We start from the raw sequence: 144179 nt of genomic DNA, 5'->3' as shown, positions 1-144179 counted from the left end.
ATCTTTAAGTATTTTTCAAATTAGGGAAATCAACAACAAAAAATGGAGACAACCGTATGATTTTTTTTGTGTGGCTGTGATAACTAGTAACGACCGTCCACATCCCAAGATCTCTTCCTGGTCTTACGTCCGGACCAAGATCTCTTCCTGGTCTTACGTCCGGACCAAGATCTCTTCCTGGTCTTACGTCCGGACCAAGATCTCTTCCTGGTCTGACGTAATGACGTGCGTGGAGCAAGACTGGTCAGACAAACTACCTATTATTCGAAAGTCTCTACTGTTATTATTGTCAACAAATAGCTATTGTTTTTCATCTCTTTGTGATCATTTTACACAATCCCAACGTTGGCGAAGGATATTCACGGTGGTCAACTTGTTTTGGGGAAAGTTATATGCGAGTTTGTGTAGGTAAAAGTCGCACGCCACTGGCTGCCGGTCGGTTTCCTATGCGATAGGGACATGTTGTTATCCATTGTTTTGGACTTGTAGCGCTTGTTGTCTTCGTTCCCAGACTAGAATAGTGTCTCTCTCTCTCTCTGCGATGGCCGAGGCGAGGAGAGTGGAGGACGAACAGCAGGAGAGTTTGAGAGGGGAACCGAGGGAACCTGTCGGAAGAAGACAGCCTCCACGACCGACCAACTCATCTGGAGGTAACATCTCACCAAACAACAATCCCACAGAATAGTTGATGGGCTATGTGCTATGGGCTATGGGCTATGGGCTATGGGCTATGTGCTATGGGCTATGTGCTATGGGCTATGTGCTATGGGCTATGTGCTATGGGCTATGTGCTATGGGCTATGTGCTATGGGCTATGTGCTATGGGCTATGTGCTATGGGCTATGTGCTATGGGCTATGTGCTATGGGCTATGTGCTATGGGCTATGTGCTATGGGCTATGTGCTATGGGCTATGTGCTATGGGCTATGTGCTATGTTTTTCGGTTTAAAGTACATTGTCAGTGTGATGGATGTCATCATAAGAAAATGATACAATCAGTGTAGTGTTATTTATTTTTTTATTTTAAAAAATACGTGTGAGATGTAAGTGAAAAATAACAATTTAAATGGCGTCATTTCCCGCAACGTTTGTACCAACATATTTTTGTAATTTTTATTGAACTTTTATTTAACCAGGAAAAGCCCATTGAGACCCAGAGTGTCTTTTTCAAAGGGAGACCTGGTCAAGAAGGCAGCAACAGTCATTACAGAATTAAAACGTACAATACAATATAACAACATGATCCAGCTTTAAAAAATAAAATTACGCTCCTCCATAACAGTCTCACATCAATATTTTAAATTGCATTCAGTAGCACAAACATATCTAGATGAAGCAGGGATTGTAGACTATTCCATTTAGAGGCACTAACATATCTAGATGAGGCAGGGATTGTAGATTATTCCATTCAGTAGCACTAACATATCTAGATGAAGCAGGTATTGTGGACTATACCATTCAGAGGCACTAACATATCTAGATGAGGCAGGGATTGTAGACTATTCCATTCAGAAGCACTAACATATCTAGATGAGGCAGGGATTGTAGATTATTCCATTCAGTAGCACTAACATATCTAGATGAGGCAGGTATTGTGGACTATTCCATTCAGCAGCACTAACATATCTAGATGAAGCAGGGATTGTGGACTATTCCATTCAGCAGCACTAACATATCTAGATGAAGCAGGGATTGTGGACTATTCCATTCAGCAGCACTAACATATCTAGATGAAGCAGGGATTGTGGACTATTCCATTCAGTAGCACTAACATATCTAGATGAAGCAGGTATTGTGGACTATTCCATTCAGCAGCACTAACATATCTAGATGAAGCAGGGATTGTGGACTATTCCATTCAGTAGCACTAACATATCTAGATGAAGCAGGGATTGTGGACTATTCCATTCAGCAGCACTAACATATCTAGATGAAGCAGGTATTGTGGACTATTCCATTCAGCAGCACTAACATATCTAGATGAAGCAGGGATTGTGGACTATTCCATTCAGTAGCACTAACATATCTAGATGAAGCAGGGATTGTGGACTATTCCATTCAGCAGCACTAACATATCTAGATGAAGCAGGGATTGTGGACTATTCCATTCAGCAGCACTAACATATCTAGATGAAGCAGGGATTGTGGACTATTCCATTCAGCAGCACTAACATATCTAGATGAGGCAGGGATTGTGGACTATTCCATTCAGCAGCACTAACATATCTAGATGAGGCAGGGATTGTAGATTATTCCATTCAGTAGCACTAACATATCTAGATGGAGCAGGGATTGTAGACTATTCCATTCAGAGGCACTAACATATCTAGATGAGGCAGGGATTGTAGATTATTCCATTCAGTAGCACTAACATATCTAGATGAGGCAGGGATTGTAGATTATTCCATTCAGCAGCACTAACATATCTAGATGAAGCAGGGATTGTGGACTATTCCATGAGTCTGGTGCACAAGAAGAGGAGGCAGTCTTGCCTAATGATGTAGCTATTGACCATATCATTCTATGTACTATAGTTCTATATAATTAATGAATATGCATAATATTCATCAACCAATTGCAACGTCTGCCTATTTTCCACAATAAAATGTTGTTGTTTTTTAACACCCTGAATCACCAAGTTAGTAGTGCTGAGCAATTAGTGCCTTTTTTTGAGGTCGGTTCGATTATGAATGGAATGAACTCCTTCAGGGGTTTAGAATTAGTGCATTATTCATAAACGTGTAAGAGTTTGTGGTTCTACACCTGCATTGCTTGCTGTTTGGGGTTTTAGGCTGGGTTTCTGTACAGCACTTTGAGATATCAGCTGATGTACGAAGGGCTATATAAATAAATTGCTTACAACAACAAAAAATCACAGGTTTTGATTATGTTGAATGCTGTAACACAGAATAAAACGATGAATAAACGTCAAATGATGATAATGATCGACTATTTCTGCCAATCACTTATTAGCCATCGACATTACTATAATACACATTTTCAGTTCTGTATATTACGTTAATTTTATTTGATGACTTTATTATCTCATTCCAAGTTATCATCTCAGCCCTATAGAGCTGCTGTCTGACAAAAAAATCACGATTTTAGTCGTTCTTCGAAGGAAATAAGGCTTTATGACTGCTGAATACCAGCTATCAAATCACTTAGAGAAGCATCATGGTCATTGTAGTTAATTACTGTGTTTTCTGCACTAAACTATGTATTAGCCTGTTGTAAACTACAACTCCCTACTACATCGTACAGTTCCGTCTGGATCTGATTTATCTCTAGAGAAACTGCAATGTGCACATTGAGCTCACAGGAAAACAAAAACAACTGAACGAAATGGAATTCAAATAATTGAACCAACCTCTGTCAATTATTTCTTTAAAAAACGAAAAATAACCAACATTTCGGGTTAATCGCTCGGCACTACAAGTTAGGCATACCTCATTTCTAAATATGCTCATCATCGCTGTCAATCGTGAATGATAATTATTCACGTTCTAACGGTGAAACGTCCAAACCGCACCTGCATGCCAATCATTTGATTGGTCTCCGTTTCCTGGGAATATGTATTTGTTCTTGTTGAGTTACTGTAGCGTGAGCCAGGGCCGGTGTCAGAACGGATCAGTTGGCCGGGCATTTGCGACGTCCGTAGTCACATTTGATCACGGGACTTCCTGTGCGCATGCGCTAGCACAGTTGTTTTTATGGGTTTTAACACCAAAGAGTTTTCACCGCTTCCGAATTCGTGAGAGATGACGTTCCAACCCCCATTCATCGCAAGCGAACAACAGCCTATCCCAGGCCCTCTGTTTCCCCCAACAGCCTATCCCAGGCCCTCTGTTTTCCCCAACAGCCTATCCCAGGCCCTCTGTCTGTTTCCCCCAACAGCCTATCCCAGACCCTCTGTCTGTTTCCCCCAACAGCCTATCCCAGACCCTCTGTCTGTTTCCCCCAACAGCCTATCCCAGCCAGACCCTCTGTTTCCCCCAACAGCCTATCCCAGACCCTCTGTCTGTTTCCCCCAACAGCCTATCCCAGCCAGACCCTCTGTTTCCCCCAACAGCCTATCCCAGACCCTCTGTCTGTTTCCCCCAACAGCCTATCCCAGGCCCTCCGTTTCGTCCAACAGTGACCTGGGGACAGACAGACAGCTGTTTTTGCGCAAGGGGAAAATGGTTTCCACTGGATTCATGTGACCGACCGGCTCGATTCGGTCTTATGTAGCAAAATTAGAAATGGTATTTTACAATAAAAGTATAAAATAATCAAATAAATTAAAAGTAGAGACTCCGAGCTAGTAAAAAGGTATAGCATACACTGTAGTTGAGGAACAATGGGAAAGTAGTTCTGCTTTGAAAGTTGATAAACTTGTAACTCCACTTTTTGAGAAATTGGCCCCTGAATGTTTTGGTACTACTACAGGAGAGCTCTTCTTTGTCTCCACCCATTCAGCATTGTTCACACCCTCTGAAGCTTTAGCCCCACCCATTCAGCATTGTTCACACCCTCTGAAGCTTTAGCCCCACCCATTCAGCATTGTTCACACCCTCTGAAGCTTTAGCCCCACCCATTCAGCATTGTTCACACCCTCTGAAGCTTTAGCCCCACCCATTCAGCATTGTTCACACCCTCTGAAGCTTTAGCCCCACCCATTCAGCATTGTTCACACCCTCTGAAGCTTTAGCCCCACCCATTCAGCATTGTTCACACCCTCTGAAACTTTAGCCCCACCCATTCAGCATTGTTCACACCCTCTGAAGCTTTAGCCCCCCACCCATTCAGCATTGTTCACACCCTCTGAAGCTTTAGCCACACCCATTCAGCATTGTTCACACCCTCTGAAGCTTTAGCCCCACCCATTCAGCATTGTTCACACCCTCTGAAGCTTTAGCCCCACCCATTCAGCATTGTTCACACCCTCTGAAGCTTTAGCCCCACCCATTCAGCATTGTTCACACCCTCTGAAGCTTTAGCCACACCCATTCAGCATCGTTCACACCCTCTGAAGCTTTAGCCACACCCATTCAGCATCGTTCACACCCTCTGAAGCTTTAGCCCCACCCATTCAGCATAGCATTCATAGCAACATTATGTTTAAGCAATAAGGCCCGAGGTGTTGTGATATATACCACGACTAAGGGCTGTTCTTGGTCACGACGCAACGGGGAGTGCCCGTATACAGTCCTTAGCCATGGAATATTGGCCATATACCACAAAACCCCTGAGGTGTGCCTTCTTGCTGTTATGAACTAGTTACCAATGTAATTACAACAGTAATATTTTGTCATACCCGTGGTATACGATCTGATATACCAACGGCTGTCAGCCAATCAGCGTTCAGGCATTGAACCACCCAGTTTATTATGGTCTTGGTTTGATTTGGTAATGCGTTACAACTCAATGTACAGTACAGCCTTTAAGCTTCTCTGCTCTCTGCTCTCGGAGTTGTAGTTAACAGGCTATAATAAGTTCTAATGCAGCTGGAAACATTGATGACTCCCCCAGACTGACTGGTGTTTTCTGCTGCTCAGCCCATCACCGCTTCAGTCTTTATTTTAACCAGCCAATCAGCATTCAGGGATTGGCAAAGGGTTCCAATCATCATTTCCACATTCTGGAACCCCGGAGAGAGAGAGAGTTTCATTGGACAGCGGTGGGCTTTCCTTCTTTCCTTTGGCTCTTCAGTTTACTGAAGTGTTGGACTTCTGCTGTGATCGTTCTGTGGATGTTTGTTTTATCTGAAGCGGAGACAAGAGGAACTTTAGATGCTGGGGGAGTTATCTATATATTTATTCTATTGGACCAGGTACGTTTCATTTGAGAATTAATTCTCCTTTTATAGAAATGAGTTACAGGGAGGAGAAGAGATGAATGAGTTTGTGTGGCGATGTCTTGACCAAGGCTTCTCTCGTTCCCTCTCTATTTCGCTATCTCCCTTCTCTCTCCCTTCCCCTCTTCTCTCTCCCTTCCTTTCTTCTCTCTCCCTTCCCCTCTTTTCTCTCTCCCTTCCCCTTCTCTCTCCCTTCCTTTCTTCTCTCTCCTTCCCCTTCTCCCTTCCCCTTCTCTCTCCCTTCCTTTCTTCTCTCCCTTCCCCTCTTTTCTCTCCCTTCCTCTTCCCCTTCCCTTCTCTCTCCCTTCCCCTCTTCTCTCTCCCTTCCCCTCTTCTCTCTCCCTTCCCCTCTTCTCTCTCCCTTCCCCTCTTCTCTGCTCTCTCTCTCTCTTTTCTCTCTCCACAGAGCGCTCAGAAAGGCAGAAAGACCACAGACTCAGGTGAGAGATCTGCTAGTTTTGACGGACATATTGTGTATCTCAAACTGTACCCTATTCTATCTGTTGTGCACTACTTCTGACCAGAGTGTCCCAAATGACCCCCTGTTCCCAATGGTCCCTCTTCTAAAGTAGTGTACTATATAGGAATAGGGCTCTGGTCTATACTAGTGTACTATATAGGGAATATGGCCTATAGTAGTGCACTATATAGGAATAGGACTCTGGTCTATACTAGTGTACTATATAGGGAATAGGACTCTGGTCTATACTAGTGTACTATATAGGGAATAGGGCTCTGGTCTATACTAGTGTACTATGTAGGGAATAGGGCTCTTGTCTAAAGTAGTGCACTATATAGGGAATAGGGCTCTAGTCTATAGTAGTGTACTATATAGGGAATAGGGCTCTGGTCTATAGTAGTGTACTATATAGGGAATAGGGCTCTGGTCTATAGTAGTGTACTATATAGGGAATAGGGCTCTGGTCTATAGTAGGTCACTATATAGGGAAAAGGGTGCCGTTTGGGATGCAGCCCATTTTTCCTCTGCTATTACTCATCTGCCATATAAATGATGACCTTGCTTTGCACACACTTGCTGTTAGCATGGCTAGTGGTTTTATATGGTTGACTGTAGAACTGTCAGGCTAGGAGCTGTTAGCATGGCTAGTGGTTTTATATGGTTGGCTGAGCGGGACTGTAGAACTGTGGTGCTAGGAGCTGTTAGCATGGCTAGTGGTTTTATATGGTTGGCTGAGCGGGACTGTAGAATTGTCGGGCTAGGAGCTGTTAGCATGGCTAGTGGTTTTATATGGTTGGCTGAGCGGGACTGTAGAACTGTCGGGCTAGGAGCTGTTAGCATGGCTAGTGGTTTTATATGGTTGGCTGAGCGGGACTGTAGAACTGTGGTGCTAGGAGCTGTTAGCATGGCTAGTGGTTTTATATGGTTGGCTGAGCAGGACTGTAGTACTGTGGTGCTAGGAGCTGTTAGCATGGCTAGTGGTTTTATATGGTTGGCTGAGCAGGACTGTAGAACTGTGGTGCTAGGAGCTGTTAGCATGGCTAGTGGTTTTATATGGTTGGCTGAGCGGGACTGTAGAACTGTACAGTCACCCTTCTGAACAATATTTCTGTGACGTATAAGCAGGTCAAACGTTAAAGAGGAATGGAAACACTCAGCTTTAGAACACCAGCTAATTCTAAATCGCCATATTGGCATTGTTGCATCATCGGAAAAATAGTTTTTGTAATTCCAGAATGTACTGAGACCGTGACCTCTGTGTTCATGAATTAGCATAAATTGGCTGGTGTCAAACCATATATGGAAACAGGAAACACACAGTATTTTGAAAGATAAGAACAACCCTCTTAAATGATATGACAATAACACATCTTCCTCATGAGGCGAGAGACTGAGAGCAGATCAAAATACATTTTAATGGTCACATGGTTAGCAGATGTTAATGGTCACATGGTTAGCAGATGTTAATGGTCACATGGTTAGCAGATGTTAATGGTCACATCAGATGTTAATGGTCATGGTTAGCAGATGTTAATGCGAGTGTAGCGAAATTCTTCTCGAACGCGAAGCGAGGTGGACATCTCTGGTGGCCATTTCTGTCGGGGCGGCCATAAACATAACTTCCTCATGAAGCTAGAGACTTAGAGCAGATTGATACGGCCATAAACATAACTTCCTCATGAAGCTAGAGACTTAGAGCAGATTGATACGGCCATAAACATAACTTCCTCATGAAGCTAGAGACTTAGAGCAGATTGATACGGCCATAAACACATCTTCCTCATGAAGCTAGAGACTTAGAGCAGATTGATACGGCCATAAACACATCTTCCTCATGAAGCTAGAGACTTAGAGCAGATTGATACGGCCATAAACACATCTTCCTCATGAAGCTAGAGACTTAGAGCAGATTGATACGGCCATAAACATAACTTCCTCATGAAGCTAGAGACTTAGAGCAGATTGATACGGCCATAAACACATCTTCCTTATTTTGAATAGTGTAACTTTTACTGTGCATTTCAAAATGGCGCTAACCATACCTCTAATAAACGTTGTTCGGGATCAAAATACCGAAAATAAAGACGTTTCTGTGTTACAAGCAATATGTTTCGTATTGGTGGATGGAATTAAATCTCTTTGCTTCGCTTTACATCCTGAAGTGTTTCCATTCCACCATGTAAATAAATAAATAAAATAAAATCTTATTTAAAACACAGCTGGGACTACTTGTTCCTCTCTCTCTCTCTCAGCCGTCTCACAGCTGTTGCAGTAAGTATCCCGGTGCGGTGTTGAGGTTGGGCCGGGACTACTTATTTTCTGCCTCTGTGACACAACCCTGGAACTATGTGGCTCCAGCTACGGTCGGTTGGCACGGTAACAGAGGTTCCTCTGGCTGTGGATAGAAGTTTCCCCAAACTTCAGACGCTGATCTGAAATCAGTTTAGCCCAACCTGATGTTAGGCTTTAACTGTAAGAAGGGGGGAAATGCAAAAGAAAAACTGACCTTAGATCAGAGTTTGAAGGCAACCTCTTAACCCAGAGGTTTAGGAGATTATTATTCAATGTCAGGAAGTATATACTGATGCATGTAAGCAAATAGTTTGGGGGGAGGAGGAGAGGGGGAGTAGAGGGGGAGGGGGAGTAGAGGAGGAGAGGAGAAGGGGGAGTAGAGGAGGAGAGGAGAGGAGGAGAAGGGGGAGTAGAGGAGGGGAGGGGGAGTAGAGGAGTGGAGGGAGAGAGGAGAGGAGAGGAGAGGAGGGGAGGGGAGGGGGTAGAGGAAGATGGAAAGGGTATAGCAGAAGGTACAAGAAGTGAGGGAAGAGCAGGAGGGGGAAGAGAAGGAGGGGGAAGGAGGGAAGAGCAGGAGGGGAAGAGAAGGAGGGGGGAAGGAGGGAAGAGCAGGAGAGGGGAAGGAGGGAAGAGCAGGAGGGGGAAGAGAAGGAGGGGGAAGGAGGGAAGAGCAGGAGGGGGAAGAGAAGGAGGGGGAAGGAGGGAAGAGCAGGAGGGGGAAGAGAAGGAGGGGGGAAGGAGGGAAGAGCAGGAGGGGGGAAGGAGGGAAGAGCAGGAGGGGGAAGAGAAGGAGGGGGGAAGGAGGGAAGGGCAGGAGGGGGGGAGGAGGGATGAGCAGAAGTGAGGAAGGAGGGATGAGCAGAAGTGAGGGAAGAGCAGGAGGTTCAAGTAGGGTATAAGGGGAGTTTGTTCACCCTCCCCCTCCTGTGTTTGAAGTGGCCTGCTAGCTGGGATGGGTTATGTGTGACTCATGGATCTGGACATAGTTAGCAGCTAGAAGTCAACATTGCTCTGTTCTGTATAAACCAGCAGTATACTCAGAAAGTAGAGCAGACAGGAGAGGAACAGAGACAGGAGAGGAACAGAGACAGGAGAGGAACAGAGACCGAACGAGACACTACAACAGACAGAGAGAGGAACAGAGACAGAACGAGACACTACAGCAGACAGGAGAGGAACAGAGACAGAACGAGAAACTACAGCAGACAGGAGAGGAACAGAGACAGAACGAGACACTACAACAGACAGGAGAGGAACAGAGACAGGAGAGGAACAGAGACAGAACGAGACACTACAACAGACAGGAGAGGAACAGAGACAGGAGAGGAACAGAGACAGAACGAGACACTACAACAGACAGGAGAGGAACAAAGACAGAACGAGACACTACAACAGACAGGAGAGGAACAGAGACAGGAGAGGAACAGAACAGAGACAGAACGAGACACTACAACAGACAGGAGAGGAACAGAGACAGAACGAGACACTACAACAGACAGGAGAGGAACAGAGACAGAACGAGACACTACAACAGACAGAGAGAGGAACAAAGACAGAACGAAACACTACAACAGACAGAGAGAGGAACAGAGACAGAACGAGACACTACAACAGACAGGAGAGGAACAGAGACAGAACGAGACACTACAACAGACAGAGAGAGGAACAGAGACAGAACGAGACACTACAACAGACAGGAGAGGAACAGAGACAGAACGAGACACTACAACAGACAGAGAGAGGAACAGAGACAGAACGAGACACTACAACAGACAGAGAGAGGAACAGAGACAGAACGAGACACTACAACAGACAGGAGAGGAACAGAGACAGAACGAGACACTACAACAGACAGGAGAGGAACAGAGACAGAACGAGACACTACAACAGACAGGAGAGGAACAGAGACAGAACGAGACACTACAACAGACAGAGAGAGGAACAGAGACAGAACGAGACACTACAGCAGACAGGAGAGGAACAGAGACCGAACGAGACACTACAACAGACAGAGAGAGGAACAGGGACAGAACGAGACACTACAGCAGACAGGAGAGGAACAGAGACCGAACGAGACACTACAACAGACAGAGAGAGGAACAGAGACAGAACGAGACACTACAACAGACAGAGAGAGGAACAGAGACAGAACGAGACACTACAACAGACAGGAGAGGAACAGAGACACTACAACAGACAGAGAGGAACAGAGACACTACAACAGACAGAGAGGAACAGAGACACTACAACAGACAGAGAGGAACAGAGACACTACAACAGACAGAGAGGAACAGAGACACTACAACAGACAGAGAGGCTGAAGGTACTCCACAGTTTGGGTATGTAGACTCTGTCAACGTTCAAGGTTGTTTGTGATTGTTTTGTCGTAAAGTTTCCCTCTTGAGAGGATATGAGCTTTCCGCCGTTATCCTCTGGGTTTCCTCTGAGGGAAGGAAAGAGAGTAGGAGAGAAAGCACAGGCAGAGAGAACAGCAGACTGTTGAACTAGAGAGAACAACAGACAGACGAACTAGACACAACAACAGACAGAGTGAACAGCAGACTGTTGAACTAGACACAACAACAGACAGAGAGAACAACAGACAGACGAACTAGACACTACAGCAGACAGAGAGAACAGCAGACTGTTGAACTAGACACTACAGCAGACAGAGAGAACAGCAGACTGTTGAACTAGACACCACAGCAGACAGAGAGAACAGCAGACTGTTGAACTAGACACTACAGCAGACAGAGCTTGTTTAATCAATGGTGGTCGATTAAAACACACATTTAGCTCTAGGTTGGACAGTGTGTTGACTGATCAGTCTGTTAGCTCTAGGTTGGACAGTGTGTAGACTGATCAGTCTGTTAGCTCTAGGTTGGACAGTGTGTAGACTGATCAGTCTGTTAGCTCTAGGTTGGACAGTGTGTAGACTGATCAGTCTGTTAGCTCTAGGTTGGACAGTGTGTAGACTGATCAGTCTGTTAGCTCTAGGTTGGACAGTGTTGACTGATCAGTCTGTTAGCTCTAGGTTGGACAGTGTGTTGACTGACCAGTCTGTTAGCTCTAGGTTGGACAGTGTGTTGACTGACCAGTCTGTTAGCTCTAGGTTGGACAGTGTTGACTGATCAGTCTGTTAGCTCTAGGTTGGACAGTGTGTTGACTGACCAGTCTGTTAGCTCTAGGTTGGACAGTGTTGACTGATCAGTCTGTTAGCTCTAGGTTGGACAGTGTGTTGACTGATCAGTCTGTTAGCTCTAGGTTGGAAAGTGTGTTGACTGACCAGTCTGTTAGCTCTAGGTTGGACAGTGTGTTGACTGACCAGTCTGTTAGCTCTAGGTTGGACAGTGTGTAGACTGATCAGTCTGTTAGCTCTAGGTTGGACAGTGTGTTGACTGACCAGTCTGTTAGCTCTAGGTTGGACAGTGTTGACTGACCAGTCTGTTAGCTCTAGGTTGGACAGTGTGTTGACTGATCAGTCTGTTAGCTCTAGGTTGGACAGTGTTGACTGATCAGTCTGTTAGCTCTAGGTTGGACAGTGTGTAGACTGATCAGTCTGTTAGCTCTAGGTTGGACAGTGTGTTGACTGACCAGTCTGTTAGCTCTAGGTTGGACAGTGTGTTGACTGATCAGGCTGTTAGCTCTAGGTTGGACAGTGTGTAGACTGACCAGTCTGTTAGCTCTAGGTTGGACTGTGTTGACTGATCGGTCTGTTAGCTCTAGGTTGGACAGTGTTGACTGATCGGTCTGTTAGCTCTAGGTTGGACAGTGTTGACTGATCAGTCTGTAAGCTCTAGGTTGGACAGTGTGTTGACTGATCAGTGTGTTAGCTCTAGGTTGGACAGTGTGTAGACTGATCAGTCTGTTAGCTCTAGGTTGGACAGTGTGTAGACTGACCAGTCTGTTAGCTCTAGGTTGGACAGTGTGTAGACTGATCAGTCTGTTAGCTCTAGGTTGGACAGTGTGTAGACTGATCAGTCTGTTAGCTCTAGGTTGGACAGTGTGTTGACTGATCAGTCTGTTAGCTCTAGGTTGGACAGTGTGTAGACTGATCAGTCTGTTAGCTCTAGGTTGGACAGTGTGTTGACTGATCAGTCTGTTAGCTCTAGGTTTGACAGTGTGTAGACTGATCAGTCTGTTAGCTCTAGGTTGGACAGTGTTGACTGATAAGTCTGTTAGCTCTAGGTTGGACAGTGTTGACTGACCAGTCTGTTAGCTCTAGGTTGGACAGTGTGTAGACTGACCAGTCTGTTAGCTCTAGGTTAGACAGTGTGTAGACTGACCAGTCTGTTAGCTCTAGGTTGGACAGTGTTGACTGACCAGTCTGTTAGCTCTAGGTTGGACAGTGTGTTGACTGATCAGTCTGTTAGCTCTAGGTTGGACAGTGTTGACTGATCAGTCTGTTAGCTCTAGGTTGGACAGTGTGTGATAGACTGATCAGTCTGTTAGCTCTAGGTTGGACAGTGTGTTGACTGACCAGTCTGTTAGCTCTAGGTTGGACAGTGTGTTGACTGATCAGGCTGTTAGCTCTAGGTTGGACAGTGTGTTGACTGATCAGGCTGTTAGCTCTAGGTTGGACAGTGTGTCGACTGATCAGTCTGTTAGCTCTAGGTTGGACAGTGTGTAGACTGATCAGTCTGTTAGCTCTAGGTTGGACAGTGTGTAGACTGACCAGTCTGTTAGCTCTAGGTTGGACAGTGTGTAGACTGATCAGTCTGTTAGCTCTAGGTTGGACAGTGTGTAGACTGATCAGTCTGTTAGCTCTAGGTTGGACAGTGTGTAGACTGATCAGTCTGTTAGCTCTAGGTTGGACAGTGTGTAGACTGATCAGTCTGTTAGCTCTAGGTAGGACAGTGTTGACTGATCGGTCTGTTAGCTCTAGGTTGGACAGTGTTGACTGATCGGTCTGTTAGCTCTATGTTGGACTGTGTTGACTGATCGGTCTGTTAGCTCTAGGTTGGACAGTGTTGACTGATCGGTCTGTTAGCTCTAGGTTGGACAGTGTTGACTGATCAGTCTGTTAGCTCTAGGTTGGACAGTGTGTAGACTGACCAGTCTGTTAGCTCTAGGTTGGACAGTGTGTAGACTGATCAGTCTGTTAGCTCTAGGTTGGACAGTGTGTAGACTGATCAGTATGTTAGCTCTAGGTTGGACAGTGTGTTGACTGATCAGTCTGTTAGCTCTAGGTTGGACAGTGTGTAGACTGATCAGTCTGTTAGCTCTAGGTTGGACAGTGTGTTGACTGATCAGTCTGTTAGCTCTAGGTTGGACAGTGTGTAGACTGATCAGTCTGTTAGCTCTAGGTTGGACAGTGTGTAGACTGATCAGTCTGTTAGCTCTAGGTTGGACAGTGTTGACTGATAAGTCTGTTAGCTCTAGGTTGGACAGTGTTGACTGACCAGTCTGTTAGCTCTAGGTTGGACAGTGTGTAGACTGACCAGTCTGTTAGCTCTAGGTTAGACAGTGTGTAGACTGATCAGTCTGTTAGCTCTAGGTTGGACAGTGTGTAGACTGATCAGTCTGTTAGCTCTAGGTTGGACAGTGTGTAGACTGATCAGTCTGTTAGCTCTAGGTTGGACAGTGTGTTGACTGATCAGTCTGTTAGCTCTAGGTTGGACAGTGTGTTGACTGATCAGTCTGTTAGCTCTAGGTTGGACAGTGTTGACTGACCAGTCTGTTAGCTCTAGGTTGGACAGTGTGTTGACTGATCAGTCTGTTAGCTCTAGGTTGGACAGTGTTGACTGATCAGTCTGTTAGCTCTAGGTTGGACAGTGTGTAGACTTATCGGTCTGTTATCTCTAGGTTGGACAGTGTGTACTGATCAGTCTATTAGGTCTAGATTGGACAGTGTGTTGACTGACCAGTCTGTTAGCTCTAGGTTGGACAGTATGTTGACTGATCAGTCTGTTAGCTCTAGGTTGGACAGTGTGTTGACTGATCAGTCTGTTAGCTCTAGGTTGGACAGTGTGTTGACTGATCAGTCTGGTAGCCCTAGGTTGGATAGTGGTGTGTAGACTGATCAGTCTGTTAGCTCTAGGTTGGACAGTGTTGACTGATCAGTCTGTTAGCTCTAGGTTGGACAGTGTGTAGACTGATCAGTCTGTTAGCTCTAGGTTGGACAGTGTGTAGACTGATCAGTCTGTTAGCTCTAGGTTGGACAGTGTGTTGACTGATCAGTCTGTTAGCTCTAGGTTGGACAGTGTGTAGACTGATCAGTCTGTTAGCTCTAGGTTGGACAGTGTGTTGACTGATCAGTCTGTTAGCTCTAGGTTGGACAGTGTGTAGACTGATCAGTCTGTTAGCTCTAGGTTGGACAGTGTGTAGACTGATCAGTCTGTTAGCTCTAGGTTGGACAGTGTTGACTGATAAGTCTGTTAGCTCTAGGTTGGACAGTGTTGACTGACCAGTCTGTTAGCTCTAGGTTGGACAGTTGGACAGTGTGTGACTGACCAGTCTGTTAGCTCTAGGTTAGACAGTGTGTAGACTGATCAGTCTGTTAGCTCTAGGTTGGACAGTGTGTAGACTGATCAGTCTGTTAGCTCTAGGTTGGACAGTGTGTAGACTGATCAGTCTGTTAGCTCTAGGTTGGACAGTGTGTTGACTGATCAGTCTGTTAGCTCTAGGTTGGACAGTGTTGACTGACCAGTCTGTTAGCTCTAGGTTGGACAGTGTGTTGACTGATCAGTCTGTTAGCTCTAGGTTGGACAGTGTTGACTGATCAGTCTGTTAGCTCTAGGTTGGACAGTGTGTAGACTTATCGGTCTGTTATCTCTAGGTTGGACAGTGTGTACTGATCAGTCTATTAGCTCTAGATTGGACAGTGTGTTGACTGACCAGTCTGTTAGCTCTAGGTTGGACAGTATGTTGACTGATCAGTCTGTTAGCTCTAGGTTGGACAGTGTGTTGACTGATCAGTCTGTTAGCTCTAGGTTGGACAGTGTGTTGACTGATCAGTCTGGTAGCCCTAGGTTGGATAGTGGTGTGTAGACTGATCAGTCTGTTAGCTCTAGGTTGGACAGTGTTGACTGATCAGTCTGTTAGCTCTAGGTTGGACAGTGTGTAGACTGATCAGTCTGTTAGCTCTAGGTTGGACAGTGTTGACTGATAAGTCTGTTAGCTCTAGGTTGGACAGTGTTGACTGACCAGTCTGTTAGCTCTAGGTTGGACAGTGTGTTGACTGATCAGTCTGTTAGCTCTAGGTTGGACAGTGTTGACTGATCAGTCTGTTAGCTCTAGGTTGGACAGTGTGTAGACTGACCAGTCTGTTAGCTCTAGGTTGGACAGTGTGTAGACTGACCAGTCTGTTAGCTCTAGGTTGGACAGTGTGTAGACTGATCAGGCTGTTAGCTCTACGTTGGACAGTGTGTAGACTGATCAGTCTGTTAGTTCTAGGTTGGACAGTGTGTAGACTGATCAGTCTGTCAGCTCTAGGTTGGACAGTGTGTTGACTGACCAGTCTGTTAGCTCTAGGTTGGACAGTGTGTAGACTGATCAGTCTGTTAGCTCTAGGTTGGACAGTGTGTTGACTGACCAGTCTGTTAGCTCTAGGTTGGACAGTGTGTAGACTGACCAGTCTGTTAGCTCTAGGTTAGACAGTGTGTAGACTGATCAGTCTGTTAGCTCTAGGTTGGACAGTGTGTAGACTGATCAGTCTGTTAGCTCTAGGTTGGACAGTGTGTAGACTGATCAGTCTGTTAGCTCTAGGTTGGACAGTGTTGACTGATCAGTCTGTTAGCTCTAGGTTGGACAGTGTTGACTGATCGGTCTGTTAGCTCTAGGTTGGACAGTGTGTAGACTTATCGGTCTGTTATCTCTAGGTTGGACAGTGTGTACTGATCAGTCTGTTAGCTCTAGATTGGACAGTGTGTTGAATGACCAGTCTGTTAGCTCTAGGTTGGACAGTATGTTGACTGATCAGTCTGTTAGCTCTAGGTTGGACAGTGTGTTGACTGATCAGTCTGTTAGCTCTAGGTTGGACAGTGTGTTGACTGATCAGTCTGGTAGCCCTAGGTTGGATAGTGGTGTGTAGACTGATCAGTCTGTTAGCTCTAGGTTGGATAGTGGTGTGTAGACTGATCAGTCTGTTAGCTCTAGGTTGGACAGTGTTGACTGATCAGTCTGTTAGCTCTAGGTTGGACAGTGTTGACTGATCAGTCTGTTAGCTCTAGTTTGGACAGTGTGTTGACTGATCAGTCTGTTAGCTCTAGGTTGGACAGTGTGTTGACTGATCGGTCTGTTAGCTCTAGGTTGGACAGTGTGTACACTGACCGGTCTGTTAGCTCTAGGTTGGACAGTGTGTTGACTGACCAGTCTGTTAGCTCTAGGTTGGACAGTGTGTTGACTGATCAGTCTGTGACAGAGTGCTACAAAGGGGAAATAAACTGCTCAGATCATTTAAAGCATATGTGGTTTGTCTGACGATATGTGTTGTTGAGTACATACAAATAGACCACACACGCACACACAATTACACACACACACACACACTACACACACACACACACACACACACACACCAGCTTTGTTTGTGGAAGGAAACCTGCTCTGGGTCTTCTGTAATGGAAGGAAACCTGCTCTGGGTCTTCAGTAATGGAAGGAAACCTGCTCTGGGTCTTCAGTAATGGAAGGAAACCTGCTCTGGGTCTTCAGTAATGGAAGGAAACCTGCTCTGGGTCTTCAGTAATGGAAGGAAACCTGCTCTGGGTCTTCAGTAATGGAAGGAAACCTGCTCTGGGTCTTCAGTAATGGAAGGAAACCTGCTCTGGGTCTTCAGTAATGGAAGGAAACCTGCTCTGGGTCTTCAGTAATGGAAGGAAAGAGAAGGTGAATGAACCAATATAATCACTGACTTGTTTCTTTTCTTTTCTTCCAGCCAAGGACCTCTCTCCTCTATCAAGGCCGCCATTAAGAGGAGTGAGTCTGCATCCCTCGTTTAAAAAAAAAACTCATTCTTTATTTACAGAACAAGTGATGACTGGGCAGTTCTCTGATGTTTCTCTCAGTGCTCTACATAATATAGAGAAGTCATCTCCCCTGTTGTTACTAACAGTCTGTTACCTGTATATAGGACCTGTTGTTACTAACAGTCTGTTGTTACCTGTATATAGGACCTGTTGTTACTAACAGTCTGTTGTTACCTGTATATAGGACCTGTTGTTACTAACAGTCTGTTGTTACCTGTATATAGGACCTGTTGTTACTAACAGTCTGTTGTTACCTGTATATAGGACCTGTTGTTACTAACAGTCTGTTGTTACCTGTATATAGGACCTGTTGTTACCTGTATATAGGACCTGTTGTTACCTGTATATAGGACCTGTTAGTAACAGTCTGTTACCTGTATATAGGACCTGTTGTTACCTGTATATAGGACCTGTTGTTACCTGTATATAGGACCTGTTGTTACCTGTATATAGGACCTGTTAGTAACAGTCTGTTGTTACCTGTATATAGGACCTGTTGTTACCTGTATATAGGACCTGTTGTTACCTGTATATAGGACCTGTTGTTACCTGTATATAGGACCTGTTGTTACCTGTATATAGGACCTGTTGTTAGTAACAGTCTGTTGTTACCTGTATATAGGAACTGTTGTTAGTAACAGTCTGTTGTTACCTGTATATAGGACCGGTTGTTACCTCTATATAGGACCTGTTGTTACCTGTATATAGGACCTGTTGTTACCTGTATATAGGACCTGTTAGTAACAGTCTGTTGTTACCTGTATATAGGACCTGTTAGTAACAGTCTGTTGTTACCTGTATATAGGACCTGTTAGTAACAGTCTGTTGTTGCCTGTATATAGGACCTGTTGTTACCTGTATATAGGACCTGTTGTTACCTGTATATAGGACCTGTTGTTACCTGTATATAGGACCTGTTGTTACCTGTATATAGGACCTGTTGTTACCTGTATATAGGACCTGTTGTTACCTGTATATAGGACCTGTTGTTACCTGTATATAGGACCTGTTGTTACCTGTATATAGGACCTGTTGTTACCTGTATATAGGACCTGTTGTTACCTGTATATAGGACCTGTTGTTAGTAACAGTCTGTTGTTACCTGTATATAGGACCTGTTGTTAGTAACAGTCTGTTGTTACCTGTATATAGGACCTGTTGTTACCTGTATATAGGACCTGTTGTTAGTAACAGTCTGTTGTTACCTGTATATAGGACCTGTTGTTAGTAACAGTCTGTTGTTACCTGTATATAGGACCTGTTGTTACCTGTATATAGGACCTGTTGTTAGTAACAGTCTGTTGTTACCTGTATATAGGACCTATTGTTAGTAACAGTCTGTTGTTACCTGTATATAGGACCTGTTGTTACCTGTATATAGGACCTATTGTTAGTAACAGTCTGTTGTTACCTGTATATAGGACCTGTTGTTACCTGTATATAGGACCTGTTGTTACCTGTATATAGGACCTGTTGTTACCTGTATATAGGACCTGTTGTTACCTGTATATAGGACCTGTTGTTAGTAACAGTCTGTTGTTACCTGTATATAGGACCTGTTGTTACCTGTATATAGGACCTGTTGTTAGTAACAGTCTGTTGTTACCTGTATATAGGACCTGTTGTTAGTAACAGTCTGTTGTTACCTGTATATAGGACCTGTTGTTACCTGTATATAGGACCTGTTGTTAGTAACAGTCTTGTTACCTGTATATAGGACCTATTGTTAGTAACAGTCTGTTGTTACCTGTATATAGGACCTGTTGTTACCTGTATATAGGACGTGTTGTTAGTAACAGTCTGTTGTTACCTGTATATAGGACCTGTTGTTACCTGTATATAGGACCTGTTGTTTCCTGTATATAGGACCTGTTGTTAGTAACAGTCTGTTGTTACCTGTATATAGGACCTGTTGTTACCTGTATATAGGACCTGTTGTTAGTAACAGTCTGTTGTTACCTGTATATAGGACCTGTTGTTTCCTGTATATAGGACCTGTTGTTAGTAACAGTCTGTTGTTACCTGTATATAGGACCTGTTGTTACCTGTATATAGGACCTGTTGTTTCCTGTATATAGGACCTGTTGTTAGTAACAGTCTGTTGTTACCTGTATATAGGACCTGTTGTTACCTGTATATAGGACCTGTTGTTAGTAACAGTCTGTTGTTACCTGTATATAGGACCTGTTGTTTCCTGTATATAGGACCTGTTGTTAGTAACAGTCTGTTGTTACCTGTATATAGGACCTGTTGTTAGTAACAGTCTGTTGTTTCCTGTATATAGGACCTGTTGTTAGTAACAGTCTGTTGTTACCTGTATATAGAACCTGTTGTTACCTGTATATAGGACCTGTTGTTACCTGTATATAGGACCTGTTGTTACCTGTATATAGGACCTGTTGTTACCTGTATATAGGACCTGTTGTTACCTGTATATAGGACCTGTTGTTACCTGTATATAGGACCTGTTGTTACCTGTATATAGGACCTGTTGTTACCTGTATATAGGACCTGTTGTTACCTGTATATAGGACCTGTTGTTCCCAACAGTCTGTCGTTGGTAACATGGTGAAGTCCTCTACAATAATGTTAGTGTGTTTCTTTCAGCGACGACTAGATCCACTTCTGTGAGCGAGAGTACTCCCAGAGACCGGAGGTCAGTACAGCTCTGTTTTACAGAGTCAAGAAAACCCACATCCTGCAGTATCTCTATTGGTTGTATTTCTATCTATCTGTTGATACAGGTAACTGCCTAAATGAGAGTAAAAATGCTTTTATGAGGGAGTCTATTGAAAGCATTTGTTTCCACGCTGTTCTCCTGAGTTAAATAGGTCATGGACATCCCATCATGCTTAGGGTCATAAAAACCGCCCAGTTGCCCAAATATTTTGGCTACCGTGGATAGAAGAAGAGATCTCAGTGACTATGAAAGAGGGGTCTGAAAGGAGCATAGGGGTTTAAAGGTGTGTGTGTCTGTGTGTGTGTGTTGTGTGTGTGTTGTGTGTCAGTGTGTGTGTTGTGTGTCAGTGTGTGTGTGTGTCAGTGTGTGTGTGTCAGTGTGTTGTGTGTGTCAGTGTGTGTCAGTGTGTGTGTGTCAGTGTGTGTGTGTCAGTGTGTGTCAGTGTGTGTGTGTCAGTGTGTGTGTCAGTGTGTGTCAGTGTGTGTCAGTGTGTGTCAGTGTGTGTTGTGTGTCAGTGTGTGTTGTGTGTCAGTGTGTGTGTGTTGTGTGTCAGTGTGTGTGTGTGTGTGTCAGTGTGTGTGTGTGTGTGTCAGTGTGTGTGTTGTGTGTCAGTGTGTTGTGTGTCAGTGTGTGTCAGTGTGTGTGTGTTGTGTGTCAGTGTGTGTTGGTGTGTGTCAGTGTGTGTGTTGTGTCAGTGTGTTGTGTGCCAGTGTGTGTGTGTTGTGTGTCAGTGTGTGTGTGTGTGTCAGTGTGTGTGTGTGTCAGTGTGTGTTGTCAGTGTGTGTGTGTGTGTGTGTGTGTGTGTGTGTATATGTGTGTGTATATGTGTGTGTGTGTCAGTGTGTGTCAGTGTGTGTCAGTGTGTGTGTGTGTGTGTGTCTGTGTGTGTGTGTCAGTGTGTGTCTGTGTGTGTGTGTTGTGTGTCAGTGTGTGTTGTGTGTCAGTGTGTGTTGTGTGTCAGTGTGTGTGTGTGTGTGTGTGTCAGTGTGTGTGTTGTGTCAGTGTGTTGTGTGTCAGTGTGTTGTGTGTCAGTGTGTGTGTGTTGTGTGTCAGTGTGTGTGTGTGTGTGTGTGTGTGTGTGTCAGTGTGTGTGTGTGTCAGTGTGTGTGTGTTGTCAGTGTGTGTGTGTGTGTGTGTGTGTGTGTGTGTGTGTGTGTGTGTGTGTGTATGTGTGTGTGTGTATATGTGTGTGTGTGTATATGTGTGTGTGTGTCAGTGTGTGTCAGTGTGTGTGTGTGTGTGTCTGTGTGTGTGTGTCAGTGTGTGTCTGTGTGTGTGTGTGTGTGTGTGTGTGTGTGTGTTGTGTGTGTGAGTGTGTCAGTGTGTGTTGTGTGTGTGTGTGTTGTGTCAGTGTGTGTGTGTGTGTGTGTGTGTTGTGTGTCTGTGTGTCAGTGTCAGTGTGTGTGTGTGTGTCTGTGTGTCAGTGTGTGTGTGTGTGTCAGTGTGTGTCAGTGTGTGTGTGTGTGTGTCAGTGTGTGTGTGTGTGTGTGTTTGTGTGTGTGTGAGTGTGTGTGTGTGTGTGTGTGTGTCTGTGTGTGTGTCTGTGTGTGTGTGTGTGTCAGTGTGTGTGTGTGTGTGTGTGTCAGTCACCAAATCTCAACCCAATTGAACACTTATGGAACGTTGCAGGCGTTTTCCATAAAAAAATGGAATATATCTTGGAAGAACAGTTTCATCCCTCCTTGAGTTCCAGACTCTTGGAGAACCGATGCCAAGGCACATTGAAGCTGTCCTGGTCGGCTCATGGTGGCCCAATTAAAGGGAAGGTTTAAAGGTTGGCCCAATTAAAGGGAAGGTTTAAAGGGTAGGTAGCATAAAGGGTGGCCCAATGCCCAATTAAAGGGAAGGTTTAAAGGGTAGGTAGCATAAAGGGTGGCCCAATGCCCAATTAAAGGGAAGGTTTAAAGGGTAGGTAGCATAAAGGGTGGCCCAATGCCCAATTAAAGGGAAGGTTTAAAGGGTAGGTAGCATAAAGGGTGGCCCAATGCCCAATTAAAGGGAAGGTTTAAAGGGTAGGTAGCATAAAGGGTGGCCCAATGCCCAATTAAAGGGAAGGTTTAAAGGGTAGGTAGCATAAAGGGTGGCCCAATGCCCAATTAAAGGGAAGGTTTAAAGGGTAGGTAGCATAAAGGGTGGCCCAATGCCCAATTAAAGGGAAGGTTTAAAGGGGAACCACATGTAACATACGGTTTCGCATCAAATGTCCCAAAGTTACACCTCACTATTCTATTATTCTTCGTGAGAAATAAACAAAACAATGTCGAAGTCATGTTCGGTAAAAATGGAGGACCCAGCAAGGCCAGCCTATTCCCTATACATGTAAACAACAACAGAAGTTCGACTTCAAATGGAAAACTTGAATTAAAACTGAAAGTGTTTGCACACGTGACTACTGGTTTCCAATTGCATTTCCTGCCAAACCTACGGTTAGGTAGATAGATTCCAGATGTCAGCGAGGACTAAGCCAAGGTGGAAAAAGTAGCAAAACTCCCGTAGCCTACTTCAGAGAAAATGCTGAGAAGGCCCCCCCCCAAAAGAAATCGAACACAGATGAGGAACTACACAATTAGAACAAGCAGGTATCCTTTTCAAAAGTGCATTGTGGGTCGTTTAAAAAATATATATCTGGAAATAAGTGAAATAAATATGTTAATAACCCCAAAACATAACTATGTTTGTAGTTATAGGTAACCAGACGGTGACCTAAGTCTTTAACCCACACTGTGTTGTTATATAGGTGAGTAAAAACTCATGTTTCCTACTAGCGCTTGGAACTGGTTCCAGGAAATGACTAAATTATTTGAGGAACCGAATCAGAACCAGAAACTAAAGGGATCTATACTGTTCCGTAACAGAACCGTTATTTTTTTAAACCATGGGAACCCGTAAATAACTCTTCTACTTTCCAGGCATTTTATTTTCAGTGCCACAGAAATCGTAACAACGTGCAAAAGCTCTCACTCTGTCAGGCAGAAACTTATTCCAGCGTCTGTCTGCCAGCTGGAAATCCTTGCTTGTGTGTACGTGTGTAGGCGACCTGCCTCTTCCCCTCTGAAGCCTAGTGTACTGTAGCCCCTCCCCCTCTGAAGCCTTGTGTACTGTAGCCCCTCCCCCTCTGAAGCCTTGTGTACTGTAGCCCCTCCCCCTCTGAAGCCTTGTGTACTGTAGCCCCTCCCCTCTGAAGCCTTGTGTACTGTAGCCCCTCCCCCTCTGAAGCCTAGTCTACTGTAGCCCCTCCCCCTCTGAAGCCTAGTCTACTATAGCCCCTCCCCTCTGAAGCCTAGTCTACTGTAGCCCCTCCCCCTCTGAAGCATAGTCTACTATAGCTCCTCCCCCTCTGAAGCCTAGTCTACTGTAGCCTCTCCCCCTCTGAAGCATAGTCTACTGTAGCCCCTCCTCCTCTGAAGCCTAGTCTACTGTAGCCCCTCCTTCCCCTCTGAAGCCTAGTCTACTGTAGCCTCTCCCCCTCTGAAGCATAGTCTACTGTAGCCCCTCCTTCCCCTCTGAAGCCTAGTCTACTGTAGCCCCTCCTTCCCCTCTGAAGCCTAGTCTACTGTAGCCCCTCCCCTCTGAAGCCTAGTCTACTGTAGCCCCTCCTTCCCCTCTGAAGCCTAGTCTACTGTAGCCCCTCCCCTCTGAAGCCTAGTCTACTGTAGCCCCTCCCCTCTGAAGCCTAGTCTACTGTAGCCCCTCCCCTCTGAAGCCTAGTCTACTGTAGCCCCTCCCCTCTGAAGCCTAGTCTACTGTAGCCCCTCCTTCCCCTCTGAAGCCTAGTCTACTGTAGCCCCTCCCCTCTGAAGCCTAGTCTACTGTAGCCCCTCCCCCTCTGAAGCCTAGTCTACTGTAGCCCCTCCCCCTCTGAAGCCTAGTCTACTGTAGCCCCTCCCCTCTGAAGCCTAGTGTACTGTAGCCCCTCCCCTCTGAAGCCTAGTCTACTGTAGCCCCTCCCCTCTGAAGCCTAGTCTACTGTAGCCCCTCCCCTCTGAAGCCTAGTCTACTGTAGCCCCTCCTTCCCCTCTGGAGCCTAGTGTACTGTAGCCCCTCCCCTCTGAAGCCTAGTCTACTGTAGCCCCTCCCCTCTGAAGCCTAGTCTACTGTAGCCCCTCCCCCTCTGAAGCCTAGTCTACTGTAGCCCCTCCCCTCTGAAGCCTAGTCTACTGTCATTGTGATGCTTAATGACTTTCCTATACAGAAAAAAAACTGATTTCAAAAGGGACAGAACTATAAATAAACCGGTACTTGTTGGGGTTCAGAACCGGTACAGAACCCAAAAAATAAAGGTTCTGTTCAGGAAAATAATAATTTGGGTGGCAACCCAAACCAACCCCTGCTTCCTACCCGTTAAGGCACTATGTAGGTGTTTCCTTTATTTTGGCAGTTACCTGTATACATCTTTATTTTCTATTTCTCTATCAGGTTGATATCCTCTCTATGTTGTCCTAGCTCTATGATGATATCCTCTCTATGTTGTCCTAGTTCTATGATGATATCCTCTCTATGTTGTCCTAGTTCTATGATGATATCCTCTCTGTTGTCCTAGTTCTATGATGATATCCTCTCTGTTGTCCTAGTTCTATGATGATATCCTCTCTATGTTGTCCTAGTTCTATGATGATATCCTCTCTGTTGTCCTAGTTCTATGATGATATCCTCGCTGTTGTCCCAGCTCTATGATGATATCCTCTCTATGTTGTCCCAGCTCTGTTGTCCTAGTTCTATGATGATATCCTCTCTGTTGTCCTAGCTCTATGATGATATCCTCTCTATGTTGTTCCAGCTCTATGATGATATCCTCTCTGTTGTTCCAGCTCTATGTTGTCCTAGCTCTATGCTCATGTCCTTTCTATGTGTTGTATCTCTACGCCAGGCGTCCAGAGATTACCATCCTTTCAGCAGAGCCACTGGTGTCTAATACCTGGTTCCCGGGGCTTCTGGGGATTCCCTCTTCCTCCTCCTCCTGCCGCTCAGATCTGGGGCAGTACTATACCTCCTACTATACAGGTAACTAACCCTCCTCTTCCTCCTCCTCCTCCCACCACTGATCTGGGGCAGTACTATACCTCCTACTATACAGGTAACTAACCCTCCTCTTCCTCCTCCTCCCACCACTGATCTGGGGCAGTACTATACCTCCTACTATACAGGTAACTAACCCTCCTCTTCCTCCTCCTCCTCTTCCTCCCACCACTGATCTGGGGCAGTACTATACCTCCTACTATACAGGTAACTAACACTCCTCTTCCTCCTCCTCCTCCTCTTCCTCCCACCACTGATCTGGGGCAGTACTATACCTCCTACTATACAGGTAACTAACCCTCCTCCTCCTCCTCCTCTTCCTCCCACCACTGATCTGGGGCAGTACTATACCTCCTACTATACAGGTAACTAACCCTCCTCTTCTTCCTCCTCCTCCTCTTCCTCCCACCACTGATCTGGGGCAGTACTATACCTCCTACTATACAGGTAACTAACCCTCCTCCTCCTCCTCCTCTTCCTCCCACCACTGATCTGGGGCAGTACTATACCTCCTACTATACAGGTAACTAACCCTCCTCTTCTTCCTCCTCCTCCTCTTCCTCCCACCACTATGATCTGGGGCAGTACTATACAGGTAACTAACCCTCCTCTTCTTCCTCCTCCTCCTCTTCCTCCCACCACTATGATCTGGGGCAGTACTATACCTCCTACTATACAGGTAACTAACCCTCCTCTTCCTCCTCCTCTTCCTCCCACCACTATGATCTGGGGCAGTACTATACCTCCTACTATACAGGTAACTAACCCTCCTCTTCCTCCTCCTCTTCCTCCCACCACTGATCTGGGGCAGTACTATACCTCCTACTATACAGGTAACTAACACTCCTCTTCCTCCTCCTCCTCCTCTTCCTCCCACCACTGATCTGGGGCAGTACTATACCTCCTACTATACAGGTAACTAACCCTCCTCCTCCTCCTCTTCCTCCCACCACTGATCTGGGGCAGTACTATACCTCCTACTATACAGGTAACTAACCCTCCTCTTCTTCCTCCTCCTCCTCTTCCTCCCACCACTATGATCTGGGGCAGTACTATACAGGTAACTAACCCTCCTCTTCTTCCTCCTCCTCCTCTTCCTCCCACCACTATGATCTGGGGCAGTACTATACCTCCTACTATACAGGTAACTAACCCTCCTCTTCCTCCTCCTCTTCCTCCCACCACTATGATCTGGGGCAGTACTATACCTCCTACTATACAGGTAACTAACCCTCCTCTTCCTCTCCTCCCACCACTGATCTGGGGCAGTACTATACAGGTAACTAACCCTCCTCCTCCTCTTCCTCCTCCCCTCCCACCACTATGATCTGGGGCAGTACTATACAGGTAACTAACCCTCCTCCTCCTCTTCCTCCTCCTCCTCCCACCACTGATCTGGGGCAGTACTATACAGGTAACTAACCCTCCTCCTCCTCTTCCTCCTCCTCCTCCCACCACTATGATCTGGGGCAGTACTATACAGGTAACTAACCCTCCTCCTCCTCTTCCTCCTCCTCCTCCCACCACTGATCTGGGGCAGTACTATACAGGTAACTAACCCTCCTCCTCCTCTTCCTCCTCCTCCTCCCACCACTATGATCTGGGGCAGTACTATACAGGTAACTAACCCTCCTCCTCCTCTTCCTCCTCTTCCTCCCACCACTATGATCTGGGGCAGTACTATACAGGTAACTAACCCTCCTCTTCCTCCTCCTCTTCCTCCCACCACTATGATCTGGGGCAGTACTATACAGGTAACTAACCCTCCTCCTCCTCTTCCTCCTCCTCCTCCCACCACTATGATCTGGGGCAGTACTATACAGGTAACTAACCCTCCTCCTCCTCTTCCTCCTCTTCCTCCCACCACTATGATCTGGGGCAGTACTATACAGGTAACTAACCCTCCTCCTCCTCTTCCTCCTCCTCTTCCTCCTCCTCCCACCACTATGATCTGGGGCAGTACTATACAGGTAACTAACCCTCCTCCTCCTCCTCCTCCTCCTCCTCCCACCACTATGATCTGGGGCAGTACTATACAGGTAACTAACCCTCCTCCTCCTCTTCCTCCTCCTCTTCCTCCTCCTCCCACCACTATGATCTGGGGCAGTACTATACAGGTAACTAACCCTCCTCCTCCTCTTCCTCCTCCTCCTCCCACCACTATGATCTGGGGCAGTACTATACAGGTAACTAACCCTCCTCTTCTTCCTCCTCCTCCTCTTCCTCCCACCACTATGATCTGGGGCAGTACTATACCTCCTACTATACAGGTAACTAACCCTCCTCTTCCTCCTCTTCCTCCCACCACTGATCTGGGGCAGTACTATACAGGTAACTAACCCTCCTCCTCCTCTTCCTCCTCCTCCTCCCACCACTATGATCTGGGGCAGTACTATACAGGTAACTAACCATGAATGTTGGTTTTCCGTCAATTTGGGGTCGAGGGGGAATTTCTTATATTATTATGTGAGTACCGACAGGAACTATTATAATCACATCACATTGTGATGTCATGATGTGGGACAAAAGTATCTTTATCGGGGGGGGTGTTGGCCAAAAGGGAGCAAAACCATGGTATATCACAGTGTTTTATGATAATCACGATAGACAAAGGTTGACATCGCCCCAACCCTAGTAAAAACCTGTAATGGTTCCCTATGTTTATCCCTGACACACTTTGGGGTCGATCAGATGACTTGCAGTAATGTTGTGTTCTTTCGGATGTGAGTCATGAATAGTTTTGTTTTGCTCCCTGGCTCTTCCAGCCTCCCCCCTCCTATGATGAGGTGATTAGAGAGAAGAGACAGGAACAGGATCAAGTGTTGCCTTCCTCCTCCTCACCCCTACACTCCGTCTCCACGACTACCATCGCCACGCAGACTGACACCGGACCAGAATCCTCAGTTCCAACCCACAGTCACGCCCCAGTCCAGAGAGGCTCAGTGGGTAAGAGAGGGGGAGGAGTGGGCGGAGAGGTTGACAGCACAGTCTATTAATCAGTTCTTAGAATTCTGTTTTGGTCTGTGGAGTTCTAGATCAGTTCAATGTTGAGAGGCTGTTTTTGGAGTCCAAAATCTGACATTAGATCAAATTCATCCTACTTGTACTGGTGCTTGTTGCTTCAATGTGTGAATTGGTGTTTGTTTGTAGCCACCAGAGCTCCAAAACCTCCCAGACCTTCTTTCCCCTTTATATCCAAACCTGATGACACGCCGTCACACGTTGATGACACGACGGGAGTTGCTACTGCTACTGTCGACCCTCCCCTCTTCATAGAAAACAGTCCGGCACTACACACGCACACTCCGACCAGCAGACACACCGAGGACACCAGACCAGCAGCGTTTCACAGTGACCTCTTGATCTCTGATCCTTTCTCACCTCTGACCTTTGCCTCTGGCAGCCAAACCGACCAATGGGTGCAGTCCTCCTCAGTCCCACCCCCTCATTCCACTGTTGCCTTGACAACTCCCTCCTCCCCTCCTCTGCTTCATAACCGGCCCAGGCCACACCCTCGCACGAAGAATAGCCTTCGACCAATCAGGCGAGAGGTCAAGGTTCAGACCCTGGTGAGGCTGGGACAGACAGAAAGTGAGGTCACAGAGAACCAGGAAGTGAGAAATCAGGAGGGGAAGTACCTTCAGGAGCTCCTGGACGCCTTCAGCTCAGACGATTGGGGCTTCCCTGATCACCATAGCAACGACAACAGAGAGAGCGACTCGGAAGAGGAGGAAGATATGAGTACTCTGAGAGCCAGGATACAAGCCTTCGAGCAGCAGCAACAGGCAGAGGACCACGGTAGCCATGGAGACAACGGCGCGTCGCTAGGGCGGGGGAGACCTGAACCCCGTCACCGAGTCCAGCCCCCGTCCAAACCGGCCCCTCCCATCGCCCCTAAACCCTCCCTCGCAACCAAGACCTCCTGCAAAGGAGTCTGGCAAGGAGGAGGCTCGGTGGCAATCGACGTGAACTTGACTGTTGATACAATCACCACACAGCCCTCTCCCAAACCCAGTGACCCCTCTCCCAAACCCAGTGACCCCTCTCCCAAACCCAGTGACCCCTCTCCCAAACCTATTAAGACCACCTCAAGTACCCCTGTCCCTCCCCTTAACCCTATTGTCCCAATACCTGCACCCCGACCCCTGCTCCCTAGAAAGCCCCCCTCTGAACCCCAAAGACCAGACCGCCAGGCGAGGCAGACAGAGGGGACACCCCAAATTCCCTGTCCTCCTCCCAGACCTCCAGTAGCACCCAGGACTAAACCCTCCGTAGACCTCCACAGCACCAACACTAAACCCTCCGTAGACCTCCACAGCACCAACACTAAACCCTCCGTAGACCTCCACAGCACCAACACTAAACCCTCCGTAGACCTCCACAGCACCAACACTAAACCCTCCGTAGACCTCCACAGCACCAACACTAAACCAAGTGTTGCTCAGAAGCCCACTGCCATGACGTCATCCGGTCGAGCGAGTGGTAAGTGTGTGTAAAGCAGCACTAAGCTACCTATGATGTGTTTTGATAAGTGCGAGAGCCTGCTAGCTGAGCGGTGCGAGAGCCTGCTAGCTGAGCGGTGCGAGAGCCTGCTAGCTGAGCGGTGCGAGAGCCTGCTAGCTGAGCGGTGCGAGAGCCTGCTAGCTGAGCGGTGCGAGAGCCTGCTAGCTGAGCGGTGCGAGAGCCTGCTAGCTGAGCGGTGCGAGCCTGCTAGCTGAGCGGTGCGAGAGCCTGCTAGCTGAGCGGTGCGAGAGCCTGCTAGCTGAGCGGTGCGAGAGCCTGCTAGCTGAGAGGTGCGAGAGCCTGCTAGCTGAGTTGTTTTCATCAAACATGGTGGGGGGGGGGTTTATAGGATGTGTGGTAGAGAACGTGCGAGAATCATAATTTGTTACGCAACCCACCATGTGAAACCAACAAAATTGCCATGATTGTGTGTGAACAGGCCCTGGTGTGGGTGTGTGTCATTCAGCTTCAGTTTGAAAACCTCAGTTATGCCACAGGAGGTTGGTGGCACCCTATAATTGGGGAGGATAGGCTCGAGGTAATGACTGGAGTGGAATGAGAGGAAATGGTATCATATACAGAGCAGAAATATTCATACCTTCTTCCACATGTTGTTCTTGTCACTGGCCTACACACACACACACACACACTACCCCACATGTCGAAGTGGAATTGTTGTTTAGAAAATATTTACAAATCAATAAAAAATGAAAAGTTGAACTGTTTTGAGTCAATAACTATTCAACCCTTTTGTTATGGCAAGCTTATTTTTTTATATATATTATTTATTTAACCTTTATTTAACGAGGCATGTCAGTTAAGAACAAATCATTATTTACAATGACGGCCTACCGTCCGACCAAACCCGGACGGATGTTAAATATGTTCAGGAGTAAAAATGTGCTTAACAAGTCACATAATAAGTTGCATGGACTCACTCTGTGTTCAATAATAATGTTTGACATGATGTTATTAATGACATCCTCATCTCTGTACCCCACACATACAATTATCTGTAAAGGTCTCTCAGTAGAGCAGGGAATTTCAAACACAGATTCAACCACAAAGACCAGGGAGGTTTTCCACAGCCTCGCAGAGAAGGTCACCTACTGGTAGATAGCAGACATTGAATATCCCTTTGATCATGGTGAAGTTATTAATTACACTTTGGATGGCGTATCAATACACCCAGTCACTACAAAGATACAGGTGTCCTTCCTAACTCAGTTGCCGGAGAGGAAGGAAACCAGTCAGGGATTTGAACATGAGACCAAAGGTGACTTTAAATCAGTTATAGAGTTTAATGGCTGCAATAGTTACAGAGTGATAGGAGAAAACTAAGGATGGATGAACAACATTGTAATTACTCCACAATACTAACCTAAATGACAGAGGGAAAAGAAGGAAGCCTGTACAGAATAAAAAATATTCCAAAACATGCATCCTGTTTGCAATAAGGCACTAAAGTAAAACTGACAAAAATGGGGTAAAGAATATATAACTAATTTATAACTGAATTTTTCCAGTATAATATAGGTTCAGCAAATCCCCTTATTGTTTGGGATACCTTTAAAAATGTACCTTCAGAGGTCTTTCAATTCAATATTCATCAATCATAAAAAAGCAGTTTATGGCTAAAGAGACAAGACTGACAACGGAAATCCATGAACCTATAGTTCAGGTAGACGGCAATAAAAACGACAGAGACACAAAATAAGTTAGAGGAAAAACAAAAAGAACTTGAGGAACTTACTCAGGAACGATCAAATGTAATCTATTACAAAAATAAAGCAGACTGGATGGAATATGGAGAAAAATGCACAAAATTCTTCCTGAATCTCCAATACAGGAACACTCTCAAAAATAATTTGCAGAAACTCGTTACTGAAGACAGAGTCATCTATGATTCTCCGAATGATATTTTAAGAGAGGAAGCTAATTATTTTCAGTCTCATCCTCTCCCACTGAATGACGATTACGGTAAGGAATTCTTTCCAAATAATATAAAACTAACAAATGGACAGAAAGATCAGTGCGAAGGCCAAACTACAGAGGAAGAACCTTTTGAGGCTATTAAATCCTTTCAGTCTGGAAAAGCCCCAGGGCTTGATGGCATACCGGTAGAGGTATATCAAGTATTTTATGATATACTAAAAGCTTCATTGTTAGATTGTTTAGAAATGGTCAAGTACTCAGCAGGAAGGTCTGCTTTCTCTATTATTAAAACAAGACCCAGATGGCAAATATAAAGACCCAGTCTATCTAAAAAACTGTAAGGCCCCTTACACTTCAATGGTGTGATGCAAAAATACCAGCGAAATGCATAGCACTCAGAATTAAAAGGGTTTTACCAGGTATTGTTCATCCTGATCAGACAGGTTTTTTACATGGAGGATACATTGGAGATAATATACGACAACTACTAGAAATAATAGAACATCATGAAACATGTAAGAAGCCAGGAATGGTATTTATAGCGGAGTTTGAAAAGGTATTTTTATTTATAAATGATTTTATTTCTAAATGCCTGGATTTTTTTCAATTTCGGTGATTATCTTTATAAAATGGGTAAAAATAATGTATAGCAATCCCATGGGTGAAATAGTAAATAAGAGCTACTTCTCAGAGTTTTGAATTGTCAAGAGGAGTGAAACAAGGGTGTCCGCTGTCACCATATCTATTCATTATGGCCATCGAAATGCCAGCTATTAAAATCAGATCCAATAACAACATTAGAGGATTAGAAATCCAAGGCATATAAACAAAGGTGTCCATGTATGCTGATGACTCAAGTTTAATATTAAGTCCACAAACAATCTCTGCAATGTCTCATTAAAGATATAGATAACTTTTCTGTACTCTCTGGACTAAAACCTAATTATGATAAGTGTACGTGGATCTTTAAAAAATACAACTTTTACATTACCCTGTAGTTTACAGTGGGGCAAAAAAGTATTTAGTCAGCCACCAATTGTGCAAGTTCTCCCACTTAAAAAGATGAGAGAGGCCTGTAATTTTCATCATAGGTACACTTCAACTATGACAGACAAAATAAAATCCAGAAAATCACATTGTAGGATTTTTTTATGAATTTATTTGCAAATTATGGTGGAAAATAAGTATTTGGTCAATAACAAAAGTTAACTTTTTATTGAATTTTTTACTTTAGTTTATCATAAAATATTTTCTTAACTCTATTTCTTGAACTGCATTGTTGGTTAAGGGCATTTCACGGTAAGGTTGTATTCGGAGCTTGTGACAAATTAAATTTGATTTGAAATTCACCTTTCAGCAGGACAATAGCCTAAAACACAAGGTAAAATATATACACTGGAATTGGTTACCAAGACAACCTTGAATGTTCCTGAGTGGACTAGTTACAGTTTGCACTTAAATTGGCTTGACAATCTATGGCAAGATTTGAAAATGGTTGTCTAGCAATGATCAACAACGAACCTGACAGAGCTCGAATCATTTTTAAAAGACGAATGGGCAAATATTGTACAATCTAGGTGTGCAAAGTTCTTAAAGAATTAACCAGAAAGACTCACAGCTGTAATCACTGCCAAAAGTGATTATAACATGTATTGACTCAGAGGTGTAAATACTTATTTAAATTTGATATTTATGTATTTCATTTTCAATAAATTTGCAAAAATGTATCTTAAACATGTTTTCACTTTGTCATTATGGGATATTGTGTGTAGATGGGTGAAAAAAAAATTTGATCCATTTTGTCTCTACCTTCTTGCCCTTTGTTTGTTGTTGTCTGCTACCATGTTGTGTTGCTACCAATAATGTTTGTTGCTACCCTGTGTTTTGTTGTGCTGCTACCATGTTGTGTTGCTACCGTGTTGTTGTCATGTTGTGCTGCTACCATGTTGTGTTGCTACCGTGTTGTTGTCATGTTGTGCTGCTACCATGTTGTGTTGCTACCGTGTTGTTGTCATGTGTTGCTGCCTTGCTATGTTGTTGTGGTGTTGTGTCTCTCTTGTCCTGATGTGTGTTTTGTCCAATATTTATATCTTATTTATTTATTTAAATTTATCCCAGCCCCCGTCCCCGCAGGTGGTCTTTAACCTTTTGGTAGGCCGTCATTGTAAATAAGAAATTTGTTCTTAAACTGACTTGCCTGGTTAAATAAAGGTTAAATAAAATAATTTTGAATTCAGGCTGTAACAAAACAACAAGGGTTGTGAATATTTTCGGGACAATACTGGATATAATCTGTGTGTTTGATACCATTCCATTTGCTTTGTTCTTTTATGAGCCGTCCTCCCCTCAACAGCCTCCTGTGTTTATGCACATAACTTTACCTCTCTCCTTCTCTTCCTCTCCCCTCTCCCTTTCCTGTGTCTGGGACAGCCCTACCAGAGAACAGGAGACCTTCTCTGCCGTCCAAACCCTCCATTCAGACCTTAATCCCAGCTCCAATCCAGGCTACTCCCCCAACCTTAGCCCCATCTCCAAACCCAGTCCCAGTGGGATCTACCCCCCAGTCTTACCCCCAGCGGGTTCTACCCCCAGTCTTACCCCCAGCCCCAGTGGGATCTACCCCCAGTCTTACCCCCAGCCCCAGTGGGATCTACCCCCCAGTCTTACCCCCAGCGGGTTCTACCCCTCCAGTCTTTACCCCCAGTGGGTTCTACCCCCCAGTCTTACCCCCAGCCCCAGTGGGTTCTACCCCCAGTCTTAGCCCCAGTGGGTTCTACCCCCAGTCTTACCCCCAGCCCCAGTGGGATCTACCCCCCAGTCTTACCCCCAGCCCCAGTGCGGTCTACTCCCCCAGCCTTACCCCCAGCCCCAGTCCAAAGGAAAACCCCACCAGTCTCCACAGAGTCTGAACCTCCTCTTCCTCCTCGGTAAGTGTGTGTATCTATGTCCTGGACTCCTGATAGACTGGTTAGTGACTCCTGACAGACTGGTTAGTGACTCCTGACAGACTGGTTAGTGACTCCTTGGTTAGTGACTCCTGACAGACTGGTTAGTGACTCCTGACAGACTGGTTAGTGACTCCTGACAGACTGGTTAGTGACTCCTGATAGACTGGTTAGTGACTGGTTAGTCCTCCTGATAGACTGGTTAGTGAGTCCTGATAGACTGTAAAGTCCTCCTTGGTTAGTGACTCCTGATAGACTGGTTAGTGACTCCTGATAGACTGGTTAGTGACTCCTGATAGACTGGTTAGTGACTCCTGATAGACTGGTTAGTGACTCCTTGGTTAGTGACTCCTGATAGACTGGTTAGTGACTGGTTAGTCCTCCTGATAGACTGGTTAGTGACTCCTGATAGACTGGTTAGTGACTGGTTAGTCCTCCTGATAGACTGGTTAGTGACTCCTGATAGACTGGTTAGTGACTCCTGATAGACTGGTTAGTGACTCCTGATAGACTGGTTAGTGACTCCTGACAGACTGGTTAGTGACTCCTTGGTTAGTGACTCCTGATAGACTGGTTAGTGACTGGTTAGTCCTCCTGATAGACTGGTTAGTGAGTCCTGATAGACTGTAAAGTCCTCCTTGGTTAGTGACTCCTGATAGACTGGTTAGTGACTCCTGATAGACTGGTTAGTGACTCCTGATAGACTGGTTAGTGACTCCTTGGTTAGTGACTCCTGATAGACTGGTTAGTGACTGGTTAGTGACCTTGGTTAGTGACTCCTGATAGACTGGTTAGTGACTCCTGACAGACTGGTTAGTGACTCCTGATAGACTGGTTAGTGACTCCTGATAGACTGGTTAGTGACTCCTGATAGACTGGTTAGTGACTCCTGATGACTGGTTAGTGACTCCTGATAGACTGGTTAGTGACTCCTGATAGACTGGTTAGTGACTGGTTAGTCCTCCTGATAGACTGGTTAGTGACTCCTGACAGACTGGTTAGTGACTGGTTAGTCCTCCTGATAGACTGGTTAGTGACTCCTGATAGACTGGTTAGTGACTGGTTAGTCCTCCTGATAGACTGGTTAGTGACTCCTTGTTGTCATGTTGCTGCTCTTAAAGTAGTAGAAATGTACAATACTAATATAATAGTATCTCTGAATGTCTCTCTTCGTATATTCCAGAACACACACACTCTTAACCTGTCTCTGTCTGTGTGTCTCAGACCCCAGGGAGGGGTTAAGATGCTCCCCCTCCGCCCCCCTCCCATAAAGACTGTTCCTGGTCGACCCCCACCTCCCCAGGCTATCTCTGCCCCCTCTACTATATCATCCCATCAGCCATCCCCTCCCCAGGATGTCTCTGCCCCCTCTACCACATCAGCCGATCAACAGGCTGTCCCCGCCCCCTCCAATCAGCCGCAGGGTCAGAGGGCACCAAAGAGAGGCCCCCCTCTACCGCCCCGACCCAAGCCTGGACATCCCCTGTACAAGAACTACATGGTAAACAAACATCTACTGGCTGTACCCCGCACTATACTGTATATAGAAAAGTATGTGGACACCCTTTCAAATTAGTGGATTCGGCTATTTCAGCCACATCCGTTGCTGACAGGTGTATAAAATCCAGCACACAGCCATGCAATCTCCATAGACAAACATTGGTAGTAGAATGACCTTCCTGAAGAGCTCAGTGACTTTCAAAGTGGCACTGTCTTAGGATGCCTCCTTTCCAACAAGTCAGTTTGCCCTGCTAGAGCTGCCCCGGTCAACTGTAAGTGCTGTTATCGTGAAGTGGAAACGTCCAGGAGCAACAACGGCTCAGCTGAGAAGTGGTAGGCCACACAAGCTCACAGAACGGGACCGCAGGGTGCTGAAGCGTATAAATACCGTCTGTCCTCGGTTGTAACCCTCACTACAGAGTTCCAAACTGCCTCTGGAAGCAACGCCAGCACAAGAACTGTTTGTCTGGAGCTTCATGAAATGGGTTTCCATGGCCGAGCAGCCGCACACGAGCCTAAGATCACCATGCTCAATGCCAAGCGTTGGCTGGAGAGGTGTAAAGCTCGCCGCCATTGGACTCTGGAGGTGGAAACGTGTTCTCTGTAGTGATGGACGGACGTATCTGAGTTTGGCGGATGCCAGAAGAAAGCTACCTGCCCAAATGCATAGTGCCAACTGTAAAGTTTGGTGGAGAAGGAATAATGGGCTGGTACTGTTGTTCGGGCCCCTTAGTTCCAGTGAAGGGAAATCTTACCGCTACAGCATAACAATGACATTCTAGAAGATTCTGTGCTTCCAGGTTTGTGGCAACAGTTTGGGGAAGGTCCTTTCCTGTTTCAGCATGACAATGGACCTCACTTTGTGCATGGGGGCATTGTCATGCTGAAACAGGAAAGGGCCTGTTTCAGTGGTGTGCCCCCATGCACAAAGTGAGGTCCATACAGATATGGTTTGTCGAGATCAGTGTGGAAGAACTTGACTGGTCTGCACAGAGCCCTGACCTCAACCCCATAGAACACCTTTGGGATGAATTGGGACGCCGACTGCAAACCAGGCCAAATCGCCCAACATCAGTGCCTGACCTCACTAATGCTTTTGTGGCTGAATGGAAGCAAGTCTTAGCAGCAACGTTCCAACATCTAGTGGAAAGCCTTCCCAGAAGAGTGGAGGCTGTTATAGCAGCAACGTTCCAACATCTAGTGGAAAGTCTTCCCAGAAGAGTGGAGGCTGTTATAGCAGCAATGTTCCAACATCTAGTGGAAAGCCTTCCCAGAAGAGTGGAGGCTGTTATAGCAACAATGTTCCTACATCTAGTGGAAAGCCTTCCCAGAAGAGTGGAGGCTGTTATAGCAGCAATGTTCCAACATCTAGTGGAAAGCCTTCCCAGAAGAGTGGAGGCTGTTATAGCAGCAATGTTCCAACATCTAGTGGAAAGCCTTCCCAGAAGAGTGGAGGCTGTTATAGCAGCAATGTTCCAACATCTAGTGGAAAGCCTTCCCAGAAGAGTGGAGGCTGTTATAGCAGCAATATTCCAACATCTAGTGGAACGCCTTGCCAGAAGAGTGGAGGCTGTTATAGCAGCAATGTTCCAACATCTAGTGGAAAGCCTTCCCAGAAGAGTGGAGGCTGTTATAGCAGCAATGTTCCAACATCTAGTGGAAAGCCTTCCCAGAAGAGTGGAGGCTGTTGTAGCAGCAATGTTCCAACATCTAGTGGAAAGCCTTCCCAGAAGAGTGGAGGCTGTTATAGCAGCAATGTTCCAACATCTAGTGGAAAGCCTTCCCAGAAGAGTGGAGGCTGTTATAGCAGCAATGTTCCAACATCTAGTGGAAAGCCTTCCCAGAAGAGTGGAGGCTGTTATAGCAGCAATGTACCAACATCTAGTGGAAAGCCTTCCCAGAATAGTGGAGGCTGTTATAGCAGCAAAGGGGGGGACCAACTCCATATTAATGCCCATGATTTTGGAATTACATGTTCGATGAGCAGGTGTCCACATACTTTGTGTGTGTGTGTGTTAGCATGCTAACACTGATTATACCTACCAGACCCTTCAGATATGCTAACACTGATTATACCTACCAGACCTTTCAGACATGCTAACACTGATTATACCTACCAGACCCTTCAGACATGCTAACATGCTAACACTGATTATACCTAGCAGACCCTTCAGGCATGCTAACACGCTAACACTGATTATACCTACCAGACCCTTCAGACATGCTAACACTGATTATACCTACCAGACCCTTCAGGCATGCTAACACTGATTATAGCTACCAGACCCTTCAGACATGCTAACATGCTAACACTGATTATACCTACCAGACCCTTCAGGCATGCTAACACTGATTATAGCTACCAGACCCTTCAGACATGCTAACATGCTAACACTGATTATACCTACCAGACCCTTCAGATTATAGCTATGCTAACACTGATTATAGCTAGACACAGACCTACCTTCAGACATGCATGCTAACACTGATTATACCCCTTCAGACATGCTAACACTGATTATACCTAGACACGCTAACACTGATTATACCTACCAGACCCTTCAGACATGCTAACATGCTAACACTGATTATACCTACCAGACCCTTCAGACATGCTAACATGCTAACACTGATTATACCTACCAGACCCTTGCTCATTTACCTTTATTCCATTTAATTAACTCCTTATATGGGTGTGTCTCAGAAACAGGACGTTCTGGTTCTGTTGGAGAAGATAGACTCCGCCCACGATGACTGTCTCCTGGGGGAGGAGTCAGGTCGGGTTCAAGAGTCACACATGACTGTCATCAACCCTCTGTCTGACCAATCACAGCCTCCCAACAACCAACAAAACCAATCGGATCACGCCTCGGATGACAAGAGCCAATTGAAGCTTCCCTCTGAATACAAGAGCCAATCAGAAGCTCCGGTAAAATACGCCACATATATCCTTGCAAAATATTTGTTTTATTTCATCTTTCTAGTTTGCATTGTCTCTCCATTTCCTCCTTTAGTCCATCCTCCCATCTCAGACCAGTGTAAAGAAGACCCAGGTTACAGCACCTGTCAGGTGAGACACAGACACACACACAGACACACACACAGACACACAGACAGACACACATAGACACAGACAGACAGACACACACAGACACACACACACACACATACACAGACAGACACACAGACAGACAGACACACACACAGACAGACAGAGACAGTGGTGAATTGTTTTCCCCCGTCTCCGTGTGTGTGTGTGTGTGTGTGTAGCGGTCCGAGGTGTGTGGCGCGGTTCGACTACGAGGGTGAGGAGGAAGACGAGCTGACCTTCTCCGAGGGTAACGTCATCGCTCTGACGGAGGTGATTGATCAGGAGTGGGGGCGGGGTCAGATCCACGGGCGAATAGGAATCTTTCCCCTGGCCTTCACCGAGATCCTGGAGGAACCACCCCCGTCGCTAGGGTTACAGACCATTGTCGAGACAACTGAATCCTCAGGTGAGCGAAACCCACAGTCCTTCAATTACTTAACCATAAGACCTTGATTAGACATTTCTTTTCAAGTTAAGTTGTTTCCTTCTTGACCAAATGTCCTGTGAGGCTGGTTATCCTGTAGCCTCGTCTTTCTGTCCTGTGAGGCTGGTTATCCTGTAGCCTCATCTTTCTGTCCTGTGAGGCTGGTTATCCTGTAGCCTCGTCTTTCTGTCCTGTGAGGCTGGTAATCCTGTAGCCTCGTCTTTCTGTCCTGTGAGGCTGGTTATCCTGTAGCCTCGTCTTGTGAGGCTGGTTATCCTGTAGCCTCGTCTGGTTATTCTGTCCTGTGAGGCTGGTTATCCTGTAGCCTCGTCTTTCTGTCCTGTGAGGCTGGTTATCCTGTAGCCTCGTCTTTCTGTCCTGTGAGGCTGGTTATCCTGTAGCCTCGTCTTTCTGTCCTGTGAGGCTGGTTATCCTGTAGCCTCGTCTTTCTGTCCTGTGAGGCTGGTTATCCTGTAGCCTCGTCTTTCTGTCCTGTGAGGCTGGTTATCCTGTAGCCTCGTCTTTCTGTCCTGTGAGGCTGGTTATCCTGTAGCCTCGTCTTTCTGTCCTGTGAGGCTGGTTATCCTGTAGCCTCGTCTTTCTGTCCTGTGAGGCTGGTTATCCTGTAGCCTTTCTGTCTTTCTGTCCTGTGAGGCTGGTTATCCTGTAGCCTCGTCTTTCTGTCCTGTGAGGCTGGTTATCCTGTAGCCTCGTCTTTCTGTCCTGTGAGGCTGGTTATCCTGTAGCCTCGTCTTTCTGTCCTGTGAGGCTGGTTATCCTGTAGCCTCGTCCTGTGAGTCTGGTTATCCTGTAGCCTCTCTGTCCTGTGAGGCTGGTTATCCTGTAGCCTCGTCTTTCTGTCCTGTGAGTCTTTGAGAGTAGATAATTGACCACATAGACAGGTTCATTAGGAGAGTTAATTGTTAAATGTGAAACGGATCCTCTCTCCCTGGCAACGGATGCTCTCTCCCTGGCAACGGATGCTCTCTCCCTGGCAACGGATGCTCTCTCCCTGGCAACGGATGCTCTCTCCCTGGCAGAGGGTCTGAGTGGAATGTTTGTCCACAACAGAACACCCTTTAGTCAGCTGAAGATTTGTGTGTTAATATTTATAAATGTGTGTGTGCGTGTGCTCTGTGTGCGCGCGTACGCTCTGTATGTTCTCTCTCAGACGTTCCAGACCAGTGGGTTGTGGCTCTCCACGACTTCCCAGGTCAGACTGCAGAGGATCTGTGGTTCCAGCAGGGGGCGCTGATCAGAGTAACGCAGCGTGTCGACGCAGACTGGACCAGAGGAACACTGGACGGACGGGAGGGACTGTTCCCCACTACCTTCACACACACCTGTAACACAGGTAACACACAGGGTAGGGTGGAGTTGCCCTAGACGCTGATCTAGGGTCAGTTTTGCTTCCCCCCCCCATACTAATGGTTAAGGTTTGGGGGAGGGGAAGCTGATCCTAGATCAGTCCCTATGGGAGGCTTCATCTCGGGGTAACATGCACAGGACGCACACATTTTGGCCTAACCATATTTTCTGCTCCTCTCTGCAGCTCAGCCAATGACGGGCCAGCCTGTGGCCAGGGGCGTGGCCAAGGTCCTGTTTGATTTCAGTGGAGAGAGAGAAGATGAGCTCTCACTGAAGGTAGGTGAAGGTAGATGAAGGTATGGTGGAGGTAGATGAAGGTATGGTGGAGGTAGATGAAGGTATGGTGGAGGTAGATGAAGGTATGGTGGAGGTAGAGGAAGGTATGGTGGAGGTAGAGGAAGGTATGGTGGAGGTAGAGGAAGGTATGGTGGAGGTAGATGAAGGTATGGTGGAGGTAGATGAAGGTATGGTGAAGGTAGATGAAGATATGGTGAAGGTAGATGAAGATAAGGTAGAAGTATGAAAGGTAGAAGAAGGTATGGTGAAGGTAGATGAAGATAGATGAAGGTATGGTGAAGGTAGATGAAGATGAAAGTATGGTGAAGGTAGATGAAGGTATGGTGGAGGTAGATGAAGGTATGGTGAAGGTATGGTGAAGGTAGATGAAGGTAGATGAAGGTATGGTGAAGGTAGATGAAGATAGAAGAAGGTATGGTGAAGGTAGAAGAAGGTAGAAGGTAGAAGAAGGTATGGTGAAGGTAGAAGAAGGTAGAAGAAGGTATGGTGAAGGTAGAAGAAGGTATGGTGAAGGTAGAAGAAGGTATGGTGAAGGTAGAAGAAGGTATGGTGAAGGTAGATGAAGGTATGGTGAAGGTAGAAGAAGGTATGGTGAAGGTAGAAGAAGGTATGGTGAAGGTAGAAGAAGGTATGGTGAAGGTAGAAGAAGGTAGATGAAGGTATGGTGAAGGTAGATGAAGGTATGGTGAAGGTAGATGAAGGTAGATGAAGGTAGAAGAAGGTAGAAGAAGGTATGGTGAAGGTAGATGAAGGTAGAAGAAGGTATGGTGAAGGTAGAAGAAGGTATGGTGAAGGTAGAGGAAGGTATGGTGAAGGTAGGCTTGTGTGTTATTTTGTCACAGATGAAGTAGAAAGTCTAATGATCTCTCCCTGTCTCTCTCCCCCTCTCTCTCTTTTCCTGTCTCCCCCCTCCTTTCCCTGTCTCCCCCTCTCTCTCTTTCCTGTCTCCCCCTCTTTTCCTCTCTTTTCCCTGTCTCCCCCTCTCTCTCTTTCCCTGTCTCTCTCTTCTTTCCCTGTCTCCCCCCTCCCCTGTCTCTCTCTCTTCTTTCCCTGTCTCCCCCCTCTCTCTTTCCCTGTCTCCCCCTCTCTTTCCCTGTCTCCCCCCTCTCTTTTCCCTGTCTCCCCTCTTTCCCTGTCTCTCCCTCTTCCCCTGTCTCCCCCTCTCTTTCCCTCTTTCCCCCTGTCTCCCCTCTTTTCCCTGTCTCTCTCTCTTTCCCTGTCTCCCCCCTCTCTCTCTTTCCCTGTCTCCCCCTCTCTCTCTTTCTCCCCTGTCTCCCCCTCTCTTTCCCTCTCCCCCTCCCTGTCTCCCCCTCTTTTCCCTGTCTCTCTTTCCCTGTCTCCCCCCTCTCTCTCTTTCCCTGTCTCCCCCCTCTCTCTCTTTCCCTGTCTCCCCCTCTCTCTCTTTCCCTGTCTCCCCCCTCTCTTTCCCTGTCTCCCCCCTCTCTCTCTTTCCCTGTCTCTCTCTTTCCCTCTCTCTCCCTCTCTCTCTCTTTCCCTGCCCCCCCTCTTTCCCCTGTCTCTCCCCCTTCCCTCCTTTCCCTTTCCCCCCTCTCTTTCCCTCTATCTCTCTCCTCTCTCCCAGGCAGGGGAGGTAGTAACAGAGGTGGTGACAGTAGATGAGGAGTGGTATCTAGCGGATGCAGGAAGGAGACGAGGCCTGGTCCCCAAAAACTACCTGACACTGCTTCCAGACAGCTGCAAATAGGACTATGTGATATATATATAAACTACATGGCCATAAGTATGTGGACACCCTTCAAATGAGTGGATTCAGCTATTTCAGCCACACCCGTTGCTGTCAGGTGTGTAAAATCGAGCGCGTCGCTTTGCGATCTCCATAGACAAACATTGACAGTAGAATGGCCCGTACTGAAGAGCTCGGTGACTTTCAACGTGGGCACCGTCATAGGATGCCACCTGTTTGACAAGTCAGTTGGTCAAGTTTCGTCCGGTCACCTGTAAGTGTTGATATTGTGGAGCTCACCTCTTATTGGACTCTGGAGTGATGAATCGCGCTTCACCATCTGGCAGTCCCATGGACTAATCTAGGTTTGGTGGATGCCAGGAGAACTATACCTGCCCCAATGCATAGTGCCAACTGTAAAGTTTGGTGGAGGAGGAATAATGGTCTGGGGCTGTTTTTCATGGTTAAGGCCCCTTAGTTCCAGTGAAGGGAAATCTTAACGCTACAGCAAACAATGACATTCTAGATGATTCTGTGCTTCCAACTTTATGGCAACAGTTTGGGGAAGGTCCTTTCCTGTTTCAGTATAACAATGCTCCCGTGCACAAAGCGATGTCCATACAGAAATGGTTTGTCGAGATCAGTGTGGAAGAACATGGCTGGCCTGCACAGAGCCCTGACCTCAACCCCATCAAACACCTTTGGTATGAATTGTAAGTCCCCGCAGCAATGTTCCAACATCTAGTGGAAAGCCTTCCCAGAAGAGTGGAGGCTGTTATAGCAGCAATGTTCCAACATTCTAGTGGAAAGCCTTCCCAGAAGAGTGGAGGCTGTTATAGCAGCAATGTCCCAACATCTAGTGGAAAGCCTTCCCAGAAGAGTGGAGGCTGTTATAGCAGCAATGTTCCAACATTCTAGTGGAAAGCCTTCCCAGAAGAGTGGAGGCTGTTATAGCAGCAATGTTCCAACATCTAGTGGAAAGCCTTCCCAGAAGAGTGGAGGCTGTTATAGCAGCAATGTCCCAACATCTAGTGGAAAGCCTTCCCAGAAGATTTTATAGAATGTCCCAGATCTAGTGGAAAGCCTTCCCAGAAGAGTGGAGGCTGTTATAGCAGCAAAGAGGGGACCAACTACTTTTTTGATAATGTAGGTGTCCATACTTTGAATAATGTAGTGTATCTTTGAATATGTGCCTTCAGAAAATATTCATACCCCTTGACTTATTCCATATTTTGTTTTACAGCCTGAATTCAAAATTGATTAAATAGTTTCTTTTTCTCACAGATCTACATACAATAGCCCATAATGACGAAGTGAAAACATGTTCTTAGAAATGTTTGCAAATTTATTGAAAATGAAATGCAGAAATATCTAATTTACATAAGTATTTACACCCCTGAGTCAATACTTTGTAGAAGCACCACTGACAGTGAGTCTTTCTGGGTAAATCTCTAAGAGCTATGAGTCTTTCTGGGTAAATCTCTAAGAGCTTTCCACATGTGGATTGTGTAACATTTGCCCATTTATAATTTTCAAAATTCTTTAAGCTCAGTCAAATTGGTTGTTGATCATTGCTAGACAAATTTATTTGAAAATCTATATCAAGAACAGGATTCAATCAAAACTGTAACTAGGCCATTCAGGAACATTCCATGACGTCTTGGTAAGCAACTCCAGTGTGTAAATGGCCTTATGTTTTAGGTTATTGTCCTGCTGAAAGGTGATTTCATCTCCCAGTGTCTGTTGGAAAGCAGACTGAACCAGGTTTTCCTCTAGGATTTTGCCTGTGTTTAGCTCAATTCCATTTCTTTTTTATCCTGAAAAACTACCTAGTCCTAAAGGATTTCAAGCATACCCATAACATGATGCAGCCACCACCATGCTTCAAAATATGAAGAGTGGTACTCTGTAATGTGTTGTATTTCCCCAAACATAATGCTTTGTATTCAGGACAAAAAGTTCATGTCTTTGACACATTTTTTGCCGTTTTACTTAAGTGCCTTGGTTTGGAATATTTGTATTCTGTACATGCGTCCTTCTTTTCCCTCTGGCCCTTCTTTGCGAGGCTGTGGAAAACCTCCCTGGTCTTTGTGGTTGAATCTGTGTTTGAAATTCACTGCTCAACTGAGAGACCTTACAGATAATTGTGTATGTGGGGTACAGAGATGAGGTAGTCATTCAAAAATCACGTTAAACACTATTATTGAACACAGAGTGAGTCCATGCAACTTATTATGTGACTTGTTAAGCACACGTTTACTCCTGAACTTATTTAGACTTCCCATAACAAAGGGGTTGAAAACTTATTGACTCAAGACATTTCAGCTTTTCATTTTTTATTCATTTGTAAACATTTCTAAAAAAAACAACATATTTCCACTTTGACATTATGGGGTATTGTGTGTAGTCCAGTGACAAAATCTCAATTGAATCCATTTTAAATTCCATCTGTAACAGAACAGCATGTGGAGTGAATATACACCGAGTATAAAAAGCATTGCTGAATCCAGGTAAAACCTATGATGTTTTTATCGATTCGAAATCCACTTTAGTCAAGTGTAGATGAAGAGAAGGATACAGATTAAAGAAGGATTCAGATTAAAGAAGGATTCAGATTAGAGAAGGATTCTTGAGCCTTGGTGTATCAGTGCCATTCAGAAGGTGAACGGACAAGACTAAATATTGAATTGCCTTTGAACAGTATGGTAGTAGGTGCCAGGCGCACCGGTTTGTGTCAAGAACTTCCAACGCTGCTTTTTCACGCTCAACCGTTTCCTGTTTGTATTAAGAATGGTCCACCAAGCAAAGGAGGTCCAACCAACTTCACACAACTGTGGGAAGCATTGGAGTCAACATGGGCCAGCATCACTGTGGAACGCTTTCCGTAGAGTCCATAACCTGACGAATTGAGGCCATTCTGAGGGCAAGAGGGGGGTGCAATTGAATGTTAGGAAGGTGTTCCTAATGTTTTGTCCACTGTGTATATAGCAGGTCTGTGTGGGTGTGTGAGGTACAGGGACTGAGAAAGTGTTTGTTAAGCGAATGAATGAGTATGTGTTGTAGTACTGATGTGGTTGATGAGCATTCTGTTTACATCTCAGTATGATAAGGAATAGATCGAAAACAGTTTGGCAAACTACCCTCCACATTGACACCAAACTACCCTCCATATTGACACCACACTGTCCTCCACAATGACACCAAACTACCCTCCACATTGACACCAAACTACCCTCCACATTGACACCACACTACCCTCCACATTGACACCACACTACCCTCCACATTGACACCACACTACCCTCCGCATTGACACCAAACTACCCTCCGTATTGACACCACACTACCCTCCGCATTGACACCACACTACCCTCCGTATTGACACCACACTACCCTCCGTATTGACACCAAACTACCCTCCGCATTGACACCAAACTACCCTCCGCATTGACACCACACTACCCTCCGTATTGACACCAAACTACCCTCCGCATTGACACCACACTACCCTCCGCATTGACACCACACTACCCTCCGCATTGACACCACACTACCCTCCGCATTGACACCACACTACCCTCCACATTGACACCACACTACCCTCCACATTGACACCACACTACTCTCCACATTGACACCACACTACTCTCCACATTGACACCACACTACCTTCCAGACACCAAACTACCATCCAGTGACAAACTACCCTCTATATTGACACCAAACGACCATCCATATTGACACCAAACTACCATCCATATTGACACCAAACTACCCTCCACATTGACACCAAATTGTCCTCCATATTGACACCACACTGTCCTCCAGACACCAAACTACCATCCACAGTGACAAACTACCCTCCACATTGACACCAAATTGTCCTCCATATTGACACCACACTGCCCTCCATAATGACACCACACTGTCCTCCATAGTGACACCAAACTGCCCTCCATAGACACCAAACTACCCTCCATAGACACCAAACTACCCTCCATATTGACACCAAACTACCCTCCATATTGACACCAAACTATCCTCCATATTGACACCAAACTACCCTCCATATTGACACCAAACTACCCTCCATATTGACACCAAACTATCCTCCATAGACACCAAACTACCCTCCATAGACACCAAACTACCCTCCATAGACACCAAACTACCCTCCATAGACACCAAACTACCCTCCATAGACACCAAACTACCCTCCATATTGACACCAAACTACCCTCCATTGACACCAGTATCAAACTACCATCCATAGACACCAAACCACCATCCATAGACACCAAACTACCCTCCATTGACACCAAACTATCCTCCATTGACACCAAACTACCATCCATAGACACCAAACTACCCTCCATAGACACCAAACTACCCTCCATATTGACACCAAACTACCCTCCATAGACACCAAACTACCCTCCATAGACACCAAACTACCCTCCATATTGACACAAACTATCCTCCATAGACACCAAACTATCCTCCATAGACACCAAACTCCCAGTCCATATTGACACCAAACTACCCTCCATAGACACCAAACTACCCTCCATATTGACACCAAACTACCCTCCATAGACACCAAACTACCTCCATAGACACCAAACTACCCTCCATAGACACCAAACTACCCTCCATAGGACACCAAACTACCCTCCATAGGACACCAAACTACCCTCCATATTGACACCAAACTACCCTCCATATTGACACCAAACTACCCTCCATATTGACACCAAACTACCCTCCATAGACACCAAACTACCCTCCATAGACACCAAACTACCCTCCATATTACATCTCAGTACTTTACTTTGGTGCCAAAATGGCAGCCGTTGTAATTCTACATGTGAAACCGTTTGCTGAATCCTGTTGAATCTATCCCAGTATCAGAATGTCAGCAGCAAGCCAGCCTTACAGCACAGTGCTTTTCAACCGTAGAAATAGAATTACTAGAATGGTCATCCACATTCGGGTATGTGACGGGTGGTGCCGTGCCTTGAGTGTACCCAATGGGGGTGCAGTTCAATTGCCATTTTCTGAAGGTCTGTTAAACCATCCCAGTGATGTTGTATTTCTTTTGTTTTTAACCTGGTACTTTACCTGATCCTGAATTTCATAAGGTAACCTAGTGGTCACTTTCTAATGGGGGTGTCAAGTCAAATGTGACTTAAGTGGAGGTTGGTTTTCTTTCTCTCTGCGTTTACCTGCTTTGTGTCGTTACATACTGTATAACTGGATGTTCCATACAGGCTTTTTAATCCAAATAAACATGTTTTAATACTAGCGGTTCTGGAAACTTCTCTGGTGGTTGGCAAAGGCAGGAAGTCGTCTACAAGTAACCAATCAACGACCGGTAGTCAAGATGGCGTCTACAAGTAACCAATCAACGACCGGTAGTCAAGATGGCGTCTACAAGTAACCAATCAACGACCGGTAGTCAAGATGGCGTCTACAAGTAACCAATCAACGACCGGTAGTCAAGATGGCGTCTTTTATTAACCAATCAATGACCGGTAGTCAAGATGGCGTCTACAAGTAACCAATCAACGACCGGTAGTCAAGATGGCGTCTACAAGTAACCAATCAACGACCGGCAGTCAAGATGGCGTCTACAATCAACGACCGGTAGTCAAGATGTCATCTTTTATTCTCACTGTTTGATGTATTGTTGTAGATACAAACCATAACACTCCCAGATATCTTCATCATCAAACCAGGTTGTTTTAACATATACCCCTCAGACACACAATACATCATCATCATCAAACCTGGTCGTTTTAACATATACCCCTCCCAGACACACAATACATCATCATCATCAAACCTGGTCGTTTTAACATATACCCCTCCCAGACACAATACATCATCATCAGCAAACCTGGTCGTTTTAACATATACCCCTCCCAGACACACAATACATCTCTTCATCATGCTTTCTAAATACACTAACATTCAAATTAAACTACTTACTATAATATTTCACCTTTTTTATAACTGTAAAAGAAATATAATCATACTTAGTGACAGTACATAATTGGCCCCATTTCATATGACAGATGACATTTTCTGTCCAGCGTCTTCTGAGGCGCAGAGACACCATTCAAAACGTCTACTGACTCATTACAACTTCAGCTTTACACATCAGGTGAATTCGTCCCTCTGTGACCAAGAAGAAAGTGATCTTATTTCAATTCTACGAGATAATTTAGTATTGTTTCATATCGAGAGCTCTACATTCGGCATGATAATATTAGTGAGATGAGCCTGTCTGCTAGAGTCGCATTTCATATGCCGTAATGTCAGCAGAGCTGGAAGGTTCACAACCAGGGGATCCGTGGTCTGGATAGGCCAGAAAATGTGATGTGTTGCTCCCCTATGCAAATAGAAGTGTCAGATTTGACATACCATTCTCCGCTCGCGTCTGAAATGCAGTATGTGAAGCGGGACAACCGGAGCTGTCACCGAGTGTACAGCAATTGATGTTGCGCCGTTCACAGAGCGCTCTGTACACGACAGAGTATGGAATGTAGTCATTCCGGTAGCGCTCACATCAAGTCATCTGTTTGTGTGCCCCTTGCTTTAGCTACTGTTCACGGAGTTCACTAAATAGTTTCGTACAGAAACTGATAGAACACACAGGTGCAAAATCAAAAGGTGACTTGCAAAGATGAGGACCAAGAGAGGGAGTGTGGTGATGTAACGTCCACTACTAAAGAATCACTGCGGAATCTGAGAAGACACTAATCCTGCAAGCATGACGGTGTATTTACCACGTCCACATGCTAACAGAAGGGAACGAGGTGGGTCATTGTAGCAAAGTATTTATAAACTAAAAATCTGATCTATTCAAAGTTACCTTCATGAATGTTCTATTATCTATACAAAAGGCCATCGTTGATTTTGGTCCAATCGGCCTGACAGATTCCCACGTTCAAGGAGCTTTCTGTTTGGATTGGGTTATTTTATAACAACTCTGCATCTCTGGCCAGTCTGCTAAGAGTGGCCAAACGGGTGTTTAGTGTCCCCAGTGGCTCTGCCAGCACAGAGACGACATTTTCCGGTGTTGTACGGTTCTCCAGACACCGTCCCATGAACCCGAAGCCCCAGACTGGCCAGACTCGTGTTTCTTAAAAATGAATTTAAAAGGCACTGTAGACTGAGACTAACGAGGCATTTTTTTCCCGTTAAATTTATCTTTCATTCTAAAGTAAGTCACAGCCTATATGCGTGTTTTTTTTTTAGACTATAATGATTTAATACAACGAAATGTTTCAATGCCGCACGCTTTTATGTCCCTACCAGCATGTTGTGTCACACTCGCAAATTCTTCACAAGGTATTTCTTTGTAGGCTATAGCCGAAATAATTCACTTTTGCTCCTTCTTAGACTTCCTGTTTGGCTCCTGACCTATTTAGAGTGTTAATATGCTGTTGACCAGGATTTCCGACTGACTGTTCAATAGATCTCAAGGACACATGAGACACAAAACATCTTGATTGAACCAGTCCAGAACCGTTTAAAGTGCCCTTAATATAAAATCTAATAACTACTCATTCCTATAATTGTTAAATAACACTGTGAGAACAATATTAATTTGTGAACAAATGTTACATTTTTGTCACTATAATAAGGTTGGTTGCAACTTGAAAATCGTTTTGTGGATGTCTGTTGCCGACCAAGTCGACTACAAAACCCACAATGCAGTGCGCTCGATGGGCTGGCAAGCAAGCGTAACTTCACCCAATAATACCAAAGTCAATATCAGCGTGTCAAGTAGCTAGCTAGCTGTAAAATCACCTTATTAACAAACTGCACGATCAATTTAGGAGTGTACAATCTCACCACGTTCAAACTGCAGATTGATGTTCCTCAGAGTGGAGTCTGACATTCAACAACGGCACCTGCAACTCACCCCTAGACTGAAGACGCAAACAGGAGAGATGTGTTGGATCCTCCTGTTAAATTACACATTTGTAGAAGTAGGAATATCGCTAAAATATGATCAATGAGAAGACAACCTCCCGCGTCGACGTCGAGCAGTATTGAAATCTGACATACATGATAGAAGTTTTCGCGATTTTAAACTCGTATTCCCATTAACTTCCAGTCTAGTGACAGGTGCTTTATCGCAATTTTAAGTCAAACCGGATGGATTTCTGCCTGCTTTTATGGCAATAGCTCAGAGATTAAACATGAAATGACCCCCTAGGGAACGATAGAACATCGCTCAAAGATGCACAAAAACAATATAACATTCAAAATGGGTGAATCTTTAATTTAACATTTAAGAGGGAAGGATCACATAATTCCATCCATGTCATCGGGAAGGATCAGCCAATTAATTATACTCGTGAGTAAAAGTCCAATCACTGCGCAGAGGGCAGTAAAATCATCAACTTTGGTGTTATACCTGTTCCCGACAACACCCTCCAGGGGGCAGTAGCACCCATTCAGTTTGTTTACCAACTCATAGAAGTAGTAGAAGAAAAATGGGACTACTTCAAAATTGAGATGGCCTCAATGGCACTGCCCATGCACTCATTGATGCCACAATGGGACCGATACAATGAGGTGACGTCTATGGTGGACCGTACTGAATCCTTTATCGTCTATGGTGGACCGTACTGAATCCTTTCTCGTCTATGGTGGACCTTACTGAATCCTTTATCGTCTATGGTGGACCGTACTGAATCCTTTATCGTCTATGGTGGACCTTACTGAATCCTTTATCGTCTATGGTGGACCGTACTGAATCCTTTATCGTCTATGGTGGACCGTACTGAATCCTTTATCGTCTATGGTGGACCGTACTGAATCCTTTATCGTCTATGGTGGACCTCACTGAATCCTTTATCGTCTATGGTGGACCGTACTGAATCCTTTCTCGTAAATGGATGTGAAGGAAGGAGGCAAGGACATTAAGCTGTCCAAGACTATTAGGATGTGGCAAAGTTTCAAAATGGCACCCGCCCCCATCCTGCAACACTATCCCCCACTCCTCCCCCAAACTATCCCTCACCCCTCCCCCAAACTATCCCTCACCCCCAACTCTTCCAACCCCCTCCCCCACCCCCACCCCCCCCCAAACTATCCCCCACACTGCTACATTCTCTAAAGCACAACTCACACATATATACACAATATACGGTAGAAACTCCACAGTATACTCCATTCTCCACAGTATACTCTATTCTCCACAGTATACTCTATTCTCCACAGTATACTCTATTCTCCACAGTATACTCTATTCTCCACAGTATACTCTATTCTCCACAGTATACTCTATTCTCCACAGTATACTCTATTCTCCACAGTATACTCTATTCTCCACAGTATACTCTATTCTCCACAGTATACTCTATTCTCCACAGTATACTCTATTCTCCACAGTGTACTCTATTCTCCACAGTGTACTCTATTCTCCACAGTATACTCTATTCTCCACAGTATACTCTATTCTCCACAGTATACTCCATTCTCCACAGTATACTCCATTCTCCACAGTATACTCTATTCTCCACAGTATACTCTATTCTCCACAGTATACTCTATTCTCCACAGTATACTCTATTCTCCACAGTATACTCTATTCTCCACAGTATACTCTATTCTCCACAGTATACTCTATTCTCCACAGTATACTCTATTCTCCACAGTATACTCTATTCTCCACAGTATACTCCATTCTTGTAATATTTGCGAGTGAGAAAAGGGGAGGGAAAGATGAGCTACATATGAGTTAGAGAGGATTGAGACCAGAAAGAGAAAGAAAGTTAGGAGAGAGAGAGGGGGAGAAAGAAAGAGAGATAGATATATGTTTTGGAGGGGTACTGTGCAGTATTTTATCTGAGGTTGTTGGTATAATACAGTCTACACTTCTGTCCTATCAATCCCTTCTCCAGCTCTCGTCTCCTCGGCTAGGAGAAGGAGCTAGGGACTGAAATGGAAAATGGCCCACATCCCAAATGGACTCTACGCATTTGTGGACATCTGGATTTGATAGGTGTAAGCAATATGGTAATAGCTTACACCTTGCCCTCTGATAGGCGAGGTGGAAGTTTCACCATATTGCTAACACCAATCAAATCCTCTCAGATCTCCACACCCAACATAAGGCGCAGGGTCAAGGGCTCCGTTTGGGCCTCTCTCTTCTCACCTATAAGAGAAGAGCCCAGGGAAGGGATTGCCAACTCTTTTCTAAGTCCGTGTATCCATTTCATTTTTTGGAACTCAGTCGGGCTCACAACTTACTGTTGCTAGGTAGAATAGTAGAATACACAAGGTGAAGTCAGGTTGTGCATCAGCAGTTTTTTCTCGTTATGTCAGTCACTGACAGTCACCCAATTGGCCCATGTCAGCTACATGTTTTTAGATTGGTTACTTGATCTAATTATGTTACTTAGTCTAGCCAGCTATCTAAACTGGTAGGGATCATGGTCATGGTCTAATTATGTAAATTAGTCTAGCTATCTATGGTAGGGATCATGTCTAATTAGTTTGAGCCAGCTAAACTCTAAACTGGTAGGGATCATGGTCTAATTATGTAAATTAGTCTAGCCAGCTATCTAAACTGGTAGGGATCATGGTCTAATTATGTAAATTAGTCTAGCCAGCTATCTAAACTGGTAGGGATCATGGTCTAATTATGTAAATTAGTCTAGCCAGCTATCTAAACTGGTAGGGATCATGGTCTAATTATGTTAATTAGTCTAGCCAGCTATCTAAACTGGTAGGGATCATGGTCTAATTATGTTAATTAGTCTAGCCAGCTATCTAAACTGGTAGGGATCATGGTCTAATTATGTTAACTAGTCTAGCCAGCTATCTAAACTGGTAGGAATCAGGGTCTAATTATGTTAGTCTAGCCAGCTATCTAAACTGGTAGGAATCATGATCTCATGGTGTTAATTAGTGTAGCCAGCTATCTAAACTGGTAGGAATCATGATCTCATGGTGTTAATTAGTCTAGCCAGCTATCTAAACTGGTAGGGATCATGGTCTAATTATGTTAATGAGTCTAGCCAGCTATCTGAACTGGTAGGAATCATGGTCTCATGGTATTAATGAGTCTAGCCAGCTATCTAAACTGGTAGGAATCATGGTCTAATCATGGGCTCCCATTGATTTAGTTTCTCATTCAGATATCATATTAAAAACGGCAAACATTTCTCTCCACCCACATGGCAAAATGTGTAGAATTGCAGGAAATGAGTTATAAAATTGTTAAATCTTCACTCCGCCCACGAGCCACCGCTGCCCCTCGTGATGAGTTCAGATTGTTGGTGGCTCCCAACCCCATCAAAGTTGCCCAACCCAGGACCTAGGGGATGAAATGGGATGTGTCCTCAGCAGAGGTAACAGATTTAGTGTTGGAATTAGTAGTGTTATTGTGGACAGGGCTACTCTGTGCTGCCGGGGTCATAGGGGCAAAGGTCGGGGTTGTAGGGGTCACTGGAAGGTCAGGGGTCACCGTAGCTGAAGATAATGTCTCTGTGTTCATGCTTCTGCCCTCCAGAGTGGCCTCGTCCTGCAAAACACACACACACACACACACACACGTTTATTCAGATGAGGGTAGAGGACGTTGTGGAGTTTGTCGGTCAGTGTGTGTGTGGGGGGGCCTACCGTAACCCAGGGGTGTGAGAGAACCTCCTCTGCTGAATAACGAATGTCCGCGTTCACCTGCAGCATCTGACCAATCAGCATCTAGGAAAGACGTCATGTGACAGTCAGTTTGCTACGCAGAAACTATGTTTTCAATTACTGAACTGCGAATATTTGTATTCCAATACACTACGTGGTGCAGTGTACCATCTACTGTTATACTATCTAATACTATCTACTGTTATACCATCCATCTACTGTTATACCATCTATCTAATGTTATACCATCTATCTACTGTTATACCATATATCTACTGTTATACCATCTATCTACTGTTATACCATCTATCTACTGTTATACCATCTATCTACTGTTATACCATCTACTGTTATACCATCTACTGTTATACCATATATCTACTGTTATACCATCTAATGTTATACCATCTACTGTTATACCATCTATCTACTGTTATACCATCTAATGTTATACCATCTACTGTTATACCATCTATCTACTGTTATACCATCTAATGTTATACCATCTACTGTTATACCATCTATCTACTGTTATACCATATATCTAATGTTATACCATCTACTGTTATACCATCTATCTACTGTTATACCATCTATCTACTCTTATACCATCTAATGTTATACCATCTATCTACTGTTATACCATCTATCTAATGTTATACCATCTAATGTTATACCATCTATCTACTGTTATACCATATATCTAATGTTATACCATCTATCTACTGTTATACCATCTATCTACTGTTATACCATCTATCTACTGTTATACCATCTACTGTTATACCATCTACTGTTATACCATCTATCTAATGTTGTACCATCTATCTAATGTTGTACCATCTATCTACTGTTATACCATCTATCTACTGTTATACCATCTATCTACTGTTATACCATCTATCTACTGTTATACCATCTATCTACTGTTATACCATCTATCTACTGTTATACCATCTATCTACTGTTATACCATCTATCTACTGTTATACCATCTATCTACTGTTATACCATCTATCTACTGTTATACCATCTACTGTTATACCATCTATCTACTGTTATACCATCTATCTACTGTTACACCATCTATCTAATGTTATACCATCTAATGTTATACCATCTATCTACTGTTATACCATCTATCTACTGTTATACCATCTACTGTTATACCATCTACTGTTATACCATCTACTGTTATACCATCTATCTACTGTTATACCATCTATCTACTGTTATACCATCTATCTACTGTTATACCATCTATCTACTGTTATACCATCTATATAATGTTATACCATCTATCTACTGTTATACCATCTATCTACTGTTATACCATCTACTGTTATACCATCTATCTACTGTTATACCATCTATCTACTGTTATACCATCTATCTACTGTTATACCATCTATCTACTGTTATACCATCTACTGTTATACCATCTATCTACTGTTATACCATCTATCTAATGTTATACTATCTACTGTTATACCATCTATCTACTGTTATACCATCTATCTACTGTTATACCATCTATCTACTGTTATACCATCTATCTACTGTTATACCATCTAATGTTCTACCATCTATCTACTGTTATACCATCTACTGTTATACCATCTAATGTTATACCATCTATCTACTGTTATACCATCTATCTACTGTTATACCATCTACTGTTATACCATCTATCTACTGTTATACTATCTACTGTTATACCATCTATCTACTGTTATACCATCTATCTACTGTTATACCATCTATCTACTGTTATACCATCTATCTACTGTTATACCATCTACTGTTATACCATCTATCTAATGTTATACCATCTATATAATGTTATACCATCTATCTACTGTTATACCATCTAATGTTATACCATCTATCTACTGTTATACCATCTACGGTTGTACCATCTATCTACTGTTATACTATCTACTGTTATACCATCTACTGTTATACCATCTATCTACTGTTATACCATCTACTGTTATACCATCTACTGTTATACCATCTATCTAATGTTGTACCATCTATCTAATGTTGTACCATCTATCTACTGTTATACCATCTATCTACTGTTATACCATCTATCTACTGTTATACCATCTATCTACTGTTATACCATCTATCTACTGTTATACCATCTAGCTACTGTTATACCATCTATCTACTGTTATACCATCTATCTACTGTTATACCATCTACTGTTATACCATCTATCTACTGTTATACCATCTATCTACTGTTATACCATCTATCTAATGTTATACCATCTACTGTTATACCATCTATCTACTGTTATACTATCTAATGTTATACCATCTATCTACTGTTATACCATCTATCTACTGTTATACCATCTACTGTTATACCATCTACTGTTATACCATCTACTGTTATACCATCTATCTACTGTTACACCATCTATCTACTGTTATACCATCTATCTACTGTTATACCATCTATATAATGTTATACCATCTATCTACTGTTATACCATCTATCTACTGTTATACCATCTACTGTTATACCATCTACTGTTATACCATCTATCTACTGTTATACCATCTATCTACTGTTATACCATCTATCTACTGTTATACCATCTATCTACTGTTATACCATCTATCTACTGTTATACCATCTACTGTTATACCATCTATCTACTGTTATACCATCTATCTACTGTTATACCATCTATCTACTGTTATACCATCTACTGTTATACCATCTACTGTTATACCATCTACTGTTATACCATCTATCTACTGTTACACCATCTATCTACTGTTATACCATCTATCTACTGTTATACCATCTATATAATGTTATACCATCTATCTACTGTTATACCATCTATCTACTGTTATACCATCTACTGTTATACCATCTACTGTTATACCATCTATCTACTGTTATACCATCTATCTACTGTTATACCATCTATCTACTGTTATACCATCTATCTACTGTTATACCATCTATCTACTGTTATACCATCTACTGTTATACCATCTATCTACTGTTATACCATCTATCTACTGTTATACCATCTATCTACTGTTATACCATCTATCTACTGTTATACCATCTATCTACTGTTATACCATCTATATAATGTTATACCATCTATCTACTGTTATACCATCTATCTACTGTTATACCATCTATCTACTGTTATACCATCTACTGTTATACCATCTACTGTTATACCATCTATCTACTGTTATACCATCTATCTAATGTTATACCATCTATCTACTGTTATACCATCTATCTACTGTTATACCATCTATCTACTGTTATACCATCTACTGTTATACCATCTATCTACTGTTATACTATCTAATGTTATACCATCTATCTACTGTTATACCATCTATCTACTGTTATACCATCTATCTACTGTTATACCATCTAGCTACTGTTATACCATCTATCTACTGTTATACCATCTATCTACTGTTATACCATCTATCTACTGTTATACCATCTATCTAATGTTATACCATCTAATGTTATACCATCTATCTACTGTTATACCATCTATCTACTGTTATACCATCTATCTACTGTTATACCATCTATCTACTGGTATACCATCTACTGTTATACCATCTATCTACTGTTATACCATCTATCTACTGTTATACTATCTACTGTTATACCATCTATCTACTGTTATACCATCTATCTACTGTTATACCATCTATCTACTGTTGTACCATCTACTGTTATACCATCTATCTACTGTTATACCATCTATCTACTGTTATACCATCTATCTACTGTTATACCATCTATCTACTGTTATACCATCTATCTACTGTTATACCATCTATCTACTGTTATACCATCTATCTACTGTTATACCATCTATCTACTGTTATACCATCTATCTACTGTTATACCATCTATCTAATGTTATACCATCTACTGTTATACCATCTATCTACTGTTATACTATCTACTGTTATACCATCTATCTACTGTTATACCATCTATCTACTGTTATACCATCTATCTACTGTTATACCATCTATCTAATGTTATACCATCTACTGTTATACCATCTATCTACTGTTATACTATCTAATGTTATACCATCTATCTACTGTTATACTATCTACTGTTATACCATCTATCTACTGTTATACCATCTATCTAATGTTATACCATCTATCTACTGTTATACCATCTACTGTTATACCATCTATCTAATGTTATACCATCTATCTACTGTTATACTATCTACTGTTATACCATCTATCTACTGTTGTACCATCTACTGTTATACCATCTAGCTACTGTTATACCATCTATCTACTGTTATACCATCTATCTACTGTTATACCATCTAGCTACTGTTATACCATCTAGCTACTGTTATACCATCTAGCTACTGTTATACCATCTATCTACTGTTATACCATCTATCTACTGTTATACCATCTATCTACTGTTATACCATCTATCTAATGTTATACCATCTACTGTTATACCATCTATCTAATGTTATACCATCTATCTACTGTTATACCATCTACTGTTATACCATCTATCTAATGTTATACCATCTATCTACTGTTATACTATCTAATGTTATACCATCTATCTAATGTTATACCATCTATCTACTGTTATACCATCTACTGTTATACCATCTATCTACTGTTATACCATCTACTGTTATACCATCTACTATTATACCATCTACTGTTATACCATCTATCTACTGTTGTACCATCTATCTACTGTTATACCATCTACTGTTATACCATCTAATGTTATACCATCTATCTAATGTTATACCATCTATCTACTGTTATACCATCTATCTACTGTTATACCATCTATCTACTGTTATACCATCTATCTACTGTTATACCATCTAGCTACTGTTATACCATCTAGCTACTGTTATACCATCTATCTACTGTTATACCATCTACTGTTATACCATCTACTGTTATACCATCTATCTAATGTTATACCATCTATCTACTGTTATACCATCTACTGTTATACCATCTATCTACTGTTATACCATCTATCTACTGTTATACCATCTATCTACTGTTATACCATCTATCTAATGTTACACCATCTATCTACTGTTATACCATCTGTCTAATGTTATACCATCTATCTAATGTTATACCATCTATCTACTGTTATACTATCTACTGTTATACCATCTATCTACTGTTATACCATCTATCTAATGTTACACCATCTATCTACTGTTATACCATCTGTCTAATGTTATACCATCTATCTAATGTTATACCATCTATCTAATGTTATACCATCTAGCTACTGTTATACCATCTATCTACTGTTATACCATCTAGCTACTGTTATACCATCTATCTACTGTTATACCATCTAATGTTATACCATCTATCTAATGTTATACCATCTACTGTTATACCATCTATCTACTGTTATACCATCTATCTACTGTTATACCATCTACCTACTGTTATACCATCTACTATTATACCATATATCTACTATTATACCATCTATCTTCTGTTATACCATCTATCTAATGTTATACCATCTGATGTTATACCACATATCTACTGTTATACCATCTATCTACTGTTATACCATCTATCTAATGTTGTACCATCTATCTAATGTTATACCATCTAATGTTATACCATCTATCTACTGTTATACCATCTATCTATCTACTGTTATACCATCTATCTACTGTTATACCATCTATCTACTGTTATACCATCTAGCTACTGTTATACCATCTAGCTACTGTTATACCATCTATCTACTGTTATACCATCTACTGTTATACCATCTACTGTTATACTATCTAATGTTATACCATCTAGCTACTGTTATACCATCTACTGTTATACCATCTACTGTTATACTATCTAATGTTATACCATCTATCTACTGTTATACCATCTATCTACTGTTATACCATCTATCTAATGTTATACCATCTATCTACTGTTATACCATCTGTCTAATGTTATACCATCTATCTAATGTTATACCATCTATCTACTGTTATACTATCTACTGTTATACCATCTATCTACTGTTATACCATCTATCTACTGTTATACCATCTGTCTATGTTATACCATCTACTGTGTTATACCATCTATCTAATGTTATACCATCTAGCTACTGTTATACCATCTATCTACTGTTATACCATCTAGCTACTGTTATACCATCTATCTACTGTTATACCATCTAATGTTATACCATCTATCTACTGTTATACCATCTATGTTATACCATCTATCTACTGTTATACCATCTATCTACTGTTATACCATCTACCTACTGTTATACCATCTACTATTATACCATATATCTACTATTATACCATCTATCTTCTGTTATACCATCTATCTAATGTTATACCATCTGATGTTATACCACATATCTACTGTTATACCATCTATCTACTGTTATACCATCTATCTAATGTTGTACCATCTATCTAATGTTATACCATCTAATGTTATACCATCTATCTAATGTTCTACCATCTACTGTTATACCATCTATCTACTGTTATACCATCTACTGTTATACCATCTATCTACCGTTATACCATCTATCTACTGTTATACCATCTATCTACTGTTATACCATCTATCTACTGTTATACCATCTATCTACTGTTATACCATCTAATGTTATACCATCTATCTACTGTTATACCATCTATCTACTGTTATACCATCTACTGTTATACCATCTATCTACTGTTATACCATCTATCTACTGTTGTACCATCTATCTAATGTTATACCGTCTAATGTTATACCATCTATCTACTGTTATACCATCTATCTAATGTAATACCATCTAATGTTATACCATCTATCTACTGTTATACCATCTATCTACTGTTATACCATCTACTGTTATACCATCTATCTGTTGTACCATCTATCTACTGTTATACCATCTACTGTTATACCATCTATCTAATGTTATACCATCTATCTAATGTTGTACCATCTATCTAATGTTCTACCATCTATCTACTGTTATACCATCTACTGTTATACCATCTAATGTTATACCATCTATCTAATGTTATACCATCTATCTACTGTTATACCATCTACTGTTATACCATCTACTGTTATACCATCTACTGTTATACCATCTATCTACTGTTATACCATCTATCTAATGTTGTACCATCTATCTAATGTTATACCATCTAATGTTATACCATCTATCTACTGTTATACCATCTAATGTTATACCATCTATCTACTGTTATACCATCTATCTACTGTTATACCATCTACTGTTGTACCATCTATCTACTGTTGTACCATCTATCTACTGTTATACCATCTACTGTTGTACCATCTATCTACTGTTGTACCATCTATCTACTGTTGTACCATCTATCTACTGTTATACCATCTACTGTTGTACCATCTATCTACTGTTGTACCATCTATCTACTGTTATACCATCTACTGTTGTACCATCTATCTACTGTTGTACCATCTATCTACTGTTGTACCATCTATCTACTGTTATACCATCTACTGTTGTACCATCTATCTAATGTTCTACCATCTACTGTTGTACCATCTATCTACTGTTGTACCATCTATCTACTGTTATACCATCTACTGTTGTACCATCTATCTACTGTTGTACCATCTATCTACTGTTGTACCATCTATCTACTGTTATACCATCTATCTACTGTTGTACCATCTATCTACTGTTGTACCATCTATCTACTGTTGTACCATCTATCTACTGTTGTACCATCTATCTACTGTTATACCATCTACTGTTATACCATCTATCTACTGTTATACCATCTATCTAATGTAATACCATCTAATGTTATACCATCTATCTAATGTTATACCATCTACTGTTGTACCATCTATCTACTGTTGTACCATCTATCTACTGTTGTACCATCTATCTACTGTTATACCATCTACTGTTATACCATCTAATGTTATACCATCTATCTAATGTTATACCATCTATCTAATGTTATACCATCTACTGTTGTACCATCTACCTACTGTTGTACCATCTATCTACTGTTGTACCATCTATCTACTGTTGTACCATCTATCTACTGTTATACCATCTAATGTTATACCATCTATCTACTGTTATACCATCTATCTACTGTTGTACCATCTATCTACTGTTATACCATCTACTGTTATACCATCTACTATTATACCATCTACTGTTATACCATCTATCTACTGTTATACCATCTATCTACTGTTATACCATCTATCTACTGTTATACCATCTATCTACTGTTATACCATCTAGCTACTGTTATACCATCTAGCTACTGTTATACCATCTAGCTACTGTTATACCATCTATCTACTGTTATACCATCTATCTAATGTTATACCATTAATGTTATACCATCTATCTACTGTTATACCATCTATCTACTGTTATACCATCTATCTACTGTTATACCATCTATCTACTGTTATACCATCTATCTACTGTTATACCATCTAGCTACTGTTATACCATCTATCTACTGTTATACCATCTATCTACTGTTATACCATCTAGCTACTGTTATACCATCTACTGTTATACCATCTATCTACTGTTATACCATCTATCTACTGTTACACCATCTATCTAATGTTATACCATCTACTGTTATACCATCTATCTACTGTTATACTATCTAATGTTATACCATCTATCTACTGTTATACCATCTATCTACTGTTATACCATCTACTGTTATACCATCTACTGTTATACCATCTACTGTTATACCATCTATCTGTTTATACCATCTATCTACTGTTATACCATCTATCTACTGTTATACCATCTATCTAATGTTATACCATCTATCTACTGTTATACCATCTATCTACTGTTATACCATCTACTGTTATACCATCTACTGTTATACCATCTATCTACTGTTATACCATCTATCTACTGTTATACCATCTATCTACTGTTATACCATCTATCTACTGTTATACCATCTATCTACTGTTATACCATCTATCTACTGTTATACCATCTACTGTTATACCATCTATCTACTGTTATACCATCTATCTACTGTTATACTATCTAATGTTATACCATCTATCTACTGTTATACCATCTATCTACTGTTATACCATCTATCTACTGTTATACCATCTAGCTACTGTTATACCATCTATCTACTGTTATACCATCTATCTACTGTTATACCATCTATCTATTGTTATACCATCTAATGTTATACCATCTATCTACTGTTATACCATCTACTGTTATACCATCTATCTACTGTTATACCATCTATCTACTGTTATACCATCTATCTGTTATACCATCTATACCATCTATCTGTTATACCATCTACTGTTATACTATCTACTGTTATACCATCTATCTACTGTTATACCATCTATCTACTGTTATACCATCTATCTACTGTTATACCATCTACTGTTATACCATCTATCTACTGTTATACCATCTATCTACTGTTATACCATCTATCTACTGTTATACCATCTATTATACCATCTATCTACTGTTATACCATCTATCTACTGTTATACCATCTATCTACTGTTATACCATCTATCTACTGTTATACCATCTATCTACTGTTATACCATCTATCTACTGTTATACCATCTATCTACTGTTATACCATCTACTGTTATACCATCTATCTACTGTTATACCATCTATCTGTTATACCATCTATCTACTGTTATACCATCTATCTACTGTTATACCATCTATCTATGTTATACCATCTATCTAATGTTATACCATCTACTGTTATACCATCTATCTACTGTTATACCATCTGTTATCTATCTATCTGCTGTTATACTATCTACTGTTATACCATCTATCTACTGTTATACCATCTATCTACTGTTATACCATCTATCTACTGTTATACCATCTACTGTTATACCATATCTAATGTTATACCATCTATCTATGTTATACTGTCTACTGTGTATACCATCTATCTACTGTTATACCATCTACTGTTATACCATCTCTACTGTTATACCATCTATCTACTGTTATACCATCTATCTACTGTTATACCATCTATCTACTGTTATACCATCTACTGTTATACCATCTACTACTGTTATACCATCTATCTACTGTTATACCATCTATCTACTGTTATACCATCTATCTACTGTTATACCATCTATCTAATCCATCTACTGTTATACCATCTATCTAATGTTATACCATCTATCTACTGTTATACCATCTACTGTTATACCATCTATCTGTTATACCATCTATCTACTGTTATACTATCTATGTTATACCATCTATCTACTGTTATACCATCTATCTACTGTTATACCATCTATGTTATACCATCTATCTGCTGTTATACCATCTACTGTTATACCATCTACTATCTATCTACTGTTATACCATCTATCTACTGTTATACCATCTATCTATACCATCTACTGTTATACCATCTATCTAATGTTATACCATCTATCTACTGTTATACTATCTAATGTTATACCATCTATCTACTGTTGTACCATCTATCTACTGTTATACCATCTACTGTTATACCATCTAATGTTATACCATCTATCTAATGTTATACCATCTATCTACTGTTATACCATCTATCTACTGTTATACCATCTATCTACTGTTATACCATCTATCTACTGTTATACCATCTAGCTACTGTTATACCATCTAGCTACTGTTATACCATCTAGCTACTGTTATACCATCTATCTACTGTTATACCATCTACTGTTATACCATCTACTGTTATACTATCTAATGTTATACCATCTAGCTACTGTTATACCATCTACTGTTATACTATCTAATGTTATACCATCTATCTACTGTTATACCATCTATCTACTGTTATACCATCTATCTACTGTTATACCATCTATCTAATGTTATACCATCTATCTAATGTTATACCATCTATCTAATGTTATACCATCTATCTACTGTTATACTATCTACTGTTATACCATCTATCTACTGTTATACCATCTATCTACTGTTATACCATCTATCTACTGTTATACCATCTATCTACTGTTATACCATCTATCTACTGTTATACCATCTATCTACTGTTATACCATCTACTGTTATACCATCTATCTACTGTTATACCATCTACTGTTATACCATCTACTGTTATACCATCTATCTACTGTTATACCATCTACTGTTATACCATCTACTGTTATACCATCTATCTACTGTTATACCATCTATCTGCTGTTATACCATCTACTGCTGTTATACCATCTACTGTTATACCATCTATCTACCATCTATCTTCTGTTATACCATCTATCTAATGTTATACCATCTGATGTTATACCACATATCTACTGTTATACCATCTATCTACTGTTATACCATCTATCTAATGTTGTACCATCTATCTAATGTTATACCATCTAATGTTATACCATCTATCTAATGTTCTACCATCTACTGTTATACCATCTATCTACTGTTATACCATCTACTGTTATACCATCTATCTACCGTTATACCATCTATCTACTGTTATACCATCTATCTACTGTTATACCATCTATCTACTGTTATACCATCTATCTACTGTTATACCATCTAACTACTGTTATACCATCTAATGTTATACCATCTATCTACTGTTATACCATCTATCTGTTGTACCATCTATCTACTGTTATACCATCTATCTACTGTTATACCGTCTAATGTTATACCATCTATCTACTGTTATACCATCTATCTAATGTAATACCATCTAATGTTATACCATCTATCTACTGTTATACCATCTATCTACTGTTATACCATCTACTGTTATACCATCTACTGTTGTACCATCTATCTACTGTTGTACCATCTATCTACTGTTATACCATCTACTGTTATACCATCTATCTAATGTTATACCATCTATCTACTGTTATACCATCTATCTAATGTTATACCATCTACTGTTATACCATCTATCTACTGTTATACTATCTACTGTTATACCATCTATCTACTGTTATACCATCTATCTACTGTTATACCATCTTTCTGCTGTTATACCATCTATCTACTGTTATACCATCTATCTATCTATCTCTATCTAATGTTATACCATCTACCATCTATCTACTGTTATACCATCTATCTACTGTTATACCATCTACTGTTATACCATCTATCTGTGTTATACCATCTATCTGCTGTTATACTATCTACTGTTATACCATCTATCTACTGTTATACCATCTATCTACTGTTATACCTGCTGTTATACTCTATCTACTGTTATACCATCTATCTGTTATACCATCTACTGTTATACCATCTATCTACTGTTATACCATCTATCTACTGTTATACCATCTATCTACTGTTATACCATCTATCTACTGTTATACCATCTATCTACTGTTATACCATCTATCTACTGTTATACCATATCTACTGTTATACCATCTATCTACTGTTATACTGTTATACCATCTACTGTTATACCATCTATCTACTGTTATACCATCTATCTACTGTTATACCATCTACTGTTATCTACTGTTATACTATCTACTGCTGTTATCTAATGTTATACCATCTATCTACTGTTATACCATCTATCTACTGTTATATCTATCTGTTTATACCATCTATCTACTGTTATACCATCTATCTATCTGCTGTTATACCATCTATCTACTGTTATACCATCTATCTACTGTTATACCATCTATCTATACTGTTATACCATCTATCTACTGTTATACCATCTGCTCTATCTACTGTTATACCATCTATCTACTGTTATACCATCTATCTGTCTGTTCTATTTATCTATCTGCTGTTATACCATCTATATCTATCTGTTTATACCATCTATCTGCTGTTATACTGCTGTTATCTATCTATCTGTTATACCATCTATCTACTGTTATACCATCTATCTGTGTTATACCATCTATCTAATGTTATACCTGCTGTTATATCTATCTAATGTTATACCATCTACTGTTATACCATCTATCTACTGTTATACCATCTATCTACTGTTATACCATCTATCTGTTATACCATCTGTTATACCATCTGCTGTTATACCATCTCTATCTACTGTTATACCATCTACTGTTATACCATCTATCTACTGTTATACCATCTATCTACTGTTATACCATCTATCTACTGTTATACCATCTATCTACTGTTATACCATCTATCTACTGTTATACCATCTATCTGCTGTTATACCATCTATCTGTGTTATACCGTCTATCTGCTGTTATACCATCTATCTACTGTTATACCATCTATCTGCTGTTATACCGTCTATCTGCTACTGTTATACCATCTATCTACTGTTATACCATCTATCTACTGTTATACCATCTACTCTGCTGTTATACCATCTATCTACTGTTATACCATCTATCTGCTGTTATACCATCTATCTACTGTTGTACCATCTATACCATCTCTATCTACTGTTATACCATCTATCTACTGTTATACCATCTGTCTACTGTTATACCATCTATCTACTGTTATACCATCTATCTACTGTTATACCATCTATCTACTGTTATACCATCTATCTACTGTTATACCATCTATCTGCTGTTATACCATCTATCTATACTTATACCATCTATCTACTGTTATACCATCTATCTACTGTTATACCATCTATCTACTGTTATACCATCTATCTATCTGTTATACCATCTATGTTATACTATCTGTTATACCATCTACTGTTATACCATCTATCTATTATACCGTCTACTGTTATACCATCTATCTACTGTTATACCATCTATCTACTGTTATACCATCTATCTACCATCTATCTACTGTTATACCATCTATCTACTGTTATACCATCTATGTTATACCATCTATCTAATGTTATACCATCTATCTACTGTTATACCATCTATCTACTGTTATACTCTACTGTTATACCATCTATCTGTGTTATACCATCTATCTACTGTTATACCATCTATCTACTGTTATACCATCTACTGTTATACCATCTATCTGTGTTATACCATCTATCTACTGTTATACCATCTATCTAATGTTATACCATCTATCTGCTGTTATACCATCTATCTATCTACTGTTATACCATCTATCTACTGTTATACCATCTATCTACTGTTATACCATCTATCTACTGTTATACCATCTATCTACTGTTATACCATCTATCTACTGTTATACCATCTATCTACTGTTATACCATCTATCTACTGTTATACCATCTATCTACTGTTATACCATCTATCTACTGTTATACCATCTATCTAGCTGTTATACCATCTATCTAATGTTATACCATCTATCTACTGTTATACCATCTACTGTTATACCATCTATCTGCTGTTATACCATCTATCTGCTGTTATACTATGTTATCTATCTGTGTTATACCATCTATCTACTGTTATACCATCTATCTTATGTTATACCATCTATCTACTGTTATACCATCTATCTACTGTTATACCATCTATCTACTGTTATACCATCTATCTGCTGTTATACCATCTACTGTTATACCATCTATCTACTGTTATACCATCTATCTACTGTTATACCATCTATCTACTGTTATACCATCTATCTGCTGTTATACCATCTATCTAATGTTATACCATCTATCTACTGTTATACCATCTATCTACTGTTATACCATCTATCTACTGTTATACCATCTATCTACTGTTATACCATCTATCTACTGTTATACCATCTATCTGCTGTTATACCATCTATCTACTGTTATACCATCTACTGTTATACCATCTATCTACTGTTATACCATCTATCTACTGTTATACCATCTACTGTTATACCATCTATCTGCTGTTATACCATCTATCTGCTGTTATACTCATCTACTGTTATACCATCTATCTGCTGTTATACCATCTATCTACTGTTATACCATCTACTGTTATACCATCTATCTACTGTTATACCATCTACTGTTATACCATCTACTGCTTATACCATCTACTGTTATACCATCTATCTACTGTTATACCATCTATCTACTGTTATACCATCATCTGCTGTTATACCGTCATCTACTGTTATACCATCTACTGTTTATACCATCTATCTACTGTTATACCATCTATCTGCTGTTATACTATCTGCTGTTATACCATCTATCTATGTTATACCATCTATACTACTGTTATACCATCTACTGTTATACCATCTATCTACTGTTATACCATCTATTATACCATCTATGTTATACTCTGCTGTTATACCATCTATCTACTGTTATACCATCTACTGTTATACCATCTGCTGTTATACTGTTATACATCTATCTACTGTTATACCATCTATCTACTGTTATACCATCTATCTACTGTTATACCATCTATCTAATGTTATACCATCTATCTACTGTTATACCATCTATCTAATGTTATACCATCTATCTACTGTTATACCATCTATCTACTGTTATACTATCTGCTGTTATACCATCTATCTATGTTATACCATCTATCTAATGTTATACCATCTATCTACTGTTATACCATCTATCTAATGTTATACCATCTATCTAATGTTATACCATCTATCTAATGTTATACCATCTAGCTACTGTTATACCATCTATCTACTGTTATACCATCTAGCTACTGTTATACCATCTATCTACTGTTATACCATCTAATGTTATACCATCTATCTAATGTTATACCATCTACTGTTATACCATCTGTCTACTGTTATACCATCTATCTACTGTTATACCATCTATCTACTGTTATACCATCTACCTACTGTTATACCATCTACTATTATACCATATATCTACTATTATACCATCTATCTTCTGTTATACCATCTATCTAATGTTATACCATCTGATGTTATACCACATATCTACTGTTATACCATCTATCTACTGTTATACCATCTATCTAATGTTGTACCATCTATCTAATGTTATACCATCTAATGTTATACCATCTATCTAATGTTCTACCATCTACTGTTATACCATCTATCTACTGTTATACCATCTATCTACTGTTATACCATCTATCTACCGTTATACCATCTATCTACTGTTATACCATCTATCTACTGTTATACCATCTATCTACTGTTATACCATCTATCTACTGTTATACCATCTAATGTTATACCATCTATCTACTGTTATACCATCTATCTACTGTTATACCATCTACTGTTATACCATCTATCTACTGTTATACCATCTATCTACTGTTGTACCATCTATCTAATGTTATACCGTCTAATGTTATACCATCTATCTACTGTTATACCATCTATCTGCTGTTATACCATCTACTGTTATACCATCTATCTATGTTATACCATCTATCTGCTGTTATACCATCTACTGTTATACCATCTATCTGTGTTGTACCATCTATCTACTGTTATACCATCATCTACTGTTATACCATCTATCTAATGTTATACCATCTATCTAATGTTATACCATCTATCTAATGTTATACCATCTATCTACTGTTATACCATCTATCTGCTGTTATACCATCTATCTAATGTTATACCTATCTGCTGTTATCTCTGACTGTTATACCATCTATCTGTGTTATACCATCTATCTGCTGTTATACCATCTATCTGCTGTTATACCATCTATCTAATGTTATACCATCTATCTAATGTTATACCATCTAATGTTATACCATCTATCTACTGTTATACCATCTATCTGCTGTTATACCATCTGTCTATGTTATACCATCTATCTACTGTTATACCATCTACTGTTATACCATCTATCTACTGTTATACCATCTATCTGCTGTTATACCATCTACTGTTATACCATCTATCTACTGTTATACCATCTATCTACTGTTATACCATCTATCTGCTGTTATACCATCTATCTGTTATACCATCTATCTAATGTTGTACCATCTATCTACTGTTATACCATCTACTGTTATACCATCTATCTACTGTTATACCATCTATCTACTGTTGTACCATCTATCTAATGTTATACCATCTGCTGTTATACCATCTATCTGTTATACCATCTACTGCTGTTATCTATCTACTGTTATACCATCTATCTACTGTTATACCATCTACTGTTATACCATCTATCTACTGTTGTACCATCTATCTACTGTTATACCATCTATCTACTGTTATACCATCTATCTACTGTTATACCATCTATCTACTGTTATACCATCTATCTGCTGTTATACCATCTATCTACTGTTATACCATCTATCTGCTGTTATACCATCTATCTACTGTTATACCATCTACTGTTATACCATCTATCTGCTGTTATACCATCTATCTGCTGTTATACCATCTACTGTTATACCATCTATCTGTTATACCATCTATCTGTGTTATACCATCTATCTACTGTTATACCATCTATCTACTGTTATACCATCTATCTACTGTTATACCATCTACTGTTATACCATCTACTGTTATACCATCTATCTACTGTTATACCATCTATCTACTGTTATACCATCTATGTTATACTCTACTGTTATACCATCTATCTGTTATACCATCTATCTATTATACCATCTATCTACTGTTATACCATCTATCTACTGTTATACCATCTATCTAATGTTATACCATCTATCTGCTGTTATACCATCTATCTACTGTTATACCATCTATCTACTGTTATACCATCTATCTAATGTTATACCATCTATCTGCTGTTATACCATCTATCTAATGTTATACCATCTATCTACTGTTATACCATCTATCTACTTTATACCATCTATCTACTGTTATACCATCTATCTACTGTTATACCATCTAATTTATATCTATCTACTGTTATACCATCTATCTACTGTTATACCATCTATCTACTGTTATACCATCTATCTACTGTTATACCATCTATCTACTGTTATACCATCTATCTACTGTTATACCATCTATCTGCTGTTATACCATCTATCTACTGTTATACCATCTACTGTTATACCATCTGCTGTTATACCATCTATCTACTGTTATACCATCTATCTACTGTTATACCATCTATCTGTGTTATACCATCTATCTACTGTTATACCATCTATCTACTGTTATACCATCTATCTACTGTTATACCATCTATCTACTGTTATACCATCTATCTACTGTTATACCATCTATCTACTGTTATACCATCTATCTACTGTTATACCATCTATCTACTGTTATACCATCTATCTACTGTTATACTATCTGCTGTTATACCATCTATCTACTGTTATACCATCTACTGTTATACCATCTATCTACTGTTATACCATCTGCTGTTATACCATCTATCTGTTTATACCATCTATCTACTGTTATACCATCTATCTGTTTATACAATCTATCTACTGTTATACCATCTATGTTATACTCTACTGTTATACCATCTATCTACTGTTATACCATCTATCTATCTCTACTGTTATACCATCTATCTAATGTTATACCTATCTAATGTTATACCATCTAATGTTATACCATCTATCTACTGTTATACCATCTATCTGCTGTTATATCTATCTACTGTTATACCATCTATCTAATGTTATACCATCTATCTAATGTTATACCATCTATCTAATGTTATACCATCTGCTGTTATACCATCTATCTACTGTTATACCATCTATCTACTGTTATACCATCTATCTACTGTTATACCATCTATCTAATGTTATACCATCTATCTGCTGTTATACCATCTATCTACTGTTATACCATCTATCTACTGTTATACCATCTATCTACTGTTATACCATCTATCTGTTATACCATCTATCTATGTTATACCATCTATCTGCTGTTATACCATCTATCTGTTATACCATCTATCTACTGTTATACCATCTATCTACTGTTATACCATCTATCTACTGTTATACCATCTATCTACTGTTATACCATCTATCTACTGTTATACCATCTAATGTTATACCATCTATCTAATGTTATACCATCTATCTAATGTTATACCATCTATCTACTGTTATACCATCTACTGTTATACCATCTATCTGTTATACCATCTATCTACTGTTATACCATCTATCTGCTGTTATACCATCTATCTACTGTTATACCATCTATCTGTTATACCATCTATCTACTGTTATACCATCTATCTATGTTATACTCTGCTGTTATACCATCTATCTACTGTTATACCATCTACTGTTATACCATCTATCTACTGTTATACCATCTATCTACTGTTATACCATCTATCTGTTATACCATCTATCTACTGTTATACCATCTATCTGCTGTTATCTACTGTTTATACCATCTACTGTTATACCATCTATCTATCTATGTTATACCATCTGCTGTTATACCATCTGCTGTTATACCATCTATCTGCTGTTATACCATCTATCTACTGTTATACCATCAATCTATCTACTGTTATACCATCTACTCTGTGTTATACCATCTATCTACTGTTATACCATCTATCTATCTACTGTTATACCATCTACTGTTATACCATCTACTGTTATACCATCTATCTACTGTTATACTATCTACCATCTATCTACTGTTATACCATCTATCTAATGTTATACCATCTATCTAATGTTATACCATCTATCTACTGTTATACCATCTATCTAATGTTATACCATCTATCTACTGTTATACCATCTATCTAATGTTATACCATCTATCTAATGTTATACCATCTATCTACTGTTATACCATCTATCTACTGTTATACCATCTATCTACTGTTATACCATCTATCTACTGTTATACCATCTAATGTTATACCATCTATCTACTGTTATACCATCTATCTATCTACTGTTATACCATCTAGCTACTGTTATACCATCTATCTACTGTTATACCATCTATCTACTGTTATACCATCTACTGTTATACCATCTAATGTTATACCATCTATCTAATGTTATACCATCTACTGTTATACCATCTATCTACTGTTATACCATCTATCTACTGTTATACCATCTATCTACTGTTATACCATCTACCTACTGTTATACCATCTACTGTTATACCATATATCTACTATTATACCATCTATCTTCTGTTATACCATCTATCTACTGTTATACCATCTATGTTATACCATCTATCTGTTATACCATCTATCTACTGTTATACCATCTATCTACTGTTATACCATCTATCTACTGTTATACCATCTATGTTATACTCTACTGTTATACTGATGTTATATCTATCTGTTATACCATCTAATGTTATACCATCTATCTACTGTTATACCATCTATCTAATGTTATACCATCTATCTACTGTTATACCATCTATCTAATGTTATACCATCTATCTACTGTTATACCATCTATCTACTGTTATACCATCTAATGTTATACCATCTATCTACTGTTATACCATCTACTGTTATACCATCTATCTACTGTTATACCATCTATCTACTGTTATACCATCTATCTACTGTTGTACCATCTATCTAATGTTATACCGTCTAATGTTATACCATCTATCTACTGTTATACCATCTATCTAATGTAATACCATCTAATGTTATACCATCTATCTAATGTTATACCATCTACTGTTGTACCATCTATCTAATGTTATACCATCTATCTACTGTTGTACCATCTATCTAATGTTATACCATCTATCTACTGTTATACCATCTACTGTTATACCATCTATCTAATGTTATACCATCTATCTAATGTTGTACCATCTATCTAATGTTCTACCATCTATCTACTGTTATACCATCTACTGTTATACCATCTATCTACTGTTATACCATCTATCTACTGTTATACCATCTATCTACTGTTGTACCATCTATCTAATGTTATACCGTCTAATGTTATACCATCTATCTACTGTTATACCATCTATCTACTGTTATACCATCTAATGTTATACCATCTATCTAATGTTATACCATCTACTGTTGTACCATCTATCTAATGTTATACCATCTATCTACTGTTGTACCATCTATCTAATGTTATACCATCTATCTACTGTTATACCATCTACTGTTATACCATCTATCTAATGTTATACCATCTATCTAATGTTGTACCATCTATCTAATGTTCTACCATCTATCTACTGTTATACCATCTACTGTTATACCATCTATCTACTGTTATACCATCTATCTACTGTTATACCATCTATCTACTGTTATACCATCTATCTACTGTTATACCATCTATCTACTGTTATACCATCTATCTGTGTTATACCATCTATCTATGTTATACTCTATCTATGTTATACCATCTATCTACTGTTATACCATCTATCTACTGTTATACCATCTATCTACTGTTATACCATCTATCTACTGTTATACCATCTAGCTACTGTTATACCATCTAATGTTATACCATCTATCTACTGTTATACCATCTACTGTTATACCATCTAATGTTATACCATCTATCTAATGTTATACCATCTATCTAATGTTATACCATCTATCTACTGTTATACCATCTATCTACTGTTATACCATCTACTGTTGTACCATCTATCTACTGTTGTACCATCTATCTACTGTTATACCATCTACTGTTGTACCATCTATCTACTGTTGTACCATCTATCTACTGTTATACCATCTACTGTTGTACCATCTACTGTTGTACCATCTATCTACTGTTGTACCATCTATCTACTGTTGTACCATCTACTGTTGTACCATCTATCTACTGTTGTACCATCTATCTACTGTTATACCATCTACTGTTGTACCATCTATCTACTGTTGTACCATCTATCTACTGTTATACCATCTACTGTTGTACCATCTATCTAATGTTCTACCATCTATCTACTGTTATACCATCTACTGTTGTACCATCTATCTACTGTTGTACCATCTATCTACTGTTATACCATCTATCTACTGTTGTACCATCTATCTACTGTTGTACCATCTATCTAATGTTATACCATCTATCTACTGTTGTACCATCTATCTACTGTTGTACCATCTATCTACTGTTATACCATCTATCTACTGTTATACCATCTACTGTTGTACCATCTATCTACTGTTGTACCATCTATCTACTGTTGTACCATCTATCTACTGTTATACCATCTATCTACTGTTGTACCATCTATCTACTGTTGTACCATCTATCTACTGTTGTACCATCTATCTACTGTTATACCATCTACTGTTATACCATCTACTGTTATACCATCTATCTACTGTTATACCATCTATCTAATGTAATACCATCTAATGTTATACCATCTATCTAATGTTATACCATCTATCTAATGTTATACCATCTATCTACTGTTATACCATCTATCTAATGTTATACCATCTACTGTTGTACCATCTATCTACTGTTGTACCATCTATCTACTGTTATACCATCTACTGTTATACCATCTAATGTTATACCATCTATCTAATGTTATACCATCTATCTAATGTTATACCATCTATCTAATGTTATACCATCTATCTAATGTTATACCATCTATCTACTGTTATACCATCTATCTACTGTTATACCATCTATCTACTGTTATACCATCTATCTAATGTTATACCATCTATCTAATGTTATACCATCTATCTAATGTTATACCATCTAATGTTATACCATCTATCTACTGCTATACCATCTATCTAATGTTATACCATGTAATGTTATACCATCTATCTAATGTTATACCATCTATCTAATGTTATACCATGTAATGTTATACCATCTATCTACTGTTATACCATCTTATGTTATACCATCTATCTACTGTTATACCATCTATCTAATGTTATACCATCTATCTAATGTTATACCATCTATCTACTGTTATACCATCTATCTACTGTTATACCATCTATCTACTGTTATACCATCTATCTACTGTTATACCATCTATCTAATGTTATACCATGTAATGTTATACCATCTATCTACTGTTATACCATCTATCTAATGTTATACCATCTATCTAATGTTATACCATGTAATGTTATACCATCTATCTACTGTTATACCATCTTGTGTTATACCATCTATCTAATGTTATACCATCTATCTAATGTTATACCATCTATCTAATGTTATACCATCTATCTAATGTTATACCATCTATCTAATGTTATACCATCTATCTAATGTTATACCATCTATCTACTGTTATACCATCTATCTAATGTTATACCATCTATCTAATGTTATTCCATCTATCTACTGTTATACCATCTAATGTTATACCATCTATCTAATGTTATACCATCTAGCTAATGTTATACCATCTATCTACTGTTGTACCATCTATCTACTGTTATACCATCTATCGACTGTTGTACCATCTATCTAATGTTATACCATCTATCTACTGTTATACCATCTATCTAATGTTATACCATCTATCTACTGTTATACCATCTATCTAATGTTATACCATCTATATAATGTTATACCATCTATCTACTGTTCTACCATCTATCTACTGTTATACCATCTACTGTTATACCATCTATCTACTGTTATACCATCTACTGTTATACCATCTACTGTTATACCATCTAATGTTATACCATCTATCTACTGTTGTACCATCTATCTAATGTTATACCATCTATCTACTGTTATACCATCTATCTACTGTTATACCATCTATCTACTGTTATACCATCTATCTACTGTTATACCATCTATCTACTGTTATATCTACTGTTATACCATCTATCTACTGTTATACCATCTACTGTTATACCATCTACTGTTATACCATCTAATGTTATACCATCTATCTACTGTTGTACCATCTATCTAATGTTATACCATCTATCTACTGTTATACCATCTATCTACTGTTATACCATCTATCTACTGTTATACCATCTATCTACTGTTATACCATCTATCTACTGTTATACCATCTATCTACTGTTATACCATCTATCTACTGTTATACCATCTATCTAATGTTATACCATCTACTGTTATACCATCTATCCATCTATCTACTGTTATACCATCTATCTGTTATTATATCTATGTTATACTCTACTGTTATACCATCTATCTACTGTTATACCATCTATCTACTGTTATACCATCTATCTACTGTTATACCATCTATCTACTGTTATACCATCTATCTACTGTTATACCATCTATCTAATGTTATACCATCTATCTACTGTTATACCATCTATCTAATGTTATACCATCTATCTACTGTTATACCATCTATCTAATGTTGTACCATCTACTGTTATACCATCTAATGTTATACCATCTATCTAATGTTATACCATCTATCTACTGTTATACCATCTACTGTTATACCATCTATCTACTGTTATACCATCTACTGTTATACCATCTACTGTTATACCATCTACTGTTATACCATCTATCTAATGTTATACCATCTATCTAATGTTATACCATCTATCTACTGTTATACCATCTATCTACTGTTATACCATCTATCTACTGTTATACCATCTATCTAATGTTATACCATCTATCTACTGTTATACCATCTATCTAATGTTATACCATCTATCTACTGTTATACCATCTATCTAATGTTATACCATCTATCTAATGTTATACCATCTATCTACTGTTATACCATCTATCTACTGTTATACCATCTATCTAATGTTATACCATCTATCTACTGTTATACCATCTACTGTTATACCATCTATCTACTGTTATACCATCTACTGTTATACCATCTATCTACTGTTATAACATCTATCTACTGTTATACAATCTACTGTTATACCATCTATCTACTGTTATACCATCTATCTACTGTTATACCATCTATCTACTGTTATACCATCTATCTACTGTTATACCATCTATCTACTGTTATACCATCTATCTAATGTTATACCATCTATCTACTGTTATACCATCTATCTAATGTTGTACCATCTACTGTTATACCATCTAATGTTATACCATCTATCTACTGTTATACCATCTACTGTTCTACCATCTATCTACTGTTATACCATCTACTGTTATACCATCTATCTACTGTTATACCATCTACTGTTATACCATCTACTGTTATACCATCTAATGTTATACCATCTATCTACTGTTGTACCATCTATCTAATGTTATACCATCTATCTAATGTTATACCATCTATCTAATGTTATACCATCTATCTAATGTTATACCATCTATCTACTGTTATACCATCTATCTAATGTTATACCATCTATCTAATGTTATTCCATCTATCTACTGTTATACCATCTACTGTTATACCATCTAATGTTATACCATCAATCTATCTACTGTTATACCATCTACTGTTATACCATCAATCTATCTACTGTTATACCATCTACTGTTATACCATCTACTGTTATACCATCTATCTACTGTTATACCATCTATCTACTGTTATACCATCTATCTACTGTTATACCATCTATCTACTGTTATACCATCTATCTACTGTTATACCATCTATCTACTGTTATACCATCTATCTACTGTTATACCATCTACTGTTATACCATCTATCTACTGTTATACCATCTAATGTTGTACCATCTATCTACTGTTATACCATCTATCTACTGTTATACCATCTATCTACTGTTATACCATCTATCTAATGTTATACCATCTATCTACTGTTATACCATCTATCTACTGTTATACCATCTACTGTTATACCATCTATCTACTGTTATACCATCTACTGTTATACCATCTACTGTTATACCATCTATCTACTGTTATACCATCTATCTACTGTTATACCATCTATCTACTGTTATACCATCTATCTACTGTTATACCATCTATCTACTGTTATACCATCTATCTACTGTTATACCATCTATCTACTGTTATACCATCTATCTACTGTTATACCATCTATCTACTGTTATACCATCTATCTACTGTTATACCATCTATCTACTGTTATACCATCTACTGTTATACCATCTATCTATCTACTGTTATACCATCTACTGTTATACCATCTATCTACTGTTATACCATCTATCTACTGTTATACCATCTACTGTTATACCATCTATCTACTGTTATACCATCTACTGTTATACCATCTATCTACTGTTATACCATCTATCTACTGTTATACCATCTATCTACTGTTATACCATCTATCTACTGTTATACCATCTATCTACTGTTATACCATCTATCTAATGTTATACCATCTATCTACTGTTATACCATCTATCTACTGTTATACCATCTATCTACTGTTATACCATCTATCTACTGTTATACCATCTATCTACTGTTATACCATCTATCTACTGTTATACCATCTATCTACTGTTATACCATCTATCTACTGTTATACCATCTATCTACTGTTATACCATCTATCTAATGTTATACCATCTATCTACTGTTATACCATCTATCTAATGCTGTACCATCTACTGTTATACCATCTAATGTTATACCATCTATCTACTGTTATACCATCTATTGTTATACCATCTATCTACTGTTATACCATCTACTGTTATACCATCTATCTACTGTTATACCATCTATCTACTGTTATACCATCTATCTACTGTTATACCATCTATCTACTGTTATACCATCTATCTACTGTTATACCATCTATCTACTGTTATACCATCTATCTAATGTTATACCATCTATCTACTGTTATACCATCTATCTAATGTTATACCATCTATCTACTGTTATACCATCTATCTAATGTTGTACCATCTACTGTTATACCATCTATTGTTATACCATCTACTGTTATACCATCTATCTACTGTTATACCATCTACTGTTATACCATCTACTGTTATACCATCTACTGTTATACCATCTACTGTTATACCATCTAATGTTATACCATCTAATGTTATGCCATCTAATGTTATACCATCTATCTACTGTTATACCATCTAATGTTATACCATCTATCTATCTACTGTTATACCATCTATCTAATGTTGTACCATCTATCTACTGTTATACCATCTATCTACTGTTATACCATCTATCTACTGTTATACCATCTATCTACTGTTATACCATCTAATGTTATTCCATCTATCTACTGTTATACCATCTATCTACTGTTATACCATCTAATGTTATACCATCTTTCTCTCTAACCCCCAGGCTCCTACCTTGGCCGGCAGGCTGACTGTGTCCCAGTCTGGGGAAGGGAATTCCAACTCCCCCTTGAGTATCTGGTCAAACAACTCCTCCTGGATGTTATTCTCACTGTAGGAGAGGAGTGAAACTGAGTATACTGGGTCCTATTGTTTAAACCAGTGAACCTACAGGTGAACCTACAGGTGAACGTACTGGAACTCACCTGCGGAACGGGGGGAACCCACACAATAGAATGTAGGTGATAACACCTGCAGCCCAGATATCCACCTTCAGACCGTACCTAGCAACACACACAGGGAAGTTGACAACCTCATTATTCTACATTTTGGTCACATAGAAGATGGTTTTATCTGAATCAGTACCTGGGCTTGAGAAGACAATTCAATTGGACGATATCTCCCAGGATCCTTCAGTAAAGTCCCAGTAAACCAGCAAAACGTTATGTGAAAATACGGAGTTTCTCAGAGCAACTATCTTCATTACTGCCGTTACGTATGGTGCTGCTGGATCGGGCCGACCCGTCGTGCTGCTGGATCGGGCCGACCCGTCGTGCTGCTGGATCGGGCCGACCCGTCGTGCTGCTGGATCGGGCCGACCCGTCGTGCTGCTGGATCGGGCCGACCCGTCGTGCTGCTGGATCGGGCCGACCCGTCGTGATGCTGGATCGGGCCGACCCGTCGTGCTGCTGGATCGGGCCGACCCGTCGTGCTGCTGGATCGGGCCGACCCGTCGTGCTGCTGGATCGGGCCGACCCGTGCTGGATCGGGCCGACCCGTCGTGATGCTGGATCGGGCCGACCCGTCGTGATGCTGGATCGGGCCGACCCGTCGTGCTGCTGGATCGGGCCGACCCGTCGTGCTGCTGGATCGGGCCGACCCGTCGTGCTGCTGGATCGGGCCGACCCGTCGTGATGCTGGATCGGGCCGACCCGTCGCTGGATCGGGCCGACCCGTGCTGGATCGGGCCGACCCGTCGTGCTGCTGGATCGGGCCGACCCGTCGTGCTGCTGGATCGGGCCGACCCGCTGCTGCTGGATCGGGCCGACCCGTCGTGCTGCTGGATCGGGCCGACCCGTCGTGCTGCTGGATCGGGCCGACCCGTCGTGCTGCTGGATCGGGCCGACCCGTCGTGATGCTGGATCGGGGCCGACCTGTCGTGACGCATGGTGCTGCTGCAGGATCATGGTATGTACTTCAACAACACCATGCGTAGCGGCAGTAATGACGAGTAACGAACCACATCGTTGACAACGTTTACAGAGCTGTTTCATGGGACTTTGAATTGAAGGATCCTGGGAGATCTATTCTCCTATTGGTTAATCCAGAACGATTTACAGTTCGTTCATTCTACTAAGGTGGAAAATAAAATCACAACTACACTCACAAAAGGTGTGAAGTATATCAGCACATTCTTATTTTATGAACAACAACAACAACAGCAACAACAACAACCACAACAGCAACAACAGCAACAGCAACAGCAACAACAACAACAACCACAACAACAACAGCAACAACCTGTGGAAAAGTTGCAGACGAGAGGGGGTTTTTTTTAGGTGTGAGGAAAGAGCTAAGAGAAGTGGACACAAACACACTCCTCTTATCAGGTCTCCGAGATGGTCTCTACACACACAAACACACTCCTCTTATCAGGTCTCCGAGATGGTCTCTACACACACAAACACACTCCTCTTATCAGGTCTCCGAGATGGTCTCTACACACACAAACACACTCCTCTTATCAGGTCTCCGAGATGGTCTCTACACACACAAACACACTCCTCTTATCAGGTCTCGAGATGGTCTCTACACACACAAACACACTCCTCTTATCAGGTCTCCGAGATGGTCTCTACACACACAACACTCCTCTTATCAGGTCTCCGAGATGGTCTCTACACACACAAACACACACCTCTTATCAGGTCTCCGAGATGGTCTCTACACACACAAACACACACCTCTTATCAGGTCTCCGAGATGGTCTCTACACACACAAACACACACCTCTTATCAGGTCTCCGAGATGGTCTCTACACACACAAACACACACTCCTCTTATCAGGTCTCCGAGATGGTCTCTACACACACAAACACACACCTCTTATCAGGTCTCCGAGATGGTCTCTACACACACAAACACACTCCTCTTATCAGGTCTCCGAGATGGTCTCTACACACACAAACACACACCTCTTATCAGGTCTCCGAGATGGTCTCTACACACACAAACACACACCTCTTATCAGGTCTCCGAGATGGTCTCTACACACACAAACACACACCTCTTATCAGGTCTCCGAGATGGTCTCTACACACACAAACACACTCCTCTTATCAGGTCTCCGAGATGGTCTCTACACACACAAACACACACCTCTTATCAGGTCTCCGAGATGGTCTCTACACACACAAACACACACCTCTTATCAGGTCTCCGAGATGGTCTCTACACACACAAACACACACCTCTTATCAGGTCTCCTCTACACACACAAACACACACCTCTTATCAGGTCTCCGAGATGGTCTCTACACACACAAACACACACCTCTTATCAGGTCTCCGAGATGGTCTCTACACACACAAACACACACCTCTTATCAGGTCTCCGAGATGGTCTCTACACACACAAACACACACCTCTTATCAGGTCTCCGAGATGGTCTCTACACACACAAACACACACCTCTTATCAGGTCTCCGAGATGGTCTCTACACACACAAACACACTCCTCTTATCAGGTCTCCGAGATGGTCTCTACACACACAAACACACTCCTCTTATCAGGTCTCCGAGATGGTCTCTACACACACACACCTCTTATCAGGTCTCCGAGATGGTCTCTACACACAAACACACTCCTCTTATCAGGTCTCCGAGATGGTCTCTACACACACAAACACACTCCTCTTATCAGGTCTCCGAGATGGTCTCTACACACACAAACACACACCTCTTATCAGGTCTCCGAGATGGTCTCTACACACACAAACACACTCCTCTTATCAGGTCTCCGAGATGGTCTCTACACACACAAACACACTCCTCTTATCAGGTCTCCGAGATGGTCTCTACACACACAAACACACACCTCTTATCAGGTCTCCGAGATGGTCTCTACACACACAAACACACTCCTCTTATCAGGTCTCCGAGATGGTCTCTACACACACAAACACACACCTCTTATCAGGTCTCCGAGATGGTCTCTACACACACAAACACACTCCTCTTATCAGGTCTCCGAGATGGTCTCTACACACACAAACACACCCTCTTATCAGGTCTCCGAGATGGTCTCTACACACACAAACACACACCTCTTATCAGGTCTCCGAGATGGTCTCTACACACACAAACACACACCTCTTATCAGGTCTCCGAGATGGTCTCTACACACACAAACACACACCTCTTATCAGGTCTCCGAGATGGTCTCTACACACACAAACACACACCTCTTATCAGGTCTCCGAGATGGTCTCCACACAAACACACTGGAGGTCTCCGAGATGGTCTCTACACACACAAACACACACCTCTTATCAGGTCTCCGAGATGGTCTCTACACACAACACACCTCTTATCAGGTCTCCTGGTCTCTACACACACAAACACACACCTCTTATCAGGTCTCCGAGATGGTCTCTACACACACAAACACACACCTCTTATCAGGTCTCCGAGATGGTCTCTACACACACAAACACACACCTCTTATCAGGTCTCCGAGATGGTCTCTACACACACAAACACACACCTCTTATCAGGTCTCCGAGATGGTCTCTACACACACAAACACACACCTCTTATCAGGTCTCCGAGATGGTCTCTACACACACAAACACACACCTCTTATCAGGTCTCCGAGATGGTCTCTACACACACAAACACACACCTCTTATCAGGTCTCCGAGATGGTCTCTACACACACAAACACACACTCCTCTTATCAGGTCTCCGAGATGGTCTCTACACACACAAACACACACTCCTCTTATCAGGTCTCCGAGATGGTCTCTACATACACACTCCTCTTATCAGGTCTCCGACACACACACACACACACACCTCTTACCCAGTCTCAGCGATGATCTCTGGAGCTACATATGTGGGGGTTCCGCAGACTGTATACAGGGGTCCCTCTACGACTGTAGCCAGACCAAAATCACCCAGCTTCAACGACTTGGTCCCATCCAGGTACTCACACACCTGGAGGTCGGTCACAGGGCAAGAAAGGAGACCGGTGATAGGTTGATATACATGACTAAAGTGTAATGTAAAAGAAACCCTCCTGTACGATTTAACTCCAACCCTGTTCCTGGAGAGACACCCTCCTGGAGGTTTTAACTCCAACCCTGTTCCTGGAGAGAGATCCTCCTGTAGGTTTTAACTCCAACCCTGTTCCTGGAGAGATACCCTCCTGTAGGTTTTAACTCCAACCCTGTTCCTGGAGAGATACCCTCCTCTAGGTTTTAACTCCAACCCTGTTCCTGGAGAGATACCCTCCTGTAGGTTTTAACTCCAACCCTGTTCCTGGAGAGATACCCTCCTGTACGTTTTAACTCCAACCCTGTTCCTGGAGAGATACCCTCCTGTACGTTTTAACTCCAACCCTGTTCCTGGAGAGATACCCTCCTGGTGGGTTTTAACTCCAACCCTGTTCCTGGAGATTTACCCTCCTGTAGGGTTTTAACTCCAACCCTGTTCCTGTTCTAGGTGTGTATGTAAGCGTTTTATACCAGCAGGTTTTCAGGCTTGATGTCTCTGTGGACTATGTCCATGTGGTGTAGGTATTGAACAGCCCCGGCCAGGTTGAAGACCATGGCACTGGCATCTCTCTCTGTGTACTTAGTAGAACATGTGATGGCGTCAAACAGATCTCCACCCTGCAGAGAGAGAATGTCCACAGACACAGGTCAGCATACTGTACACACACACACATACGAACAGATACATACAAACACACACACACACACACACACACACACACACACACACATATGAACAAACACACACACACACACACACACATATGAACAGATACATACAAACACACACACACATACATACGAACAGACACACACACACACACACACACACACATACAAACAGACACACACACACACATACGAACAGACACACATACATACGAACAGACACACGTCAAGTTACTATGATATTTGGTACGATTCATGACTTGACAGTACCTTGATTTTTGTGGGTTAAACAACAGTTTTGCCGATTTGAAAAACAACCAAATGGAGTCCGGGCTCCAGCCGCTTGCTGTGTGATAGAGCTGAGGGACGGGGCGCTCTCAGATTCATACACCAGTGTTTTAGATGCAACAAATGACCAGCCATGACACCATGTACTGTAGCTTTAAAAGGGCCAGTCAGCAGTTAAAACCATTTCTGGACGTATAAATTAATGATATGTACCGATTTGAATCTATGAATGATATGTTACCGATTAGATTCTATGAATGATATGTACTGACTTGATTCTATGAATGATATGTACCGATTAGATTCTATGAATGATATGTACCGACTTGATTCTATGAATGATATGTACCGATTAGATTCTATGAATGATATGTACCGATTTGAATCTATGAATGATATGTACCGATTTGATTCTATGAATGATATGTACCGATTAGATTCTATGAATGATATGTACCGATTTGAATCTATGAATGATATGTTACCGATTTGATTCTATGAATGATATGTACCGATTTGATTCTATGAATGATATGTACCGATTTGATTCTATGAATGATATGTACTGACTTGATTCTTGAAGAATATAACTTATTATACCATGGCATTTTTGAATACTTGATCTTGATTGGCTAGATGGGCGTTCTAGAGCGCGCCTTAATTACCCTATAATAGAATTATGTGGTATATGGCCAATAGACCAAGGCTAAGGGCCATGTCCAGGCACTCCGCATTGTGTCGTGCCATTGGCGGTGGTGTATTGGCCATATACCACACCTCCACAAGCCTTATTGCTTAATTATAGCCTTGGTATAAGCGGGATAATCAACTTGGGGCTCTTTGCGTTCTCTGGAAAACAATGCAAGTCCGTGGAAAGGTCAGTGCCAATCCGCTAGCGTGTCCATTATTTGACATATTTGAACACAAAGCCTCATCGATTATCCCTTAATGCCTCACGAGAATGGTCCAATGGTCACACCCCATCAGAACCTGGTTTTACTCTGACGTTTGTTCACAAAGTAAATGTTAAACCAACACTGTACAGCCCCAAAACAGGATTAACAACATACTGTTGATGTCATGGATGGGCAGTCCTTGCATCCATTACTCTGTTAAACATGAAAGGGTTACATTTTCTCCACAGCCCCGTCCCTTTTTTAAACCCCAAACAAGGGGGCGGAGAGACGCTTCGTACCTTGACCAATTCCATGACCAGGTAGAGTTCTGTGGGCGTGTCGTCGACCTCAATAAGCTGTATAATGCTGGGGTGTCTGACCCTCCTCAACACCGCCACCTCGTTCTCTATCAGGTGCTCCTGATCAATACATACAGTACCAGTCAAAGGTTTGGACACACCTATTCATTAAAGGGTTTTTCTTCATTTTGACTATTTTCTACATTGTAGAATAATAGTGAAGACATCAAAACTATGAAATAACTTATGGAATCATGTAGTAACCAAAAAAGTGTTAAACAAATTGTTCAAAGTAGCCACACTGAAGGAAAGAAATTCCACCAATGAACTTAACAAGGCACACCTGTTAATTGAAATGCATTCCAGGTGACTACCTCATGAAGCTGGTTGAGAGAATGCCAAGAGTGTGCAAATGTATCATCAAGGCAAAGGGAGGCTATTTGAAGAATCTGAAATATATTTTGATTTGTTTAACACTTCTTTGGTTACTACATGATCCCATATGTGTTATTTCATAGTTTTGATGTCTTCAATATTATTCTACAATGTAGACAATAGTACAAATAAAGAAAAACCCTTGAAGGAGTAGGTGTGTCCAAACCTTTGACTGGTACTGTATACCAGTACATAAATCAGTCAGTCAATCAATCTGAACAGTTCATAAATCAGTCAGTCAATCAATCTGAACAGTACATAAATCAGTCAGTCAATCAATCTGAACAGTACATAAATCAGTCAGTCAATCAATCTGAACAGTTCATAAATCAGTCAGTCAGTCAATCAATCTGAACAGTACATAAATCAGTCAATCAGTCTGAACAGTCAGTACATAAATCAGTCAGTCAATCAATCTGAACAGTACATAAATCAATCAATCAATCTGAACAGTACATAAATCAGTCAGTCAATCAATCTGAACAGTACATAAATCAGTCAGTCAATCTGAACAGTACATAAATCAGTCAGTACATAAATCAGTACATAAATCAGTCAATCAATCAATCTGAACAGTACATAAATCAGTCAGTCAATCAATCTACATAAATCAGAACAGTACATAAATCAGTCAGTCAATCAATCTGAACAGTACATAAATCAGTCAGTCAATCAATCTGAACAGTACATAAATCAAGTCAATCAATCTGAACAGTACATAAATCAGTCAGTCAATCAATCTGAACAGTACATAAATCAGTCAATCAATCTGAACAGTACATAAATCAGTCAGTCAATCAATCTGAACAGTACATAAATCAATCAATCTGAACAGTACATAAATCAGTCAAATCAACAGTACTGAACAATCTGAACAGTACATAAATCAGTCAGTCAATCAATCTGAACAGTACATAAATCAGTCAATCAATCAATCTGAACAGTACATAAATCAGTCAGTCAATCAATCTGAACAGTACATAAATCAGTCAGTCAATCAATCAATCTGAACAGTACATAAATCAGTCAGTCAATCAATCAATCTGAACAGTACATAAATCAGTCAGTCAATCAATCTGTACACAAATACATCAAATCAATCTGAACAGTACATAAATCAGTCAGTCAATCAATCTGAACAGTACATAAATCAGTCAATCAATCAATCTGAACAGTACATAAATCAGTCAGTCAATCAATCTGAACAGTACATAAATCAGTCAGTCAATCAATCAATCTGAACAGTACATAAATCAGTCAGTCAATCAATCAATCTGAACAGTACATAAATCAGTCAGTCAATCAATCTGAACAGTACATAAATCAGTCAGTCATCAATCAAGTCAAAATCAGAACAATCTGAGTACATAAATCAGTCAGTCAATCAATCTGAACAGTACATAAATCAGTCAGTCAATCAATCAATCTGAACAGTACATAAATCAATCAGTCAATCAATCTGAACAGTACATAAATCAGTACATAAATCAGTCAATCAATCTGAACAGTACATAAATCAGTCAGTCAATCAATCTGAACAGTACATAAATCAGTCAGTCAACAGTACATAAATCAGTCAGTCAATCAATCTGAACAGTACATAAATCAGTCAGTCAATCAATACATAAATCAGAATCTGAGTATAAATCAGTCAGTCAGTAATCAATCTGAACAGTACATAAATCAGTCAGTCAATCAATCTGAACAGTACATAAATCAGTCAGTCAATCAATCTGAACAGTACATAAATCAGTCAGTCAATCAATCTGAACAGTACATAAATCAGTCAGTCAATCTGAACCGTACATAAATCAGTCAGTCAATCAATCTGAACAGTACATAAATCAGTCAATCAATCAATCTGAACAGTACATAAATCAGTCAGTCAGTCAATCAATCTGAACAGTACATAAATCAGTCAGTCAGTCAATCAATCTGAACAGGACATAAATCAGTCAGTCAGTCAATCAATCTGAACAGTACATAAATCAGTCAGTCAGTACAAAATCAATCAATCAATCTGAACAGTACATAAATCAGTCAATCAATCAATCTGAACAGTACATAAATCAGTCAATCAATCAATCTGAACAGTACATAAATCAGTCAGTCAATCAATCTGAACAGTACATAAATCAGTCAGTCAATCAATCAATCTGAACAGTACATAAATCAGTCAGTCAATCAATCTGAACAGTACATAAATCAGTCAAATCAATCTCTGAACAGTACATAAATCAGTCAGTCAATCAATCTGAACAGTACATAAATCAGTCATCAATCAATCTGAACAGTACATAAATCAGTCAGTCAATCAATCTGAACAGTACATAAATCAGTCAGTCAATCAATCTGAACAGTACATAAATCAGTCAGTCAATCAATAAATCAGTCAGTCAATCAATCTGAACAGTACATAAATCAGTCAGTCAATCAATCTGAACAGTACATAAATCAGTCAGTCAATCAATCTGAACAGTACATAAATCAGTCAGTCAATCAATCTGAACAGTACATAAATCAGTCAGTCAATCAATCAATCTGAACAGTACATAAATCAGTCAGTCAAATCAATCTGAACAGTACATAAATCAGTCAGTCAATCAATCTGAACAGTACAGTCAATCTGAACAGTACATAAATCAGTCAGTCAATCAATCATAAATCAATCAATGAACAGTACATAAATCAGTCAGTCAAATCAATCTGAACAGTACATAAATCAGTCAGTCAATCAATCTGAACAGTACATAAATCAGTCAGTCAATCAATCTGAACAGTACATAAATCAGTCAGTCAATCAATCTGAACAGTACATAAATCAGTCAGTCAATCAATCTGAACAGTACATAAATCAGTCAGTCAATCAATCTGAACAGTACATAAATCAATCTGAACAGTACATAAATCAGTCAGTCAATCAATCTGAACAGTACATAAATCAGTCAGTCAATCAATCTGAACAGTACATAAATCAGTCAGTCAATCAATCTGAACAGTACATAAATCAGTCAGTCAATCAATCTGAACAGTACATAAATCAGTCAATCAATCAATCTGTAACAGTACATAAATCAATCAGTCAATCAATCTGAACAGTACATAAATCAGTCAGTCAATCAATCAATCTGAACAGTACATATAAATCAGTCAGTCAATCAATCAAAATCAGTCAGAACAGTACATAAAATCAGTCAGTCAATCAATCTGAACCGTACATAAATCAGTCAGTCAGTCAATCAATCTGAATAGTACATAAATCAGTCAGTCAATCAATCTGAACAGTACATAAATCAATCAATCATTCAATCTGAACAGTACATAAATCAGTCAGTCAGTCAATCAATCTGAACAGTACATAAATCAGTCAGTCAATCTGAACCGTACATAAATCAGTCAGTCAATCAATCTGAACAGTACATAAATCAGTCAATCAATCTGAACAGTACATAAATCAGTCAATCAATCAATCTGAACAGTACATAAATCAGTCAGTCAATCAATCTGAACAGTACATAAATCAGTCAGTCAATCAATCTGAACAGTACAAAATCAATCTCAATCAATCTGAACAGTACATAAATCAGTCAGTCAATCAATCTGAACAGTACATAAACAGTACAATCAATCTGAACAGTACATAAATCAGTCAATCAATCTGAACAGTACATAAATCAGTCAATCAATCAATCTGAACAGTACATAAATCAGTCAGTCAATCAATCTGAACAGTACATAAATCAGTCAGTCAATCAATCTGAACAGTACATAAATCAGTCACAATCAATCTGAACAGTCAGTCAGTCAATCAATCTGAACAGTACATAAATCAGTCAGTCAATCAATCTGAACAGTACATAAATCAGTCAATCAATCAATCTGAACAGTACATAAATCAGTCAGTCAATCAATCTGAACAGTACATAAATCAGTCAGTCAATCAATCTGAACAGTACATAAATCAGTCAGTCAGTCAATCTGAACAGTACATAAATCAGTCAATCAATCTGAACAGTACATAAATCAGTCAGTCAAATCAATCTGAACAGTACATAAATCAGTCAGTCAATCAATCTGAACAGTACATAAATCAGTCAGTCAATCAATCTGAACAGTACATAAATCAGTCAGTCAATCAATCAGTACATAAATCAATCAGTCAGTCAATCAATCTGAACAGTACATAAATCAGTCAGTCAATCAATCTGAACAGTACATAAATCAGTCAGTCAATCAATCTGAACAGTACATAAATCAGTCAGTCAAATCAACAGTACATGAACAGTACAATCAATCTGAACAGTACAAAATCAGTCAGTCAATCAATCTGAACAGTACATAAATCAGTCAGTCAAAAAATCAAATCAATGAACAGTACATAAATCAGTACAATCTGAACAGTCATAAATCAGTCACTGAACAGTCAGTCAATCAATCTGAACAGTACATAAATCAGTCAGTCAATCAATCTACATATAAATCAGTCAAATCAATCTGAACAGTCACATCAAAATCTGAACAGTACATAAATCAGTCAATCAATCAAATCAGTCAGTCAATCTGAACAGTACATAAATCAGTCAGTCAATCAATCTGAACAGTACATAAATCAGTCAGTCAGTCAATCAATCTGAACAGTACATAAATCAGTCAGTCAATCAATCAAAACAGTACATAAATCAGTCAGTCAATCAATCTGAACAGTACATAAATCAGTCAATCAATCTGAACAGTACATCAATCAGTCAGTCAATCAATCTGAACAGTACATAAATCAGTCAGTCAATCAATCTGAACAGTACATAAATCAGTCAACAGTACATAAATCAGTCAGTCAATCAATCTGAACAGTACATAAATCAGTCAGTCAATCAATCTGAACAGTACATAAATCAGTCAGTCAATCAATCAATCTGAACAGTACATAAATCAGTCAGTCAATCTGAACCGTACATAAATCAGTCAGTCAATCAATCTGAACAGTACATAAATCAGTCAATCAATCTGAACAGTACATAAATCAGTCAGTCAATCAATCTGAACAGTACATAAATCAGTCAGTCAGTCAATCAATCTGAACCGTACATAAATCAGTCAGTCAGTCAATCAATCTGAATAGTACATAAATCAGTCAGTCAATCAATCTGAACAGTACATAAATCAGTCAATCAATCAATCTGAACAGTACATAAATCAGTCAGTCAGTCAATCAATCTGAACAGTACATAAATCAGTCAGTCAGTCAATCAATCTGAACAGGACATAAATCAGTCAGTCAATCTGAACAGTACATAAATCAGTCAGCCAGTCAATCAATCTGAACAGTACATAAATCAATCAATCATTCAATCTGAACAGTACATAAATCAGTCAGTCAGTCAATCAATCTGAACAGTACATAAATCAGTCAGTCAATCTGAACCGTACATAAATCAGTCAGTCAATCAATCTGAACAGTACATAAATCAGTCAATCAATCAATCTGAACAGTACATAAATCAGTCAGTCAATCTGAACAGTACATAAATCAGTCAAATCAATCTGAACAGTACATAAATCAGTCAGTCAATCAAATCAGTCAATCAATCTGAACAGTACATAAATCAGTCAGTCAATCAATCTGAACAGTACATAAATCAGTCAGTCAGTCAATCAATCTGAACAGTACATAAATCAGTCAGTCAATCAATCTGAACAGTACATAAATCAGTCAGTCAATCAATCAATCTGAACAGTACTAAACAGTACAATCTGAACAGTACATAAATCAGTCAATCAATCAATCTGAACAGTACATAAATCAGTCAGTCAGTCAATCTGAACAGTACATAAATCAGTCAGTCAGTCAATCAATCTGAACAGTACATAAATCAGTCAGTCAGTCAATCAATCTGAACAGGACATAAATCAGTCAGTCAATCTGAACAGTACATAAATCAGTCAGCCAGTCAATCAATCTGAACAGTACATAAATCAATCAATCATTCAATCTGAACAGTACATAAATCAGTCAGTCAGTCAATCAATCTGAACAGTACATAAATCAGTCAGTCAATCTGAACCGTACATAAATCAGTCAGTCAATCAATCTGTACATAAATCAGTCAGTCAATCAATCAATCTGATACATAAATCAGTCAGTCAATCAATCAATCTGAACAGTACATAAATCAGTCATCAATCAATCTGAACAGTACATAAATCAGTCAGTCAAATCAATCTGAACAGTACATAAATCAGTCAGTCAATCAATCTGAACAGTACATAAATCAAAATCAATCTGAACAGTACATAAATCAGTCAGTCAATCAATCTGAACAGTACATCTGAACAGTACATAAATCAGTCAGTCAATCAATCTGAACAGTACATAAATCAGTCAATCAAACAGTACATAAATCAGTCAGTCAATCAATCTGAACAGTACATAAATCAGTCAATCAATCAATCTGAACAGTACATAAATCAGTCAGTCAATCAATCTGAACAGTACATAAATCAGTCAGTCAATCAATCTGAACAGTACATAAATCAGTCAGTCAGTCAATCAATCTGAACCGTACATAAATCAGTCAGTCAGTCAATCAATCTGAACAGTACATAAATCAGTCAACAGTCAATCAATCTGAACAGTACATAAATCAGTCAGTCAGTCAATCAATCTGAACAGTATAAATCAGTCAGTCAATCAATCAATCTGAACAGTACATAAATCAGTCAGTCAATCAATCTGAACAGTACATAAATCAGTCAGTCAATCAATCTGAACAGTACATAAATCAGTCAGTCAATCAATCTGAACAGTACATAAATCAGTCAGTCAATCAATCTGAACAGTACATAAATCAAGTCAATCAATCAATCTGAACAGTACATAAATCATAAATCAATCTGAACAGTACATAAATCAGTCAATCAATCAATCTGAACAGTACATAAATCAGTCAGTCAATCAATCTGAACAGTACATAAATCAGTCAGTCAATCAATCAATCTGAACAGTACATAAATCAGTCAGTCAATCAATCTGAACAGTACATAAATCAGTCAGTCAATCAATCTGAACAGTACATAAATCAGTCAGTCAGTCAATCAATCTGAACAGTACATAAATCAGTCAGTCAATCTGAACCGTACATAAATCAGTCAGTCAATCAATCTGAACAGTACAAAATCAGTACAATCAATCAACAGTACATAAATCAATCAGTCAATCAATCTGAACAGTACATAAATCAGTCAGTCAATCAATCTGAACAGTACATAAATCAGTCAGTCAATCAATCTGAACAGTACATAAATCATCAAATACATAAATCAGTCAGTCAATCAATCTGAACAGTACATAAATCAGTCAGTCAGTACATAAATCAGTCAGAACAGTACAGTCAGTCAAAATCAACAGTCATCAGTCAGTCAATCAATCTGAACAGTACATAAATCAGTCAGTCAATCAATCTGAACAGTACATAAATCAGTCAGTCAATCAATCAATCTGAACAGTACATAAATCAGTCAGTCAATCAATCTGAACAGTACATAAATCAGTCATCAATCAATCTGAACAGTACATAAATCAGTCAGTCAATCAATCTGAACAGTACATAAATCAGTCAGTCAATCAATCTGAACAGTACATAAATCAGTCAAAATCTGAACAGTACATAAATCAGTCAATCAAAACAGTCAGTCAATCAATCTGAACAGTACATAAATCAGTCAGTCAATCAATCTGAACAGTACATAAATCAGTCAGTCAATCAATCAATCTGAACAGTACATAAATCAGTCAATCAATCAATCTGAACAGTACATAAATCAGTCAGTCAGTCAATCAATCTGAACAGTACATAAATCAGTCAGTCAATCAATCTGAACAGTACATAAATCAGTCAGTCAATCAATCTGAACAGTACATAAATCAGTCAGTCAATCAATCTGAACAGTACATAAATCAATCAGTCAATCAATCAATCTGAACAGTACATAAATCAGTCAGTCAATCAACAGTCAAAATCAGTCAGTCACATCTGAACAGTACATAAATCAGTCAGTCAATCAATCTGAACAGTACATAAATCAGTCAATCAGTACATAAATCAGTCAGTCAATCAATCTGAACAGTACATAAATCAGTCAGTCAATCAATCTGAACAGTACATAAATCAGTCAGTCAGTCAATCAATCTGAACAGTACATAAATCAGTCAATCAATCAATCTGAACAGTACATAAATCAGTCAGTCAATCAAATCTGAACAGTACATAAATCAGTCAGTCAAATCAATGAACAGTACATAAATCAGTCAAATCAATCAATCTGAACAGTACATAAATCAGTCAGTCAGTCAATCAATCTGAACAGTCAATCAATCTGAACAGTACATAAATCAGTCAGTCAATCAATCTGAACAGTACATAAATCAGTCAGTCAATCAATCTGAACAGTACATAAATCAGTCAGTCATCTGAAAGTACATAAATCAGTCAATCAATCTGAACAGTACATAAATCAGTCAGTCAGTCAATCAATCTGAACAGTACATAAATCAGTCAGTCAATCAATCTGAACAGTACATAAATCAGTCAGTCAATCAATCAATCTGAACAGTACATAAATCAGTACATAAATCAGTCAATCAATCTGAACAGTACATAAATCAGTCAAATCAATCAATCTGAACAGTACATAAATCAGTCAGTCAATCAATCTGAACAGTACATAAATCAGTCAATCAATCTGTCAAAATCAGTCAGTCAGAACAGTACATAAATCAGTCAGTCAATCAATCTGAACAGTACATAAATCAGTCAGTCAATCTGAACAGTACATAAATCAGTCAATCAATCAATCTGAACAGTACATAAATCAGTCAATCAATCTGAACAGTACATAAATCAGTCAGTCAATCAATCAACAGTACATAAATCAGTCAGTCAAACAATCTGAACAGTACATAAATCAGTCAGTCAGTCAATCAATCTGAACAGTACATAAATCAGTCAGTCAATCAATCTGAACAGTACATATAAATCAGTCAGTCAATCAATCTGAACAGTACATAAATCAGTCAGTCAATCAATCTGAACAGTACATAAATCAGTCAATCAATCTGAACAGTACATAAATCAGTCAGTCAATCAATCAACAGTACATAAATCAGTCAAATCAGTACATAAATCAGTCAGTCAATCAATCTGAACAGTACATAAATCAGTCAGTCAATCAATCTGAACAGTACATCAAATCAGTCAGTCAGTCAATCAATCTGAACAGTACATAAATCAGTCAGTCAAATCAATCTGAACAGTACATAAATCAGTCAGTCAGTCAATCAATCTGAACCGTACATAAGTCAGTCAGTCAGTCAATCAATCTGAATAGTACATAAATCAGTCAGTCAATCAATCTGAACAGTACATAAATCAATCAATCATTCAATCTGAACAGTACATAAATCAGTCAGTCAATCTGAACCGTACATAAATCAGTCAGTCAATCAATCTGAACAGTACATAAATCAGTCAATCAATCAATCTGAACAGTACATAAATCAGTCAGTCAATCAATCTGAACAGTACATAAATCAATCAATCAATCAATCTGAACAGTACATAAATCAGTCAGTCAATCAATCTGAACAGTACATAAATCAGTCAGTCAATCAATCTGAACCGTACATAAATCAGTCAGTCAGTCAATCAATCTGAACCGTACATAAGTCAGTCAGTCAGTCAATCAATCTGAATAGTACATAAATCAGTCAGTCAATCAATCTGAACAGTACATAAATCAATCAATCATTCAATCTGAACAGTACATAAATCAGTCAGTCAATCAATCTGAACAGTACATAAAATCAGTCAATCAACAGTACATAAATCAGTCAGTCAATCAATCTGAACAGTACATAAATCAGTCAGTCAATCAATCTGAACAGTACATAAATCAGTCAGTCAATCAATCTGAACAGTACATAAATCAGTCAATCAATCTGAACAGTACATAAATCAGTCAGTCAATCAATCTGAACAGTACATAAATCAATCAATCTGAACAGTACATAAATCAGTACATCAATCTGAACAGTCAAAATCAATCAATCAATCAGAACAGTACATAAATCAGAACAGTACAGTCAATCAATCTGAACAGTACATAAATCAGTCAATCAATCAATCAATCAATCAATCTGAACAGTACATAAATCAGTCAACCAGTCAATCAATCTGAACAGTACATAAATCAATCAATCATTCAATCTGAACAGTACATAAATCAGTCAGTCAATCTGAACCGTACATAAATCAGTCAGTCAATCAATCTGAACAGTACATAAATCAGTCAATCAATCAATCAATCTGAACAGTACATCAATCAATCAAACAATCTGAACAGTACATAAATCAATCAATCTGAACATAAATTGAGTCAGTACCTTCCCACAGCAACGAGCTTTGTCGATAATCTTCAGAGCAAACTCCTGTCCAGTCGACCTGTCGATGAATGAATCAATCAATCAATCAATCAAGTACAGTGGATGTTTCTCAATTACCCATAATACTGTGCTCCCCACACTCATGCTCCGAGGACGTTCTCTCGTGAGGACAAGAGGAGAACACAGAACATGAGAAGCAGTCTGTTACCGCATGAATGACCAAGACAAGACAAGACAAGACACATAAAGAATGACCAAGACAAGACAATAAACATAAAGAATGACCAAAACAAGACAAGACAATAAACATAAAGAATGACCAAAACAAAACAAGACAAGACAATAAACATAAAGCAAATGCTAACGTTTTACATAATTAACTAATACGCTTTACTTCATAATTATCAACCTACAGTTGAAGTAGGAAGTTTACATACGCCTTTAGCCAAATACATTTAAACTCAGTTATTCACAATTCCTGACATTTAATCCTAGTAAAAAAATCCCTGTTTTAGGTCAGTTAGGATCACCACTTTATTTTCAGAATGTGAAATGTCAGAATAATAGTAGACAATGATTTATTTCAGCTTTTATTTCTTTCATCACATTCCCAGTGGGTCAGAAGTTTACATACACTCAATTAGTATTTGGTACCATTGTATTTAAATTGTTGAACTTGGGTCAAACGTTTCGGGTAGCCTTCCACAACCTTCTCACAATAAGTTGGGTGAATTTTGGCCCATTCCTCCTGACAGAGCTGGTGTAATTGAGTCAGGTTTGTAGGCCTCCTTGCTCGAACATGCTTTTTCAGTTCTGCTCACAAATTTTCTATAGAATTGAGGTCAGGGCTTTGTGATGGCCACTCCAATACCTTGACTTTGTTGTCCTTAAGCCATTTAGCCACAACTTTGGAAGTATGCTTGGTGGTCATTCTCCATTTGGAAGACCCATTTGCGACCAAGCTTTAACTTCCTGATTGATGTCTTGAGATGTTGCTTCAATAGATCCACTAAATTTTCCAGCCTCATGATGCCGTCTATTTTGTGAAGTGCACCAGTCCCTCCTGCAGCAAAGCACCCCCACAACATGATGCTGCCACCCCCGTGCTTCACGGTTGGGATGGTGTTCTTCAGCTTGCAAGCCTCCCCCTTTTTCCTCCAAACATAACGATGGTCATTATGACCAAACAGTTCTATTTTTGATTCATTTTGTTTCATTCCCACTGGAACTGTGATACAGTGAATTATAAGTGAAATAATCTGTCTGTAAACAATTGTTGGAAACATGACTTGTGTCATGAACAAAGTAGATGTCCTAACCCACTTGCCGATACTATAGTTTGTTAGCAAGATGTTTGTGGAGAGGTTGAAAAATGAGTTTTAATGACTCCAACCTCAGTTTATGTAAACTTCTGACTTCAACTGTATATGTGTTAATGACCACTAGGCTACCTGCCTCCCCTACACTCTAACCACTAGGCTACCCTGCCTCCTCTACACTCTAACCACTAGGCTACCTGCCTCCTCTAACCACTAGGCTACCTGCCTCCTCTACACTCTAACCACTAGGCTACCTGCCTCCTCCTCTACACTCTAACCACTCTAACCACTAGGCTACCTGCCTCCTCTACACTCTAACCACTAGGCTACCTGCCTCCTCTACACTCTAACCACTAGGCTACCTGCCTCCTCTACACTCTAACCACTAGGCTACCTGCCTCCTCTACACTCTAACCACTAGGCTACCTGCCTCCTCTACACTCTAACCACTAGGCTACCTGCCTCCTCTACACTCTAACCACTAGGCTACCTGCCTCCTCTCTACACTCTAACCACTAGGCTACCTGCCTCCTACACTCTAACCACAGGCTACCTGCCTCCTTTACACTCTAACCACTAGGCTACCCTGCCTCCTCTACACTCTAACCACTAGGCTACCTGCCTCCTTTACACTCTAACCACTAGGCTACCTGCCTCCTCTACACTCTAACCACTAGGCTACCTGCCACCTCTACACTCTAACCACTAGGCTACCTGCCTCCTTTACACTCTAACCACTAGGCTACCTGCCTCCTCTACACTCTAACCACTAGGCTACCCTACCACCCCAGATCTACGACACAACAGTGGTTATTCCAGGCAGTTAAACATTAACATTAGCAAGGTATTTATTTATTAACATTTTTAAGATACAATATTGTATTCAGGCAACATGTGAGATGTGATTGGGCAACTTTTCATTTCGAAGTCGGAGTTAATTTTCTCTCTCTTCAAAACCAGCTGCCGTTGTTTGCATGGGTCACATTACGTCAACAAGTCTGGGAGTATTTCAGTAGAAGCTTCCTACACTCTAAATGTGTACCACGCTAGGCTACCTGTGTGTGCGTGCGTACTGGGGACTCCTCTACACTCTATGGGGCTGTGTGTGTCTAACCACTAGCTGCCTCCTTGTGTGTGTGCGTGCGCACTGGGGACGTATGGGGCTACCTGCCTGTGTGTGTGTGTGTGCGTAACTGGGGACGTATGGGGTTGTGTGTCTAACCACTGGGGACGTATGGGGATGTGTGTGTGTGCGTGCGTACTGGGGACGTATGGGGATGTGTGTGTGTGCGTGTGCACTGGGGACGTATGGGGATGTGTGTGTGTGTGCGTGTGCACTGGGGACGTCTGGGGATGTGTGTGTGTGTGTGCACTGGGGACGTATGGGATGATGTGTGTGTGTGCGTGTGTGCACTGGGGACGTATGGGGTGTGTGTGTGTGTGTGTGCGCACTGGGGACGTATGGGGATGTGTGTGTGTGTGTGCGCACTGGGGACGTATGGGGATGTGTGTGTGTGTGTGTGCGCACTGGGGACGTATGGGGATGTGTGTGTGTGTGTGTGCGCACTGGGGACGTATGGGGATGTGTGTGTGTGCGTGCGCACTGGGGACGTATGGGGATGTGTGTGTGTGCGTGCGCACTGGGGACGTATGGGGTTGTGTGTGTGTGCGTGCGCACTGGGGACGTATGGGGTTGTGTGTGTGTGCGTGCGCACTGGGGACGTATGGGGTTGTGTGTGTGTGTGCGTGCGCACTGGGGACGTATGGGGTTGTGTGTGTGTGCGTGCGCACTGGGGACGTATGGGGATGTGTGTGTGTGTGTGCGCACTGGGGACGTATGGGGATGTGTGTGTGTGTGTGTGCGTGCGTACTGGGGACGTATGGGGATGTGTGTGTGTGTGCGCACTGGGGACGTATGGGGATGTGTGTGTGTGTGCGTGCGCACTGGGGACGTATGGGGATGTGTGTGTGTGTGCGTGCGTACTGGGGACGTATGGGGATGTGTGTGTGTGTGCGTGCGTACTGGGGACGTATGGGGATGTGTGTGTGTGCGTGCGTACTGGGGACGTATGGGGATGTGTGTGTGTGTGTGCGCACTGGGGACGTATGGGGATGTGTGTGTGTGTGTGCGCACTGGGGACGTATGGGGTTGTGTGTGTGTGCGTGCGTACTGGGGACGTATGGGGATGTGTGTGTGTGTGTGCGTGCGTACTGGGGACGTATGGGGATGTGTGTGTGTGTGCGTGCGTACTGGGGACGTATGGGGATGTGTGTGTGTGTGCGTACTGGGGACGTATGGGGATGTGTGTGTGTGTGCGTGCGTACTGGGGACGTATGGGGATGTGTGTGTGTGTGCGTGCGTACTGGGGACGTATGGGGATGTGTGTGATCCAGTACCTACCTCTCGACACAATCCTTAACAACTGCGAAGTTCCCGTCCCCTATGATCTTCCCCACCTTGTACTTGTCACTGATGATGGAGGAGGAGACCGACCTGTTCCCATTCACTATACAGGAGAGAGACAGGGGTAACAGACAGGGGTAACAGACAGGGGTAACAGACAGGGGTAACAGACAGGGGTAACAGACAGGGGTAACAGACAGGGGTAACAGACAGGGGTAACAGACAGGGTAACAGACAGGGGTAACAGACAGGGGTAACAGACAGGGGTAACAGACAGGGGTAACAGACAGGGGTAACAGACAGGGGTAACAGAGGACACACAACCATGCTGTGAAACGTCCTGAGGATTGTGGGAGTAGCGTGATATGACCATATGTGCCAGTGCCAACCTGTACACACACACTACACACAACCTAACAAACACACACACTACACACACACACACACACACACACACTACACACCCTAACACACACACACACACCCTAACACACACACACCCACACACCCTAACACACACACACTACACACACACTACACTACACACACACTACACACACACTACACACACACTACACACACACGTCTACCTTCAGGGCTCAGATCATCTGTCTGGTTCGCTGCTCCGTTCACATCTGACGAGGCAGGATGAGGAGAAATCTGGAGAGAGGAGAGGGGGGATGAGGAGAGAGGGATGACAGGAGAGAGATAGAGGAGAAGAGGAGAGAGGAGCGGGGGATGACAGGAGAGAGAGAGAGGAGAGGGGGATGACAGGAGAGAGAGAGAGGGGGATGACAGGAGAGAGAGAGAGGGGGATGACAGGAGAGAGGAGAGGGGGATGACAGGAGAGAGGAGAGGGGGATGACAGGAGAGAGGAGAGGGGGATGACAGGAGAGAGGAGAGGGAGGGGGGGGATGACAGGAGAGAGGAGAGGGGGATGACAGGAGAGAGGAGAGGGGGATGACAGGAGAGAGGAGAGGGGGATGACAGGAGAGAGAGAGGGGGATGACAGGAGAGAGAGAGGGATGACAGGAGAGAGGAGAGGGGGATGACAGGAGAGGGGGGAAGAGGGGAGAGGAGAGGGGGAAGAGGAGAGGGGGAAGAGGAGAGGAGAGGGGAGGAGAGGGGGATGAGAGGAGAGGGGGAATGACAGGAGAGAGAGAGGAGGGGGGATGACAGAGAGAGGGGGAAGAGGGGAGAGGGGGAGAGGAGGGAGAGAGGGAGAAGGGAGAGAGGAGAGGGGGAGAAGAGGAGAGGGGGAGGGGGAACAGGAGAGAGAGAGGAGAGAGGGAATGACAGGAGGAGAGAGAGGAGAGGAGAAGAGAAGAGAGGAGAGAGAGAAGGAATGAAGGGGGGGAATGACAGGAGAGAGAGAGAGGGAGAGAGAGAGAAGGAATGAAGGGGGGTAATGACAGGAGAGAGAGGAGAGAGAGAGGGATGACAGGGGTAGAGGAGGGAGAGAGGGGGGGGGGACAGGAGAGAGGGGGAAGAGAGGGGGATGACAGGAGAGAGAGAGAGAGGAGAGGGGGAAGAGGAGAGGGGGGAAGAGGAGAGAGAGAGAGGGGGAGAGGAGGAGAGATGACAGGAGAGGGATGACAGGAAGAGAGAGGGGGAGAGGAGAGGGGGGGGGATGACAGGAGAGAGAGAGAGGGGGGATGACAGGAGAGAGGAGAGGGGGATGACAGGAGAGAGGAGAGGGGGATGACAGGAGAGAGGAGAGGGGGATGACAGGAGAGAGAGAGGGATGACAGGAGAGAGAGAGAGGAGAAGAGGAGAGAGGAGCGGGGATGACAGGAGAGAGAGAGAGGAGAGGGGGGGATGACAGGAGAGAGAGAGAGGAGAGGGGATGACAGGAGAGAGAGAGGGGGGGATGACAGGAGAGGGGAGGGGGATGACAGGAGAGAGGAGAGGGGGATGACAGGAGAGGGGGATGACAGGAGAGGGGGGGGATGACAGGAGAGAGAGAGAGGAGAAGAGGAGAGAGGAGAGGGGGATGACAGGAGAGAGAGAGAGGAGAGGGGGATGACAGGAGAGAGAGAGGAGAGGGGGATGACAGGAGAGAGAGAGGGGGATGACAGGAGAGGGAGAGGGGGATGAGGAGAGGGATGACAGGAGAGGGGGATGACAGGAGAGAGAGAGAGAGAGAAGGGGAGGAGAGGAGAGGGGGAAGAGGAGAGGAGAGGAATGAAGGAGAGGGGGGATGACAGGAGAGAGAGAGAGAGAGAGAGGGGGATGAAGGAATGAAGAGAGGGGGAATGACAGGGGGGAGAGAGAGGAGAGGGGGAAGGAGAGGAGGGATGAGGAGAGGGGGATGACAGGAGAGAGAGAGAGAGAGGAGAGGGGGGAAGAGGAGAGAGGAGAGGGGGAAGAGGAGAGAGGAGAGGGGGAAGGAGGAGAGAGGAGAGGGGGGGGGGATGACAGGAGAGAGAGGGGGAGAGGAGAGGGGGAAGAGGAGAGAGAGAGGAGAGGGGGAAGAGGGAGAGAGGAGAGAGGAGAAGGAATGGGAGGGGTAGAGGGGGAGAGAGAGGAGAGGGGGAAGAGGAGAGAGAGAGGGGGATGACAGGAGAGAGAGAGAGAGAGGGGGAAGAGGAGAGGGGGAAGGGGGAGAGGAGAGAGGAGAGGGGGATGACAGGAGAGAGAGAGAGGAGAGAGGAGAGGGGGGATGACAGGAGAGAGAGGAGAGAGGAGAGGGGGATGACAGGAGAGAGAGAGGGGGGATGACAGGAGAGGGGGAAGAGGAGAGAGGAGAGGGGGATGAGGGAGAGAGAGGGAGGAGAGGAGAGAGAAGGAATGAAGGAGGGGTAATGACAGGAGAGAGAGAGAGGAGGAGAGAGGGAGAGGAGGGGGAGGAGAGGAGGGGGGAAGAGAGAGAGAGAGGAGGGGAAAGAGGAATGAAGGAGGGGAGAGGGGGAGGAGAGAGGGGGGAAGAGGAGAGGAGAGGGGGAGAGGAGAGGGGGAGAGAGGAGGGGGGGGGAAGAGGAGAGAGGAGAGGGGGGGGAGGAGAGAGGAGAGGGGGGAAGAGGAGAGAGAGAGGAGAGGGGGAAGAGGAGAGAGGAGAGGGGGGAAGAGAAAGAGGAGAGGGGGAAGAGGAGGAGAGAGGGAGAGGGAGGGGGGATGACAGGAGAGGGGGAGAAGAGGAGAGAGGAGAGGGGGATGACAGAGAGAGGAGAGAGAGAGAGAGAGAGAGGAGAGGGGGATGACAGGGGGGTTAAGGTGGGGCCGACATGGAAAAAGCAAAGAGAGAAAAGGATGGAGATATTAAAGGGCCAGTCTCCTTTTAACCTCGTTTACCTCCTGATTTACTTAACAAAAAGGAGATATTAAAGGGCCAGTCTCCTTTTAACCTCGTTTACCTCCTGATTTACTTAACAAAAAGGAGATATTAAAGGGCCAGTCTCCTTTTAACCTCGTTTACCTCCTGATTTACTTAACAAAAAGGAGATATTAAAGGGCCAGTCTCCTTTTAACCTCGTTTACCTCCTGATTTACTTAACAAAAAGGAGATATTAAAGGGGCAGTCTCCTTTTAACCTCGTTTACCTCCTGATTTACTTAACAAAAAGGAGATATTAAAGGGCCAGTCTCCTTTAACCTCGTTTACCTCCTGAATATTGTTTTTCATCTGGAAAAGTGCTCAAAAATTACTGTAATGGGGCTTTAAGATGGAAGCTTTTCAGTACTACTTATTTAACTTTCTAATTTGTTCCTCCCTCTCCTCTCCCTCCTCTCCTCACCTTAAGGTTGCGTCGGGTCCCCGGGCTGGTAGGAGAGGGGCATGACCTCGCCGACTTAGCCACACCCACCTGAATTCCTGTCCCCTCATTGGCTAGTGAGAAAAATCAAGAAAGACTTACTTCAGGCAACCAATGAAATATTGTAGAGACCAAAAATTAGATTTTGATTGGTTTAAACTAAAAATCAGTTCTCTCATTACCTGGGCCAGGTGATTTGGTTCTGGGTGGAGTTCTGGGCGGGGTTTTGGGCGTGGTCAGGCTGGAAGGTTTGGGAGACGACGGCTTCAGAGGAGTGGAAGAACGAGACATTTTCACCCTAGAGTCTGGAGAGAAACACGTCCAAATGATTAAGAACGACGTCTCAGTTTATTTAAATTATTTAAATGAACACTTCCGAATCTTTACATGGTTCCTCACAGGAATAAACCAACCAGTTTAACGAACCGGTTGCTGGTAACGTACCGTTGACGAACGCGCAGGCAGCCTTCCCGCTGTGTGTGATGGCGTAGTCGTCCTGAGCGTAACGGAACTTCTCCAGACCACACGCCATGAACACGTCATCATCACCGAAGAAGTCCTGCAGGCTGGTCACCTGTGGGGGGTTAGAGGTCAGAGGTCAGAGAGAAGAAGTCCTGCAGGCTGGTCACCTGTGGGGGGTTAGAGGTCAGAGGTCAGAGAGAAGAAGTCCTGCAGGCTGGTCACCTGTGGGGGTTAGAGGTCAGAGAGAAGAAGTCCTGCAGGCTGGTCACCTGTGGGGGTCAGAGAGAAGAAGTCCTGCAGGCTGGTCACCTGTGGGGGTTAGAGGTCAGGCTGGTCACCTGGTCAGAGAGAAGAAGTCCTGCAGGCTGGTCACCTGTGGGGGTTAGAGGTTAGAGGTCAGAGAGAAGATTAGGCTGGTCAGGTTAGAGGTCAGAGAGAAGAAGTCCTGCAGGCTGGTCACCTGTGGGGGGTTAGAGGTCAGAGAGAAGAAGTCCTGCAGGCTGGTCACCTGTGGGGGTTAGGCTGGTCAGTGGGGGTTAGGTCAGAGAGAAGAAGTCCTGCAGGCTGGTCACCTGTGGGGGTTAGAGGTTAGAGGTCAGAGAGAAGATGTCCTGCAGGCTGGTCACCTGTGGGGGTTAGAGGTTAGAGGTCAGAATGAAGAAGTCCTGCAGGCTGGTCACCTGTGGGGGTTAGAGGTCAGAGAGAAGAAGTCCTGCAGGCTGGTCACCTGTGGGGGTTAGAGGTCAGAGAGAAGAAGTCCTGCAGGCTGGTCACCTGTGGGGGAGGTTAGAGGTCAGAGAGAAGAAGTCCTGCAGGCTGGTCACCTGTGGGGGGTTAGAGGTCAGAGAGAAGAAGTCCTGCAGGCTGGTCACCTGTGGGGGAGGTCAGAGGTCAGAGAGAAGAAGTTAGAGGTCAGAGAGGTCAGAGAGAAGAAGTCCTGCAGGCTGGTCACCTGTGGGGGTTAGAGGTTAGGCTGGTCACCTGGGGGGTTAGAGGTCAGAGAGAAGAAGTCCTGCAGGCTGGTCACCTGTGGGGGGTTAGAGGTTAGAGGTCAGAGAGAAGAAGTCCTGCAGGCTGGTCACCTGTGGGGGTTAGAGGTCAGAGGTCAGGCTGGTCACCTGTGGGGGTTAGAGGTCAGAAGAAGAAGTCCTGCAGGCTGGTCACCTGTGGGGGTTAGGCTGGTCAGGTCAGAGAGAAGAAGTCCTGCAGGCTGGTCACCTGTGGGGGTTAGAGGTCAGAGAAGAAGAAGTCCTGCAGGCTGGTCACCTGTGGGAGGTTAGAGGTCAGAGAGAAGAAGTCCTGCAGGCTGGTCACCTGTGGGGGTGGTTAGAGGTCAGAGAGAAGAAGTCCTGCAGGCTGGTCACCTGTGGGGGGTTAGAGGTCAGAGGTCAGAGAGAAGAAGTCCTGCAGGCTGGTCACCTGTGGGGGTTAGGCTGGTTGTGGGAGGTTAGGTCAGAGAGAAGAAGTCCTGCAGGCTGGTCACCTGTGGGGGTTAGAGGTCAGAGAGAAGAAGTCCTGCAGGCTGGTCACCTGTGGGGGTTAGAGGTTAGAGGTTAGGCTGGTCACCTGTGGGGGTTAGAGGTCAGAGAGAAAGAAGTCCTGCAGGCTGGTCACCTGTGGGGGTTAGAGGTCAGAGGTCAGGAGAAGTCCTGCAGACTGGTCACCTGGGGGGTTAGAGGTCAGAGAGAAGAAGTCCTGCAGGCTGGTCACCTGTGGGGGTTAGAGGTTAGAGGTCAGAGAGGAGAAGTCCTGCAGGCTGGTCACCTGTGGGGGGTTAGAGGTCAGAGAGAAGAAGTCCTGCAGGCTGGTCACCTGTGGGGGTTAGAGGTTAGAGGTCATCTCTCTCTCCCCATCTCTCTCTCTCTCCCACCCCCCCTCTCTCTCTCTCAGCTCGAGTACTATTCCATTGATGCTGAGAAACTGTGTCAGCCGTGTGTATGTGTCAGTACTCAGCACTGCCGGCGGCAAACTTGATCAGAATTCTAGGACATGCTTAGTCAGACTCTCTCTCTCTCTCTCTCTCGCTCTCTCTCTCTCCCTCCCTCTCTCTCTCTCTACATCAGACCTCAAACACAGAGAAATGTCTAGTGGATTAAATACAAATTGTAGATCAAAATGACAGCGATTTGCTACAAACTGTAGACGAGAGAGAGCGAGAGAGAGGTTCTGCAGACAAGCATGCTAATTACTTTCAGTTGCTAGGGAGAGACTGGCAGGATTTCTGTTTTGATGGCTCGCCAGCCTGCACACTCACCAGACCACACACACACACACACACACACAGGACAGTGTCTTTTGTGTGACTGGGTGATTTCTCTCGGCTGTGTTCCAAGTGGCAGCCAGTTGGTTTGACCAGTAGGACACTACAGTATGGAATAGACACAGACAATGACTCATCGCTTATAAACCTTTCTCTGTCTCTCACTCTCTCTCCCTCTGTCACTCTCTCTCTCTCTCTGTCACTCTCTCTGTCTCTGTCACTCTCTGTCTCTCTATCTCTGTCACTCTCTCTGTCTCTGTCACTCTCTCTCTGTCTCATTTTGCTATGAGGCGGAGAAAAAGATTTGCAGTTTTACAGCAAATTGTCTTGCTGAAGGTCAGGTTCCCTGGGCACTTGCCCTACATACCCAGTCAGTAATTAGACCCTGATTCCTACCAGTTTAGATAGCTGGCTAGACTAACATAATTAGACCCTGATTCCTACCAGTTTAGATAGCTGGCTAGACTAAGTAACATAATTAGACCATGATTCCTACCAGTTTAGATAGCTGGCTAGACTAAGTAACATAATTAGACCATGATTCCTACCAGTTCAGATAGCTGGCTAGACTAATTAACATAATTAGACCATGATTCCTACCAGTTCAGATAGCTGGCTAGACTAATTTACATAATTAGACCCTGATTCCTACCAGTTCAGATAGCTGGCTAGACTAATTAACATAATTAGACCATGATCCCTACCAGTTCAGATAGCTGGCTAGACTAATTAACATAATTAGACCAAGTAACCAATCTAAAAACATGTAGCTGACATGGGCCAATTGGGTGACTGTCAGTGACTGACATAACGAGAAAAAACTGCTGATGCACAACCTGACTTCACCTTGTGTATTCTACTATTCTACCTAGCAACAGTAAGTTGTGAGCCCGACTCGGGGGCCCCTAGCGGCTGTGGCTTATGCCTAGGGCCGGCCCTGCTGCCTCTCCTCTCGTCCCCCTGAGGAGTCTTTCAGGATTTTCCCTCCTTTTCTGCAGCAGGAGCCCTGCAGCATACAAATGAATCTCCCCCTTCTCTTTCCCCCTCCCCCTCCTCTTCCCCCCCTCCGTCTCTCCTCTACCCCCTCCCTCTCTCCTCTTCCCTTTCTCCCTCTCTCCTCTTCTCTTCCCCCCTCCCTCTTCTGTTGACTGCCCTGCTTTCCTCCCTGAACAAACTGAAAGGAGACTGACTGAACAAACTGAGAGACTGGGGCCCAGAATTAAAGGTGGAGAACAAACTGAAAGGAGAGTGGGGCCCAGAACAAACTGAAAGGATAGTGGGAGAGTGCCCAGAACAAACTGAAAGGAGAGTGGGAGAGTGCCCAGAACAAACTGAAAGGATAGAATACTGGTGCCCAGAACAAACTGAAATACTGGATAGTGGGGCCCAGAACAAACTGAAAGGATAGTGGTGCCCAGAACAAACTGAAAGGAACAAACTGATAGTGGGGCCCAGAACAAACTGAAAGGAGGGGCCCAGTGGGAGCCCAGAACAAACTGAAAGGAGACTGGGGCCCAGAACAAACTGAAAGGAGACTGGGGCCCAGAACAAACTGAAAGGATAGTGGTGCCCAGAACAAACTGAAAGGATAGTGGTGCCCAGAACAAACTGAAAGGAGAGTGGTGCCCAGAACAAACTGAAAGGATAGTGGTGCCCAGAACAAACTGAAAGGATAGTGGTGCCCAGAACAAACTGAAAGGATAGTGGTGCTCAGAACAAACTGAAAGGATAGTGGGGCCCAGAACAAACTGAAAGGAGAGTGGGGCCCAGAACAAACTGAAAGGAGAGTGGGGCCCAGAACAAACTGAAAGGAGAGTGGGGCCCAGAACACTTATTCGTCTTCTTCAGCAAGAAGTACTATTAAATCAGCTCTCAGCCCATTCTAATGTTAGTATTCGGGGTAGGACCGGTTCAGGGAACAGAACAGAAAACTGGAAACTTGACGAACAGAACCAGAACCAAGAATAAAAGTGATCCATTCTGTTCCAGAACAGAACCATTATTTTAAAAGCATGGGAACCGGTTAATAATGTTATTTTGTGTTACGGCCATTTGTTTCGGGTCCCACAACAAAACTCCTCAATGTCACCCAGGAACCGATAACACTGTCTGTCTGCCCCTCCCCCTCCATCAGAAGTCTACTGTAGCTACTGATGTGACACACGTGATTCAGAAATTAGGGAGAGAACTTTTCTATTAGAGAAGAGCGGATGATCTTTTTTTCTTTCTCCAATGCTAGTTACTACGGTTACCACGTTTCACATTGGATTTATTAAACGACAAAAAGGTGAGACGTGTTTTATTTGAATTCGCGTGTCGTTCTGCACACACAAACTTGTTCGCTAGCTAGCTTGTTAGCTATCTCTGGTCTAGCCATGGAAAACTCTAGACGCCATTATGTGAAATGGAACCGAGTAAGGGTCAAGGGTCAACGTTAGTTAATAAGACAACTCTCTCCTGAAGTTCAAAGACATTTAAAGTTCCTTTGTAGAAAGCCGCACCTCCGCAGGTATTATTCTGTTGGTCTAATTCAGATTCACAACAAGATGCCCAGTGCTTCAGGCCTTCAGGTCTCTCCTCACCTGCATGTCACACCCTACACTACACTTGTCTGTCCAATGTATATGGATACCTGCTCGTCCAACATCTCATTCCAAAATCATGGACATTAATATGGAGTTGCTCCCCTCTTTGCTGCTATAACAGCCTCCACTCTTCTGGGAAGGCTTTCCACTAGATGTTGGAACATTGCTGCGGGGACTTGCTTCCATTCAGCCACAAGAGCATTAGTGAGGTCGGTCACTGATGTTGGGTGATTAAGGCCTGGCTTACAGTCGGCGTTCCAATTCATCCCAAAGGTGTTTGATGGGGTTGAGGTCAGGGCTCTGTGCAGGCCAGTCAAGTTCTTCCACACCGATCTCAACAAACCATTACTGTATGGACCCCACTTTGTGCACGGGGACATTGTCATGCTGAAACAGGAAAGGGCCTTCCCCAAACTGTTGTCACAAACCTGGAAGCACAGAATCTTCTAGAATGTCATTGTTATGCTGTAGCGGTAAGATTTCCCTTCACTGGTTCCAAAGGCAGTTTGGAACTCGGCAGTGAGTGTTGCAACCGAGGACAGACGATTGTCATGCGATTGTTACGGCTTGTGTGGCCTACCACTTCACACCTGACCTGTTGGTGCTCCTAGACGTTTCCACTTCACAATAACATCACTTACGAGTTGACCTGAGCAGCTCTAGCAGGGCAGAAATTTGACGAACTGACTTGTTGGAAAGGTGGCTTCCTACGATGGTGCCACATTGAAAGTCATTGAGCTCTTCAGTAAGGCCATTCTACTGACAATGTTTGTCTATGGAGATTGCATGGCGGTGTGTTCGATTTTATACACCTGTCAGCAACGGGTGTGGCTGAAACAGCCGAATCTACTCATTTGAAGGGGCGTCCACAAACGTTTGTTTATACTGTGTAGTTTACCCGTTCCATAGCAAGTTCCTCTAGCCATTGGTGAAGTCATTTAACGTTGAGCAAAATAAAATTAAAAATAATAATAAGTTCAGAGTTCTAACAAGGAACAGAAAGGAATTATACTCTTTGGGTTGAACCGGTTCAGAACTTTATTTTTGCTGGTCGGAACAACAACAACAAAAAGAATGGTTCTGATCAAAACGGAACCGTTAGAAAATCATTTTGGTTCTAACAACTTGAATAGTAGTAAAGTTAAGGGGTGATGAAGGTTCTGATTCTAACGCGTTGTCACGGAGATGAGACGTTCTAGAATAGCAGCATTCTTCCATTAGTCCCCATTCTAGAACATACAGAACACAGACAGACGGAGCGCTGTATCTCTCTCTAATGCTTATTGACACAGATAAATACATCTCTCTGTCTCTCTCCTTTTCATATTCATATATCTCCACAGCTTCTGTCACACACTGAACACACACACTGAACACATGGCAGGTAGCATTGGACTAGTAACCGAAAGGCTGCAAGATTGAAACCCCGAGCTGACAAGGTACAAATCTGTCTGTTCTGCCCCCCTGAACAGTTAAACCCACTGTTCCTAGACCGTCATTGTAAATAAGAATTTGTTCTTAACTGACTTGTCTAGTTAAATAAAGGTTAAATAAAAAATGTTAAAAACACACACACCCCTTTCTGTCCTACCTGTTTCCTGTCCTACCTGTTTCCTGTCCTACCTGTTTCCCGTCCTACCTCCAATTGCTCTTAAATACAAGTAAAACTAAATGCATGCTCTTCAACCGATCGCTACCTGCACCTACCCGCCTGTCCAGCATCACTACTCTGGACGGCTCTGACTTAGAATACGTGGACAACTACAAATACTTAGGTGTCTGGTTAGACTGTAAACTCTCCTTCCAGACCCATATCAAACATCTCCAATCCAAAGTTAAATCTAGAATTGGCTTCCTATTTCGCAACAAAGCCTCCTTCACTCATGCTGCCAAACATACCCTTGTAAAACTGACCATCCTACCAATCCTCGACTTTGGCGATGTCATTTACAAAATAGCCTCCAACACTCTACTCAACAAATTGGATGCAGTCTATCACAGTGCCATCTGTTTTGTCACCAAAGCCCCATATTCTACCCAGCACTGCGACCTGTACGCTCTCGTTGGCTGGCCCTCCACTTCATACTCGTCGCCAAACCCACTGGCTCCATGTCATCTACAAGACCCTGCTAGGTAAAGTCCCCCCTTATCTCAGCTCGCTGGTCACCATAGCATCTCCCACCTGTAGCACCCGCTCCAGCAGGTATATCTCTCTAGTCACCCCCAAAACCAATTCTTTCCTTGGCCGCCTCTCCTTCCAGTTCTCTGCTGCCAATGACTGGAACGAACTACAAAAATCTCTGAAACTGGAAACACTTATCTCCCTCACTAGCTTTAAGCACCAACTGTCAGAGCAGCTCACAGATTACTGCACCTGTACATCTATAATTTAGCCCAAACAACTACCTCTTTCCCAACTGTATTTAATTTTTATTTATTTATTTATTTTGCTCCTTTGCACCCCATTATTTTTATTTCTACTTTGCACATTCTTCCATTGCAAATCTACCATTCCAGTGTTTTACTTGCTATATTGTATTTACTTTGCCACCATGGCCTTTTTTGCCTTTACCTCCCTTCTCACCTCATTTGCTCACATCCTATATAGACTTGTTTATACTGTATTATTGACTGTATGTTTGTTTTACTCCATGTGTGTAACTCTGTGTCGTTGTATCTGTCGAACTGCTTTGCTTTATCTTGGCCAGGTCGCAATTGTAAATGAGAACTTGTTCTCAACTTGCCTACCTGGTTAAATAAAGGTGAAATAAAATTAAAATAAAACCTGTTTCCCATCCTACCTGTTTCCCGTTTCCTGTCCTACCTGTTTCCTGTCCTACCTGTTTCCCATCCTACCTGTTTCCTGTTTCCTGTCCTACCTGTTTCCCATCCTACCTATTTCGCGTCCTACCTGTTTCCTGTCCTACCTGTTTCGCGTCCTACCTGTTTCCTGTTTCCTGTCCTACCTGTTTCCCGTCCTACCTGTTTCCCATCCTACCTGTTTCCTGTCCTACCTGTTTCACGTCCTACCTGTTTCACGTCTTACCTGTTTCCTGTTTCCTGTCCTACCTGTTTCCCGTCCTACCTGTTTCGCGTCCTACCTGTTTCGCATCCTACCTGTTTCCCGTCCAGTGTATAAAGCCTCTTGACGGCACCAGAGTCCAGTTTGATGGCTTCGGTGATATCCTCCAGAACCTGGTCGAAGGAATGCGCCGTCTTCTTGTTCAATAAAATCCTGACTGCTTTCCTGGGCTTCACTCCACTACGAATCACCGTGACCAGCTTAGGTTTTATAAAGTCATTACTCTCTCTGACCAGCTGTTGACCGCCCGGACCCGGGCCAGACCCAGACCCAGACCGCGTCCCAGGGGCAGTAGGGGAACCGCTAGAGGTGCCAGCGGTAACACCGGGCTTCCAGTTTGGGTTGTTGATCTTGGTGTAGTCCAGTTTACGATAGGGCTCGTTGGACGCACACACGTAACAGTCACCTGGGAGGAGAGACATTATGAATACATCACACACACACACACACACACACACACACACACACACACACACACACACACCTGTAACAGTCACCTGGGAGTACCTACAGACTGGGGGCCCATAGTACACTACAGACTGGGGGCCCCAGTGTATAAACTGGGGGCCCATAGTACACTGACTGGGGGCCCATAGCACCAGACTGGAGTCCAGACTGGGGGCCCATAGTGCACTACAGACTGGGGGCCCATAGTGCACTACAGACTGGGGGCCCATGTGCACTACAGAGGAAGTGCACTACAGACTGGGGGCCCATAGTGCACTACAGACTGGGGGCCCATAGTGCACTACAGACTGGGGGCCCATAGTGCACTACAGACTGGGGGCCCATAGTGCACTACAGACTGGGGGCCCATAGTGCACTACAGACTGGGGGCCCATAGTGCACTACAGACTGGGGGCCCATTTCCAGACTGGGGGCCCATAGTGCACTACAGACTGGGGGCCCATAGTGAAGACTCCCATAGTGCACCAGACTGGGGGCCCATAGTGCACCAGACTGGGGGCCCATAGTGCACTACAGACTGGGGGCCAATTACTAAGACTGGGGGCCCATAGTACTACAGACTGGGGGCCCATAGTGCACTACAGACTGGGGGCCCATAGTACACTACAGACTGGGGGCCCATAGTACACTACAGACTGGGGGCCCATAGTACACTACAGACTGGGGGCCCATAGTACACTACAGACTGGGGGCCCATAGTACCTACAGACTGGGGGCCCATAGTACACTACAGACTGGGGGCCCATAGTACACTACAGACTGGGGGCCCATAGTACACTACAGACTGGGGGCCCATAGTACACTACAGACTGGGGGCCCATAGTGCACTACAGACTGGGGGCCCATAGTGCACTACAGACTGGGGGCCCATAGTGCACTACAGACTGGGGGCCCATAGTCCACAGACTGGGGGCCCATAGTGCACTACAGACTGGGGCCCATAGTGCACTACAGACTGGGGGCCCATAGTGCACACAGACTAATAGTCACCTGGGGGCCAATAGTGCACTACAGACTGGGGGCCCATAGTACACTAGTACACACAGACTGGGGGCCCATAGTGCACTACAGACTGGGGGCCCATAGTGCACTACAGACTGGGGGCCCATAGTGCACTACAGACTGGGGGCCCATAGTGCACTACAGACTGGGGGCCCATAGTGCACTACAGACTGGGGGCCCATAGTGCACTACAGACTGGGGGCCACACTACAGACTGGGGGCCCATAGTACACTACAGACTGGGGGCCCATAGTACACTACAGACTGGGGGCCCATAGTACACTACAGACTGGGGGCCCATAGTACACTACAGACTGGGGGCCCATAGTACACTACAGACTGGGGGCCCATAGTACACTACAGACTGGGGGCCCATAGTACACTACAGACTGGGGGCCCATAGTACACTACAGACTGGGGGCCCATAGTACACTACAGACTGGGGGCCCATAGTACACTACAGACTGGGGGCCCATAGTACACTACAGACTGGGGGCCCATAGTACACTACAGACTGGGGGCCCATAGTACACTACAGACTGGGGGCCCATAGTGCACTACAGACTGGGGGCCCATAGTGCACTACAGACTGGGGGCCCATAGTGCACTACAGACTGGGGGCCATAGTGCACTACAGACTGGGGGCCCATAGTACACTACAGACTGGGGGCCCATAGTACACTACAGACTGGGGGCCCATAGTACACTACAGACTGGGGGCCCATAGTACACTACAGACTGGGGGCCCATAGTACACTACAGACTGGGGGCCCATAGTACACTACAGACTGGGGGCCCATAGTACACTACAGACTGGGGGCCCATAGTACACTACAGACTGGGGGCCCATAGTACACTACAGACTGGGGGCCCATAGTACACCTACAGACTGGGGGCCCATAGTACACTACAGACTGGGGGCCCATAGTACACTACAGACTGGGGGCCCATAGTACACTACAGACTGGGGGCCCATAGTACACTACAGACTGGGGGCCCATAGTACACTACAGACTGGGGGCCCATAGTACACTACAGACTGGGGGCCCATATTGCACTACAGACTGGGGGCCCATAAGTCTCTGGTCAACAGTAGTGCACTACAGACAGGATAGGGTGCTATTTCTGATGCAGCCTTGGTGTCAGGCTTCATCACATCTATCATACCAACCTCTGTTTTAGGACTGCATCTCCTTGGAGTGCTCGCCGTTGCTACCTTAAAAGGAATTTCTGCACACCTCTCCTCCTCCCCTCTCCCCATCTCCTCCCTTCTCTCCCCTCCTCTCCTTTCCTCCTCTACCCCCCTCTCCCCTCCTCTTCTCTCCTCTCCTTCTTATTTTCTCTCCACTCCTCTACCCCCTCCTCTCCCCCTCCACTCCTCTACCCCCTCCTCTACCCCCTCCTTTCCTCTCCCATCCTCTACCCCCTCCTCTGCTCCCCTCCTCTCCTCTCCTCTCCCCTCTCCTCCCCGACCCCCTCCCCTCCTCTACCCCCTCTCTCCTCCTCTACCCCCTCTCTCCTCACCTCTCCTCTCCTCTACTGTATTCTCCTGTATTCTTTGATAACACTGTTTGACCTTGGTACTTGGTGACATTGGTAGCTATTCAAATACCTGGAGGATAGATAGTGAATGCAATTCTGCCAGTGTGGAGTGTGTGTGTGCCGTGGTGTGTGTGTGTGTGTGTGTTACAGTCCTATTTGCATAAGGTAATGACAGTGCTAGTCAAGCACGTTGGGCCATTTTTGCATAATCCTCTCACCTGTCACTGTTCCCACGGGAACCTGCGCTTAGTTTAATCAGGCATAATGTTCTCTTCTTATTTTGGGTCATTTTAGAATAATTGCTTTGTGGACAAAAAAAATGACCCCACCCCTTTAATTCCAGTAAATTAACTCTTGGGTGTTTCTACTGAGCAAGTTACTGACCAGGTTGAGTTACACTTCATCACCAGGTGAACTCTTGGGGGACAAGCGAAATAATATTGAGATGAAGGAGAGGAGGAGGAGGAGAGTTCTATAGTGTATTGAGATGAAGAGGAGGAGGAGGAGGGTTCTATAGTCTATTGAGATGGAGAGGAGGAGGAGGGTTCTATAGTCTATTGAGATGAAGAGGAGGAGGAGGGTTCTATCGTCTATTGAGATGAAGGAGGAGGAGTAGGAGGGTTCTATAGTCTATTGAGATGAAGAGGAGGAGGAGGAGGAGGAGGAGGGTTCTATAGTCTTGAGATGAAGGGAGGAGGAGGAGGAGGGTGAAGGAGGAGGAGGAGGAGGGTTCTATAGTCTATTGAGATGAAGAGGAGGAGGAGGAGGGTTCTATAGTCTTGAGATGAAGAGATGGAGGAGGAGGAGGGTTCTATAGTCTATTGAGATGAAGGAGGGAGGAGGGGGTTCTATAGTCTATTGAGATGAAGGAGGAGGAGGAGGAGGAAGTTCTATAGTCTATTGAGATGAAGGAGGGTTAGGAGGAGGGTTCTATAGTCTATTGAGATGAAGGAGGAGGAGGAGGAGGGTTCTATAGTCTATTGAGATGAAGGAGGAGGAGGAGGAGGGTTCTATAGTCTATTGAGATGAAGGAGGAGGAGGAGGGTTCTATAGTCTATTGAGATGAAGGAGGAGGAGGAGGAGGGGGTCTATAGTCTATTGAGATGAAGGAGGAGGAGGAGGAGGAGGGTTCTATAGTCTATTGAGATGAAGGAGGAGGAGGAGGAGGAGGGTTCTATAGTCTATTGAGATGAAGGAGGAGGAGGGTTCTATAGTCTATTGAGATGAAGGAGGAGGAGGTCTATTGAGATGGAGAGGAGGAGGAGGGTTCTATAGTCTATTGAGATGAAGGAGAGGAGGAGGAGGGTTCTATAGTCTATTGAGATGAAGGAGGGAGGAGGAGGGTTCTATAGTCTATTGAGATGAGGAGGGTTCTATAGTCTATTGAGATGAAGGAGGAGGGGTTCTATAGTCTATTGAGATGAAGGAGGAGGAGGAGGAGGGTTCTATAGTCTATTGAGATGAAGGAGGAGGAGGAGGGTTCTATAGTCTATTGAGATGAAGGAGGAGGAGGAGGGTTCTATAGTCTATTGAGATGAAGGGAGGAGGAGGGTTCTATAGTCTATTGAGATGAAGGAGGAGGAGGAGGAGGGTTCTATAGTCTATTGAGATGAAGAGGAGGAGGAGTTTCTATAGTCTATTGAGATGAAGAGGAGGAGGAGGGTTCTATAGTCTATTGAGATAAAGGAGGAGGAGGAGGAGGGTTATATAGTCTATTGAGATGGAGAGGAGGAGGAGGAGGGTTATATAGTCTATTGAGATGAAGGAGGAGGAGGAGGGTTATATAGTCTATTGAGATGAAGGAGGAGGAGGAGGGTTATATAGTCTATTGAGATGAAGGAGGAGGAGGAGGGTTATATAGTCTATTGAGATGAAGGAGGGAGGAGGGTTCTATAGTCTATTGAGATGAAGGAGAGGAGGAGGAGGGTTCTATAGTCTATTGAGATGAAGGAGGAGGAGGAGGGGTTCTATAGTCTATTGAGATGAAGGAGGAGGGTTCTAGGAGGGTTCTATAGTCTATTGAGATGAAGAGAGGAGGAGGAGGAGGGTTCTATAGTCTATAGTCTATTGAGATGAAGGAGAGGAGGAGGAGGGTTCTATAGTCTATTGAGATGAAGGAGAGGAGGAGAGGGTTCTATAGTCTAGAGATGAAGGAGAGGAGGAGGAGGGTTCTATTGAGATGAAGGAGAGGAGGAGGAGGGTTCTATAGTCTATTGAGATGAAGGAGGGGTTCTATAGGAGGAGGGTTCTATAGTCTATTGAGATGAAGGAGAGGAGGAGGAGGGTTCTATAGTCTATTGAGATGAAGGAGGAGGAGGAGGAGGGTTCTATAGTCTATTGAGATGAAGGAGGAGGAGGAGGGTTATATAGTCTATTGAGATGAAGGAGGGAGGAGGAGTCTATTGAGATGAAGGAGGAGGAGGAGGAGGGTTCTATAGTCTATTGAGATGAAGGAGGGAGGAGGAGGGTTATATAGTCTATTGAGATGAAGGAGAGGAGGAGGAGGGTTCTATAGTCTATTGAGATGAAGGAGAGGAGGAGGAGGGTTCTATAGTCTATTGAGATGAAGGAGAGGAGGAGGAGGAGGGTTCTATAGTCTATTGAGATGAAGGAGAGGAGGAGGAGGGTTCTATAGTCTATTGAGATGAAGGAGAGGAGGAGGAGGGTTCTATAGTCTATTGAGATGAAGGAAGGAGGAGGGAGGAGGAGGAGGGTTCTATAGTCTATTGAGATGAAGGAGAGGAGGGGGTTCTATAGTCTATTGAGATGAAGAGGAGGAGGAGGGTTCTATAGTCTATTGAGATGAAGGAGGAGGAGGAGGGTTCTATAGTCTATTGAGATGAAGGAGGAGGAGGAGGAGGGTTCTATAGTCTATTGAGATGAAGGAGGAGGAGGAGGAGATGGGTTATATAGTCTATTGAGATGAAGGAGGGAGGAGGAGGAGGGTTCTATAGTCTATTGAGATGAAGGAGGAGGAGGAGGAGGGTTCTATAGTCTATTGAGATGAAGGAGAGGAGGAGGGTTATATAGTCTATTGAGATGAAGGAGGAGGAGGGGGTTATATAGTCTATTGAGATGAAGGAGGAGGAGGAGGAGGGTTATATAGTCTATTGAGATGAAGGAGGAGGAGGAGGAGGGTTATATAGTCTATTGAGATGAAGGAGGAGGAGGAGGAGGGTTATATAGTCTATTGAGATGAAGGAGGAGGAGGAGGAGGGTTATATAGTCTATTGAGATGAAGGAGGAGGAGGAGGGTTATATAGTCTATTGAGATGAAGGAGGGTTATATAGTCTATTGAGATGAAGGAGGAGGAGGAGGGTTATATAGTCTATTATAGTCTATTGAGATGAAGGAGGAGGAGGGTTATATAGTCTATTGAGATGAAGGAGGAGGAGGAGGGTTATATAGTCTATTGAGATGAAGGAGGAGGAGGAGGGTTATATAGTCTATTGAGATGAAGGAGGAGGAGGAGGAGGGTTATATAGTCTATTGAGATGAAGAGGAGGAGGAGGAGGAGGGTTCTATAGTCTATTGAGATGAAGGAGGAGGAGGAGGAGGGTTATATAGTCTATTGAGATGAAGGAGGAGGAGGAGGAGGGTTCTATAGTCTATTGAGATGAAGGAGGAGGAGGAGGAGGGTTCTATAGTCTATTGAGATGAAGGAGGAGGAGGAGGGTTATATAGTCTATTGAGATGAAGGAGGAGGAGGAGGGTTATATAGTCTATTGAGATGAAGAGGAGGAGGAGGGTTCTATAGTCTATTGAGATGAAGAGGAGGAGGAGGGTTCTATAGTCTATTGAGATGAAGGAGAGGAGGAGGAGGGTTCTATAGTCTATTGAGATGAAGAGAGGAGGAGGAGGGTTCTATAGTCTATTGAGATGAAGAGGAGGAGGAGGAGGGTTCTATAGTCTATTGAGATGAAGGAGGAGGAGGAGATGAAGAGGGTTCTATAGTCTATTGAGATGAAGGAGGAGGAGGAGGAGGGTTCTATAGTCTATTGAGATGAAGAGAGGAGGAGGAGGGTTCTATAGTCTATTGAGATGAAGGAGGAGGAGGAGGGTTCTATAGTCTATTGAGATTTCTATAGTCTATTGAGATGAAGAGGAGGAGGAGGGTTCTATAGGAGATTTCTATAGTCTATTGAGATGAAGGAGGAGGAGGAGGAGGGTTATATTGAGATGAAGAGGAGGAGGAGGGTTCTATAGTCTATTGAGATGAAGGAGGAGGAGGGTTCTATAGTCTATTGAGATGAAGGAGGAGGAGGAGAGGGTTCTATAGTCTATTGAGATGAAGGAGAGGAGGAGGAGGGTTCTATAGTCTATTGAGATGAAGGAGAGGAGGAGGAGGGTTCTATAGTCTATTGAGATGAAGGAGGGAGGAGGAGGGTTCTATAGTCTATGAGAGATGAAGGAGGAGGAGGAGGGTTTCTATAGTCTATTGAGATGAAGGAGGAGGAGGAGGAGGGTTCTATAGTCTATTGAGATGAAGAGGAGGAGGAGGTCTAGGGTTCTATAGTCTATTGAGATGAAGGAGGAGAGGAGGAGGAGGGTTCTATAGTCTATTGAGATGAAGGAGAGGAGGAGGAGGGTTCTATAGTCTATTGAGATGAAGGAGAGGAGGAGGAGGGTTCTATAGTCTATTGAGATGAAGGAGAGGAGGAGGAGGGTTCTATAGTCTATTGAGATGAAGGAGGGAGGAGGAGGGTATAGTCTATTGAGATGAAGGAGAGGAGGAGGAGGGTTCTATAGTCTATTGAGATGAAGGAGGGAGGAGGAGGGTTCTATAGTCTATTGAGATGAAGAGGAGGAGGAGGAGGGTTCTATAGTCTATTGAGATGAAGAGGAGGAGGAGGAGGGTTCTATAGTCTATTGAGATGAAGGAGGAGGAGGAGGAGGGTTCTATAGTCTATTGAGATGAAGAGGAGGAGGGTTCTATAGTCTATTGAGATGAAGGAGGAGGAGGAGGGTTATTGAGATAGTTCTATAGTCTATTGAGATGAAGGAGGGAGGAGGAGGGTTCTATAGTCTATTGAGATGAAGGAGGAGGAGGGTTCTATAGGGTTCTATAGTCTATTGAGATGAAGGAGGAGGAGGAGGGTTCTATAGTCTATTGAGATGAAGGAGGAGGAGGAGGGTTCTATAGTCTATTGAGATGAAGGAGGAGGAGGAGGGTTCTATAGTCTATTGAGATGAAGGAGGAGGAGGAGGGTTCTATAGTCTATTGAGATGAAGGAGGAGGAGGAGGGTTATATAGTCTATTGAGATGAAGGAGGTGGAGGAGGAGGGTTATATAGTCTATTGAGATGAAGGAGGAGGAGGAGGAGGGTTCTATAGTCTATTGAGATGGAGAGGAGGAGGAGGGTTCTATAGTCTATTGAGATGAAGAGGAGGAGGGTTCTATAGTCTATTGAGATGAAGGAGGAGGAGGAGGAGGGTTCTATAGTCTATTGAGGTGAAGAAGAGGAGGAGGAGGTGTGTTCTATAGTCTATTGAGATGAAGGAGAGGAGGAGGAAGGTTCTATAGTCTATTGAGGTGAAGAAGAGGAGGAGGAGGGTTATATAGTCTATTGAGGTGGAGAGGAGGAGGAGGGTTCTATAGTCTATTGAGATGATGGAGAGGAGGAGGAGGGTTCTATAGTCTATTGAGATGATGGAGAGGAGGAGGAGGATTCTATAGTCTATGCAGCCAGAGTGGCCTCAACACAGACACAGACAGGGCATGTCAGTCTATCTGACCTACACTGCCAGTCTCTCTCTAAACACTGCCCTCTCATTGACCCGGTAACAGCAGCACTTACCGCTACTCTACATAACGTTTACCGGCTAGAGCTACCGTTAATGGAACAGGAGACTGTTTTTCCATTTCCAGGGAACTTTCCATGGTTACACATGGAGTGTGTGTGTGTGTGTGTGTGTGTGTGTGTGTGTGTGTGTGTGTGTGTGTGTGTGTGTGTGTGTGTGTGTGTGTGTGTGTGTGTGTGTGTGAGGGTCAGGTCATTCAGGATCCAAGGTGAAATTCGATGTCTGTCCAGGTACCAAGGATGTCGGGAGATGACTTAAAAACCGTCCACTAGGAGTGACCGCTCTAACCATCAGGTAGGGGTTAACAACGAGCTCCGACTCCGAGGGTTGTGTGTTCAATCCCAGTGCTCACCACTAACCCTTACCTTAACCCTTACCTTAACCCTTACCTTAACCATTCATAACCCTATCCCAGACGTTAACCCTTACCTTAACCCTTACCTTAACCCTTACCTTAACCCTTACCTTAATGGAACAGGAACTGTTTTTAACCATTTCCCAAACTTTAACCATGGTTAACCATTCATAACCCTATCCCAGACCTGTGTGTGTGTGTGTGTGTGTTACCTTAACCATTGTGTGTGTGTGTCCCAGACCTTAACCCTGTGTGTGTGTGTGTGTGTGTGTGTGTGTCCCAAACCTTAACCATTCATAACCCATCAAACCTTAGGACCCAAGGTGAACCATTCATGTCTGTCCAGGTACCAACCATGTCCTTAATGATTCAAACCGTCCACTAGACCTGAACCCTTACCTAACCATCAGGTAACCCTATCCCAAACCTTAACCCTTACTTAACCATTGTGTGTTCAATCCCAGTGCTCACCACTAACCCTTACCTTAACCCTTACCTTAACCCTTACCTTAACCATTCATAACCCTATCCCAGACGTTAACCCTTACCTTAACCCTTACCTTAACCCTTACCTTAACCCTTACCTTAACCATTCATAACCCTATCCCAGACCTTAACCATTCATAACCCTATCCCAGACGTTAACCCTTACCTTAACCATTCATAACCCTATCCCAAACCTTAACCATTCATAACCCTATCCCAAACCTTAACCCTTACCTTAACCATTCATAACCCTATCCCAGACCTTAACCCTTACCTTAACCATTCATAACCCTATCCCAGACGTTAACCCTTACCTTAACCATTCATAACCCTATCCCAAACCTTAACCATTCATAACCCTATCCCAAACCTTAACCATTCATAACCCTATCCCAGACCTTAACCATTACCTTAACCATTCATAACCCTATCCCAGACCTTAACCATTCATAACCCTATCCCAGACCTTAACCATTCATAACCCTATCCCAGACCTTAACCATTCATAACCCTATCCCAGACCTTAACCCTTATTTCATAACCCTATCCCAAACCTTAACCCTTACCTTAACCATTCATAACCCTATCCCAAACCTTAACCATTCATAACCATTCCCAGACCTTAACCCAGACCTTAACCATTCATAACCCTATCCCCAACCTTAACCATTCATAACCCTATCCCAGACCTTAACCATTCATAACCCTATCCCAGACCTTAACCATTACCTTAACCATTCATAACCCTATCCCCAACCTTAACCATTCATAACCCTATCCCAGACCTTAACCATTCATAACCCTATCCCAGACCTTAACCATTACCTAACCATTCCCAAACCCTAACCCTTACCTTAACCATTCATAACCCTATCCCAGACCTTAACCATTCATAACCCTATCCCCAACCTTAACCATTCATAACCCTATCCCAGACCTTAACCATTCATAACCCTATCCCAGACCTTAACCATTACCTTAACCATTCATAACCCTATCCCAAACCCTTCAGAATGAAATGTGATGTTTATGGACAGACGTGAGACTGTGAGAGCTTGTTGGTGTTCTTCCTCGTGACCTAATCCAGGCTAGAGATTGGTTGATTGATCATTTGAATGACTGATTGATTAATATATTTGTCTCATTCTGGGGACATTAAATGATAAATGCGAATTCAGGTGAGACTTTTAGATGTGATGGACAGACACACACGTGCACACACACGCACACGTGCACACACACACATACCCACACACACACATGCACGCACGCACGCAGACACACACACTCTCTCTCTTACCCTCAGCCAGTTCATCCATAGAAGTGATCTTCTTGATCCCGTCCACCGTATAGATGGCGCGCACGCCCTGAGGCAGGTGCAGGTTGTCCGCCAGGGACCGGGTCAGCTCCATCAGCAGCGCATCATATGACCGGAACCTGTCGTTAGAGACCGCATACACGAGTCCCTTGAAATACCTGTCCCCATTCCGGTAGAACCTGACCTTCTTGGCACGTTTCTCTGAGGTGAGAGTCTGCAGCGTGCGCGTGCGGTAGTAGCTGCAGTTGGCGCTGTGCGCGGGGCTTGGCACCAGGCTGCTGCCTCTCGAACCGGATCCCCCGCCGGTAGAAGCACCAGTGGAGCGAGTGGACCGGCTACGACGAGCCTTGTCCCGTTCATCGAAATGTTCCAGCTCGATAGTCTTGTTGAGAGACATCGCGGTTATCGTTAACTATAGGATTCACACAGATTCACAGTTCTTTTCTACCGGTTACCGAATCTTTTATTTCATTGTCATCATCAGCATGTGGTAGAATGAAAAGGGATCCTGGTAGCAGCCTAACCGTCCATCTATTCACGATAATCACAACTCGTCAGTCAGTCAACATCCCTTTATAATAGGTTACACCGGGCATGGTCTGTAGCCTAGCGATTACCGGTTCCTTGTTAACACACTGATGCTGCTCCTGCTGCTGCTACGTGAGCATGTTCGGTTGGCGGTTTTACTGTAGCCAATAGCGGTCCAGCCCTCTTCCTAAGGTCTGTCTGTCCGTCTGTCTGTCTGTCTGCCGCTGGGCTGGGCGGTGATGATGAGGTGCGTATAGAGAGAGAAAAGGGATCCAGCAACGTCACACCAGCATCTTACTGTAGCATCATCATCATCATCATCATCTGACCGGTCTATTGTAGCGTGATGCTGAAGAAACGGTGTAGGCTATTTTCTAACCTATCAATACACTACTCTAGAGTGCATCCCACGTCCACATGACAGGCAACTTCCTTGTAGACTAAATGGAGAAATTGTAGGTTAATTCTATAATCAAACGTTGTAGCCTAGGACATTGTTCTCCGTCAGAAAGTATATGTTTAACTAGAATAGATGAATACTAGGACATTGATTTGTCTTGGACTGTGGATTAACAGCGGATGTATCTTCACGGTGGGAATCGGTTGCTATGGGCTCGCTCTGCCACGTCTGGTTCGATATTCCTGGGATTCGCGAGTGTTATAAAAAAAAAGGAATCCAGGAATCCCGAATAATCCAAATTTAGGAAGCAGAAACGTCACCAACCAACCATCGATGTTTTAATTTCATTCCGGGCGTGCGACAATTTCTACGTTCTGCACACGCGCGATCGGTGCCCAACCGCAGGGTTGCGACAGGCGCGAGACAGCGTAGCTGCGGAGAGAGCGAGACAAAGAGCGTCCTGCGTGATTATCACAACCCAGTCCTATTCTCTCCCCGGTGCTGTGCTAGTATGAGGGGATAGCGAGTTCCTCTAGCAGGTGAGCAGAGGACCCAAACGTCTAGCGCGTGCTCCCGGGGAGAAGGAGGAGCCAGGTTATTTCCGGGTCCTAGCGCCGTTAGTTCAATCATTAACCGGTCTACTACCTCATCTGAATCATAGTTATAACAGACTTCACATCGTTTTTCTTCCGTTGAATGTTTGACAACGTTAGGCTAATAGTAACCGTTCTAAAAACGGGTAGGAAATGACTTCTGATTGGATTCTTCTCCTCATGCTCAAACCAGACTTATAACAATAGCCTCCTGCAATCACTTAACGTAATGAATTATTAACACCTGTATGTGATGACTGGACTGTTGTATTCTGACTGACTGGGTGTGGCACAGCAGTCAGAGAGTACATTTATTAGGAGAAGGCCCTGGTCCCACCCACGCTCAAAGACCCCAGCTGTCCGCCCGGCACCGAGGGTTCAGCACCACAGGCCATGCAGGGCTCTACAACCTTAACCTATAAGGGTTCAGAACCACGGGCCGTGCACAGCTCTACAACCTTAACCTATAAGGGTTCAGAACCACAGGCCGTGCACAGCTCTACAACCTTAACCTATAAGGGTTCAGAACCACGGGCCGTGCAGAACCACCTATAAGGCAGAACGTGCACAGCTCTACAACCTTAACCTATAAGGGTTCAGAACCACGGGCCGTGCAGGGCTCTACAACCTTAACCTATAAGGGTTCAGAACCACGGGCCGTGGGTTCAGAACCACAGGCTCTCTACAACCTTAACCTATAAGGGTTCAGAACCACAGGCCGTTCAGAACCTATAAGGGTTCAGAACCACAGGCCGTGCAGGGCTCTACAACCTTAACCTATAAGGGTTCAGAACCACAGGCCGTGCAGGGCTCTACAACCTTAACCTATAAGGGTTCAGAACCACAGGCCGTGCAGGGCTCTACAACCTTAACCTATAAGGGTTCAGAACCACAGGCCGTTCTACAGAACCACAGGCCGTGCACAGCTCTCTACAACCTTAACCTATAAGGGTTCAGAACCACAGGCCGTGCAGGCTCTACAACCTTAACCTATAAGGGTTCAGAACCACAGGCCGTGCAGGGCTCTACAACCTTAACCTATAAGGGTTCAGAACCACAGGCCGTGCAGGGCTCTACAACCTTAACCTATAAGGGTTCAGAACCACAGGCCGTGCAGGGCTCTACAACCTTAACCTATAAGGGTTCAGAACCACAGGCCGTGCAGGGCTCTACAACCTTAACCTATAAGGGTTCAGAACCACAGGCCGTGCAGGGCTCTACAACCTTAACCTATAAGGGTTCAGAACCACAGGCCGTGCAGGGCTCTACAACCTTAACCTATAAGGGTTCAGAACCACAGGCCATGCAGGGCTCTATAAGGGTTCAGAACCACAGGCCGTGCAGGGCTCTAACCTTAACCTATAAGGGTTCAGAACCACAGGCCGTGCAGGGCTCTACAACCTTAACCTATAAGGGTTCAGAACCACAGGCCGTGCAGGGCTCTACAACCTTAACCTATAAGGGTTCAGAACCACAGGCCGTGCACAGCTCTACAACCTTAACCTATAAGGGTTCAGAACCACAGGCCGTGCAGGGCTCTACAACCTTAACCTATAAGGGTTCAGAACCACAGGCCGTGCAGGGCTCTACAACCTTAACCTATAAGGGTTCAGAACCACAGGCCGTGCAGGGCTCTACAACCTTAACCTATTTTTCAGGGTTCAGGGTTCAGAACCATGGAGAACGCTGGATTTAGGATACATCCCAACAATCTCTCCTTCCTCCTGAAGTGTCTACTCGTTCACTACTTAGTCCCCTTTTAATTATATATTGAAAGTTTTTTATTTATTTTTTATTGTTGCCTCAATAGAGTGATCAGGGATGTGCAACGATAATTATCTTTACAGAAAATACAAGCCATCACATTAGACGCACAAATGGCTTCGTTTTTCATCCGATGATAACAGAAGTGCAACGCTGTTTGGCTGGCAGCCACACAAGTAAATTAACTTACTGATAAGGGAAACATTTTTTTGCAAAAAAAAAAAAAACGGTACATGGCCGTCATATTTCAAGTGTGTTAGGCTTATCATAGAAATAACGTAGCCAGCTATATTCTCTCTAATGTTTTGCTTAAAGTTCATCTTGCATTTTACGGGAGAAAAAATAGGCTTGGCTACAATGAGAAAAGTACCGGAGAACAGTAGCTCCACATCAGTCTGTCTGCTGATAGAATGATGGAGAACAGTAGCTCCACATCAGTCTGTCTGCTGATAGAATGATGGAGAACAGTAGCTCCACATCAGTCTGTCTGCTGATAGAATGATGGAGAACAGTAGCTCCACATCAGTCTGTCTGCTGATAGAATGATGGAGAACAGTAGCTCCACATCAGTCTGTCTGCTGATAGAATGATGGAGAACAGTAGCTCCACATTAGTCAGAGTGCTGTCTGCTGACAGAATGATGGAGAACAGTAGCTCCACATCAGAGTGCTGTCTGCTGATATAATGATGGAGAACAGTAGCTCCACATCAGTCTGTCTGCTGATAGAATGATGGAGAACAGTAGCTCCACATTAGTCAGAGTGCTGTCTGCTGACAGAATGATGGAGAACAGTAGCTCCACATCAGAGTGCTGTCTGCTGATAGAATGATGGAGAACAGTAGCTCCACATCAGTCAGAGTGCTGTCTGCTGATAGAATGATGGAGAACAGTAGCTCCACATCAGTCAGAGTGCTGTCTGCTGATAGAATGATGGAGAACAGTAGCTCCACATCAGTCAGAGTGCTGTCTGCTGATAGAATGATGGAGAACAGTAGCTCCACATCAGAGTGCTGCCTGCTGATAGAATGATGGAGAACAGTAGCTCCACATCAGAGTGCTGTCTGCTGATAGAATGATGGAGAACAGTAGCTCCACATCAGTCCTGTCTGCTGATAGAATGATGGAGAACAGTAGCTCCACATCAGTCTGTCTGCTGATAGAATGATGGAGAACAGTAGCTCCACATCAGTCTGTCTGCTGATAGAATGATGGAGAACAGTCGCTCCACATCAGTCTGTCTGCTGATAGGTAGAATGATGGAGAACAGTAGCTCCACAATGTCCGTTAGTGAATTCTCATCTGAAGGGAGAAGTGCAACTGAAGCACAAAATTAGTCTGATGTCGAGAAGAAATTCCAATAAGAAGTATTTTAGATCTGCGTTTACAAAACACAGCAAGGTATTTATTATTTTCCTGTGTGGAAAAAAAAGCAGAATCATGCGTTTTACACAACCCATAAGTTTAACTAGTTATCTCAGTAAGTGGCTTAATGAATAAGGTGACAGGGGACATCATAACGTGTTACATTTCTGCCCGTTTAAGAGATCTGGACAGCTGCCACTGCTATCTTGATTTCCTTGAGTTTTTTAAATTCTCATTTCTCGGCCAGTCTGCTCCTCCCCCCCCTTCTCTTCTCAGTGCAGGCAGGCCCGTTGCCCTAGTGACTCCAGGGCAGGCAGGCCCGTTACCCTAGCAACTCCAGGGCAGGCCCGTTGCCTTAGCAACTCCAGGGCAGGCAGGCCCGTTGCCCTAGCGACTCCATACAGATACAGCTGTAGACCTCTAGAGCCAGTTCTGCATGTGTCAAAACTTTGTTCCTTTGCACAATGTCTCTGGTTCACGTTCTCTATGTCTCTGGTTCACGTTCTCTATGTCTCTGGTTCACGTTCTCTATGTCTCTGGTTCATGTTCTCTATGTCTCTGGTTCACGTTCTCTATGTCTCTGGTTCACGTTCTCTATGTCTCTGGTTCAGGTTCTCTATGTCTCTGGTTCACGTTCTCTATGTCTCTGGTTCAGGTTCTCTATGTCTCTGGTTCACGTTCTCTAAATCAAATCAAATTTTATTTGTCACATACACATGGTTAGCAGATGTTAATGCGAGTGTAGCGAAATGCTTGTGCTTCTAGTTCCGACAATGCAGTAATAACGAGCAAGTAATCTAACTAACAATTCCAAAAAAACTACTGTCTTATACACAGTGTAAGGGGATAAAGAATATGTACATAAGGATATATGAATGAGTGATGGTACAGAGCAGCATAGGCAAGATACAGTAGATGATATCGAGTACAGTATATACATATGAGATAAGTATGTAAACCAAGTGGCATAGTTAAAGTGGCTAGTGATACATGTATTACATAAGGATGCAGTCGATGATATAGAGTACAGTATCAACGTATGCATATGAGATGAACAATGTAGGGTAAGTAACATTATATAAGGTAGCATTGTTTAAAGTGGCTAGTGATATATTTACATCATTTCCCATCAATTCCCATGATTAAAGTGGCTGGAGTAGAGTCAGTGTCATTGACAGTGTGTTGGCAGTAGCCACTCAATGTTAGTGGTGGCTGTTTAACAGTCTGATGGCCTTGAGATAGAAGCTGTTTTTCAGTCTCTCGGTCCCAGCTTTGATGCACCTGTACTGACCTCGCCTTCTGGATGACAGCGGGGTGAACAGGCAGTGGCTCGGGTGGTTGATGTCCTTGATGATCTTTATGGCCTTCCTGTAGCATCGGGTGGTGTAGGTGTCCTGGAGGGCAGGTAGTTTGCCCCCGGTGATGCGTTGTGCAGACCTCACTACCCTCTGGAGAGCCTTACGGTTGAGGGCGGTGCAGTTGCCATACCAGGCGGTGATACAGCCCGCCAGGATGCTCTCGATTGTGCATCTGTAGAAGTTTGTGAGTGCTTTTGGTGACAAGCCGAATTTCTTCAGCCTCCTGAGGTTGAAGAGGCGCTGCTGCGCCTTCCTCACGATGCTGTCTGTGTGAGTGGACCAATTCAGTTTGTCTGTGATGTGTATGCCGAGGAACTTAAACTTGCTACCCTCTCCACTACTGTTCCATCGATGTGGATGGGGGTGTTCCCTCTGCTGTTTCCTGAAGTCCACAATCATCTCCTTAGTTTTGTTGACGTTGAGTGTGAGGTTATTTTCCTGACACCACACTCCGAGGGCCCTCACCTCCTCCCTGTAGGCCGTCTCGTCGTTGTTGGTAATCAAGCCTACCACTGTTGTGTCGTCCGCAAACTTGATGATTGAGTTGGAGGCGTGCGTGGCCACGCAGTCGTGGGTGAACAGGGAGTACAGGAGGGGGCTCAGAACGCACCCTTGTGGGGCCCCAGTGTTGAGGATCAGCGGGGAGGAGATGTTGTTGCCTACCCTCACCACCTGGGGGCGGCCCGTCAGGAAGTCCAGTACCCAGTTGCACAGGGCGGGGTGGAGACCCAGGGTCTCGAGCTTGATGACGAGCTTGGAGGGTACTATGGTGTTGAATGCCGAGCTGTAGTCGATGAACAGCATTCTCACATAGGTATTCCTCTTGTCCAGATGGGTTAGGGCAGTGTGCAGTGTGGTTGAGATTGCATCGTCTGTGGACCTATTTGGGCGGTAAGCAAATTGGAGTGGGTCAAGGGTGTCAGGTAGGGTGGAGGTGATATGGTCCTTGACTAGTCTCTCAAAGCACTTCATGATGACGGATGTGAGTGCTACGGGGCGGTAGTCGTTTAGCTCAGTTACCTTAGCTTTCTTGGGAACAGGAACAATGGTGGCCCTCTTGAAGCATGTGGGAACAGCAGACTGGTATAGGGATTGGTTGAATATGTCCGTAAACACACCGGCCAGCTGGTCTGCGCATGCTCTGAGGGCGCGGCTGGGGATGCCGTCTGGGCCTGCAGCCTTGCGAGGGTTAACACGTTTAAATGTCTTACTCACTTCGGCTGCAGTGAAGGAGAGACCGCATGATTCCGTTGCAGGCCGTGTCAGTGGCACTGTATTGTCCTCAAAGCGGGCAAAAAGTTATTTAGTCTGCCTGGGAGCAAGACATCCTGGTCCGTGACTGGGCTGGGTTTCTTCCTGTAGTCCGTGATTGACTGTAGACCCTGCCACATACCTCTTGTGTCTGAGCCGTTGAATTGAGATTCTACTTTGTCTCTGTACTGGCGCTTAGCTTGTTTGATAGCCTTGCGGAGGGAATAGCTGCACTGTTTGTATTCAGTCATGTTACCAGACACCTTGCCCTGATTAAAAGCAGTGGTTCGTGCCTTCAGTTTCACACGAATGCTGCCATCAATCCACGGTTTCTGGTTAGGGAATGTTTTAATCGTTGCTATGGGAACGACATCTTCAACGCACGTTCTAATGAACTCGCACACCGTATCAGCGTATTCATCAATGTTGTTGTCTGACGCAATACGAAACATCTCCCAGTCCACGTGATGGAAGCAGTCTTGGAGTGTGGAGTCAGCTTGGTCGGACCAGCGTTGGACAGACCTCAGCGTGGGAGCTTCTTGTTTTAGTTTCTGTCTGTGGGCAGGGATCAACAAAATGGAGTCGTGGTCAGCTTTTCCGAAAGGGGGGCGGGGCAGGGCCTTATATGCGTCGCGGAAGTTAGAGTAACAATGATCCAGGGTCTTTCCACTCTATGTCTCTGGTTCACGTTCTCTATGTCTCTGGTTCACGTTCTCTATGTCTCTGGTTCAGGTTCTCTATGTCTCTGGTTCACGTTCTCTATGTCTCTGGTTCACGTTCTCTATGTCTCTGGTTCACGTTCTCTATGTCTCTGGTTCACGTTCTCTATGTCTCTGGTTCACGTTCTCTATGTCTCTGGTTCACGTTCTCTATGTCTCTGGTTCACGTTCTCTATGTCTCTGGTTCACGTTCTCTATGTCTCTGGTTCACGTTCTCTATGTCTCTAGTTCAGGTTCTCTATGTCTCTGGTTCAGGTTCTCTATGTCTCTGGTTCACGTCTCTGGTTCACGTTCTCTATGTCTCTGGTTCACGTTCTCTATGTCTCTGGTTCACGTTCTCTATGTCTCTGGTTCACGTTCTCTATGTCTCTGGTTCACGTTCTCTATGTCTCTGGTTCACGTTCTCTATGTCTCTGGTTCACGTTCTCTATGTCTCTAGGATCATGTCTCTGGTTCACGTTCTCTATGTCTCTGGTTCACGTTCTCTATGTCTCTGGTTCACGTTCTCTATGTCTCTGGTTCACGTTCTCTATGTCTCTGGTTCACGTGTCTCTGGTTCACGTTCTCTATGTCTCTGGTTCACGTTCTCTATGTCTCTGGTTCACGTTCTCTATGTCTCTGGTTCACGTTCTCTGTCTCTGGTTCACGTTCTCTATGTCTCTGGTTCACGTTCTCTATGTCTCTGGTTCACGTTCTCTATGTCTCTGGTTCACGTTCTCTATGTCTCTGGTTCACGTTCTCTATGTCTCTGGTTCACGTTCTCTATGTTTCTGGTTCACGTTCTCTATGTCTCTGGTTCAGGTTCTCTTGTAAATGTCCAAAACTCACCAAAAATGACCTAACTCTATATCTATAAGTTAGAGTAACAATGATCCAGGGTCTTTCCACTCTATGTCTCTGGTTCACGTTCTCTATGTCTCTGGTTCACGTTCTCTATGTCTCTGGTTCAGGTTCTCTATGTCTCTGGTTCAGGTTCTCTATGTCTCTGGTTCACGTTCTCTGTCTCTGGTTCACATTCTCTATGTCTCTGGTTCACGTTCTCTATGTCTCTGGTTCACGTTCTCTATGTCTCTGGTTCACGTTCTCTATGTCTCTGGTTCACGTTCTCTATGTCTCTGGTTCACGTTCTCTATGTCTCTGGTTCACATTCTCTATGTCTCTAGTTCAGGTTCTCTATGTCTCTGGTTCAGGTTCTCTATGTCTCTGGTTCACGTTCTCTATGTCTCTGGTTCACGTTCTCTATCTCTGGTTCACGTTCTCTATGTCTCTGGTTCACGTTCTCTATGTCTCTGGTTCACGTTCTCTATGTCTCTGGTTCACGTTCTCTATGTCTCTGGTTCACGTTCTCTATGTCTCTGGTTCACGTTCTCTATGTCTCTGGTTCACGTTCTCTATGTCTCTGGTTCACGTTCTCTCTGTCTCTGGTTCACGTTCTCTATGTCTCTGGTTCACGTTCTCTATGTCTCTGGTTCACGTTCTCTATGTCTCTGGTTCACGTTCTCTATGTCTCTGGTTCACGTTCTCTGTCTCTGGTTCACGTTCTCTATGTCTCTGGTTCACGTTCTCTATGTCTCTGGTTCACGTTCTCTATGTCTCTGGTTCACGTTCTCTATGTCTCTGGTTCACGTTCTCTATGTCTCTGGTTCACGTTCTCTATGTCTCTGGTTCACGTTCTCTATGTCTCTGGTTCACGTTCTCTATGTCTCTGGTTCACGTTCTCTATGTCTCTGGTTCAGGTTCTCTATGTCTCTGGTTCAGGTTCTCTTGTAAATGTCCAAAACTCACCAAAAATGACCTAACTCTATATATGTGTATAACTTTATGAGCTGGATTGCCTGTCTTTGCAATACACACACACACACACACACACACACACACACACACACACACACCAGTGGCGGTCGGTGCCGTTTAAAATTAGGGAGAACATGTTCGATAGGATCAAATCAAATTGTATTTGTCACATGCACCGGTGTAGATCTTACAGTGAAATTCTTACTTACCAGCCCTTAACCAACCCATAACCAGCCTTACCAGCCATTAACCAACCCATAACCAGCCTTACCAGCCCTTAACCAACCCATAACCAGCCTTACCAGCCCTTAACCAACCCATAACCAGCCTTACCAGCCCTTAACCAACCCATAACCAGCCTTACCAGCCCTTAACCAACCCATAACCAACCTTACCAGCCCTTAACCAACCCATAACTAGCCTTACCAGCCCTTAACCAACCCATAACCAGCCTTACCAGCCCTTAACCAACCCATAACCAGCCTTACCAGCCCTTAACTAACCCATAACCAGCCTTACCAGCCCTTAATTCACCCATAACCAGCCTTACCAGCCCTTAACCAACCCATAACCAGCCTTACCAGCCCTTAACCAACCCATAACCAGCCTTACCAGCCCTTAACCAACCCATAACCAGCCTTACCAGCCCTTAACCAACCCATAACCAGCCTTACCAGCCCTTAACCAACCAATAACCAGCCTTACCAGCCCTTAACCAACCCATAACCAGCCTTACCAGCCCTTAACCAACCCACCAGTACAGAGTCAATGTGGAGGCTATATACAGGGGGTACCGGTACAGAGTCAATGTGGAGGCTATATACAGGGGGTACCGGTACAGAGTCAATGTGGAGGCTATATACAGGGGGTACCGGTACAGAGTCAATGTGGAGACTATATACAGGGGGTACCGGTACAGAGTCAATGTGGAGGCTATATACAGGAGGTACCGGTACAGAGTCAATGTGGAGGCTATATACAGGGGGTACTGGTACAGAGTCAATGTGGAGGCTATATACAGGGGGTACCGATACAGAGTCAATGTGCAGGGACACCGCTTAGTCAAGGTAATATGTACATATAGGTAGAGTTATTAAAGTGACTATGCATAGATAACAGAAAGTAGCAGCAGTGTAGAAGAGGGGTGGGGCAATCCAAACAGTCTGGGTAGCCATTTGATTAGCTGTTCAGGAGTCTTATGACTTGGGGGTAGAAGTTGTTTAGAAGCCTCTTGGACCTAGACTTGGTGCTCCGGTACTGCTTGCCGTGCGGTAGCAGAGAGAACAGTCTATGACTAGGGTGGCTGGAGTCTTTGACAATTTTTAGGTCCTTCCTCTGACACCGCCTTGTATAGAGGTCCTGGATGGCAGGAAGCTTGGCCCCAGTGATAAATGAAGAGTTCCAGTGTTGTGTTGGATAGTCATAGCCAGCTAGCTAACATAGCATCCCTCTGTTATAGCCAGCTAGCTAACATAGCATCCCTCTGTTATAGCCAGCTAGCTAACATAGCATCCCTCTGTTATAGCCAGCTAGCTCACATAGCATCCCTCTGTCATAGCCAGCTAGCTAACATCGCATCCCTCTGTTATAGCCAGCTAGCTCACATAGCATCCCTCTGTTATAGCCAGCTAGCTAACATAGCATCCCTCTGTTATAGCCAGCTAGCTAACATAGCATCCCTCTGTTATAGCCAGCTAGCTAACATAGCATCCCTCTGTTATAGCCAGCTAGCTAACATAGCTTCCCGGCCATTTGTTCTGTAAATGTCATATGGCGGCCATTTGTTCTGTAAATGTCATGTTCTATGGTTTGTTTCTAATAACATTGGGTGATCAAAATGCTGCAAAATTGAACTTTTTTCACTTTCCGGAACTCTTTTCTCTTTGGGAACTCTTTTCTCTTTGGGAACTCTTTTCTCTTTCCGGAACTCTTTTCTCTTTGGAAACTCTTTTCTCTTTGGGAACTCTTTTTTTCTTTCCGGAACTCTTTTCTCTTTGGGAACTCTTTTCTCTTTGGGAACTCTTTTCTCTTTCGGGAACTCTTTTCTCTTTCGGGAACTCTTTTCTCTTTGGAAACTCTTTTCTTTTTCCGGAACTCTTTTCTCTTTAGGAACTCTTCTCTCTTTCGGAACTCTTTTCTCTTTGGGAACTCTTCTCTCTTTCGGAACTCTTTTCTCTTTGGGAACTCTTTTCTCTTTGGGAACTCTTCTCTCTTTGGGAACTCTTTTCTCTTTGGGAACTCTTCTCTCTTTGGGAACTCTTTTCTCTTTGGGAACTCTTTTCTCTTTCGGAACTCTTTTCTCTTTGGGAAACTCTTATCTCTTTGGGAAACTCTTTTCTCTTTGGGAACTCTTTTCTCTTTCTGGAACTCTTTTCTCTTTGGGAAACTCTTTTCTCTTTAGGAACTCTTTTCTCTTTCCGGAACTCTTTTCTCTTTGGGAACTCTTTTCTCTTTAGGAACTCTTTTCTCTTTCCGGAACTCTTTTCTCTTTGGGAACTCTTTTCTCTTTTGGAACTCTTTTCTCTTTGGGAAACTCTTATCTCTTTGGGAAACTCTTTTCTCTTTGGGAACTCTTTGGGAACTCTTTTCTCTTTCCGGAACTCTTTTCTCTTTGGGAACTCTTTTCTCTTTGGGAACTCTTCTCTCTTTTGGGAAACTCTTTTCTCTTTGGGAACTCTTTGGGAACTCTTTTCTCTTTCGGGAACTCTTTTCTCTTTGGAAACTCTTCTCTCTTTCGGAAACTCTTTTCATGTCTAGGGAGGACTCAGGTACATGCATCACCCTGCAATATGGCACTCCAGCTTTTCACAGCTCGGCAAGCCGGACCGTCCTAGGAGGATACTCCAGCTATACAGAGGCACGACAGTACATACTCCTTCCTCACCCCGGCTCCATGAAAGAAGGACACAGTTATGTGCTACCTTTGCTGTCAGCCTCAACTCCCCCTTCATAGATTTGCTACCCGCTGACCACAACACAGTAACGGGCAGGAACACCCATCACCAAAAACGGTTTAGATGCCATTTGTATGCTCATGAATTTCAGTTTGCATTGACTGCTATGTGGGTGTAAGTCAATTTAAACTTGAAATCCAGCTTTCCTACCTCATTTTATTACCTCCTTTATGATGACAATCGAATTATGTCCACGTTCTGGAAATGTCAAATAATAGTCTCACAAACATTGAACCATAAAGATATTAAAATAATATTTAAAGATGCATGGCATCATCATACAATTGCATGCAAAGTAGTTCAAAACAACACCATGTTATTAATGTCAACTTTCAATTGAGTAGATCCTTTCAATTTTGGAGCCCTCTTGCTAAAACGTAGTAGGACACCGTGGAGTAAAACCCTGTCCTACCATTCACTCTGGAGATAACCCTGGCCTACCCTTCACACTGGAGATAACCCTGGCCTACCCTTCACACTGGAGATAACGCTGGCCTACCCTTCACACTGGAGATAACCCTGGCCTACCCTTCACACTGGAGATAACCCTGGCCTACCCTTCACACTGGAGATAACCCTGTCCTACCCTTCACTCTGGAGTAAACCCTGTCCTACCCTTCACTCTGGAGTAAACCCTGTCCTACCCTTCACTCTGGAGATAACCCTGGCCTACCCTTCACTCTGGAGTAAACCCTGGCCTACCCTTCACTCTGGAGAAACCCTGTCCTACCCTTCACTCTGAAGATAACCCTGGCCTACCCTTCACTCTGGAGATAACCCTGGCCTACCCTTCACTCTGGAGATAACCCTGTCCTACCCTTCACTCTGGAGAAACCCTGGTCTACCCTTCACTCTGGAGAAACCCTGTCCTACCCTTCACTCTGGAGATAACCCTGTCCTACCCTTCACACTGGAGATAACCCTGTCCTACCCTTCACTCTGGAGAAACCCTGGCCTACCCTTCACTCTGGAGATAACCCTGTCCTACCCTTCACTCTGGAGATAACCCTGTCCTACCCTTCACACTGGAGATAACCCTGGCCTACCCTTCACTCTGGAGATAACCCTGTCCTACCCTTCACACTGGAGATAACCCTGGCCTACCCTTCACACTGGAGATAACCCTGTCCTACCCTTCACACTGGAGATAACCCTGTCCTACCCTTCACACTGGAGATAACCCTGGCCTACCCTTCACTCTGGAGTAAACCCTGTCCTACCCTTCACTCTGGAGAAACCCTGTCATACCCTTCACTCTGGAGATAACCCTGTCCTACCCTTCACTCTGGAGATAACCCTGGCCTACCCTTCACTCTGGAGATAACCCTGTCCTACCCTTCACACTGGAGATAACCCTGGCCTACCCTTCACCCTCTGGAGTAAACCCTGTCCTACCCTTCACTCTGGAGATAACCCTGGCCTACCCTTCACTCTGGAGTAAACCCTGTCCTACTTCACTCTGGACCCTTCACTCTGGAGAAACCCTGTCCTACCCTTCACTCTGGAGATAACCCTGTCCTACCCTTCACTCTGGAGAAACCCTTCACCCTTCACTGGAGAAACCCTGGTCCTACCCTTCACTCTGGAGAAACCCTGTCCTACCCTTCACACTGGAGATAACCCTGTCCTACCCTTCACACTGGAGATAACCCTGGCCTACCCTTCACTCTGGAGATAAACCCTGGCCTACCCTTCACTCTGGAGATAACCCTGGCCTACCCTTCACTCTGGAGATAACCCTGTCCTACCCTTCACTCTGGAGATAACCCTGACCTACCCTTCACTCTGGAGATAACCCTGTCCTACCCTTCACTCTAGAGAAACCCTGTCCTACCCTTCACTCTGGAGATAACCCTGTCCTACCCTTCACACTGGAGATAACCCTGGCCTACCCTTCACTCTGGAGATAACCCTGGTCTACCCTTCACTCTGGAGATAACCCTGGCCTACCCTTCACTCTGGAGATAACCCTGGCCTACCCTTCACTCTGGAGATAACCCTGGACTACCCTTCACTCTGGAGAAAACCCTGTCCTACCCTTCACTCTGGGAAAAACCCTGGAGATCCCTACCCTTCACTCTGGAGATAACCCTGTCCTACCCTTCACTCTGGAGAAAACCCTGTCCTACCCTTCACTCTGGAGATAACCCTGTCCTACCCTTCACTCTGGAGAAAACCCTGTCCTACCCTTCACTCTGGAGAAACCCTGGCCTACCCTTCACTCTGGAGAAAACCCTGTCCTACCCAAATAACTGCCAAACACCTCATATCCATCTTTATACACATTAATATTTTATCAGTGGAACTAGAAGGATTCCTCGGCAACATTTTGCTGCATGGCAATGATGTATTTTGGATTCTGAAGGGCATAATTATATACAAATATAGTCTAGTTACTGTTTTTTTTTTTACCTTAAACATTTCAATCCCTTCTATTGCCACTATTCATTTCCCTCCACAAGGGGGCGTACATGTACCATATCGTTGTTATTTAATTTTGTATTTAATTAGGCAAGTCAGTTCAGAACAAATTCTTATTTTCAATGACGGCCTGGCAAAAGAGATACCTAAAGACGACAACATAACAAGGCAGCAACACATGACAGCACAGAATGGTAGCAGAACAACCTAACAGCAACATGGTAGCAGCACAAAACATGGTACAAACATTCCTGGGCACAGACAACAACGCAAAGGTTAAGAAGATGGAATGGTACATGTATGCCCCCTTGTGAGTTCATGGTGGTATTGCATGCTGTATCAGGCTACAAACATGGAGTCTTCCGTTATCGGATTTAGTGAGTCACGACATCTCGTATGGACAGGTCCTCTTACGTCAACAACGGGCACGTTTCAGCTGGAGCTTCCCGATTGGGAATCTCACAGCCCTCGATGAACCAACGTTTTGGATGCAATCATCAGAGACACGAACTGTAGGATACCATTTCAATACATCACTGCACAACAGGTGGAAGGCAAAAGTGGTTGCTTTGCCATGAATGGGGTTTACACGTACAAATGGCGCAATAGACGGCAAATAACAATCGTGTCTTTGTTACAATATAATGCAATGTACAGTATAACCTATGGGACTAACCATAATGTATAGTAATGTACAGTATAGCCTATGGGACTAACCATAATGTATAGTAATGTACAGTATAACCTATGGGGCTAACCATAATGTATAATAATGTACAGTATAACCTATGGGACTAACCATAATGTATAATAATGTACAGTATAACCTATGGGGCTAACCATAATGTATAATAATGTACAGTATAACCTATGGGACTAACCATAATGTATAATAATGTACAGTATAACCTATGGGGCTAACCATAATGTATAATAATGTACAGTATAACCTATGGGGCTAACCATAATGTATAATAATGTACAGTATAGCCTATGGGGCTAACCATAATGTATAATAATGTACAGTATAACCTATGGGGCTAACCATAATGTATAATAATGTACAGTATAACCTATGGGGCTAACCATAATGTATAATAATGTACAGTATAACCTATGGGGCTAACCATAATGTATAATAATGTACAGTATAACCTATGGGACTAACCATAATGTATAATAATGTACAGTATAACCTATGGGGCTAACCATAATGTATAATAATGTACAGTATAGCCTATGGGGCTAACCATAATGTATAATAATGTATAGTAATGTACAGTATAACCTATGGGGCTAACCATAATGTATAATAATGTATAGTAATGTACAGTATAACCTATGGGGCTAACCATAATGTATAATAATGTACAGTATAACCTATGGGGCTAACCATAATGTATAATAATGTATAGTAATGTACAGTATAACCTATGGGGCTAACCATAATGTATAATAATGTATAGTAATGTACAGTATAACCTATGGGGCTAACCATAATGTATAATAATGTACAGTATAACCTATGGGGCTAACCATAATGTATAATAATGTACAGTATAACCTATGGGGCTAACCATAATGTATAATAATGTACAGTATAGCCTATGGGGCTAACCATAATGTATAATAATGTATAGTAATGTACAGTATAACCTATGGGGCTAACCATAATGTATAATAATGTACAGTATAACCTATGGGACTAACCATAATGTATAATAATGTACAGTATAACCTATGGGGCTAACCATAATGTATAATAATGTATAGTATAACCTATGGGGCTAACCATAATGTATAATAATGTATATAGCCTATGGGGCTAACCATAATGTATAATAATGTATAGTAATGTACAGTATAACCTATGGGGCTAACCATAATGTATAATAATGTATAGTATGTACAGTATAACCTATGGGGCTAACCATAATGTATAATAATGTACAGTATAACCTATGGGGCTAACCATAATGTATAATAATGTATAGTAATGTACAGTATAACCTATGGGGCTAACCATAATGTATAATAATGTATATAATGTACAGTATAACCTATGGGGCTAACCATAATGTATAATAATGTACAGTATAACCTATGGGGCTAACCATAATGTATAATAATGTACAGTATAACCTATGGGGCTAACCATAATGTATAATAATGTACAGTATAACCTATGGGGCTAACCATAATGTATAATAATGTATAGTAATGTACAGTATAACCTATGGGGCTAACCATAATGTATAATAATGTATAGTAATGTACAGTATAACCTATGGGGCTAACCATAATGTATAATAATGTACAGTATAACCTATGGGGCTAACCATAATGTATAATAATGTATAGTAATGTACAGTATAACCTATGGGGCTAACCATAATGTATATAATATGGGGCTAGTAATGTACAGTATAACCTATGGGGCTAACCATAATGTATAATAATGTACAGTATAACCTATGGGGCTAACCATAATGTATAATAATGTACAGTATAACCTATGGGGCTAACCATAATGTATATAATGTACAGTATAACCTATGGGGCTAACCATAATGTATAATAATGTACAGTATAACCTATGGGGCTAACCATAATGTATAATAATGTACAGTATAACCTATGGGGCTAACCATAATGTATAATAATGTACAGTATAACCTATGGGGCTAACCATAATGTATAATAATGTACAGTATAACCTATGGGGCTAACCATAATGTATAATAATGTACAGTATAACCTATGGGGCTAACCATAATGTATAATAATGTACAGTATAGCCTATGGGGCTAACCATAATGTATAATAATGTACAGTATAACCTATGGGGCTAACCATAATGTATAATAATGTACAGTATAACCTATGGGGCTAACCATAATGTATAATAATGTACAGTATAACCTATGGGGCTAACCATAATGTATAATAATGTACAGTATAACCTATGGGGCTAAC

At 42.7% G+C, this 144179-nt stretch overlaps 1 protein-coding gene across 1 annotated transcript; it reads right to left on the bottom strand.

Moving 5' to 3' along the window:
- Positions 1–53537: 53537 nt before the first annotated feature.
- Positions 53538–127563, bottom strand: LOC112238119 (serine/threonine-protein kinase DCLK2-like). Its single transcript, XM_042328017.1, has 15 exons — positions 126041–127563; positions 115120–115490; positions 107140–107269; positions 106878–107000; positions 106678–106769; positions 103535–103604; positions 102942–103047; positions 99222–99279; positions 88349–88468; positions 86668–86814; positions 86004–86137; positions 82124–82201; positions 81933–82029; positions 54647–54727; positions 53538–54548 (listed from the first exon to the last, which is right to left on the bottom strand). Exons 1-15 carry the CDS (start codon positions 126453–126455, stop codon positions 54342–54344), a joined length of 2229 nt encoding a protein of 742 aa, XP_042183951.1. The 5' UTR covers positions 126456–127563; the 3' UTR covers positions 53538–54341.
- Positions 127564–144179: the final 16616 nt, after the last annotated feature.

The sequence above is a fragment of the Oncorhynchus tshawytscha genome, linkage group LG10 (genome assembly GCF_018296145.1).
Source record: "Oncorhynchus tshawytscha isolate Ot180627B linkage group LG10, Otsh_v2.0, whole genome shotgun sequence".
NCBI lineage: Eukaryota > Metazoa > Chordata > Actinopteri > Salmoniformes > Salmonidae > Oncorhynchus > Oncorhynchus tshawytscha.
This window is presented reverse-complemented; position numbering and strand designations above follow the sequence as displayed.

Coding starts and splice junctions, on each gene's coding strand:
- LOC112238119 (XM_042328017.1), bottom strand. CDS start 126,455: ATGTCTCTCAACAAGACTATCGAGCTGGAACATTTCGATGAACGGGAC. Junction 103,605..106,677: donor GGACCCGACGCAACCTTAAG/GTGAGGAGAGGA, acceptor TCCTCTCTCCAG/ATTTCTCCTCATCCTGCCTC. Junction 88,469..99,221: donor AAGCTCGTTGCTGTGGGAAG/GTACTGACTCAA, acceptor TGTATTGATCAG/GAGCACCTGATAGAGAACGA.